Source organism: Equus przewalskii, chromosome 1 (assembly GCF_037783145.1).
Source record: "Equus przewalskii isolate Varuska chromosome 1, EquPr2, whole genome shotgun sequence".
In the NCBI taxonomy this organism is placed as follows: Eukaryota; Metazoa; Chordata; class Mammalia; order Perissodactyla; family Equidae; genus Equus; species Equus przewalskii.
In genome coordinates, this window is record NC_091831.1 from 1,553,029 (window position 1) to 1,676,192 (window position 123,164).

Consider the following 123,164-nt stretch of genomic DNA (forward strand, 5'->3'; position numbering starts at 1 on the left):
CGCGCGTGGTCTCCCCTGGCCGTGAGAGCTGGGGGGAGGCGCATCGAGGTCAAGACGCGCCTGACGCCCCCCAAATACTCCGCGAAGACGGTGGAGAGCCCAGCGGTCAGAGGCAAGGCCTCTGTCGGATCTAGGCAAGGCCAGGGAACCCAGGGCGAGTCGGGCACACGGTCCCCGGAAGGGATCGGACCTGCTCCAGGGGCTGCTGGACCAGGGCCCGGGCGGCTGAGCTGGGAGGGGAACCTGGGACCTAGCTAAGGCCACCCCGAGAGCGCGGGATCGCGCGCTCAGGGCCTTGGCGACCCCGGGCGCGCCCCTGGGCATGTGCGCGTGCGCTCGCAACCGGGCTCTGGGCTGCCGCGTGGGGAGGGGCTCGCACCAGGCCCCGCCCCCTCCTCCCCCGCCCCCTCCCACCCTCTTCCCCAGGCGCAGCCTCGCGCGCCGCCTGCAGCCTGAGGGCGGGATCGGAACCGGGGCCGGGACCGTGAGGTTGCGCGTCCTGACCCCGACCGGGCCTCGGGCCCAGGGCAGCCGCCTCCCGCCGCCCCATCCAAGGCCCAGCGCGGCCTCGCGAAGCGCAGAGCCGCGGGATGAAGTTTGAGGCTCCCTAGGTCCGGCAGCGGCGGTCCGCAGGCTATTTCACGAAGTCAGCGAGGGCGGGGAGGCCCAAGGGGACCCCCGAGTCCCCGCCGACGTGCCAGGCGGAGCTGTCCCCGTCCCTGGGAGCCCCTCCTTCGTTCTCTTCCTTGCTGTCAGTCGGCGTCGCGGCCCCCTCGGACCCCGCCCCTCCCGAGGTGGGCGGTGGGTACCCGGCACTGCAGCCAGCCCCGGCCCCGCCCCCGGCGCCGGCTCCGCCCCGCCTCCTTCCCGCCGGCCCCGCCCCGGCCCCGCCTCCGCGCGCTTGCAGTCCCGGGAGCCCGCCCGACATCAGGACCCGCGAGCGCCAAGGCTGGGGCGCACGGCGGGCGCTGCCAGCCGCTCCCGCTCCGGCTCCCGGCCCGGCGAGCGGGCCATGCACCCGGCTCCAGCTGCGCCGCGCACCCAGGCCCGGCGATGAGGAGCGGCGCCGAGCGCAGGGGCAGCAGCGCCGCGGCGCCCCCCGGGTCGCCGCCCCCCGGCCGCGCGCGCCCCACCGGCCCCGACGCGACCCCCACCCCGCCGCCGTCCACCGCCGGCCAGCCCCGGGCCCGGGACTCGGGCGATGCCCGCGCGCAGCCGCGCCCCCTGTTTGCGTGGAGCAAGTGGAAGAAGAGGATGGGCTCGTCCATGTCGGCGGCCACGGCGCGGAGGCCGGTGTTTGACGACAAGGAGGACGGTGAGTGCGGCCGCACGGCGGGGACTCCGGGCCGCTCCCGGGGACAGCGTGCACACGCGCGACCGGGGGACCCCACGCCCTCTCGCAGGGCGGCTGCGGCGGTAGGATTTCCTCGCGTCCGGACACCGTGGTCGCCTGGGTGGGAAGGCGTCCCGGGGCGTTTCGGTTTCCGAGGAAACTCGCGAACCGTGGCTGCGGTGCCCACGCGCGTCCGGGGCTCCCGCCTGGGTCCTCCGTGTCCCCCGGCGGCGTGTCTGTCGCCCGGGTAGCTCGGGGCTTAGCGCCACGGCGCCTGCTGCGGTGAAGGCTGTGGGTTTTTATTTTCCTTTTATGCGCGATGTGCGGGCTCAGTTGTCACTCTACACGTGTGGTGTGCCGAGTTTGCGAAGCGAGATGCCTGCCCCACAGGTGGCGCCCGGGGCCCTGCCCTCCGGGCTCTCTGGCTCCCAAGTGATGGTGTCGGGCTCTCTGGCTCCCAAGTGATGGTGTCGCGTGGCGCCAAGCCCGACCTTTACACTCAGATGTGCGCAGAGATGGCCTTGCCTTTGTGCAAAGGTCTGCTCTTTAGGGAACAAGTTTGATCTTAGGTCCCCCTGCAAGAAAAGCTGCCCACCTGGAGCACAGGTGTCCCTTGGGTGGCCACGCAGAGGTCGGCTCGGTGGAAAGCAGGTGACAGGCAGCAGGCCCTGCAGGCACACCTCCTGGGGCCCTGGTGGGCCCCAGGACCATTGACTTAGCACCCACAGGGAACGTGGCTGTGCAGTGTCCACCCCTGGGGCACTGTGATACATTCACATGAAACATGCAGCTCTTTTCTACAGATGTCACGCAGATCATTTAAATGGTACAGTGATGACACATTGATGCTTTTTGACATTTTCTTAAAATAGTTGAAATATGCATTTTTCGTTTGTAGGCAGCCTGCAGAGGTATGGTGGATCTTTGATAATTTTAGAGCACAGCTCAGCTCAAGAGCCCAAGCTATTTCTCTCTGATAAATAATTTAAGCATTATAGGAAATTACAATAATACAACCTCAGGCCAGTGTTGTGAACATGCAGGCCATGTGCCGGCAGTTGTCAGAGAGAGTGATGGGGAGCCTGCCCATGCGCTGCCCGGGGCTGCTGGACTTGGCTGAGCCTGGTCACCTCAGCAGGGGAGGGGTATTCAGGGCCAGCCACACCCACACGGTGTGTTCTGGGCCTGCCGGTCATTTTGTTCTGAACTTTGAGACAGCAGAACTCACTGCTGGGAGTGTTTCATTCGTCACATGTTTTGTTTTTAACATAAACATTCAAAGTAAGGAAAGCCCAGAGTGAATTGGGAACTGATCAGGAGGCAGATTTGCATCTAGCTTCTGGCTGCACGATGAGAAATACATCTGGTTTCAGCACTTGCTGGTGTCAGCCCAGGGCTGGCCGCTCTTGCGTGTCTTAGCGTTGTGCTCTCCAAGGCAGCGCCTGCAGTGATAGGGGAATTGGTGCACAGAGGCTGCCTTCAGCTTTTTAAGGTAGAGGTTTTCTATTTATTCTTAGTGTATGTCTCAGAATTCAACTGTCATTAAAAAGACAAAAAGAGCACAGGGTCTGTTTATGATGTTTGCAATCTGATTTGAGTCATTTTGCTCATCCCCCCGCCCCCTCATTTGCCTGTATAGTAGGTTGGCAGAGGTACCGGCTGTTCTGGGCTTCTTGTTGTTAGTGCCCTGGAGTGGATTCCGACTCCTAGTGCCCCTGTGGACGGCAGAGCGGAACCCTACCTGGTCTTTTTGCGCCATCTTCTCACTTTCTGGTGCTCTATCAGACAACGCGCTGCTGCTCTTCACAGGCTTTTCACAGCTGATTCTTTTGGAAGTGGGTGGCCAGGTCCTTCTTCCTAGTCTTTCTTAGTCTGGAAGCTCTGCTGAAACCTGTCCACCATGGGACTCCCTGCTGGTATTTGAAATACTGGTGACACAGCTTTCAGCATCACAGCCATGTGCAGCCACCACAGTATGACAACTGACAGATGGGTGGTGTGGTTCCCTGAGGCGGACAGAGACTGAGGCCATGGTGGTGGGAGTGCTGAGTCTTAACCACTTGGGCTTGTGGGGGATGGGTAACTGACTTTGGCTACACGTGCTCTTTAGGGTGTGTGTCACTTGCTCGTGACTGGACATGGTGGTCGCATCCCCAAACTGAACATGTGACCGTGACTTATCCGGGCTTCACCTGGTGAGATCAGGAGGCCAAGCCTGGCCCTGGGCCTGATGACTGAGGACCTTATGTGGGTGGGCGGCCACTTGGCTCTGCTTTGATTCCGCGTTTGCGTGTCATGCATGGTCAGGGCACACATGGCTGGAGAGTCACAGCACATGTTTGCAGAGAGAACACTGCGCAGCTCTGGTGTGAAGGCCACGGGGTTCATTTAGACGGAAGGAATGGGGTTTGGAAAGGAGGAAGGAGAGTGTCTCCAGAGGGGGGCCATGGCCCCAACCCCACCTCTTTCCAGGCTAGGGGGTGCGGTCATCCCTGCCACCTTCCAGACAGGGGTCCCATCCCTGTCTGGGCACGCTGCAGAGCGGGCTGAAAGAGGCAACGCTGCAGTGCTGGTGACTTGCATTGACTGGGGCTTCACGGTTGCTATGGCAATGTGAGACCTTCTGATGAATTTTTTAGATTAAAATACCCAATTAGTGTATCAAATTTGGTAGGCAGAGAAAAAGAAAAAAGAAAATAAGAGGGAAATTTAACAGTGCCAGGTAAATTTCAACTAAACAGCACAGTTGTGACATGGAAGATCTTAAACATCCTCTGTCCCTATTGGTCCTCTGGAATCTGGAGCCACTGTCCTCCTTTGGCAGGTGCTGGGTGCGTGTCCAGAATTCTCTGTGTCTCTTCCTCACATAGAACCAAGGGGCAGCTTCTCCTCTTCCCTTTACCCCACACATCCTCTCGTTCTAGCCCCTTTCTGACTTTCCAGAGTGGTTGATTTCAGGGATTGAACTTGCTAGGGAACCTGCATTTATCTCTGCTCTGCCCCAGAGCTGCAGAGTGTTGGGCAAGCCCTTCATTTCTCTGTCTTGGCACCCCCCTGTGAAATCAGGAGGCTGGGTGGTACTGAGAGGGGGTTCCAGCACCTTCCTGCTGAGCAGCTTGGTAACCTGGCGGGGCACCCGCCCGTCTCAGCCAATCATGGCTTGTTCAAACCTAATGTGGCATTAGCTTACTTGTAGGGAGTGGCTAACCACTGAGGAGCTTTGCCTTGCCCAGAGAAACCTGGAGCTCGGGGAGGCCCTGTAGAATGCCTGGCCATGTGCTGTTGGGTGGTGGGTACAAAGGTGAGACAGCAGGCTGCCAGGTCCTAAGTCATCTTTTTTAAAGTTAAAAAAAGTTTGTTTTTTCCTAATTATAGAACCATTAAAATGTATAAATTCGTAAAAATTTTATACTTTCCTAAAATTGTCCTAAGTGGGAAAACCAAGACATCTGTAACTTTAGCACCAAGAGATCTCTGCAGTGAATGCTCCTGTGTGCATCTTCCCCAGCCTTTTTCTAGGAATGTACTCACACCTACAGCCATATAGAAACACACTTTTTTCTTTGATACAGAAATGGGATCATACTCTATATATGATTTTGTCCTAACCTGCTTTTTCACTTAGCAGTGTGTCGCAAACGCCTCATAAACCTACAGCATCATTTGTTGGCTAAATTTGCAAGAGCAGTTCTCAACCCTGGCTGTGAACTAGACTCAATGGGTGCTCTTTTACACGACGAATGCCTGGGCCCCGCCCCCAGAAATTTGGGTTGAATTTGTTGGGATAGGGTCAGTGTGGGGGAGTGGGGCTCAGACACCAGCTGGTAAACAGTTTAGCAATGAACATCTTTGTATATTCGTCTTTGTGCACTTGGCATTATTTCCTTAGGATAAATTCCTAGGAATGACATTTCCCAGTTGAAGGAGTGCCCGTGTAAAGTAGCTTGATACATCTGGCCAGCTCTCTAGACGGGAGTGGTCTCTCCATGAGCCAGCTGCTGTCCTGGGTGCTTATTATATGGTGGTGACCAGTAGATGTGGCTGCTGCAAGTGTGGGGTAACTGACAGAGGGCGAAGCAGGGAGACGACAGTTGACAAGGAAACATGAGTAAGTAAACTGAAGGACAGGAGTGGCTGGAGGAGAGGCAACAGGGGAGACCTGCCCTCAGCGGAGCGGGCCAGGGAGGGAGGGCCACTGTTGCCTTGCTCGAGGAGGCACGGAAGTCCTTTCCCTGAACTCTCACCAACTCTGGGTGTTCGTGATATTTTTATTTTTTGACAAGCTAAAAGATAAAAAGACGTGTCAATGCTCTGAGTTTCTTTGGTTACCACTGAGATTGGCAGTCTTTCCACTTTTCACGTTTGGGGCGTGTGTATTCTCCTTTTTGTGGACCGCTGGCGCCTACCCCCAACCTGCACTTCCTGTTGGGATGTTTGCAGTCCTTCTCTTTCCGCCGTTCCGTGTATGTAGAGGCTTGCCGTTGGACACTCCCCCACTCGCGTTTGCCGTCTATCTTGTAATGTTGCTAGATTTTTTTTCGTACAGGTGTGTTTAATTTTTCTGCAGTGAGATTCATCGATATCATTTCACATTCATCGATATCAGCCTTGATGTCATGTTACGAAAGTCCTTTTCCAGGCACAGTTAACAATTTAGTTTCTAATCCTGCATCTGCACTTTCTTCTAGTACTTCTGTGGTTTCACTTTTTATATTGAAAATTCGGATCCATTTGGAATAACATTTCACATGGAATGAGAAAGTTTTCTTCCTGCAAGGCCTGGCTTGCTTAATTGAGTGCATTTAAGCTGTGTTCTTTCTTGTGTATTGATTGCCTGTTTTGTTGAACTGGGAATAGGATCTTTGTACCCATCATGTTTCACACTGGTTAGTGCTGGTGCGAAGGAAAACTTTCCTTTTTATAATATTCATCCTGGAGATGGCCGCTCTGCTGAGACGCCTCTTGGTTCTCATAGTTTTCGAGTTGCTTTCCTTGGGCTTTCTGGGGGCTCAGTCATGTCACCTGCAAAGGATGCCTTGTTGGTTCCTTTACGGTGCTCATGCTCCACGTTTTCGTCACTGTGTTACCCAGAGCTGGCAGGGCAGAGCAGGGCGTTGGTGCACGTGCGTGGTGTTCGTCAGGCTGATGGGGCCATGGTTCCGGGTGTCAGTCCATCCCTGTTTACTGAGAGCCTTTCTCCAGCGGGCCAGGGACTTGAGTTTTAATAGGTGCCTTTTTCCTTCCCTCTGACCCTGGGAAAAGGGAGTGGCGGGGGTGGGGCAGTGGCTCTCTGTGTGACCCAGACTTGGGCTGATGGCAACTCACACACCCTTCCCCACCATAAGGGGCCTTGGCGGCCAAAAGCCTGGTGGCTACAGACCGTGGGGTCCTTTACCAGCTGGTAGAAATGAGGCAGAGGCACCTGGTATGGGTGTGGGGATTGGGTTCAAGCTGGGGAGGAGGGTGTGTCGTCCCAGCCCGCCCTGCACGTTCTCTCCTGGGTTCCGGGTTCCTGGGCACAGTGCTGGTGTCCCAGTGGAACCATCGGGCAGCCAGGAGCTTGATGCGTTTGTCTCCTTATGGCTGGCAAGGCTGGTCTAGCATGGACTTGGGACCTACTGTCGTGCTTCTTTATGTAACAAATGTCAGCTCTGCGTGTCTATCCATCTGGTTGTGCGTTTTAAAATGCTAAAAATAAGCCGATTTTCTTTTAAAAATTTAACCACCCGGCTTTCCAGTTGAGAAGTAAAGCAAGAATGCAGTGGAGGTAATTTTGGTTCAGGGCTTCTCTCTGAGGATGCAGCCTGCGGAGGCTCTGAGATGGTCTGAGGGAGGCAAAGCCATGGGAAAGCACCTATTCGGGACAGGGTCAGGACAGCCTGGAGCAGGTTCTCCACTGTCATGGGCTCCCAGTCCCTTGGGGACCTTGTGAAAATGCAGATTCTGATTCAGCAGATCTGGGGTGGGGCCTGAGGGTGTCTGCATTTCCAACCGGCTCCCAGGTGCTGCCAACCCTGCTGGTCCGCAGACACACTTTGAGTAGGGAGGTCTTGGGCGTATACAGAGGGTGGAGTGGTGAAGGCAGAGACCCATGGGGCTGGGTCACTTGGCACCAGTCCCTGAGGTGGGAAGAGCAGCGAGGGTGCTGGCCACCCTGACGCTCCTGGGACAGTGGGCGCTGCATGGGAGAGTTCTTCCATCCTTTGGAGACGTGCTGGCTCCTGTTACACAGTTGCCAGTTATTAGAGCGGCGCCAGCGCTGCAGTGGGGTAATGTATCTCCGTTAGTCTTGCTTTTGTTTCTTTATTGTTCCTCAGTCTTTTCCTGGGCATAGCCCTTTGCATGTGTAACCAAAACGTAACTAGCATTTTGTATCCTGTGTTTTCAGCCAGCGCTACAGCCTGAACCCCTTCCTTTATTGAAAGCTGGGACCTGGCATCTTTCCCCTCATTCCCACCGTGGCTGGATGCTGAGGGGTGCGTAGACGCTTCCCCTTCTGGTGTTGGGATCCTTTTGTCCCAGAGCAGGCAGCAGGATGTGCGCCTTCCCACCGGTCTGCACCGGGAGTGTCGCAGGTCCAGCCCTCACACCATGGGACTCGCTGTGGAGTGCTCATGGGGCTCTCTGCCATGCCAGGTGGAACCCTCTTGGGAGGCCCCAGGCCAGCCCTTCCGGCCTCTCTTGAGCCCATTGGTTCTTATGTTAACAGCCGGTGCCCTGTGGCCCTGGTCCTGGTTTTGTTGTTAGTAGGAAGCTCAGAGCCGAATTGGGCATTCACCTTAGTTAGGGACCTGGCCTTCTACCTGGTGTCATTTTTCCTTCCCATTCAGATTCCTCCTCCTCATGCAAAAAATATATTGGGGGGCTGGCCCGGTGGCGTAGTGGTTAAGTTCACGTGCTCTGCTTTGGTGGCCCAGGGTTTGTGGGTTCGGATCCTGGGCATGGACCTACACCACTCATCAAGCCATGCTCTGGCAGTGTCCCATATACAAAGTAAAGGAAGACTGGCACAGATGTTAGCTCAGGGCCAATCTTCCTCACCAAAAAAAAAGTTGAACTATGTGTTTCTTCCTACCTGCCTTGCTCCACTATCTATTTAAAGCTATAGATAAAAATAAAGCTTTGGTAACCACTCTGTCTACTGGCTAATATTCCAACAAACAGCTAGAGTTTGCTCCCCAGCCATTTCTCGTGGGCCTGGTGCACGGGCCTTCTCCAGACCTGCTCACTATCCATTAGGTGGGGTCAACGTGTTGTCCCTGTGTTGGCATCTTGTGCCCAGAGCTTCTCTCAGCATGTATCCTTCCCACCCGGGTGTGGGCACACACTGGTGCTGGCGCCCTGGAGGACATACTGGGCTCCTCTCTCCTCCCCAAACACCAGCCAGGTCCAACGGGCTGAATGATTTTAACGACCAAAATTTGAGATAATTTGGGAGAATAATTAATGAAATTGTTATTTAAAAAAACTGGGATGCCCACTTCATCAAAAAATGTTTTTTTCATTGACTTGAAATCTATGATTTAAAAACCAAGGCAGCTGAGTGAGATCGGTGTGGCTGAGAGTGGAGGGCGGACCTGGGGGCTGGCCCTGGCCTGGCTCCATCCAGCTGTGAGACGGGTCACTGCCCCCCATCCTCTGTCTCTGCAAACGTGACACGGGCCCACAGATGGTCTCTGACGTGCTGCCAGCCCAGACACAGGCCCGTGTCGATCGTGCGAAAACCCTGCTCGATGTTATTTAAGTTCTGAAGCCAAGGAGATGGTGTGGGTGGGAGTCAGTGTCGCCCCCAATTTATTAAAAATAGGAGCTGAGCACATCGATTTCTCTAAGAGTCGACTTCAGGAAGGCCTCTTTGCTTTCGGAATTCACATCATGACTTTTCCTGCTTCACAAGCACAAAGTGGAACTTGTCACAACAGCGAGAAGTGGATGACTTTGTGTCTGTGGCTTCTCTGTGGGTTTATTGGGCACGGCCCCGTGTCGGCCTTGTCGAGCGTGCCCGTGGCACCGTGCGGGTGAGGAGAGTCTGCCGTGGTGTTCGATGCCTCCTTCTCCAGGCCCTCGGCCCTCCCTGTGTCATGCTGCTCTGCGTCCTCCCTGTCAGCGTCCCACTTCTGACTCAGAGCCACCATTCCCGCAGCACTTGGGCCCTGGGAGTAGGGAACGGGGTCTTGGCACCGTGTCTCTCACACTGGGCACTGTTCATGCCCGTGAGGCCCACTGTTAGTTATTGCTGGTAATAAACTGCCCCAAAACTTAGTGACTTAATAAGAATTTTTATTATTTTTCATGATTCTGTGGGCTGGGAATTTGGACAGGGCCCAGTGGGGACGGGTCTTTCTGCTCCATGTGACGTCTGTGGAGCCAGAACATCCACAGTGGCTTCCTCGCTCATGTACGTGGTGCCTCATTCTCAGCCAAAATGGCTCATAGGGTGGGAGGCTGGTGGAAGATTTTCCATGAGTTGTGTCCCTGGGGGTCTCCATGCCCACTGTTGTCTGATGTGTTAGTTGTCTATTATTACTTCACAAATTACCTTAACACTTAGTGGCTTAAAACAATAAACGTCACCTCATAGTTTCTGGGAGTTGGCAATTCAGTAGTGGCTCATCTCAGGGGGGCTCTGCCTCAGGGTCCCTCAGGAGGCTGCAGGGTGGATGTCAGTGGGGCTGCATCGTGTGAAGGCTGGACTGGGGCCGGGAGGTCTGCTCCCAGGCCGTCTCCCCCGCACGGCTCTTGGCTGGAGGCCTAGGTTCCTCACACTTGAGCCTCTCCATCAGGCTCTTGAGTGATCTCACAGCATGGCGGCTGGCGCCCCTGAGCCAAGAGGGCGGAGGAAGCCATAGTGAGTTTAAGGACCCAGCCTCTGAAGTCACACTCTGTCACTTCCACTGTATTCTGTTCACTAGAAGGAAGTCAGTGTGTCCAGCCCACCCTCGAGTTGGGGAGTTAGGCTTGCCCTTGGAAGGGAGCGTCAGAGAGCCTGTGGGTGTATTTAGAGAGCACAGTGGTCCTCTGAAGTCTCGGGGCTTCTCCCGCTCCGTGCTCTCTGCAGCAGGAGAACAGAGCTTCCTGATGGTACGCAGGGCTCCCCAGGGTGCAAGAGCAGACGACACCAGGCCTTCTCGAGGCTCGAGCCCAGGCTGGTACAGTGTCACCTGTGCCGCATTCCACTGGTGGAGCAATTGCAGGTCCAGTTGGGTTCAAGAGGACGAAGTGCTCATGGTGACGTTGGCATCTTGGGGCTCTTGGGGCCGCTATCGGCCGGCAGGGCTAGCTGTCAGGAAGAGCTGGACGTGGGGCAGGGAGGAGAGGGACGAGCTGGAAGCCACTCGCATCTTGGCCTGTTTCTCAGCCTGTCTGACCGCAGTGACCTCAGAGAACGGTTCCATGCCTCGTGCCCACCTTCCCGGTGTTGCACAAATTCTTTCTTGGGGGCCATGCAGGATGTCAGTTTAGCCAAGCAGACCCAGCACCAACCAGCACACCGAGGTTGCTGTTTCAGAGCCCCCAGAACATGGGGAGGACACAAAGCATCTTCTGTGCATTGAAACTTGAGGATCCTGGAGGGAAGTGCTGCTTGTAATGTGAAACAAACCTGAAGTCTGAGCGGAAGTCAGCACCTTCCCAAGTGTGAAGGGGAAAGTCTGAGAAGCCAGGAGGCTGTGCACCTGCCGCTGGCTGTCAGCCGGCTCCGGCACTCTCATCATGTCCCCCCGATTCTTCAGACCTTGCTGGGGAGTCCCAGAGATCCTGGTTTCGGTTTCCTGTGCTGCTGCTGTGGGAACCCCTGTGGCTGTCCCAGGTCTTGTTTGTTGGTGTCGCCCCCAATGTTTTCCTCAATATCAAGGTCATCTTGTGTTTCTGAAATCATATTTTAGCTGCCCATGTAGAATGGATCATTTGTAAAGGTAGTACATGACTCAGAGAGGGGGCAAAATGAGAAAGAAAAAGAGAGAGGAAGGAAGATGCAAAGACAAGTGGGAGGTAGGAAACCACGTACTGCAGAAACAGCTGGACCCATCCCTGGGGTGTGACCTGCTCCTGTTGGACCCCGTCTGCAGTGCGTGACCTGCTCGTGCTGGGCCCTGTACCCCGTGTGTAGTCTGCTCGTGCCGGGCTGGCCGGGCTGGCCAGGCTCCACGGCTGGGCAGGTCAACTGCATCTGGCAGTTGGAAGACCTTGACTGGAGGGTGGGGGGGTGCGTCCATCAGATCTGTGGGGCACTGCAGGCAGCGGGAGCCGAGACAGAGGAGTGGGTGTGGCGGGCTGTCCAGGCATATGGGGGCCATGGCTGGAAGGGAGACCCCAAGGCGCTTTTCTCCCTGGTGGCTCTTGCAGAGGGTGCTGTGTGAAGCTCAGACTCAGGCGGCAGAATCCTCAGTCATAGGATCCTGATGCCCTTCCCTGGAGCCCACAGCAGTCAGAACGTGCAGAAAATAAGGGGCTCACTTGATGATGAGCCCCCGAGTCCCCAAAGCTGGGCATGGTACCAACAATGCAGGCACCTGGGAAACTTGAAACATGTAAGAGGAATTAGGTGGTAGAGGAGAGAAAATTCTGGATGGACACCATTCCTGGACCTTTGCCCCCCCGCAAGGCAGTGCCGGCACCTCCTGGCCCAGGCTGCCCCTGGCCCCCACCTCCTCCCCTTAGCCTCCCCACTGGCCCTGGAGTCCCTTTCTAGGGTCATCAGAGAGAGCACAAGCCTGCAGTTCCGTCATCGCTACGGTGACCGCACATCCCCGGTTGCCCAACATCCCGATCACGCCTGTTGCCTGGGCATGATTATTAATAGCGTCCCCTTTCTCTCTTAGACGTGTCCTGGTTTGGATGATAGATTGTATGGCTGCCCATCTAGCCACCAGACACCGTTGCCAGAATGATCTGGCTTTTTCCTTTTAGCTTTGTATTATATAACAAAAAGTGACAAGAAAAAGTATTAAGAAATTCCAATGTTTTATGTAATCCCAGCACCAATCTAACAACTGTTTGCAGTTTCTTGCGTCACCTTCCAATCCATACCTGAATACATACAACATGTATTTACCTTTGAAAAACTTTTTCCTGATAAACTTATTTAGAGTGTTTTAGATTTACAAAGATGTTGTGAGGTATTACAGAGAGTTCTCGTGTATCCACACCTATTTCTCCCGAGGGTGACATCTTACGATAGTCTGGTGCATTTGTCATAACGAGGGAACCGATATGGATACGTTACTGTATTGGTCAGGCTTCTCCTGAGAAACAGACCAATGGAACAAATATATGTAAAAAAGGAGATTTATTAAGAGGATTGACTCACGTGATTATGGAGGTGAGAGTCCCAGGATCTGCCGTCTGCAAGCTGGAGCCCCAGGACATCCACGGGTGTAACTCAGTCTGAGTCTGAAGGCCTGAGAGCCGGGCAGCCGACATCTGAGGGCTGGAGAAGATGGGATGAGATGTCCCAGCTGAAGCGTCGAGGCAGGAAAAAAGGTGGATTCCTCCTTCCTCACCTTTTCTTCTTCTCAGGACCTTCAGTGGATTGGACGAGGCCCGCCCACGGTGGGGAGGGCTATGCACTTTACCGAGTCCACAGATTCAAGTGTTAATCTCAGCCAGAAACTCCCCCACAGACACGTCCAGATTAACGTTTAACCAAATATCCGGCCCCATGGCCAGTCAGGTTGACACATTAAGTTAGCCAGCACCATTCTCAGTAACTGAAGTCCGTGGTGTATTCAGATTTCCTGTGTTTTTAACCTTAATATCCTTTTTCTGTTCTAGGAGCCCATCCAGGATCCCACATTGCTTTCAGTTGTTTCTCTTTCGGCTGCTGTGGGCTGTGACCGTTCTCAGACTTTTCTCGCTTTTGATGACCTTACAGTCTTGAAGATAGCTGTCAGGTGTTTTGTAGAATGTCCCTCTATGGGGATTTTCGTGATTAGTTCTTCTCATGATCAGACTGGGGTTATGGATCTTTGGGAGGAAGACCCCAGAGAAAAGTGTCCTCTCTCACACCGTGTCAAGGGGGCACACCATCAGCGTAGTTCAGCACCGTGGGTGTTGACCTTGAGCTTCTGGCTGAGGTCACGTTTGTCAGGTCTCTCCACTGAAAAGTTACTCCTTTCCCCCCTTCTCATACTGTCCTCTTTGGAAGGAAGTCACTATGCATAGCCCACACTTAAGGATGGAGGGTTATGGCCCCCCTCCTTGAGGTGGTATCTACATAAAATTATTTGGAATTCTTCTGCACAGAAGGTTTGTCTACCCCTCCCATGTATTCTGTTGTTCAGTGGCTCATTTATGTCAGTGGACTCATGGGTATTTGTTTTGTACTTTGGGCTATAATCCAATCCTACTTTATTTATTTGTTCTCACATTGTTCTCGCCTTGGTCATTGGGAGCTCTTCAGTTGGCTCCCTGTTCCTTTGGCACACTGCATCATTGTTTTTGCTGTCGCTCCTTTTTGAGCACTTCCGTGCTTTCTGGCACTTAAGGCTCATTTTGACTCAGTCCTGGAATCAACCGGTTCTCCAAGGAGCCCTGGCCCTTTTGTTGGGAGTGGTGTTAGAAACCAAGATCTGGATCCTGGGTGTGCTCACTGTTACTGGGAGAGGATGATCCTCTCTGTGCTTGAGCACAGAGCTGACCACATCATTTGCTGGCTTAAGGGTCTAATGTTTTCCCATTGCTTCATTCATTTAGCTGAATGCCATTTACTGTGCACCTGCTCTGTACACTGCTGGCGGAGGGGGTATGAACTGATACAACCACTTTGGAACCTACTTGGCAGAACCTGCTAAAACCACACACGCACACCCTGTGGGGGAGAGTGCAGCCTCTCACGTCCAGGAGTTGGCCTTGGCGCTCACTGCTGGGCCTTGGCATTCTCCTGTCAGACATAAACCATTTCACAGAACACCCACATCAGGCAGGACCACCATGTGACTGTGATGGGTCAAGACAAAAGACCCCCCCCACCATAATCCCATCTGAACACAGACAAAAACGGGGACATTGCCCAAGCCCCAGTGAGCAGACTCCCCTGTCCCGGCTGATATAAGTGGTGGCTGCTGCTTTGCTAATCACAGCTCTGGACTTGCTTCACTCCTTCCACCTTCTATGGAGGAATTATTAAGATGCCCAGCCATAGAATTGCCCCTGTTCCTACAGCATCGAGGCCCTACTGCTTGAGCCTTTGTGAAGGTCCCTGCCATGAGCCCAAACCGTGTTGTCCATCCTTTCATACACCCTGTTCCCGAGTCGCCCCTATTCCCCACGGGGTGTGTTCTCCCTCATCACAAGGAGCAGTAAACCCAGTGTGTTCAGCCTTAGGCTGTTTCAGTCTCTGGCTTGGGGGGTGGGTGGGTGCATTGCCGCCTACAACCCAGGATTGTATTCCTAGGTATAGACCCAGCAAAATGTGTACATCTGTGGACTGAAAGGTGTGCACACCGATGTCCACACGGCACTGTGTGTAACAGCCAGAAGCTGGAACCAGACCAAGTGTCCGCCGACATTACACGTACACATAAATTCCTGTTTATTTGCACAGTGCAGTCCTCTCTACAACGAGAATGAATGTCTCAGGGCCGCGCCAGCTGAGCTGAATCCCGTAACCACCGCTGAGTGTGCACGCGTTCGTGCTACTGGTTCCCTGTGTGTGACAAGTGCAGAAGCGGAGATTCTGATCTTAAGCTGTCAAGATGTGACTTTAGATGGCAGGTCCATGGCACCCTGGCTAGGAGGGGGCACAAGGGGGCTTCCAGGGTGTTGGGAATGTTATGTTTCCTGACCTGGTTGCTGAGAACCTAGGTGTGTTCTCTTTGTAAATTGTTTGAACTGAACACTTGTCATATGTGCACTTTTTTGAAAGGTTTATTTTAATCAAAAGTTTACAAGAATATTAAACACCAATGCCGAGCCCCCGACCTGGGAATTCTGCTTCGGCCGCGGGGCAGAGGCACAGGGCCCGTGCTCTGGAGGCGAGCGTGGTGCAGACCCTGTTTTGGGAACCTGGGGTCCCCAGGCTGCAGACTTTTCTCCAGTGACCCTGGATTGTTCCTAACTCCTGTTAAAGAACAAAAATTCAGCGTAGTAAATGTAAAGACAGAATTGGCTTTTCTCAGCGATTCGTGAGTCGGGCAGCATCCCATCTAGCAGATAAAAGGGAGCTCCGAGGAGTTGTATGAATGGAAGGTTTCTGTAGGCAGAAAGAGGGTGGGGTGAAGAAGTTCAAAGAGTGGGTTATTTCAGGCAAAGTCGCCTTCTGTTAGGGAGGGCAGGGGTCTGTCTGCTGGATCACCTCACTACTGTTACCAGGGAATTCCAGACAGACTGGTTTAAAATCCCCTCCTGGGAGAGGCTGACACTGCGGTTGGTTGAAGTCTGAGTCTTGGTAGGGCTTAGCACAAGTGACTCCATTTTGGGTCTGTTATTTCTTTTGGACGCTGTTCACTGCGTGCCTTTGTTCCTTTCTTGAGCCCATGTGACCTCTGCCCGTATGGCCTGACCCCCCAGGTGCATCCCCTACATGTCCTCACACACCTCTCAGCCTCAGGCCCAGAATCCTGACCTCCAGGAAGCCGCCCCAGGCCCAGGACACCTCCGCCTGTCCGTAGGGCATGGTGGGAGGCAGGCACAGTGTCTTGGGCTGCAGGAAGAGCTGTCCTGGTGCTGGCTCTGAGCCAGAGGATGGCGGATGCAGCTTCCTGGGACTCCAGGGCTGAGCTGAGCTGTATTGTGCCAAGTTCACGTTTCATCTCTGTGGGCTTGTCATGCTCCCCGGGTGGATGGGAGTGATCTGGGCGTTTTTGTGTTCCTGATGGAGCATGCTGAGCACTCAGGTACATTCGACGTGTGGCTGTGGGGTAAATTAGCAGCGTTATTTCCCATGTTGAGAAATCTTTGCTTGGTGCCTTCTCCCTTTTCCTCACTCCTCACTTCCAGCAAAACTCCTCAAGAGCAGTTTGTCCTTGCTGCCTGCCGTCCTCCCCTCCAGTTCTCTCCTCAACCTACTGGAGGCGGGACTTGTCCACCACCCCAGAGCTCTCGAGAAGGTCCCCTCCCCATGGCTAAGCCTCATGCCCAGTCCTCAGCCCTCCTCATCCTTGACCCGTGGCAGAGCCTGATGCTCTGGACACCGCCTCAACCCCTCTCTTCACATGGCTTCCAGGACGCCCACAGCCCTGGCTGAGCCTCCTCCTCTCCCCGACCCTGTGACGCTGGACCACCCCGGGCTCCTTCCCTCTTCTCGCTACACTCACGGCTTCAAATGTCATCCATATGCCAACGCCTCCCACATTCCAGACTTCTCCATCCAGCCTCTGACTTGACACCGCCACCCGCGTGTCTCACAGACGTGTCAAATCCAGCATGTTCAAGATTAAATTCCCATCTCCCCCCGCCGCCTGCACCCCTCGAAGTCTCCGCCTCGCTTTCCTCCATCCTTCTAGGTGTTCAGACCCAAGGTTTGAACCCTGCTGGGGCCCCTCTCTCACTCGTGCTGCACCTTGACCTTCAGGGTGTCCTCGGGGCTTCCCTGGAAGAGCCAGGGCCCGCTGCTGCCTCCACCTCCCTGAGCACCGAGCACCGTGGTCTCCACCCAGCTCCTCTCCGGCCCCAGCTGAGCGTCCTCACTGGGCTCCTCGTGTTCTCAGTGCGGCGGCCAGAGCCACGCTTTCTCCCCAAGACCCGGCCACTCCTCCAACCTGCGCAGCACCCCAATGCACTGTCCACGTCAGTTCCGAGCTGGCCGCCTGGGTGGCATGCCATCTCTACCCTCCTCCGGCCTCGCTGCTTTGCTCCCCCACCTCACGTGCTGTGGCCAGCCTGATGCCTCGGCCGTCTGTCCGCCTGGCCTGTGGCCTTGCTCACAGCAGCAGGCACCCTGGTCTCGAGGGCTCAGAGAGCAATGCCCTTGTCTGCCTCTGGCTCCATGTGGCTCCGTGGTGACTGGGCAGCAGGGCTGGGCTTGTCTGCCTCCTTGCCCACACCAAGGCGTGGCCCAGGGCAGAGCGTGGCAGAGAGTGCCCTGCAAGACCTCCCGCGGGGAAGCGCTGCCCTGGCCCGGGAGAGGCCCAGGGGCCTCTGCCTGCAGCTGTTGGCAGAGCAGCCCATGGCCGCTCCGTCCCGGAAGCCAGAAGGGGCAGCCTGCAAACACATGGGCAGCGGGCGGTGCCAGACCACCACGTCTCCTGCAGGCCTGTGCACATGTCCTCCTCCAGGAGCCAATTTGTGTTGTGCCCTGGCCCCGGCCCAGCCCCTGGCTCCTGCCCCGGCCCCTGGCCCACTCTGCTTCTCCGGTGCTGAGCCCTAGAGTGCTGTGTGCTTCGTCCCCTCCTGATACTGCTGTTCTTCTTTCAGCCTCACCCCCTTGCCCCAAGAAGGAACATCCCCCAGGCAGAGTTTCGTCTCCTCGGTTCCCTCTTGTGTCTCAAGTGACTCGACAGCACTTGGGGCCTGGCGCCCAGTGAACATGGGATGAGGGGGCCTCGTGGAAATGGGCGCTTAGGTCCCTCCTCCCACTTCTCCCAGCAAGGGGCCGCTTCAGGGACAGCAGTCGCCAGACCTCAGAGCCAGCCCTGCCAGGGCCCTCACTCCCCCGACGTTGTGAAGGCCCGTTCCGTCTTCTCGGATGGGCGTGCTCTCTGTTCCGGGCTGTCAGAGCAGTCAGGTCAGCCGCCTCCTCACTCAGAGACTCACCTGGAAAGCTTGGTTTCAGGAGAAGTCAGGGAAGCCAGGGGTGGCTGCCTGGGCTGTGCGAAGGGAGGGAGACGGAGAGACTGGCCGCATCTTCCTTCCGGCCGCATATGGTGCATGGATTTCAGCAGCTGCAGGGGCGACCCTCCCGAAAGTCCTTCCCTGAATTAGGTGGGAACTCTCGTAGGGGGGCTGGTTATGAAACGCGCATCTGACGGGAGCTGTGAATCTGGCTGAGGAGCAGGGGGTGCCCCGCGTCCAGGGCCGGGGTGGCCTCCCTCCACAGAGGATCCTGGGGCCTCCTGGGGCAGTCACTGCTGCACAGGGTGGCTCGGGGACCTCAGCTGGGTGTGGCTGTGACCGCAGGACCCCAGGACTTCCACAGGCTGGGCTGGCTCTAACCCAGGCTGGCTCGGCACCATTGACATCTGGGTCCGGATCACTGCATGTGTGGGACGGTCCTGTGCACTGCAGATGTTAGCAGCGTCCCTGGCCTCTGCCCACTGATGCCAGGAGCATCCCTCCTCCGTGTTTGTGACAGTCAGTCATGCAGACACATGTCGCTGTGTGTCCCCAGGAGTGACATTGCCCCCAGCTGGGAACTACTGTCATCCCAACAGAGAAGGAGGTAACTGGTGAGGACACCGAGCCTCATTGTCTGTGGCCGCCAGCTGGGAAGTGCAGTGGGGCCGTGGCTGAGAGTCTGAGGAGATTCTATTGATCCTGGAGCGTCTGCAGGAGTCCGTGCCCCTGGCCAGGGCTCCTGGGCTTCACGGCCTCCTGGGGCCAGAAGCGTCCTAGAGACAGATGGTCCAGTCAGCATGCCTCAGCTTCAGATGAGACTGGAGAGGCTCAGAGAGGCACTGGCCTCACGTGGGCCTCAGAGCCAGGCCCAGGAGCCAGCCCTCCTAGTGCGTCGAAGGCTGGTGCCCTGCACTGGCGCAGCCTGTCCTCGCTTGGCTGTTTTGCCAACTCTGGGGTTGACCACCTTTAAGGGCACCCGGGCTTTCCCTGGGGATCTGTGGGTTAGCCTGCGTGTGCATGTGACCACAAGTGTGTGTGTGAAGGTGTGGGTGTGAATGAGTGTGTTTATGTGCCAGTGTGAGATTGTACATGTATGTATTTATGTGTGTATATGTGAACTGAGATGGTACATGTATTTATGTGTGTGTATGTGAACGTGTGAGTGAGTGTATGAGGAAATTGTGTGTGTGTGTGCATGGGTACTGTGAGGGGCCCCTGTTTGGCATGCGGGTGTCCTGGGGTGTGCAGCCACAGCCGTCTATTCTTCCCGGATGCCTTCTCGCCAGCCATGCAGGTGCGTGGTGCGTGGTGGCCTGGACTCCCAGGGCAGCCTTCGCAGGATGCTGCCTCTGATGTTCTCTCTCCTCCAGTCTTGAAGAAGTAGCTGGAGTTGTGGAGGCTCTGGAGGCGTTTCATCTGTAGGACCCCATGTCCCCCTGGGGAAGCCTTGGATTTTGAGAGTGGCCCAGTGTTTGCGGGGGAGGCAAGGTGGCAAATGACCCCATATGTGGGCTCTGCTTCCTGCCCCCTTCTCTGTTGGGATGACAGCCACCTCCCACTGCCAGCGTGTGCCTCGCTGGGGTGGGAGATTGGGAATGACCGTCTTGTCCTCACAGATGGAGGTGGAGCCCCTGTGGGCTGCATCCGTCTCTGCAGGCTGAGAGCCCCCAGGGCCGTGGGCAGGTAGGGTCAGAGTCATGGGTGGAGCGGGTTGCAGGACTGGGCCCCGGGGCCGGGAGGTGAGGCATGTTCAGTGCCGCTTAACTATGGGCTCCTCATTTCCCAGGACAGGGATGTGTCCTGTCTGGAGGGTTCCTCTTCTCAGAAAGCTGAGCCCCGCTCCCACTGGAGTGACACACATCGTCAGGCCCCATGTGTGCCGTCTTGGAGTGAGACCGTTGAAAGCGGAGGGACACTGGTCACCTGGGGCCAGGCAGGGCTGTCCTGGCTTTGGACCCACCTGGGTTTGTCCAGTGGTATCTCAAGAAACCTTTATGAAATGAACTCTAATTCCTTTTAATTAAAAAACAATGCATGCTCCAGAGAGCTCCACTTCACTCGTGTGAGCTTGCATTAATTGAAAGGTTCGGAAGTTTCCGTTAATTACACTTACTGTCTGGCAGCTGCTTCTCTTCCACAGCAGTCACTCTCTTGGTTTCGTCTTCTCAGTGTAAAACAAGGAGCTCCCATGGCAAATAGGATCCTACTCAGAATGGAGGAAAGAAGTAAAAGTGGGGAGGTGAGAGCAGTTCTGGGACAGGTTGTGCCACTGGGCCTCCTGGGGTGGGGGCCTTGGGTCTGAGGGCCCTGACATAGGGGCCCTGGTGTGGGTGGCCCTGGTGTGGGGGCCCTGGGTGTGGGGGCCCTGGTGTGGGTGGTCCTGGTGTGGGGGCCCTGGGTGTGGGGGGCCCTGGGTGTGGGGGGCCCTGGGGTGGGTGGTCCTGGTGTGGGGGCCCTGGGTGTGGGACCCAGGCCAGGGCACAGACACCTTCTCTAGGAATCTCCTGTGCAGGAATGTGCATCTCTCTCCAGTGTTGGGAAAGCCACGAGGGCAGGGCCATGTTATGCTCACTCTGGACTCCACAGGGCCTTGTGTATAGTCAGCACTCGGTAAATGCTTGTTGAACTTAACTAAACTTAGTAGAAGAGGAAAACGGACGAGTGGATGTGAAAGAGCTCACACCAGCCCCAGCGGGGGTTTGTGACAGACGGGTGTTGCACAGGCCAGGTCTCCTCTAGAGAATGTTCTGGAGCGTGCAGGGAGCAGATGAGGCCCAGCTCTGCTCTCCGTTCTGGCTGGGTCCTGGGGGTGCTCGTGGGGTCTCGGGGGGAAGGCGTCTGCTGGCCCCCTGGGTGGCTGCTTGTCTTCTGGAGGCTCTGTGGGATCTCTCCAGCAGGCATGGCCACATCAGATCACTGTGGAGGACTCCACGGTTAGGAAGAAAATGATGCTTCTTTTGCTGGCAGATGATGGGCATCCCGAAGTGAGGAACAAGTTTTGGCATTAGGGGTGTTTGCATTTCCCTGATGGCAAACGATGTTCATGACTTTTTCATTTGCTGATTGGCCATTTGTGCAGCTTCCTGTGTGAAGGGTCTGTTCAAGTCTTTTGCCCACTTTGTGTTTTGTGTGTGTGTGATTAATACTGCATTGTAGGAGTTCTTTAAACATGCTGGATTTAAGTCCTTTGATGGATGTATGAGCTGTGAATATTTTCTCCCAGAAGATGGCTCACCCATTCATTCTCTCAGTGCTCTCTCTTTTTGTTTTTTCAGCTGAGGAAGATTCGCCCTGAGCTTACATCTGTGACAGTCTTCCTCTATTTTGTATGTGGGTTTCCACCACAGCATGGCCATCAATGAGTGGTGTAGGTCAGCACCCAGGAGTGGAACCCAGGCTGCCGAAGTGAAGTGTGCCAAACTGAACCACTAGGCCACGGGGCTGGCCCCGTTCATTCTCTCAGTGCTCTCTTGATGGGCAGTCCTGTTTTGATTAGCAATTTCTGTGTCTTGCCTTGGAAATCTTTGTCTACTGTAAACTCAAGTTTAGATCTAGGATAAATTTCTAATTAAGTTTTATACAGAACATGGGATAGAGGTTCATTTTTTCTCATGTGGGTACCCAGTTATTCTGGCACCATCATTGAAAGGACTTTCCTTTCCCCATCAGATCACTGGGCACCTCTGTCATAGGTCAGTTGATCTATATGTGTAAGTCTGCTTCTGGGGTCTCTTTGTCTTTCCTTATACCAGCGGCAAACTATCTTTATTATTCCGGCTTTATAGTCAACCTTGAAAAGAGGTAGTGTACCTCTTTCAACTTTGTTCATTTTCCAAAACTGTTTGCAATTCTAGATCCTTTGTGTTTCCATATAAATTTTGAATCAGTGTATAAAAAAGTCTGTAAAGCTTTTGATTAAGGTTGTGTTAAATCTGTAAATAAGTTTTAGGGATAATGCACATCTTAACAATATTGAGTCTTCCAATCCATGAACATGGTATAGCTCTCCATTTATTTAGGTCTCCTTTAGTTTCTCTCAGCGGTGAGTTGTAGTTTTTAGTGTATGGGTCTTGTACATCTTTCATTAAATTTATCCCCAAGTATTTTATGTTTATTCGATGCTATTGGAAGTGGCCTTAATTTTGTAGCTTTATTTTTAGATTTTTTAATTGCTGGCATATAGATGTACAATTCATTTTTAAAATCAGTGTACTGAAGTGTAATTTACGTAAAATTCATCAATTTTAAGGCTGTGATTCAATGAGTTTTGACAAACGTGTACAGTCATATAACCACCACTGCAATCAAGTATGGAATATCTCTGTCACCCCAGAAAATTTCCCATGTCCCTTTATGGTCAATTCATTCACGTGCTGGAGCTAGAGCTGGCCATGCTGGCCTGTGGGAGCCAGTTCTCACATCTGTCATGGCTTTTCAGTTCTTAATGGTAATTTTGGTAAAGGACAAGTTTTCTAATTTTGATGAAGCCCAGTTTTTTCATCAATTTCTTCCTTTATGGTTTGTTGTTTTTGTGTCCTTTCTAGGAAATATTTGCCCAACTCATGGTCACAATGATTTTCCCTTCTCGTTTCTTCTAGAATTTTTATAGTTTTAGCTGTTAATTTTTGTTTATGTTCCATTTCAAGTTAACTTTTGTATTGATATGAAGTAAGGGTCAAGGTTCGCTCTCTCTCTTTTTTCCTGTCTTTCTTTCTCCCTCCCTCCCTCCCTCTTCTCGTCCCTCCCTCTTTCTGCCCTGCCTGTCCGTCTCCTCCTCCTCCTCCTTCTTGTGCAATATGGATGTCTGGTGATCCAGCACCGCTTGTTACAATGACCATCCTTTCCCCATTGAAGTTCTTTGGTACCTTTCTTGAAAGTCAGTTGAAATCATAAGTGTGGGTCTTCTGGACTCTCTTCTGTTCCATTGACCTATATGTCTATCTTTACACCAATACCACAGTGTATTGATTATTGTAGCTTTATGATAAGTTTTGTGTTTGCCCTCCAACTTTGTTCTTCTTTTTGAAAATTGTTTTGACTATTCTAGATTCTTTGCCTTTCCATGTATATTTTAGAATCAGTTTGTCAATTCCTAAAATAAGCTGGCTGAGATATTGATTGGGATTGCGTGAAAATGTCGATCAATTCAGAAAGACTGGGCTTCTTAAAATTTTGAGTTTTCCAGTCCATAAACGTGGCTGTCACACCATTTATTCTGGTCTGTAATTTCTGTCAGCGTTTTTTATAGTTTTCAGCATACAGTGATTGCACTTACTTTGTTAACTTATCCCTACGTATTTTATGTTTTTTAAAAAATAAATTGCTGCATATTGACTATATCCTGAAACCCTGGTGAACTCACCTATTCTAGTATCTTATTTGTAGATTTCCTAGGGTTTTCTGTCACAATCATGTCACTTGTGAATAAGGACAGTTTTATTTCTTCCTTTTTAGAACTTTGTGCCTTATTTCACTGTCTAGGATCTGCAGCACAACGTCCACTAGAAGTGCTGAGAGCACATGTCGCTGCCTTTTTCCTGATCTTAGGGGCACAGCGTTCAATATTTACCATTAAGTGTAATGTCAACTGTGCTTTTTCAAAGATTCCCTTATCAGATTGAGAAAGTCTCCTTCTCTTCCTAGTGTGTGAGGTGAGTTTTTGTTTTTAAATCATTATTGGTTGTTGAGTTTTGTCAGATGCTTTTTCTGTATCTGGCAGATGGTCATGTAATTTTCCTCCTTTATTCTGCGTGTGGTAAAGTGTGGACTGACTTTTGAATGGTGTGCCAGCCTTGCATTGCTAGGTTGGGTTTTATGTATCGCTGAATTCAATATGCTAATGTTTCATTAATGATTTTTTCATCTATACTCATTAGGGGTATTGGTCTAGATTTTCTGTTCTTGTACTGTACTTGTCTGGTTTTGGAATCAGGTTTATGCTGCCTCCTAAAATGGGTTGGAGATGTTCCTTCTTCCTCTGTTATCTGAAAAAGTTTACGTGAGGTTGGTGTTATTTCTCCATTAAGTGTTTGCTAGAATTCACCAGTGAAGCCATTTGAGCCTAGAGTTTTCTTTGTCGGAAGATTTTAATTACAAATTCAATTTCTTTAGTAGATATGTGGGGTATTCGTATTTTCCATTTCTTTTTCTGTTAGTTTTGGCAATTTGTGTCCTTCATTTCTTCTACGTTGTTGAGTTTGTTGGCATAAAGTCCTTTTTCCTTTTAAAGTCTGTAGTTATGCCTCTTGTCTATTCCTGACGTTAGTATTTTGTGTTTTCCCTTGTCTTCTGGTCTATCAGTAACAAAGAGAGGAATGATAGAACCTCTAACTCTGTAGGTTAGTCTGTTTCTTCCTTTCGTTCTGTCTGGTTTTGCTCTGTATGTTTGCTCTGTTACTGGGTGCGTACGCGTTTAGTGCTGTTACATCTTTTTGATGACTTGAACCTTTTGTCATGAAATATCGCTCTTTATCACTGATAATACTCCTTGGCTTAAAGTCTATTTTGATATTAATATGGCCACTGAGCTTTTTGGATTATTTTTTGCCTGATTTATCATTTCCACCTTTTAATTTTTCCCCCATCTGTATCTTTAAGTGGGAAATAGTTTTTTTAGAAATAGCACGTAGTTGACTCTTGCTTTTTAAAGTCCAGTCTGAAAATGTCTGCTTTGTAATTGGAATGTTAATCCATTTACTTTAATGTAATTATTGATATGTTTGGGTTTAAGTCTACAGTCTTGCTCTTTTTTCTCTTTTTCCCATCTGTTGTTTATTGTCATCTGACATCCCCATGTTAGAACATAAACCACTGAGGGGAGGGGAGTCTTGTTCACGTGCAGCCCAGCACCTTAGCTCTGGGACTGTGTCCTGAGTTGATCCCTGGTCTCTGGGACAAGTGATCCCGGGGCTTCAGCTCTCAGGCTGCTTATCTGGATGGAAAAGGCCCATGTGGTCAGGGTGGTGTCTGCTTGGGGTGGCCTTGCTGGCCCCCAGCACCTGCCTCCTCCTGTGTTCTCCGCCGTGAGCCACCACCCCCTGATCTGCAAGGCTGTTGTCTGGGCGTCCTCTCACAGCCCGGGGAGGCCCCTGCAGACCCTCCCGGTAGCAGGTGTTTGGTCTGGGGGGTCTCGGGCCTTGTTTGGTTGAAGTCTGCTCTTTAATGCCATTTCCCTGTGTCTGTGCGATGCTTCCCTTCAGTTGGCCAGTGGGGACCAGCGGCTGCAGATGCCCACAAAGGCCTCAGAAGCAAGTCCCAGAATTGGAGAATCTGCAACAAAGAAGAGCATGTTCCGCAGCTGAGACAGGCCCTGGTTTGTGCTGTTTGTGCCTGTTCCTCTGTCCTGGCTTCCTCATTGCTTCTGCAGCGGGAGGGGGCTGTGCCCCTCTTCTCCTTTGGGACCCTGGCCTGTGGCTGTGGTGGGGGTGTGGTGGGGGCTGGGTGCAGGGCAGGGCCTGCTGGACTCAGGGAGGCCTCATGAACAGTCTGGGAGAGTAGGCTCCCCTGCAGAGTGTGTGGGGAGAAGTGGGAGCCATCTGGGGCCGTGGGGAGGAGAGGTGGGAGGCGGCAGCTGGTCGTTTTCATACAGTTACTGCCACAGCAGAGCCAGACTGGGAGCCGTCCTCAGTTCACTCCCTTCCCTGTGGTGCTGGGTCGTCTCCATGACAGCCTCTGCCTGTATCCTCCTCTCCCTCTGGTAGCCCCCGGCTCTGCAGCACATGCTGGACACAGAAGGCCAGCCGGACCCTCCCGGCTCTTCCGGATCCTGGGAAAAATCATGCTCTCCCAACCCCTAGCCCCAGACCTGCTCCAAGTGGCCAGCTGCTCCCCTCACCTGCTTCCTCTGCACCCAAGGAATTTGAGTGACCCCTTCCGGAGGCTGGAGCCTTCCCCATTGCATGTGATGAGCTCCCCAGCCCATCATGACACCCGCCCACCCTCCCTTCGGGCACCTCTGCCCCAGTTTCAGGCCCCTCCAACAGTGAGTGCCCCAGCTGAACGGTGTCCCGGCCACAGCCTCTGCTCGGTCCCACGGTGAGGAAAGCACTGCCTGAGACGCTGGTACTGTCGCAGTTTTGGAGCCTCGAAGCCTTTGTGCCTCAGTAACATTTTCTGTGTTCTAGTAGCTTCTAGCAGCTTCACACCAGCCTGCCCTGCTTGAATCTCCAATGGCAGGTTCCGCCCTTCCAGGTTCTCCTTTAGCTTACCCATGTTGCCGTTGTCCCTGAGCCACTGGCCCGCGTGTCACTTGGCACTGAGTGAAGGCCTTTCCAGGGCTACTTCCGGTTACAGATGCTGGGAGCAGGAGAGCAGCTGAGATGACCAGGTGCAGCTCCCGGTCCTGGAAGCCTCGGCTCACCTCGGTTGTGCCTGGCCTGACCTCGCCCGAACCCCACCCCCACCCCTGTGGTGCCTACCTGCACTGCCCAGGCCTCAGCCTTCTCCCCCCGGGCACCTACACCTGGTTTGCTGCATGGTGGAGTGTCCCTGTGGGTGGTGCCTCTTTGTGGGGGAGCAGAGGATGTGAGAACCTTTGAACTAGACTCAGAGCAAGGCCTGAGAGGCAGGAACAGGAGCTGAAAATGGCCTGCCCCCCTCTCACTGGCCGAGTTATCACTTTCCTCATCAGCCCAGTGCCTGCTCCCAGTGGCGTTGTGCCTTCCCTTCCCTCTGGTGACAAATAGGGTGCAGCAGAGTCACTTCCACTGGCTGAGTTCCATAGAGGAGTGGCAGCTGGTGGCTGGACATTTAACTGATGACCTCTGGTCTCTGAGGGCAACCAGGTGATCAGAATGCCCTTTGCTGTGTTTTCCTAAGTCACTGGCCTTGTTAAGTCTTTCCTCAAGTGAGAGCTTCACTGCTGAAGGCGGTGGCCATCAGTTAAATGAGCAGCCCAGGTTCACAGGTACAGGTGCAGACGGGGTCGCCGGCACCCAGCCGTGGAAGGAAACTGCCAAGGAGCCATCTCCCAGTGTGCCGACGTCCCGTGTCCAGCAGGACGGTGTGCTCTGATTGGAGCTCTGAGTGGAGGCGGCCATTCCTGTCACCCAAGAAAGGTGACACGGGAGCCTGTTAGGTCTGGCTGGCGCTCTGGCTCTGCGGGGGACACACGGCCTGGGCGGGGGTGGCGTGAGTCTGCTTTTTTCTCCAGAGCTGCGGTGGGCGGTTGTGCGAAGCCCGTGCGGGTGCAGCGTTGGTCGGCGCCTCTGAAGTTCTGCTCCAGATATTTTAAGCGCGGGCAAGCTCTGTCTAAGCTCAGCGTGGCTCGGGGCGGGGTGTGCACTTGAGCGCCTGTCCCCGCCCACAGATGGCGGTGCTGCAGGTGCGTGGACAGTGGCCCTGCCTCGCAGGGTCAGAGAAGGAGGTATATGTGCCGCAGAGCACAACCCCCTCCCCTTCACATGCAGACGGATGGACAGATGGACAGGTGGATAAGAAGCTTCTCCTGGAGACTGCCATTCACTCAGAGAATTCGCTCACTTTGGGCGGCTCCGGTCTCTGCGCGGAGGGTCTTACACCCCCCTCCCTGCTCAGGCTCGTGCCCTCCTGCGGTTGGGCTGGAATAATTGCGTGGGAGGAGCCTGTCTGGTTCTCAGTTTCTCCCCAGGGGCCTGAGGGCATCTGTGCTCCCTGAGCCAGTTGCCAGGGGCCTCCAGGCACTCTGAGAAGTTGGTGTTTGTTTTTGGACGGTGCTCTCTGAAAACTGTCTGTCCAGCTGCAAAGTGGAAACCTCCCCCCTGCAGCCATCGTTTTCCATTGGAAGCCACTTTCTCAGAGTAAGATTTTAATTTCTTAAGACAGCCTTTCCAAGGTTTTCCAGACCGAGTTCCAGAAGCACATTCTTGGGGCGGTGGGAGAATATTTTCTTCTTAGAAACAAAAAAGCCATTCACGTTAATCTTGAGAGCACTGATCTAGGCCTGATAAGTCATGAGTTGGCAAAAGGAATTTCCTTGACCCAGTGGGGGAGGTCTGGTAAAGTGAATTAGGAATAACTGAGGCTGCCTACTTTCATATCCCATTGAACAGGCATTTGCTTTTTAATAAATGGAGGAGCATAAAGAAGGAAACAGAAAATAGCTGGTGATCTCACACCCAGATAACCCCTATCTGGGCGTAAAAAGTCGTGTGTGTGCAGGGTAGGAACTTTGAAACAGTCCAGACGGAGAGTGAAGGCCCCCCACCACGCTCACGCACACGTGTCTCGGCACACGTGTGTGCTTACGTGGAGTCTCTAGTTTACCCGACAGGGACCATCATGTACAGGGAATTCTGTGCTTTCACAGAAACTTTATATTGTTTCTTTGGGAAATTTTCTTACCGGCGCGTCAGTCTGCCTCGTTCTTCATGTCCACACGAGATTCGGTTCCGCGGCTGACAGAGCAGTGTGACTGTCTCCAGTCATGGACACCTGGGTTGTCTTGGGCCGTTTTGACTTGCGGCTGTAAGTTGTGGACGTCACTGTCCGTTGGCCTCGATGAGTTCTCGTGAGTTTATGATTGTGGAAGTTCGCTGCACGGGCACCACTGCCTGAGAGAGTGGCTGTGCCCTGACTCCTGGCTGCAGAGCTTCTGGAAGGGCTGGACCTCTTCCACGTCCACTGGTATTGCGTGGGGCCAACCAGCCTCCCCACCATCTCCGGCACTGGGTGTACGTGCTCTGTCCTTCGGGCAGTCCGGGTGGCGTCTCCCTGTCGCTCTGCCTGGCGCGTCTTCGTTGGGAGAGCGGCGGGCGCGTCTCTTGTCGGACTTAGTCTTTGGTGCTGATTCTCCCTCAGAGCCTCTGCCCCTTTTCCTGTCGCGGGGCTTTCTCACTAATTTGCGTAGGTTCAGTGTAATTTAAGGGGATTAGCCCCTGGTTATTGCAAATACCTGTTCCTAGCTTTAGTATTTTGGTTTTTTAAAAAAATTTATTTTTTCTGTATATGGAAGTTTTACACTTTTTATATGATCAGACTTACCCATCTGATAAAGAGGCTTTCCTTTGTGGCTTCCGGGATTTGCCTTTTGCTTGGACAGGACCCTTGCTCCAGAATTACAGATAAATTCACCATCACCCATTTTCTTTCTTGAACTTTTCTGGATCCGGTGTGTGTGTGTGTGAACCTTTGCTGGGTCTGGAATTTATTTTGTCGTAAGGAGTGAGGAGGCATCAGACTTCGTCCTTGCTCGTCTGTGCTGATCTGAAAGCCTCGTGGTCCCACGCTGAGTTCTGCGTGTCTTGGGTCTTTAGAGCCCCCGGTGTCGGGGTGGGTCTGTCTCTATCTGGGTCGGGAGCAGGACCCCTTTGGAAAGTCAGGTGCGAGTGGTATCAGAAGGCAGGGTCTGCAGTGACGGGTGGTGGGAGATGGGGCCCCAGGAGCTCTTCAGGTGAGGGGTTCTGTCCCCAGAGCTGTTCCCATTGAGACCCCCCACGTCTCTCCTGGGGGGCCCTGGAGGGAGCAGAGGAGGGGTTGAGGAGATCTGCTTGCAGCCGCCGCCCCCTGCCTTCTACAGATGAGTGTACCATCATCCCCCTTATCTATAGGACAGTTACCCGCGGTCAACCAAGACCCGAAAATATTAAATGGAAAATTCCAGAAAGAAACAGTTCATAAGTTTTAAATTTCTTTCCGTTCTGAGTATTGTGTTGGAATCTTGAGCTGTCCTGCTCTGTCCCGCCCAGGATGTGCCTCATCCTGTGTCCAGTGGATCCGCAGCACATGCTGCCCACCCATTAACCACTAAGTAGCCGTCTTGGTTATCAGATCAGCTGTCAGGTATCGCCGTCCTTGTGTCCGATTCACTCTTATTTTATTTAATGATGGCCCCAAAGTGCAAGAGTTATGATGCTGGCAATTTGGATATGCCAAAGAGAAAGTATTGTTGTTCATCTCTTGCTCTGCCTAATTTATAAATTAAACTTTGTCCTGGGTGTGTATGTATAGGAAAAAACATGGTATATCCACGGTTCGGTACTATCTGTGGTTTCAGGCTTCCCCTGGGGGGCTTGGAATGTATCTCCCGTGGATGAGGGGGGACTGTTGTGTGTGATCCTCTTGTGATTTGGGAGGTGAAAGGACCCTGGTCCCAGCCGGCCAGAGCACAGGCTGCCCTGGGGGGACGGGCCGTGCGTGCTGATGGAGGGGCTCCGGGAGGGGTGTGTTGGGGCTCTGGGGTAAGAAACCAGTTGCCTGCAGCCTGAAGGCAGAGGTGTGGAAAGGAGTGTGTGTGCATGCACATGTGTGTGCAAGGGCCGTGGAGGAGAAACCCCCTCCCTCCAAAGCTTTGCCTCGAAGTCAAGGATGCATAGTCTCCTCCAAATCTGAACAGTACCTGCAGGGTTGTCTCAAGGGGTCACAGGCCAGCAGGTGATTCAGCTCCCTATGATGGCCTTTTTCTCATCCAGCGGAGGCCGTGGGCAGAGAACGCGGGCTGGGCGGGGAGGGGGCTCCTGAGGCCTCCACACAGGAAGAAACCTGCTCAGGTCACAGGAGAGGCAGGACGCTGACATTCCTGAAGGTCCAGAGGCCTGGGTGTGGTCCCAGCAAACCCCAAGCCTGGCCGCCTTCCTGCACAGGGAGCCCCGTGGACCTGGGCTCCTGTTTTGTGGCCATCGCTGTGCCCGAGCATCTGGAGGCCAATGCAGGTTGGTCCTGGCTCTCTCCCCAGTGGCTTTCGGGGAGCACCTTGCAGGCCTGGCCACCCTCATCCCAGCGTCACACGTGTTTGTGTCCTGGCCAAGACACTCATCCTGGAAACCACAAACTTGAGCACCCACGAGAATGCAGACTCCTGGCGCTGCTCAGTTCTTCTCATTCTTATTTTTGGAAACATAAAAGAGAACAGAAGTCTTCTGCTCCCTTGAAATAATGCCTTTCCTGAATTCTATTCAGTTTGGACAAAAATAGACCCACCCCTTTTCCGGGATGATAATCCAACCTCTTGAGCTGGAAGGAGGGGTGACGAGGGGAGGGCTGGGCTGAAGGAGGGAGCTGGCCTCACGGCTGCGGCCTTCCTGGCGTTCTTAGAGAGCATGCAGGACCCCATCTCGATGCCCCAGAACCAGCTCAGGGTGAAGGTCCTGACCCATTTCTGCCGGGAGACCCGCGAGAAAGCTGTTTGTAGGATCGTGGGTGCCCACACAAGCTGACCCCGAGCTGCTCAGCTTTTTGGTATCTCCTGACTCTCCTTAAAAATTCTTGTCTCTTTCCTTGATCACTTTTTTCTGCTGTCTTTGTGCTCGCTTCTAGTAGCGCATCCACCTTCTAATTTTCTGTGGACTGGGAAATTTGGTGACCAAAAATTTAGTCATGAGAAAAATCATGCCCAGACTTGTGGTAAAGGTCTGAGTGGGGCTGAGCGAGGCTGGGGAGTGGCCAGAGCTCTAGGGCGGTGTCCTGGCTCTTCTTGCTGCCCCCAGGTTCCTTCCCGCCCTATAGGCCTGGCTTCACTGCTTCCCACCCGGAGTGAGAGGCTGCAAGCCCCAACGAGGGCTGGGAGCCTGAATTTTGCAGACAGAGGAGATTTCCGGGTCACTCTCCTTTCCCGCAAGAGTTAGGACATCATCACTTCCTCACAGTGATGCAGGGGGATGAGGGAAGAGGCAGGGACAGAATGGGGCCACCGGGAGATTTGGGCTGGAGGCTGCTGTGTCTCTAACTGAAGGGGGTCGTTTGAGGGAACTTCTGTGGGAAAAAGAGAAAGTTGGTTGAGCCCGACCGAGGAAGGTGCAGGAAGCCGGGTGACCCGGAACCCCTGGCCATCCAGTTGAAGTCACGGTGAGGACGAGGAGCTTGCGGCTGCTTGGACGCTGGCCACACGGCGCTTTGCTGATGTGATGAAGTCGCCTCGTTGTGGAGGAAACGTGAAGGAAGAATTAGTCGGGAACAGAAGGATGGACTTTGAGACTCTGACGTGATTTTGGAGTGAAATCCTGGGCTGTCGGTGGCTCTCCTGGTGCTCAGACCCGGCAGAGGGGCCCAGTGCTTGTCATTTGTTCATGGCCAAGACTAGACTTCTCCGAGGTGGGGACAGGCCATGGCTCCCTCAGAGGGCAGCCAGAGCCAACCCACTCGTATCCTGGGCCACGAGTGCCCTTTTGCACTTGCCAAACCTTGTCACTGTTGCTGGTCTCTCGTCCCGGCAGGTCAGCACTCCATCCCTCGCCCCTCCCCGCCGTAGGTCTGTGTGTGAATGGGTGTGGGTGATGGAGGCCAGCATTGCCCTGCAGGCATGTGGGGACTGGAACCACCCTGATGGCTGTCAGTGGGCCAGCGGAGGCTTGGCTGGCACCTAGGGCAGCACCAGGGACAGCGCCCGCCAGGCCTGGGCTCCTTGGATGCCTCTAGGAAGCTGAGGTGGTCTGTTTAGTGACAATGGTTCTTGGTCCCGGGGCAGCTATGGTGCGTCCAGTGGGGCCCTGCTGTGTTACAGGCTGGGGGCCATGGCTGATTTCTTAGGGTCCCTTCACGGCTATCACCTCTGATTTGCTTTCCTTGAGGTGCAGCTGCCCCTCTCCACAGCTGGGTGTCCTCTGGACAGTGGAATAACAGATGGCCCAGCCCTAGCCAGCACCCCTTGGTGAGGAAGTGGCCAGCCTGCCATACTGGTCCTGGCCGGCTGGTGGCTCTGAGTTAGAGCGGCCCCATCTGCTGAACATGCGTTGGACTAGGGACGTTTCAGGCCCTGTGACGCTCTGGTTTATTCTGCAGACAGGCCAGTGCCTGAGGGATTGAGCCCTGAGGACTGGGCAAGGCTCTGTCTGGGCGAGGGGCGGGGGATGGTTCCGTGGCCAGGCACCATTAGGTTCCCAAGCGTTGGGTCAATGTCAGCCCAGTGGTGTAGCCTCCACAGCATGGTGAAAGGCTTTGTCAACACGCATTTCCTGCAAAACAAACAACTGTGTGGTTTATTACTCTTTAAATATTGACTTTCCAGAGGCCGGCCCCGTGGCCAAGTGGTTGGGTTCATGTGCTTTGCTTTGGTGGCCCAGGGTTTCACCGGTTTGGATCCTGGGCATGGACCTAGCACCGCTCCTCAAGCCATGCTGAGGCAGCGTCCCACATAGCAGAGCTGGAAGGACCTATGACTGGAATATACAACTATTTACTGGGGGGCTTTGGGGAAAAAAAAAGAAGATTGGCCACAGATGTTAGCTCAGGTGCCAATCTTTAAATATCAACTTTCCATCAGAAACATATGCAGATTTCTTTTCAAAGAAAAGATCTGAAATAAAACCATGCCTTTATCCTGAAATGGAATTTTAAACAGCCACTTTTCCATAACGATGCTGTGTGGCTTCTGTTTATCCAGACGCAGCATGGGTTCGGCCTTTGCCTAAGACGCCACGCTGCCCTCAAGTGAGCACTGCATCATGGCTGTCTGTCAGCCTCTCCCCAGGCAGGCAGAGCCCCCACCACATGGACAGTCCCTCTGCCGGGGCCCCGGGACCACGGGAGGTGTCCCCTCCATCGAGTCCCAACCTGGCCGGCATGAGAGTCCCAGCATGGCTCCACCAGGGATGGACACTCACTGTGGCAGGGCAGGCCGTGCTGGGGAAGCCCGCTCTGGGAATGTGAGGTCTTAGCCCATCAGGCAGAATCCTGCCTCCCACCTCTGTTCCCGCCTCTGCTCTTCTCTGGCCACCAGGAGAGGTCTGGTCCCTGTCCTGTCTTGTCCTGTTGGATCAACCCTCAGGTTTGCAGCCTGACGACACTCTGTCCGTGTATCCTTCATTCCAGCCTAAACACTCGCCTCATCTTGCAGATGTTTGGATTCATTGCATGTTTTCAGCATCCCGTAGATCTTAAAAATTAAGTGACTGAGGCCCAGCATCTGGTTGGGGGTCCACCTGAAGGGAAAAGCCCAGTTGGCATGAGGCTGGGGTCTGTGCAGAGGGGACTGGCTTTGCCATTTGTCCTTCCCTCCCTCCCTCACTCATTCACTCACTCATTCATTCATTAACAAGCCTGTCCTGGGTGCCGAGGACCCGGCTTGGTGCTGCAGGAGCATTTTGCTGAGCCCCTCGGATGGCATTCCAGCTGGGATCTGCCAGGGCCTTGGAGCTGGAACCTCGGAGCCCCTTTTGGGACAAGCGGCTTCCTCTCTGGATCGGAGGCTGCCCTCGGGTGAGGGCATTTGGTGAACATGGAAAGCACCATGGAGTATCCCGTCAGTTTGTTGAAAGCTGTTAGAAGGCTGAGTAAATAGTAGCTGATTCTTGGTGAGGCTTCAGTAAAGATGTAGGATATGAACTGATGGTCAATGCCATGGGGCCATGTGAGATGAAGGGGCCCTAGGGCCACCCCACCTCTACATGGTAAGGCAAGGGCTGCTCCCAGGCCAGTGGGGTGAGTTGACAGCCTGGGGTCTGGCAGCTCTTAATTTGTAAGCTGATACACGGGAGAGACACTGTACACTCTTATCAGCTCAACGAGCAGCCTTTGTCCCTTTGGAGATAAATCAGTCCATCAGCCAGCCTGTTGCCCGGCAGCCGGTGCAGGGAGGAGGCATGGGGAGGAGGTGCAGGAGGAGGCATGGGGAGGAGGTGCAGGAGGAGGCACGGGGAGGAGGTGCAGGAGGAGGCGCAGGGAAGAGGCGTGGGGAGGAGGCACGGGGAAGAGACGTGGGGAGGAGGCACAGACAGGAGGCAGCAGCTCTTGGCAGGGCAGTAGGGGTGATAAATGGCCGTGAGGCCCAATGCTCGCCTGGACAAGCTTTTCCAAGCACCACCTCCACTCCCCACAGCAGCTCGCAGGGCTGCCTCAGTTCTCTGGGGGAAGATCTGGCTCAGCCAGCAGAGTGTTCACGCTGCATCTCTTTCCCACAGCTCAGAAATTGCCAGGATCCCAGCAGAGCATGCAGGCTCCAGGCAGGATGTGTCTGTCAGACCAGGGGCTGGGCGCTCAGTAAACCCACTCAAAGTGACCTTGTGCAGACCTCCATGCCCCACCACTGTGTGTGCACACACAGATACACACGGGCACATAGACATATGTACACATGCACACACACACACATGCGGAGAGCTTCACCGACCGGCACACATATGCATGCATATACACCCACACACATGCACGCACATACACATGCAGAGAGCTGCACCCACCGGCACACACATGCATGCATATACACCCACACACATGCACACATGCACACACACACATGTGGAGAGCTGCACCCACAGGCACACACATGCACAGCACCCACAGACACATGTACACACAGGCGCAGACCTGCACCCACAGGCACTCACGTGCATACGTACACACTCAGACTCATGCACATGTGCCTGCATACACACATGCAGACAGCTGCACCCACAGGCACACATACATACGCATAAGCACACAGGTGTGATCTCAGGTGCATCATTTGGCTCCAGAATAAAAGTGAATTCTATGCTGTGCAAACTTCTCTCATTTGGGCCAGGTTTCAAGGGACCCAGAAAGGAGGCTAGCACCCTGCACTCAGCACCCTGCTTCTATGGAGGGGGTGGTCCCCTGGTTTGGCTGACTTGCTTTGCCCAAACTGAGCCCAGGGCACATTGTCACCCATGAGAGAAACTGTGTGGTGAGAAAGGGCCCGGGAAGCCTGGGGCTGGGCTGGAAGCTCATGAATGTGGGACGTTCTGTGGGCATGGCCTCTAGGATGGGGTGGGGACAGAGGGGAGTGACTCCGCATGGGCCCAGGCTGGTCCTGAGCCTGGGTGCTGGGCTGTGCAGGGTTGCCCAGGTTGACGGAGCAGTCTCAGAATTGAGTTGCTCCCCCGTTCCCCACCTTGGGCTCTGCGGCCAGCTGGCCCAGCTCTGGGTTGCTCCACTGTGGCAGGAGGGGGACAGGCATCTGGCACAGCTGCCCCCCACCTGCCTAGCTGCCCACTCAGAGACGGCCCAAGCTCCCACTGCTCTGTGGTGAGTGGCAGAGATGGCAGCTGAGGCTCCTCTATGACCTGTCCCCACACCTCCCTCGCCCCCACCTCAACCCCAGGCCCCAGGGCTGGCTGGAAATCCTGCTGGTCCTGGTTCTGGCCCCCACTCGCCCAGGGTCTGCTCACGTGATGTGGTGCTCTCTCAGAGTCCCTTCCCACTGACAGAGCCCACTCCAAATAGCCCTGTCCCCCGAAAGCATTTCTGACCGCCTCCCCCGCTCCACCACCATGAACTAGGCTCCCTTTGCACCACCGTCTCTCACCCCCTACTCCAGGAGACTTGGATTCTGATCCTGACTGCTCTGTTTGTTGGCTTTGTGACTGTGGGCAGATCACTTAACCTCTCTGATCCTCAGTTTCCTGCTGTCAGATGGTGAACGTCTGTGTCCCACAATATAGTAGATTAGATTCCTAGAACTCCTTCTCTACAACATATCCATAGTATATATTTTATGTATTTTGACTGGAATATAATTACAGTAAATGCACAGACCTGACATGTACCATTTGATGAATTTTGACAAATGTGTATGCTGTGTAACCAAGACCCCAATCGAGATATGGAACGTTGCCATTGTCCTGGAAGGTTTCTTCCTGCTGTGTTCCAGGCAGCCCCTCTCCACCCCCAGAGGCAAACACTGATGCTCTTTCTGTCACTGTGGATCATTCTGCCTGTCCTTGAACTCATATAAAAGGAACCTTACAGGATATGCTCTTTTTCATTCAGTGCAACATTTTCGACGTTCATCCACATTGTTACGCACCAGTAGTGTGTTCTTTTTTAAAAATAACGTGCTGAGTAGCATTCTGTTGTATGAACCTAACACCCTTCCCTTATGCCTCTCCTGTGGGTGACGCCGGGTTGTTTCCAGCACGTGGCTGTTGGGACCAAGGTTGCAGAGAACAGTCCTGGGTAATCACCTGTTTGCTTTCTCTCGGGCGATATCTAGGGATGGAATTGCTTGGTGGCACAGCAAGTGCACGTATGTGTAACTTTTTAAGACACTGCCAAAGAGTTTTCCACAGCGACTTAGCATGTTCCACACCCCCCAGCAGAGCGTGGGGTGGAGTCGGTCCACCTCCGTGCTGACACTTAGTACTGTCAGTGTAACTGTGATGGACCCTTCCCGGCCAGGGATGGTGGTATCTTATTGGGTCCAAATGTGCCTCTGCCTGGTGACTGGTGTGTGGCGCATCTTTCCAGGGGCTCATGGCCTGTGGTGGATCCTCCTTTGTGAACTGTGTGTCCAAGTCTCATTTTTAATTGGTTGTCATTTTATTATTGATTTGCAGGAGTTCTTTACATAATCAGGTTACAAATCCTTTCTTGGGCGTGTGTATTGCAAATACTTCTCCTAGGTTTGGCTTTTCATTTCCTTAATAGTGTCTTTTAAAGAGCAGAAATTTTTAATGTCGATGAAGCAAAATTTATCAATATTTTTCTTTTATGGTTGGCATTTTTGGCATTTGGGCTAAGAAATTTTTGCCTGTCTTTTGGTTGCGAAAATATTATCCTATGTTTTTTACCAGGAGTTTTATCCTTTTAACTTTTGTTTACGTCTGTAATCCATCTAGAATTATTTTGGGGGTATGGTGTGATGATGGGTCAAGGTTAATATTTTCCCGTGTGGTAACTCAGTTGTTCCATACGTTCGTTGAAGGCTCACATTTCCCCCGCCGACGTGCATTTGTGCCCTTGTCGAGAACCAGCTGGCCACATACGGTGTGACTGTTTCTGAGCCACCTGTCTGTTCCTCACTCTGGGTGTCTGTCCTCACACCAGCGCCACGCTGTCTTGATTACCGTACCTTCGTATTAAGTCCTAAAGTCAGATACTGTGAGTCCTCCAGCTTCTCCTTTTTTTTAAGGATTATTTTTGGCTATTCTGCGTCTTTTATATTTCCTTATAAATTTTAGTATCTGCCTACCAGTTTCTACAAAAATGCTTGCTGGGTTTTGGCTGGAATTGCGTTGATTCTTTAGATAAATCTGGGGAAAAGTGACGTCTTCACGATGTCCGTTATTCCAGCCCGTGGCGAGGTGCGCCTCCGCTCTGGTCTGGGTCTTCTTCAGTTTCTCCTAACACTTCTTTGTGCTGTGTACATATGGATCTTGCACACTTTTCTTCAGATGTGTTCTTGTGTATTTGATGCTTTTGGTTCTATTGTAAGTGGAATTTAAAAAATCTCATTTTCTGGGGCCAACCTGGTGGCACAGTGATTAAGTGCGCACGTTCTGCTTTGGCGGCCGGGGGTTCGCGGGCTGGGATCCCGGCTGCGGACATGGCACCACTTGGCAAAAGCCATGCTGTGGTAGGCGTCCCACATATAAAGTAGAGGAAGGTGGGCACGGAGGTTAGCTCAGGGCCAGTCTTCCTCAGCAAAAAGAGGAAGATTGGCAGCAGTTAGCTCAGAGCTAATCTTCCTCAAAAAAAAAAAAAAAAATCTCATTTTCCAATGCTTTGTTGGTTTTCTATTAGAAATCCAATACATTTTCTCTATAGATCTTGACACCTGTGACCTTGCTGATTAATTCACTTATTAGTTCTAGCGGGTTTGTAGCTTCCTTAGGATTTTCTCTGTAGACAGCTGTGTCATCTGTGAATCAAACATTTTGACTTCTTTTCCGGTGTGTCTTTCCCACTTCTTTTCTTATGTCGTTGGCTAGGGCAGTACCGTGTTGAAAAGAAGTGGTGAGAGGGGACAACCTTGCGTCGTTCCCCATCTGAGGGGGAAGGTGTTCAATATGTTGCTGTGAAATGTGGTTTTAGCCGCAGACTTTTTGTAGCTGTTGTTTTGTAGACGTCCGTGGCGACAGTGAAGAAGTTCTGTTCTCATTTGCTGAGAGCCTTCACCACCAGTGGCTGTACACTTTGATCCATTTTCTGCGTCAGCTGAGGTGATCACGTGATTTTCCTTCTTTATTCCTCTTAGTGTAGCGACTGACAGTGATTGAGTTTCAAAGTTAAACCAGCCTTGCATTCCTGGCATAAACCCCACTTGGTCATGACTTATTGTATTTTTTATATATTTGCTGCCAATATGCTGATATTTTGTTAAGGAATTTTGCATCTATGCTCATGAGGAATATTGGCCTGTCATTTTTTTTTTCTTGTAATATCCTTGTCAGGTTTTGATATTAGGAAAATGCTGGTCTTATAAAACAAGTTAGGAAGTACTCATTTTCTCTATTTTCTAAGTGAAATTGTGTAAGATTGCTATTGTTTCTTCCTTAAAAATTTGATAGAATTCACCAGTGAAGCCATCTGGGCAGGACTTCTTTTTTATAGGGTGGTTTTCAATTATGAATGCATTATTTTAAAAAGCGAATAAAGGGCTGTTCAGGTTGTGTATTTCTTTTTGGATTTGTTTGGTAAATTGTGTATTTCAAGGAATTTTTCCATTTCATGTATATAGTATAATTTGTTGGCGTAAAGTTATTCATAATACTTCTTTATTCTCCTTTAAATGCCTGTAGGGACTGTAGTGACATCCTCTTTCTAAAGTTCTTAATATTTGTGTTTTCTTTCTTTTTAAAAGGATCAATCTTCCAAAGGTTTCCTCAATTTTATGACTCATAAAAACAACTCTGGGCTTTGTTGATATTCCTCTAGTGTCTGTCTCTACTTAACTGATTTCCGATCTTTATTGTGTCCTTCCTTCTACCTTAGATACACTTTGTTCTTCTTTTGCCGTCTTCTTGTTTTCTAATGTAAGTACTTAAAACTATAAATTTCCCTCTTCGCACCACTTTGGCTGTATCCTCCAAATTTTGATGTCTTATTTTCCAACTTGTATGTACCTAACAAAATAGCCTCAAAATGTGTGAAGGACCTGCAGAGCGGAATAGATCAATCCAACATTGTAGCGGGAGATTTCAGTAGTTCTCTCTCTATTATCTTTAGTTCAAGGAAACACAACTGCACAAGGGAATAAAAGATCTAAATGTTACGATTAACAATGAACACAATAATGGATCTACGTAGAATTCTGCATCCAATAATTAGAAAATAGGTATTTTCTAAAACAAAGAGGGAATCTCTATAAAAATTTAACTCTATATAAATGAAATTACATAGCATCTACTGCTGCATGTCTGGCTTCCTTCCCTTGATGTGTCACATCTGTGAGATTCATCCAGGCTGTTGTGTGCATGGGTGGTCCATTCATTCTCTTTTCTGTCTGGAATTTTTTGTGTGAACAGATCACACTCTATTGAGCCATTCTACTGAGGTTGGGCATTTGGGGTAGTTCCCAGTTTTCAACCATTCCAAGTTTCTGGTGCCCGTCTTTTGATGACATGTGTGTGTATTTCTGGATGTGAATTGGCTAGAGCACAGGATATTCATTGACTCAACTCTGCCAGCTGTTAGGAAACAGTTTTTGAAGTGATTGCGCAGTTCCACTGTGTCAGCAACGTATGAGAATTCCAGTTGCTTGCATCTTGGCTGACCTTTGTTTTGTTAGCTTTTTTTGTTTTAGGCATTCTGGTGGGCATGAGGTGGTTTCCCTCTGGGCTTTATTGTCATGTCCCTGGTGGCTGAAAAGCTGATCTCCCTTTCATGTTGACGGGGCATGTGGATATCCTCTTTCCTGAGGTGCCTACTCAGGAACTTTACTGTTTCTCTGTTGTTTTCAGTCTTTTTCTTGTTGGTTTTTTAGGGGTTCTTTATGTATTCTAGACGTTTCCTGGATATCTTTGTTGAGTGTACATATTGCAGGCCCACCCTCCCACCCTGAAGACTCCCTCTCCTCTCCGGGCGGCACACCATGATGAGCAGCACTCAGCCGTGGGGATGGTTTCACAGGACCGATCAAGTCATCCATGTTACCGTGTTCAGTTTATTGTGTGTCAGTTATGCCTCAGTCAGACTGTAAAAAACCTTGTACAGTGGCAACAACTAACACAAGACGTCTGTGTGGAGAAATGAATCCCAAATAAGTGAAGACACGTAGCGTATTAGTGGATATAAACATCCTGACGCTGTCGTTTTCTCAAAATTGATGGACAGAGTTGCTGAATTCCAAAGGAAAAAGCAACCCTACAGAGTTTTTGTGGAAATTGACAGACTGATTGAAAATTTATTTGGAAGAACCAGGGGCCCCTGAGAAGAGTGAGTGGCAGCCCATGGCAGCTTTCTCTACTAGAGGTCAGAGGTTACCGTGAGGTTAAAATTAGGAGAGTTGCAGCATTAGTTCCAGATCGACAGACCAAGGGGAGGACACAGAGCCAGCCACACTAGGCACAGGTGCGCCTGGTTAAGTTGGAGGCAGCCTCGCCTCGGGATTCTTAATCAAGGACTTCAGTAAGAAGGGGGTGCATCAGTCAGGGAAATGGGAAGTCTGAGGGTGCCACTGGTCCAGGAGGAGGGCTGAGTGGATGTTGACGGCTGTCATCCTCCATCTCACGGCTCTGCTGTCCTTCTGCCAGCCTCACGCTCTGACGAGCTCCCCTAGAGAGCGGTGACAACCCCACCTGCTCCTCCATACATCTGTTCTGCCCCTGCCACCCTGGGGGACGCTTCTCCCGTGGTTCCGGAAGCCCAGGGCTGGCTCCTATTGGACACCTTCACTCTGGTGGGCTAGGCCTGGGCAGGGTGTGCCTGGGAGCTGGATCCCTGGAGAGTTGGGGGCTGTGGTTGGAAGGAGGAGAGCAGGTGGTCAGGCAGGGCCGGTGGCCGCAGGGGGCTGACTCCGCAGAGCCTGGCTTCGTCAGCCCGTGCCTCCCTCCAGAGGGCCATCGGCATTCACGTCAGCTCTCGCATCCTTCCAGACAGAACCTGCTGCTGGCTGCCGTGACGGGTCAAGGAAATGGAACGCTGCCTCGAGTGCTTTTTTTGAAACTAGGCTGAGTATAAATAAAATAACAGGTTTGATGGAGGGGGCTTGGATTTGTGTGAGTTTAACATAGTTTAATGTTGTTTGTGAAGAAAGGAGCTCAGTCAGAATAGAGCTGCCTTAGCTAGGCACCCAATTTCGTTACCTCTTCCATCAAGAAGAAGTAGGATTCACGACTGTCCTGCCCCCTTGCCTCCCACCCAGGGCAGTCACCTTGAAAGAGGAAACCCACATATATCCCGTACATACCTGATTTGGTCATGAGTCACTTTTTAAAACAATTATTTTTTTTAAAACAATTATTTTTTTAATTGAGGTGAAATTCACCTAACGTAAAATTTGCCATTTTAAAGTGAGCAATTTGGTAGCATTTAGTGCCTTCATGGTGTCATGCAACCACCACCGCTCCATCTAGTTCCAAGACATTTCCATCACCTGAAGCAAACCCTGGGCCATTAAGCAGTCACTCCCCGTCCCCCCGGAGCCCCTGGCAACCACAAGTTTACTTTCTCTCTCTAGATTCGCCTGTTCCAGACATTCCATATAAATGAAATCATAGCGTACGGTGTTTGTGTCTGTTTTCTTCCACTCAGCATGGTGTGTTCAAGGTTCATCTGTGTTCTGTTGTAGCATTTGTCAGAACATCATTCCTTTTCATGGCTGAATAATATTCCACGGGATGGCCAGACCACATCGTGTTTATCCCTTCACGAGCTGATGGACACTTGGGTTGTTGCCACCTTTCGCTGTGTCGTGGGTTACCTTCTCTGTGGTCTGTCTCTCACACAAATTTCTCCAGGTCTATATTCAGGCCGACTCGCTGAAACGCACTCCTGAGTTTTTAAACGTGTTATTCTGTTTATTAACTTATCCACACAGTGGACTCCGTCCCAGCCCGAGTTGGAATGTTACCATTGACCCCATCCTTGTGCTCCCTACAAGGCACACAGCGGCTGGGTTTTGTGGCTATATTTCCCTAAAGTTTTAAAACCTTTCTCAAGTGTGCATGCCCGAACCACACGTGGCTCAGCCTCGCCTGTGCCTGAACCTTAGGAAGTGGCCGTCACGCCTGCTGCCTTCTGGTCTCGTCAGTGGGATCAGGATCTGGGCCCGGGCAGGGCCAGCCTCCGGGTCTTCCCCACCTCGGCCGGGTGCTGCTCTGAACTTTGCGCACAGGGGAGCCCGTCCACCTGCAGGCATAGTGACTGGCCTCCGGGTTGTAGGGTGTGGACGCTTCTCTGTGGGGTTGACTTGCTGAGACAACAGAACACCAGGGCCCCTGGGCCCACTGACGTCTTTCCACGTCAGTTTAGAAAGTAGCGCCTCTGCTCACCCTGTAGTCAGAGGCCTCCAGGGCGTTGCGGACTGGGCGATGGACAGCCCTTCTCCTCGGTGTGGATCGGACGGGCTTGAGGAGCCGGGCAGGGAGATTTTGCAGTTTCCTCAAGAAGCCCCAGACCCCTTCCTCCATCTCTCTTTCCTCCCAACAGGAGCCTGGACGTGCGGGAAACAGGCTGTGTCCACTTGGTCTCGTTCTGCTGCAGCCCGGCTCTGGCCTGAGGGGTGCGGTCACGTTTTGGCTGCAGGGTGGGTGGAAGGGAAAGATGCATCATTACTTCCCGAGGAGGTTGTCCAGGACCAGTGATCCACCCCTCGCGGCGTCTGTGTGATGACATGGGCGCCAGGCCCGCCTGCCAGCTCCCCGAGGGGACACAGTGACTGTAGGTTCAGGGTCTGTGTTCGTAGCCCCTTGAGGCTGCTGTGGCATTTGGGGCGACCTTCAACTGGGCCTTGTCTCTCCCTGTCCCTGGCACCCCTCTGCATGTGGTGATGTGCGTCGTCCGTGATGAATGGTGCCCGCGAGGCCCCTGTGGTCCATGCAGGAGTGCTGAGGGCGGGGGCCTCGTCATCAGGTGCCTGGTCCCGGCCCGGCCTGAGCTGGGTTCTCTGCATCAGAGCAGTGGTTTGTGTCTCCCGGTTCCTGATGCTGTCTGCTGTTGGGGTGAGCCTGAGCCGCAGGCCTGCCCCTGGAGTGACACGGTCCCCTAGGTGAGGGCTGGGAAGCAGGCACCCGGGGACGGGCCAGCTGGGGGCCCTGGCTTCCTGAGAGGGGCCGGGTGGGCGGCCCTTGTGCTGGGCCCTCTGCTCACCCTGAGTCTCTACCTGTGACTCATTGGCTCTGGAAGAGCTCGGTCTCCCGTGGGTCGTGGTTTGACGTTGCCCATGGTACAGAAGCCTCTGTGTGTGTGTGGCGTCGGGGGAGGGGGTGGGAGGCTGGGTTTGGGGCCTGGGTGGCATCTGTTGCCCTGCATGCAGAGACTGGCCAGGGCTGAGGAGGTGGTGGGGAGCAATTTTGCAATGGCTCTGGCTGGGCTGTGGACAGAGACAGGCCACCTGCCCCCCTAGCTGGTCAGCCTTGCTGACACCGTGTCTTGTCTTCTGACCGGCCACCTGCGTGGAAGCTGCCATTGTCCCCACTCTGGCCGGGTTTTTCCGGGTGGGCCTTTGGTGCAGCTATCTCTGGCTTAGCAGGCAGGGTCCAGCCGAGGAGGCTGCTTGGGGCCAGTCTCCGTGTCTGATGGTGTGGGGCGTGGAGGACGTGCCCTCCGTCGGAGGGCTGTTTCTGGGGACGGCTCTGACGCAAGCCCCCAGCCTGGTGACCCCTCTTTCCTGGCCCTGGGGCTTTGCTGTACTTTTTCCCTGTATCAGACTTAATGCTGTTTGTATGCAACGTGCATGGCCCTGGGCCTCGGTGACGTACGCCCTGTCCTTGTCCAGTGACAAGAAACTATGGCAACCCAGATTAATAGTTAACCAGCTGCCACGTGTAGGCTGATGGATCTATTAAGCCCAGTTGAAAACGCTCGGCTCCTTCATTGAAGTTACTTGCCTCGCAGGGTGTTGTGTCCCAGAAAGTCTGGAGTTTGCATTTCTCAGGGACGCTGCAGGAAGCTCTGAAATGTCCAGACAATCAGTTACACCCTACCCTTGGTGGAGGAGAGGATGTGCAGGGCCGGGGTCCCACCTGGTCAACGGTGTCTGGGGAGGCTGATAGGAGGCACCCACATCAGGTAGGAACCGTCTCCCAGCCTGTGGTCTGGGGGCCCCAGTTGGGGAAAAGGGTAGAAGCAGCATTTAGTCTAAGCCATGCTGCGAGCGGATGTCAGCCAGAAGCCCCGGGACTGTCTGCTTTTTTGGACCCACAGGGGTGCAGGAGCCTTTGGGGGTTCCCCCCGTGAGCCTAGAATTCTGGTGAGTGAGGGCCTGTGGGCACAGGTCAGTTTGTGCGTGCACAAATGTGCGTGCAGGTATGTATAAACAAGCGCATGTAAACACACACATAAAAAAGCATGCACACACACAGTACACACGTGCATGCATGCAATACACCAATGCCATACAGACACATGTGTAGACACACACAAGTGTGTATGCATGCACACATGCACACACAAACATGTTCATATGAATGTACATACGTGTGTGTGCACACAATACACATGAGTGCACATGACTCGCCCAGACTCCCTGTCCTCAGTCAGGCCGTGTGTGGCACCCCCACCCTGGCACCCTGGGCACCTGATTGGTCGTGGATCCTCCTGAAGTCACCCACAGAAAACCCCAGAAAATAATAAGTGTCGGTGAGGACGTGGAGACATTGGGACCCTTGTGCACTTTGGGAACGTGAAATGGTGCAGCCTCTGTGGAAAACAGTATGGTGGCTCCTCAAAAAATTAGAAATAGAACTCCCATGGGGCCGGCCCTGTGGCCGAGTGGTTAAGTTTGCACTCTCTGCTTCGGCGGCCCGGGGTTTCACCGGTTCGGATCCTGGGTGCAGACTGATAGCACTGCACATCAGGTCACGCTGAGGTGGCGTCCCACACAGCACAACCAGAAGGACCTGCAGCTAGGACACACAGCTATGTGCTGGGGGGCTTTGGGAAGAGGGAAGAAAAAAGAGTGGTAACAGATGTTAGCTCAGGGCCGATCTTAAAAAAACAATTAAAAACAGAACTACCATGTGATCCAGCAACCTCACTTCTGAGTGTCTACCCAAAAGAGCCGACAGCAGGTCTGGAAGAGCTATTCCTACAGGCCTGCTCACAGCAGCATCATTCATAATAGTTAACACGTGGAGGCAGCCGGAGTTCAGCCAACAGATGGATAAACAGGATGTGGTGCCTAATGCAATGGAATATTATTCAACCTTGAAAAGGAAAGAAATTCTGCAATGTGTCACAACATGGATGAACCTTGAGGATGTTATGCTCCATGAGATAATCCAGTCACAAAAGGACAAATACCGTGTAACTCTCCTCACGTGAGGTCCCTCGAGGGTCAGATTCACAGAGACAGCAAGGAGATGGTACCAGGGGCTGGGGCGGGGCCTGGGGAGTGAGTGTTCAATGGGGACAGAGTTTCAGTTTTGCAAGATGAAAGAGCTATGGAGTGGATGGTGGTGGTGTTTGCACAACGTTTAATGCCACTGAACTACACTTACAAATGGTTCCGACGGTGAGTTTATGTCATGTGGACTCAGTGTTCTTGTGAGAAGACCAGTGGTGGTGCTGCCCTGCGCGGTTCTCTGCCAGTCACCTGAGCTTTCCAGGGCCTCTCGGGGCGGGCTGGGCCGGGGTGGGGCCTGTTCTGATTTCCCAGGTCCGTGTGTCTCGGTCGCAGGAAGGTTGGGCCTTGAACAGCCTTCTGACACTTATGAATTTACGTTTTGAAGAGATGACCTCAGAGCATTTAGAGTTTTCACCTGGCAGTGGTCTTCTTCTGGCTGAAATATTTAACGGCTGGCTTAGGAGGTGGCCAGTGTCGTTTGCTGGTTGTTTCCCACACGTGGAGGGGCTTTTGCTGGGCACGCGCTTCCCACCTGCACCTCTGGGCCTCCGTAGCCCACCAGGCCGCCCACCCCATCTGCCCGCCTGCGTGAAGATGTAGAGGCTGTGGGGAGAGAGCCAGCTGGGCGGTTCTCCTGCCTGCACCCCTCCCGCCCTGTGCCCCGTAGGCCGAGGGCCAGGATGGCCTGCCCCCACCCCCACAACAGGGACTCTGAGGATCAGCCTCTGGGAGGGGGCGCTCTGATGGGAGACCCCGATTGGAGACCCCCTCCTGCTCAGATCAGGAATCTCAGCATCTGGATGGCAGGGGACAGCGCCTGGTGGACCAAGGCCTGGAGGGGCGGGGACCCTCGAAGGCCACGGGCAGCAGGGCAGGTACCCCTTGTCCCCGCAGCAGGTGCCTGCCCTGCCCCGAGTGCCCCATCCTAGAAGCAGGCTGAGGCTCCAGTCTGGGGGTGACCAGAGCCAGCCAGGGCACCAGGGGACACCTTCTCCCCGGAGACTCGGACTCCGGGCCTCGCCACCGTCCCCCACTGGGTGCTGAGTGCACAGAGGAGACGTGCGTACAAGGAGGGGCGGGCTCCCTGGACCTCCCACCTTTGTCCCGTGCTGCTGCTCCCTGACCAGCCCCCTTGCTGTTGCAGGGCAAACCCACATCGGGGTTCAGGGCTCGCTGCTCTGCAGGCCTATTTCTCCTTCTCCCTCTCCCTGACCCCGCTCCCAAGCCAGGGCGGCCCCGCCAGCTCCCAGGCCTCGGTGCAATCCTGTCTGTCTGCACATCGGGACTGTGAGCCCCGGCGCAGGTTCAACGGCTGGTGCAGGGGGTGAAGTGGCACCGAGGTCCTAGAGGTCTGTCCCTGCTGGTGGTGCTGGAGCGGCCTGAGCACCTGGTGGTGAGGGGCAGCCAGCATGGGCCTTGGACAGCGGGACCCCTCTCGGCAGCTGGGGGAGGCACTACTGCTCACAACAACGGGAGGTGGCTGGAGCCAGAGCACCCCAAGCCCTGGCTGCCCCGGGGCGATGCCCTGCCTGTCCTGTCCCGAGTGACCTCCCAGCAGGCCCTGGAGGAGCTGGGCCCAGCAGCCAAGATACTGTATTGATCTGGCTGTCGCCCTAATCACTAATTTATGAAAGTTTCCGGTGCTGTCTGAGGATATCAGTATGAGACACCGGAACACAATTCCAGACTATTTTAGGCCGGACGGGATCCAGGATAAACAGTGGTCGTCTGGGAAGTTGCCACTAAGCGTGTTTTATGGGCCGAAGCATTTCCTGTAAGTAGATGTGGAGGAGGGGGACGGGCAGGCAGGATGCTGACCCCAGAGTCCCAGAGTCCAGCCTGTGGGCGGGCAGGCGCCAGCACCCCTTGGCTTCTGATCTGCAGCCACGTGGCCCTGGGGCTCTGGGCGTCTTCCTGGGCATCAGAAGCCAGGATTGTTCCAGAACCCAGGGCCCCCGGAGGCCTCAGCTGTGTCTCTTGGCTGGTGTCACATCCCCGCTCTGTCTGTTTCTCAGAAAAGACAGGGTGAGGGCCTTGCTCCCGCCCTCGGGCCGGGTGCTGTGCTGGAAGGGGCTGCAGTGGTGCCGGGCGCAGGGCTGTCCTGTGCCCTACAGCTACAGACACAGACAAGCAGGAGGCCCGTGAGGCAGGGTGGGGAGGGGCTGGCAGAGGCTTCCTGGAGAAGAGCCTGGGGGCTGAGTAGGGTGGCCAGGAGGGATCAGGCGGGATCGTAGAGAGTGGGTGGAGGTGCCTGGCTGGGTTGTCCCAGGCTGGTGGGCAGCACACAGGATGCTTGGCCGTCGCCAGGTTTCAGCCCCCCTTGGGGCTGAGGAGTCTGGAGTCAGAGGCCAGAGCAGACAGCCGTTTCCCCATTTGACCTTCCTGCCCGGGGGCCTCAGGACACCCTCGGGGCCAAGGAGACCTGTGGCTCAAGGGGCCCCTGCGAGGCGCCAGGCAGTCAGAAGAGGAACTCCATCCTCTCTCTTCTGCCTCTAGGGCCCCGCGGTCCTTACCAAGAGTTTGCTGGCCTCTCTAGCTCGTTTTTTCTTCTGTAAGATGGGAGCATTGACCCCTCTCCAGGCTGCTCTGAGAACTGGAAGCCATGAGGAAGAGGAGGCCTTCTCGAAGCGCCTGCCCATGGCGCCTGCCACCGTCCACCTGTTGGGTCTTGGTTCCCCACAGGCCCGTGGCCTCGGAGTACGGGTGATGGTGAGCTGGTCAAGGCCTCAGTGTGTCTCTGAGGTGACCGTCTGTGAGCACTCTGGCCTGCATGCAGGTGTCCTGTTTTCCCAGGCGGGCCGGCCCAGGCGCCCGAGGAGGCAGTGCAGGGCCCGTGTTGGCCTGCGAGGGCCAGGCGGGACCTTCCGCAGAGGCCACACAAGCCCTGCAGACAGCAGGCCTCAGAGTTGGGTGGATGATTTTCTTCGAGAGTTTTCTGGGTCATAGAATGTGTGACAAAATTTTATCAGCTTCTGCATGAATGTCATCAACAGTAACATTTATTATTACAGCTTTCTAGATAATTCCCAATTCTGGTATGGAATTTCCTGAGGACGAGGGCGCGGGTCCTACCTGAGGACACTGTGAGGGCCAGGCATCTCCTAGGAGACTGGGTGAGGCAGGCTGGGAAGGCAACGGTCTGGGGCCAGGTTCCGGGTACAGCCCCCACCCAGGACTTGCCCTGTGGCCGTGGGCAGCTCACTGTCCACATGACGTCTCTGCAGACTGTCTTGGGCAGCCACTTCCCGTGGCCTTGAAGGCATTACGACAGGACCCTCCCAAGGCCTTGGGACCTGGGGTGGGGGGCGCTGGGAGCCGGGGTGCCCCTCCAGGTCTGCTGGGGCACCTTCCGTGGGCACGTGCATTGTGTCACTAACAACAATAGCGGTGACTCACGACTCTGCTCTGGCTCTATTTTTACACTCCCGGGCTCATCCCCTCTCTTGCCTTCTTCGTTGGGGGCAATTTTTGTCTGTTTTAGGAAAGGCCCTGGCTTATGAAAGGACCTCATTTTCACCCTGAGATTTCACTGGACTCAGAGCTTTCCCAAGATGGCTCGTTGGAAAGGCTTCTCTGCCCACCCAGGGCCGGACACACACGAAAGGCAGACCATTGTTTTATTTTTAGGGAAAACGTGTCCGAACGTTACCTAACATCTTGCTTTGCATTTTGCGGTCAGTGCACGAGAGCCAGCATTTCAGCTCTCCCTGCCTGCTCTGTCCAGGGTATGTGGCTGTGGCATCGTACTGTGGGAGTGACCGCCCCCTCCCCTCCCTGCAGCCCACCTTTTCCAGTGAGCCCACCGGCCCATCCCTTCCCAGGACCTGCAGAACCGATGATGCAGCCCACATCCAGGCCGAGTGTGACCGTCCAGGGGCTCGTGTGTTCCCAGGCCTGTTCCCAGCACAGTTACAGCGAGTTGCGCGTCCCCAGGAAACCTGAAGTGGTTTCTGTGAGTCTCACTAGAAACAAGGGTGTTGGAGCGTTGACCGCGCTGGAAAAGGGCTCCTGAGATTGGATGAGAAACTGTGAGGATGTTGTCGAATGCCACCTGGGGGAGTTCTGTCGGGGCTGTGGGCTCAGTGCTAGGACAAGCCATGAGAAAGCTGCTCCACGATCGATGGGCTCAGTTCGGTGACCCTGAGCCAAGCCAGCAGCCCTCAGAAAGGACCTGGCGTGGGCTCCCCCGAGGCAGGGGCGGTGCAGGAGGGCTGGTGTTGCATCTCGACCATGGGGAAACAGAATGAAAATCTCCCTCCGCTCACGGTCAGTCAGCTGCATCAAGATGACCTATTTTCGTAGCAGCTCCAATTCTGCAAAATAAAAGCCTTCCTTGAAGAACAGATATTCTTAAAACCCTTGTTTTTAAATATTTATCTGTACCAGGAAGAGTATGTGCCGTGCCTGCGCGGCCGTGTTGCAGGAGGGTCTGGGGGACTGGAGCTCAGAGCTGCGTTGTTTCCTTGCAGGCGTGACGCGCAGACACGCTTCCTGCTTGCAGGACTTACATTCCTGGGAAGGAGATGCGTGAATGTTAGATGGGATTGCTGGGGTCGAGTGACCTTTTCCTTTTCCCTGTGTTATAATGTTGGAGGCATCGATGCAGGGGCAAGTGTGCCTACAGCATTACACAGCAACACGCCACCTTTAAGAACGCAGCACACTGGTCTCGGTCAGCCATGACTCAGGGACCCCCGGCTGGTGCTATCAGTTCTTTGCCCAAATGTCGGCTTCCAAAACATCCCCCACGCATGACCTTGTAAAAAGTAGCGATGCCCCCACCCCTCTTCTTGCTTTATTTTCCTCCCAGGCACTGTGTTGTTTGCTGGCTTAGTGTCTGTCTCCCTGCACTGGAGTGTGCACTCCAGGAGGGCTCCTCCCTGCCTTCTTTCAGGGTCCAGGACAGGCCTGGCACATGGTTCCTGCAGCAGCCTCCAACCTTGGCTCGCTCAGCGGTGCCCAGCCTCCCACACAGATTGTGGCCAGAGCCCTCAGTCGGACAGGGCTAAGGTCTAGCCCCGAATGGCCCGGGAGAAGCAGTGCCTTCTCCGAGAGGTAGGGGTGTCAAGGGCCCGTCCAGGGCTCGGGCGGCTTCTGGTACCACGTGCAGGGCAGCAGGGCCCTGTGAGGCTGCAGACCTGCCTGGAGGGATGGAGGGTCAGAGGACAAGAGGACAGAGGCTCCCAGGACACCAGGGTGGTGACCTACGTCTGTGGGTAGTGGAGGGTTTGCATGCGAGGCTTGGGGATCAACGCCCCACGGGCCCGAGGTTTGGTACCACCAGGGCTGCCAGAGCCTGTCTGGGGCTGAGGGTGGGGTGGGGGTGAGGCAAACAGACAGGGCTCGCTGCTCCCACCCCTACTTGGGTTAGCACTCCGTGGCTGCTGGGCTCGTGCACTCTCAGGACACTGCCGTGCCTTCCCACTGATGGGTCAGCACCCCACCCCGGGCGAGAACCACCTTTACCCTCCACTTCACCCACCCTGGTGGCTCCAGCCCCTCCCCGGCAGTGGGGGCTGAACTTCACCTGGAAGTGGCTCTGACTTCTGTGCAGTAGCTGGAAAGTCAGGACCCCGACTCCTCCCTGCCCCGTGTCTTAAGGAGTGGGAGTAGTATGAGCTCAAAACTACCAGGCTGCTGGGGAGGCCACAGGCAGCCAGCGTCCTCCGCCACCCCCTGCTGCTCTGGTTCTGAGCCGGCAGGTCTGCTAGCGTCTCCTCGGCTCAGATTCCCCCTCCATTAAACCCTCCACAATACCCGCCTTTACAGGGTTTCAGAGTGGAGTGGGATACTTGCTGTGGGTTTCCTTATGCTTCTGACATATTACTTAATACCCTTTAGTTCCCATCTTTCTTGTCCTGGAAAGACTAACATCTGGAATTTGTGCTTTTCTCTAAAAATGCTGATTATCTTGGCTAAGATCCCTTGCTAACTCACGGCTGGGGGGTGCCAATGCTTGGGGCGTTGTGCTGACGGCTAGGGACTGGCGGCCAGGTACACCACAGCAAGCTGCCCACGGGAGGGGAGGCGCCTAACCTCTGCTCCCGGGGCTGCGCTGGACTGGACCTCTGGCCACCAACACGCTGGGGCCAGGTCTCTGAACAGCAGGACGCCCTCTGTGGGCTCTGTTCTTAGCGTGGGCAGCGTCCACGGCCCTCATCCTCAACTCCGTGTCGGAATAGCTGAGGCTGTGCTGACAGTGCTCTCAGACGTGCTGGGCCTCCTGTGCTTCTGAAGTGTGCAAAGACATGTCCATAAGCATCTGGGACCAGGTTCTCCAGGTGCTGTGAGGCCTGATGGAAAAGAATGAGAGCCAGGAGCCACGTGGCAGGCCCTGTCATGGGTATGGGGAGGCGGGGCGCAGGCCTGGGGGTGGCGACCTGTGAGGGCACGGACCTGGGGATACAGACCCAGGATAGAGGTGGGGCCAGCCGCTGGCCTGGGTCAGCTGGAGCAGGCAGGTGCTGGGGGGGAGGTAGCAGGAAGCGAGGCTGGCCTGGGCCCTGGGCAGAGATGGGCGCCTGGGGCACTGAGGAACAAGGAGGGGAAGAAACACGCGTGGACCTTGTGGAATCTCCGTCTCACGTTAAGGAGGAAGCATCAGGTTCAAAACAGAAGTGGGAGCCCTGGGAAGCATGTCCAGACTCCTCTCTGTTCAACAAGGATTCCCGCTAACCGCGGGGCTGCCGTGCAAACAGGAGTGTCTTTCAAGAGGGTTGTGACTTTAAGAAAAGCTGCAATTTCCAATGATCCCTTTCTCACTGATTCTGTCGAGAAAGTCAACAGAAGTAAGGACTCATGCGCTTTCACCCAGGCCTGTGGTCTGCCCCCCGGAGAGGCCATGGTCCTGTGCCCGCCTCCGTTATTAATCCTGGGGCTGTTGCAGGCTCCACTTAGGCTCATCCAGCAAATCCCACGGGGCCGACCCTGCCCCTCCAGACTCAGCAGGAGGGTGGGGAGCCTGCTTCTGAGGCTCTGGGCTGCCCTGAGACCCCGGGGCTGCCTGTTTGTGGGTCTTCGTGGATGGGGGGCAGTGTTCCTTGGGGCTGCTGGCGCCTGAGACGGAGGCTGAGCTACTCTGGGCACCGTGTTGCTCCCTTCATGCCCTGTCCTGTCTGCGGGCGGGGTGGCCTGCCCCAGCCCCACAATGAGCCAGGAGGAGGGGGCTGCACGGCCCCCAGGACCCTCCTCCCTGCCTTGGCTCTGGTCCTCCCTGCTTTGCACAGGAGCCTGAGTTCAGCCTCCAGCTGGCACCACAACTGACCCACTGCTAGGTGGAATGGGCCACAGGAGGGCCACAGGGATTCCTGCAGGGTCGGGGGGGGGCCACTGGGGGTCTGCTCTGACCGGGGCTGGTGGCAGGCACAGGGCCTTTCGGTCACCTCACCTGGTGTCCTTCTGTTTTTTCTGCAGTGAACTTCGACCACTTCCAGATCCTGCGGGCCATCGGGAAGGGCAGCTTCGGCAAGGTAAGGTGGAGGCACAGGAGGCCGTGGCAGGACCACAGTGTCGGACAGGCCGGCCCCTCGGTCCGCCTGCTGTGGAGAGGCCCACCTCCCTGGGTCTGTCGATGGAGGGGGTGGGTGTGCTTCTTGCCCAGCAGGCCGGTGGTGGTGGGGGCCGTCTGGGTGGGCTGTTGACTGAGCTCCTGACCGCTAGGGTCTGAAGTCCAGGTCTTCAGGGTCTCATAGCTCAGCAGGAGCTGAGGGTAAGATGGCTCAGCTGCTGGGCTCTGCAGGGCCAAGACCCCGACACCCACTTACTCTCAATGCTGAGGCTCGCTTTGCGGGCAAGAGTTTTCCTTAGAGGTGGGAGCCTGCTTGAGGCCCAAAAGTTCTGGAAGCGTTGTAGAAGCTGCTCCGTGGTGTGGCTGATTGGCCACATGCAGAGCTGCTGGGCTGCTCGGAGGCCGTTGTTGCAGCTGGAGCCCAGAGGCCAGGCTGAGCCCACGCGGGGTCTGCAGGGCATGGAGGGGCAGGACCGAGGGTGGGCGCCCAGTGTGCTTCCTCCTCCTGGGGTGGCCGTGCCGCTTGCGTCCTCGTAGGCCTTCCCCGAGCCGTTTCTCCACGTCCTTGTGTTTTTTCTTGGCCAGATCCAAATCCCTGATTGCTGCCTTGTAACATCTAGAGATGGGGGTAATTATAACTCAAAGAGGCTTGAGGAGCTTCTGAAAAGGTTAAAATTAGCTCCCGGGACTCGGCCCTGATGGGTCTGCTGTAAATGAATCTCTTCTGAACGGACAGCTTCTCTGCAGCCGTCGAGGGCCTTGGCAGGTGAGGGTTGCGCCCCCTCCGTCTGCACAGCTGTCTGGACCCGTGTCTGTTTGAGCTCTGCAAGCCTTTGAAAGGGTTGCTGTGCTACCGAGCTTAGTGCACAGAGTATTTGAGGCTGCTAATTGCCTCCACTTCGTTGTATCACACGGGGGCTGCCTTAGGGTCCCGGGGCCTGGGGTAATTATAAGCCAGAGCAAATTAGCCCCTTGCACGAGTCCATTGAATCCTCTTATGCATTCAGGAGAGAATGTTTTAACATCTCTCCATGTCAGGAGGTAACTGCTGGACCTGTGCCTTTTGTCGACTGTGCAAAGATGGCTGATGCAAAAGACCAGGTCCTAAAGTTGAATTTGTCAGACACTGACGGCTGGTTGGGACAGCCTCTGCCCTCCTGGCTTCTCGCAGCTGAGGGGAGGTTCTGTCCCCCAGGGCCACAGAGGGTGTGGGGAAGCTGGAGGGGCAGGCAGGGTGGGCTTCAGGGAACAGCAGTGGAACCGGCAGCGGAGGACACCAGCGGTGACCGGGTTTCTGGAGGGGTGGTTTCTATGGGGAGACACAGGGGTCATCCAGGCATTTGGAAAATGGGCCGAGGAGGCATGCTGAGGACTCTCAGGCACAGGCTAACCTGAGGCAGGTGAGGCTGGTGGGCATGGCGCCCAGCAGCCGCTTTCCTGTCCCCACCTCTTCTCCACCCCACCGTTCCCCTCCAGCAACTCGTGCACACAGCTGGGCAGCCTTCCCATCCCCACAGTGTCTGCAGAGCCCCAGGATTCTGTCTTCTCTGACCAGTTCTTGGCTTTGGAGAACCAGCTGGCCACAGGGTCCCGGAAATGGGGCTCTGCAGAGTGGGGTGACAAGAGGAAGCCGTGGGATCCTGTCGGGGTTTTGTTTTCAGATGGAAGTTATGGCTTAATTGGAGGGCTCCTTCCTGCTCCCTAATTAGGCTGCCTAATTAGGCCTCCAGGGGTCTCTGGGCTGCAGTTGCTGGTTGCCGGGTGGGTGTCTGGAATGTGGGGAAGGCCAGGGCCCACCACAGTCCTGGACACTGGTCCTTCCAGCTGCTCTCAGTGGCCAGGGCAGTGACCCCATGAGGAGAAGGAATGAGGGTTTGGAAACTCATTGGGGCTTGAGAAGGCTGGCTCTGAGTGTGCGTGGCTGGGCCCCTGTGTGCGTCTGTGTATCCGCGGCCTCATTTCCGAGGGTGTGCACAGGCTCAGCCACGTGGGACCCCACAGTGAAGACTGGCTTTATGAACTGCTCTCGGTCATCTGGATGTGAACATTCAGATGCCCTCCTTCACGAGTAGAGGCAAAGTGGTTGGTGTGTGTCTGTCACGACCAGTCAGTTCCAGTGAAATGGCCGTTTACTCTCTGGGGCGATAATTTCTGGAAATGAATTATCCAACTTGCTGTATCTGGTCCTTGGGTATAAAGACTGGTTATTGTTTTTTAAATGTTTTTATTGTGGTAAATTACACATAACATAAAATTTACCGTTTTAACCATTTTTAAGTGCACAGTCTGATGACATTAAGCTCGGTCTCATTGTCATGCAGCCACCATCCATCTCCAGAACTCTTTTCATCTTGCAAAACTGATGTTTCACGTCCTTATTTAACATTAAGGCCCCTCCCACTCCCTGGGCCCTGGCGCCCACCATCCACTTTCTGTCTGTGAATCTGACTGCTCCAGGGACCTCGTATAAATCGATCATACAGTATTGGCCCTTTTGTGTCTGGCTTATTTCACTGAGCAGAATGTCCTCAGGCTCATCCATGTTATAGCAGGTGCCAGAATTTCCTTCCTTTTAAAGGCTGAATAATGTTCCACTCTATGGCTATGTCACATTTCATTTATCCACTCATCTCTTGAGGGACACTTGGGTTGCTTCCATGTTTTAGCTATTGTGAACCATGCTGCTGTGAACGTGAGTGTGCAAATATCTGTTAGAGATCCTACTTTCAGTTATTTTGGGTATATACCCAGAAGTGGAATTACTGGATCATATGGCAATTCTTTTTTATTTTATTTTTTTAAAGATTTTATTTTTTCCTTTTTCTCCCCAAAGCCCCCTGGTACATAGTTGTATATTCTTCGTTGTGGGTCCTTTTAGTTGTGGCATGTGGGACGCTGCCTCAGCGTGGTTTGATGAGCAGTGCCATGTCCGCGTCCAGGATTCAAACCAACGAAACACTGGGCCGCCTGCAGCGGAGCACGCGAACTTAACGACTCGGCCACAGGGCCAGCCCTGGCAATTCTATTTTTAATTTTGGGAGGACCCTCCATACTGTTTTCCACAGTGACTGCACCATTTACATTCCCACCAATGGTGCACAGCATTCCAGTTTCACCACGTCCTCACCAGTACTTCTTGTTTCCTGGGTTTTTGGTAGTGGCCATCCCAGGCATGTGAGGTAGTGTCTTATTGTGGTTGTGATTTGTGTTCCCTGATGGTCACAGAGACTGACGTTGAGGTCCCATCGGTGGCATACTCATCTCTAGTGAGGAACCGTGTGAGCGCCGGGCTCCTCGGGCCTGCGAGTCCCCAGGTGTCTGCAGAGGAAGGGACTGGGCGCCCGCAGGCCTCCTGTTGGGGACTGGGGTTTGATTTTGTTGAAGTTGTTTTCACTGAACAGCAGGACAGTGACATTTTTATTCAGAGCAGAGACTAGTGGAATGCCTCCTGCAAGGAGAGAGTAGTCGGGTGGTCCAGGGCTCAGGAGGGCAGATCAAGTCAGAGATGCATAAATAGAAAGATTAGCATGAAGTTTCGAAGTGAAGATGAGTGAAAATTAGAAGGACCAGCTGGCTGGAGCTCCCGTTTTCAGTTCCCAGTCAGAGGACATCCCTGCCCCACAGTGGGAGTCACCCTCTTAGCGCCAGCTTCCAGGTTTATCCCTCGTTCATTCGCTCACTCCTCGTCGAGCCTGAACTGCGTGCCTGGGTGTCCTCTGCTTGGGGGCAGCAGGCCCTGGTGGCCCACCTGGCTCAGGCATCAGAACTTAATGCCTGGCTCTCTTTGCTGAGCTGGAGCCCCAAGAAGAATCCCAGAGGAACTCTGGAAGTCTCCATGGGAAGGACATTTGCTGGATGGACTCGCTCTTCTCCTGGGCATCCTCTCTCCCGGCAATCGCTGGTTGGCCTTGAACAGCTTGGCACGTGTCTATCCCATTGATACCTGCTATTGGAGAAGTCATGTCCCAGGGGAGATGATTTTGCTCTCCAGGGCAGAGCAGAAGCTGGTGGTGGTTTTGTGGGCCGTGAGAACACAGCATCCCCTGAGTTGAGGGCTGGAGAGGGCTCTGTCCCTGGTTCTTCTGGGACGTCATGACCACCTGACCACGTGAGGAGGCTGGCACCATCCTCGGTGCAGAGAAGCCAGGAGAGAGCCATGCTGCCGATGGGACACTCTCCCCACCATCGTGCCTGTGCATGGTGTCCACCCAGCTCTGGGAACTGGGAGGTTTCGCACCGCTGTGCCTGGTCTCGTATGAGCCCCCAGGCGTGGGCCTCACTCAGTGGGGGACAGGTGAGCGCCACAGGTGTGTTTGGACTGTGGGTCTCCATGGTGACACGTGTGGCAGCCCTCAGCCAGGGACTGAATGCGCCATATCTGGGATCTCAGATCGCAAGTGACAGACACTTCATTCAAGCGAGCTGCAAAGTGGGTAGCAGATATTAGCTAAGGGTGGGGAAGGGCAGGGGTGGCTGGTTCCCAAGGCAGCTGAGCTGGGCTGGGATCCTGCCAGGGCTAGGTGGCCGCTGCCCGCCTGGGCCCTCTCTCACCAGCCACAGTGGGGACTCGCCTGCTCAGCCCTGGGTGGCCCCCGAGCTCCATGGCCTGGGACAACCAGGCTGCTCTCTTCCCGCCCTGGGATGAGCTAGCGCAGGGCAGCCCTTCTTGGCCTGGCGCAATCCTGTGCTCCTGTGCTGCATCTTTCTCTGCAAATGAGGGTGTAGTGGTCTACAGAGATTTGTTACAAAGCAGACGGTGCTCAGGGGCGCTGGGATAGCCCCTGGGGGCTGGGCAGCCCCCACTCTGTGCTCACTGTCCCCGCCGGTTCAGAGCGTCTGCTGGAGCAGAAGCAGCAGCTGGCTGAGATCTGAAGGCGGGGTTCGTCTGCAGTGCTGGCGTGGAGTGGGGAGTCCAGCGGCGGGGCGTGTCGGCTCAGAGCCTTGCCTTTGGGGGCCCCCGGCAGCCTGGGAAGGAGGACGGAGTTTGGGCAAGGCTGACTTAGCTAGTTGCCATCTTGACCTGGTCTTTGGAAAACCACAGTTTCAAAGAAATAATTTCTAAAAATGGTGAACTGTGAACATATTGATGTTTTTCTCTGCAAATGATGCCCCTCGAAAGCAGAGATGTCAGTAGGGCCAGCCTACATGTGGATGCCCCAGGGCCTGCCTCTCCTCCTCCTCTCCTTCTTCTCTTCCCATTTCCTCCTCCCCCTCCTCCTCCTCCCCCCCTTTCTCCTTTTTCTCCTCCTCTTCCTCCCTCCCCCATTCTCTTTCTCCTCCCTCTCCTCCTCCCTTCTCCTCCTCCTCTTCCTCCCCCTCCTCCCCCTCTTCCTCCCCCTCCTCCCCTCTCCTGTACACTGCATCCTGGCTTGGCCTTCTTCCCAGAAGGTGTGGAGTTCACTCACTGTCCCGGGCCTGAGGCTGCCCTTGGGAACCTCAGACTTGCCCCCTGGGTCCACATCAGGGACGCCAGCCCCACTGACCAGGTTACGAGTCCCAGACCACTGCCTCCCACCAACTCCAGTGCATAGCCCACCAGCTGGGGTTGGCTGTGTGGGGTCCTGCCCACCTCTGCCCCAGGTTCAAGGTTTGGCTCATGGGCAGAGTTGGTTTTCATTAAAAACCAAACTCCCCAGAGGCCTGTCCATCTGGAATTACGCTTGCAGGAATCTCTGTAGCATAGTCTTTACTCACAGTTCATGTTCACCAGGGTGGTTCCAGCCATAGGACTGAGGGGTCCCGTGAGGGAGGGAGGAGACGGGCCCTCTTGTGAGCATCCTGCCCTGGGGAGTCCCCTAGGGCTGCTGAGGGTGGAGGGTGGGCTCTGCCCCTCCCCCTGGGAGGCAGGTAGGTCCTCCTTGGTGCCCTTCCAGAAACCTCCTTGATGGGACGCCACCCTCGGGGAGGCAAGGCTGCTGTTTCTGGCTTGGGCCTGGCCCTCCCTTACTGCAGCCTTTGTGGGTGTATTTCTTTCTTTGAAACATGCCCTTCCCCCCTCCTTCCAACTGGGGGTCCACTGGGGGATGAGGCTCTATCCCACCCCTCATTCCTTGGCTCTGAGAAGTCCCCAGGCCCCTGCCTGTCGCTGGGCTGAGCACCCCTTGGGGGCCCTGAGGCCCCTGGGCTGACGTGGACACAGCTTTCTTCTCCTAGAGCTGGGGCTGGGGCCATGCTGGGACCTGCTGCAGTTACCCTGGCTCAGTGCCCAGCCACCGCCCAGCAGGGCCTAGACAAAGGTCCTTGGCCTTCCCAGGACACTGGGCACCATGGGAAATGCTTCTCTGGCAAGAGCAGGATGCCCATCCTGACCCTCAGGAGGCCCACGTGGGGACGGTGGGACATTGGGATGCCAACTCCACAGCCTGATCCCACTTCCCTGGGAGGAGCAGCCGGTGGGGGCCACTGCCCCTCTCTCTTGGCTCATCCAGTTTGTGGCTCGAGACTCAACAGCTGGCCCCGTGGCCTCACCGTCTGCTCTGAGGCCCTCCACGTGAACTGTGGCGTCCTGCTTTGGCCCTTTCCTGGGGCCACCCTGGGGTGAGTGTCCCCCTCCTGGGAACATGTCTCCCTGGTGGCTGCCTAGGCAAGCCTGACATTTGGCCGCCCTCCAGACCCCTCTGCCCTGGGCCTCCGTAGCGCCCTCTGCATATGTGGCCCTGGGCCGCTAGTGCCCTGACTTGTGGGACAGCCCACTGGGAAGGGCGTGGCCTTCGCAGCAAGGGCTCTGGCTGCAGCCTGGCCCGAGGGTGCTTGGTCCTGCCCAGAAATCGGCTCTGCCTCATGTCTGGGGCTGTCAGAGGAGCCCTCAGGGCCCTGTGGTCCTTGAGGCTGTATCCAGGCTCCAGCCGCCCAGCAGGTGGCCTGTGCTCACTGCTGCCGGGAATCAGAGTGCTGTTTACATGCACAGGCAGGCGCTTCCCCCGCCTCTGCCTCTTGGCTTGGGTCTCCCCAGTTCTGACCCGCTGACATCCAGCTGAGCGATGTGGCTGTGGTTTATTCCAGGGCAGATGGTTTAGGTGGAATAATTAAGACTTGGAGAAAATCCATCCCTTTTTCTCATGGAATCGATGATTGTCCAGCCTTCAAACTCTGGTCCCTTTCTTCCCTCCTTGGGCCCGTGTGTGAGTGTGTATGTGTGTGTGTGTCTGCCTGTCTGTGAAGGAGGCGTCTGCCCGCACTGCCCAGCTGTGTGTGTTTGGCCTCTAGGACATTGCGTTCCTTCTCCAGGCTGCAGTGATCACAGGATTATCACGGCATTCTGTTGGGCATTTGTGGGACGCGGCCCCCACCCCCAAGGGTCAGTGGTGTTTGAGCCTGGTTCAGGGTCTCTCCCCAGGGCCCCTCCGGGACAGGCTGGTGGTTGAGGGGGCTCACACCTGTCGGGGGTGGAGGTTGTGGCACCCTCGGAGGCCACGCTGACCCCTGGCCCAGAGCCTCTGGTCTGTGCCCGTCTGCTGTGCAGGTGGGTGGAGACTCTTTTCTGGCTAGGCTGCTCCTCCTAAAGGCAGTGACTCTGGGGCTCTGGTTCCTGGGGAGGAGACGGGGTGTCCACACTCTCGGAGCAGACGTGACTTGCTTTCCCAGTTCCCTTTTTCCCGGGCAGTGGGCGGCAGGTCGATCAGAGGGTGAGAGGCAGGAACCAAACTCCATCTTTGCAGAAGGAACCTGCGAGGAGCTGCCCTAACGCCGTCCTGCCTTCCGTCCGGCTGCCCTCGCCCTCCTGGCCACGCCTGCCCCTGGCACCCCCTGCCCTGGCCCTCCTGCGCCCTCCCTGGGTTCTGGGGAGGCCCCCACTGCCTGGACGAGCCAGCCCTACTGTGCTTGCATCGCACGGCGTCCACCTGTCACAGCTAGTGTTACTACTTTTACAATCAGAACTAAGACAGCATTCTATTTTGGAAAAAAAGACTTGACTCCATCTGGAATTTAACATTTTTCCTTCGGCAAGCTCACAGCTCCTGAGCCATGTGGGGGCTGCTCGCTTGGCCCTCCTCTGAGGGACCTGCTGCCTGTCCGTCCTCCCCAGAGGGACTGCTGTCTGTCTCCCCATCCCCAGAAGGGATCATTGTCTCTCCGGCCCTTTCTGGCCTCCTGTCCTGCCCAGGGACGCTGTTCTGTTCTGTCCACCGGGGGCTGCTGATTCAGGAGCCTTCGGAGCATCCCAGTTTGAAGAGCCGCCCCCCTGTCCCCCCCACCGCCTTTCAAAAATTTCCGCTGTTGTCACACATTTATTTTTCCAGTTGAACTTTTGAATGAATTTTGTCAGGATCAAAAATAAACTCACTGAAATTTGGGTAGGAATTACATCTTGAGATCCGATGAGAGATCACTGGTCCCCACCCATCTAGGGGTCCAGTACCTTTTTGTTCAAATGTTCTTCATTTTTCATGTTAGTCCTTCACTAACATGATAAGCAGTTTTTGTTTATTATACGTTGTTGCTCTGGAATTATACGATACGTTGTCATGCATGTTATCTTTCTTCATTCTTGTGAGAAGGAGATTTTATCTTCTGACTCTTTTTCCAGTTTGTTGGTCAATAATGACTTCTGTCCACCCCTGTGTCCCCAGCAACCCCCTGCCCCCTGCCTGCCCCCAGCCATTGAGGGGCAGGGGCTGTGCCTGCGGCCAGAGGACTTGGGTGGTCAGTGGGGTGGCTCAGGCACCCAGCCCAGCGGGCAGTGCTGTGGGGGGCGCGGGTGGAGGGTGGGTGTCTGGCCTGCCAGCCTGCGGAGGATCCTTCTGGGAATAGCAAGACCCACTCCTGGCCTCATGAGGGGCATTTGTGGCTTTTAGACAAAATTGTGTCCTTTGTGTGAATCGCTAAGTGTGCTCTGAGCTGGAAGACGATGGGCTCCCATTGGTGTTGTCTACGGGGCCTGAAGCTGAGTTTCCACACCAGGGTCACAGGTCCTCTTTTTGTTTTTTTAATGCTTTTTTGGTGTGGAAGATTGGCCCTGAGCTAACATCTGTTGCCAATCTCCCTCTTTTTGTTTTTTCTCCCCAAAGCCCCAGTGCATGGTTGTATATCCTAGTTGTAGGTTATTCTAGTTCTTCTATGTGGGGCCCTGCCTCAGCATGGCCTGATGAGCTGTGCTAGGTCCACGCCAGGATCCGAGCCGGGGAACCTCCAGCCACTGAAGTGGAGAACATGAACTTAACCACTCGGCCACAGGGCCGGCTCCGTGCAGGTCCTCTTAACAGGGGACATCAGCTGGACCAGGGGGGCATCAGGGAGCGACAGCTGAGGCATCTGAGGGGCACAGCCCTTAGGAGGCAAAGGCATGTCTCCTGGAGGCGGTGTCCCTGTGTGAGTTCCAGAGTCCCCTGACCTGGCTGGGCTTTTCTGGGACATGACTCGCTTTGCACAGGGACACGATTTGGTGTTTGAGCAGAAACATCCAGCTCTGTCCTGTGCCCCTCACGGCCCCGTGGCCTGGTCTCGTCTCTGGGAGGATTTCTGCCTTTCGCTGGCTGGGCCTCCTCCCACCCGCTGCCCTGCGCCTCCCGTCCCGACGGCACCGCGTTCTTCCTCCCTCTGCACCCATGCAAGGGCTGGGCTGGAGACGGCCCCAGAGCTCACCCGCAGACTCCTGGGGTGCTGCCTGCTGTTGATGTTCAGGTGGACGCTTGCCCCTGGCCTTGTGCTCTCATGGAAGGCTGGCCCGGCAGTTGCTTAGAGAAGGAAGGAAAGCATTGGCCGCCTCAGGGATGACGTGGCCAGAGCCCAGGCCGTGTCTGTGTGTTTCTCCAGTTTATGGGGAAAGAAGTAAGAAAATCGGGGTAAAGAGTGCCTTCCCACGGACCCCAGCCACCCGAGGAAGCTCCTGCCCCCACTGTGACCCCAGACCCTCGGGTGGACCCTGGAGACAGGTGGTGAGGAGGTGGGGCCAGGAGGGGAAGAGAGCAATTGTGGAAAGGGATCCGGGACCTTTGGCCTCACCCCTTTCTGGGTGGCCCTATTTGCGAGGACCACCCTCCCCTGCCCGCCTCGATGCCGCCATCCCGGGCCTCCCCCTGCTGCCATCTGAGGAGAAGCCCGAGCTTGGTGATTGCCATGGCAACGCCACAGAGGATGGAGATGATGGGCCGCCAGAGTGTTGCTGTGACATCTTGCTGAGCCTGTGCTCACTGAGTTAACACAGGAAGAGTGTTCCCCGGGTTCCACGCGTTCATTATGGCGGAAACGCTGCAGGGAGGGAGCAGCTGTGGCTGAGAGCTCGGAGATGTTGGGTTCTGGGATGTGAACCTGGCTGTCGATGGGGAGGAGGGTCCCTGGCTGCCACCGGGGGCTGCTAGAGCCAGCTCTGCCTGCAGCCTGTCCTCAGTCCCATGTGGGCTGTGTATCTTTGATGTTCACGCTGGTGGCGAGTGCTGAGTTTTGGCCCTTGCCATCACCGTCCAGCTCCTTGACCAGGCAGCAGCCCCTTCTCCTGAGACATCCAGGCACCAGATCTGGACCCCAGCTCTTAGAAACCTGTGCCTACATGCTGTGGTGTTAGGGCATGGCTCCATGTTCCCGCCACACACTCGACTGCCACCGTGCAGGTAATGTCCATGAGCCTTGGGAAGCATGGCTAAAGGCAAGTCGGCGGGGGCCACCAGAATTCACGACGTCCAGCAGTGTCTGCAGAAGGCCCAGCTGCTGCCTCTGGGCCCTGAGCTCGCACTCTGTCAGGGGGCTGGTGCTGGCTGCTCTCACTGGAAGCCAGGCCCGTCTAGACTCCCCCCGGCCCCAGTGCCTGCCCCCTTCCCCGGGCTGGAGCTCTCCGTCTCTGGGCACCGCTCCTCAGACCCCATCTTGAGATTTAAATTTTATAAGTGAACTTATAAGCAAATTCCTCCTTAGGCTCCCTGATGGGAAGTGCTTGGCCGCAGAGCCGTCAGTCGGCTGAAGGACGTGCCCCCGCCCAGCAGGGCCCTTCCCAGCGGCCAAGTCTTGGAACAGCATCATCTCCGTTTCAGGCTAGTGGGCAGAAGCTTTCTATAAAGGGCAAAATCTAGCCTTTGACATGTTTTAAAAGAATGTAAAAAATGGTTTTACTTTCAAGTGCCTCACCACCTGGAAGGAAGCTTCTCTGGTTGGCCGGGGTTTACTCGGGGCTTCCGTTTGGATGGCCTGGGGGCGGCTCTGGGGGCGCCCCTGTTACACAAAGGAGAGGGAGATGCTGAGGATCAAACAGACCAAGTCCCAGGGGGGCTGAGCAGGGAGGGGGACAGGACCAGGCGCTGGTCAGAGAACCAGAGGGGCGCTGTGCATGGAGCATGGGTGGGAGTCACGGAGGGTCAGCAGGAGCTCAGTCCCGAGCTGGAGGGGATGGCAGGGCCTGGGAGCAGGGCTCCTTCCTCTCCCTACCTGGGCTGACTTGGCGAGGGCAGGGTCTGCTCTGGGCTCCCCTGGGCTGAGGGCCGAAGCTGGGACAGGACCCTTAGGTGCCCGGGACTCTCCCAGCTATCGCTGCTGTCTGTTTCAGAACTGCAGGCCCGGAGACCCCGCGTGGCAGCCTCCCACGGAGCAGCATCCAGCAGACCGTTTCCCACATGTTGCAAAGCGGGCCGGAGCACGGTGTGAACTTGCTATTGGTCTCTGGGTCACCCCAGCTTTGATTTTGTGCCTTAAAATAGCCGTCTCTGGTGACTCATTCTGGAGGAGGAGGATGTCCACGTTCTCATTCTCATTCTGGTCCCAGGACAGCACAGGAGTGGTCATTACCTTGGCTGGGGGTCGCCAGGGAGCTGAGGCCAGAGAGGGCGCATCTGGTCTAGAGCTGAGCAGCTTGGGAGAACCGAGCGAGGTGTGGCCAGCCCCCTTGTGTGTCCAGCGTGAGAAGCAGGCTTCCTCTGTCAGGCCAGCTTGGTCTCTGCAGCCGCAAGATGCAGCTCTCCAGGTCAAGGGTGTTCTTCAGGATCGTAGGTGGTGTGGGGGCCCTTGCACCAGCTCCTCACCCTGGGCCTGGGCTACCTTATCTGTAATGGGGGCCCCTGTGGCCCATCTTTGCTCCAGGTGTCTGGCCACCCCTTTAGTCTGCCCCTCGAGAGGGCCTGGTGACCGCGCATAGTCTTCCAGGACCACACGGGCCTCCATGGCCCTTTCCGGGCAGTCAGTCCTCAGCTCCCCAAGATTCCGAATTGCACCGCTGAGCTGTGCTCCACCTCTCTCTGCCCACCAGCTGTCCCATGGGGTCTGCCACTTTGGGAAGCAGGCCGGGGCCCAGCCTGTGCTGCTGCCTGAGGCCCCACCCAGGCTTTGTGGCTGCACAGGCATGGCCTCAATCTTCTCCCTCTTAATTTTGAAAACTTCCAAATATAAAAACAGAGAGAAAGAGTGTAATGACCCAGCACATCCCTGTCTCCCCGCTCCGCCAGTTCCCTGCTGGAAGCTGATCTCATTTCCGCTGTTCCCTCTCCCCCTCGCCCCCACGCTGGGTGGTCAGAAACGAACTCCAGAGAGTGTGTTGTTTTACCCGTAAGTATTTCAGGTTCTGTCTCCAAAGATAAGGGCTCTTTTATTAAATGTAACCACAATACTTCTCACACCTAGAATAATTAGCAACAGCTGCTAACATCAGCAGATATCTTGTCAGCGTGCGCACGCTCCTGACGGTCCTATACATATTTTGTGATTATTACGATCGCTTGGAATTGGAATCCACACGTGGTCCACCCCTTGCGGTTGGTTTCGTTCCATTCGCCCCTCCATCTCTTTCTTCCTCGTGGCTTCTTGGCCGAGAGTCTAGTCGTCCTGTGTCCTGAGTTCCCACCGTCTGGGTCTTGCTGCTTGTGTCACCCTGCAGTCCTCCGATGTCCCGTCCGTGCCCTTGTGTAAGCTGGGCGTGGTCTACACCAGCTGGATGGATCAGGTTTGACTTGGAAGTGAGGCTCCGTCCTGGGGGTGCCCCCCGCGTCATTGGTCAGGAGACCCCGCGTCTGGGCGTCTGCCTCCGAGGTTGGCCACCGTTGGTGGTTCTCGCTAACCTGTGACCTCCTTAGGAGTTGTAAAGTGGGCGTGTTCTAGTTCTACCATTTAGTCTTCCTTGATTAGCTAAAATCATTAACTCATATAATTTCTCTTGTCAACAATTTTCGTAGAGAACATACTTCAGGCACAGCCCATCCAGAAGGATAAATGCCCTTTTTTCCCCTTTATTGGGCAATTTTTAAAGGGCAGAGTGGATTCCTGAGGCCCTTAAAGGCTAGCAGAGCAGTATTTCATTGTGGCTGTGGACGTGTGGGTGGGACACACCTGCTAGGGTCCACTCCCCACAGTTATTATGCTTCTTGATGCTCAGCAGGTCCCAGCCACTGCCGGCCCCTTCATGTGGGCCCCTGAGTCTCTTGACACGGTCTACTGTCCGGGCGGGCAGCATCCTCACTTGCTGGTGCGACACGACACTCTCACCCCGGAAAAGAAGGCTCGGTTTCTCCGTGGCGCCCCGGGTACCTCTGGTGGGGCGTGGCATTTGGAGACCACAGTTTGGGCAGTAGGGCTGCTCGTTGCTCCTGGACCAGCCACTCTTTGCAGGTCTTTGTGGTAGACAGAGCTGGGGGATCCACAGGGAACACCCCACAGGGGGTGTCCAGAGTCGTCTAAAGCAGTTTTCTGTGGTAACAGACTGCCTCAATACACAATTTGGTTTATGCTTTATTTGGCTCTCAATTTTTAGGGATTGCCTTTTAATATTAAATTTAATGATTATGTAAGACATTTGCATGGTGCGAAATAAAAGTCTACAAAACAAGGTGTATTCAGGAAAGTCTAGGCTCCACTGCTGTTCCTTCTGTCCTGTTCCCACCTTCCTCCTATAAATATCCCTTTTGAAAAAGACTTTGGTTTGTATTTCCATTGATTTCTTCTTTCACATATTCATATGATCTGCTTCTTAACTAAATGTAACCCACCATTCACTTTTCTCCACGCCTCGTTTTTTCACTGAACAGTGAGTATTCCAGGATATCACACTCTGCCCCCAAAAGACAATACCAGTCATTCCTTCTTACAGCTGCACACACGCCACCGCGCAGGCGTGCTGATGGTTTTCCTGTGGCTGCTGTAACAACTTACCACAAACGTCGTGGCTTAAAACAATACAGATTTATGATCTGCTGGTTCTGGAGGGCGGAGTCTAAAACAGGTCAGCAGTGGCCCGAAGGCCAGGTGTGGTGGGCTGCTCCTTCCGGAGGCTCCAGGGGAGGATCCCTTCCTTGCCTTTTCCAGCTTCCAGAGGCCGCTGCGCGTCTTGGCTCGTGGCCCTGCATCCCTCAGACCTCTGCTCCTGTTGTCACGTCTTCTCTGACTCTGGCCCTCCTGCCTCCCCCTTCCCCGAATAAGGATTCTAGTGATGCCATTGGGCCCACCTGGTCCTCCGTCTCAGGATCCTTCACTTAATTCCATCTGTAAAGTCCCTTTTGCCATATGAGGTGACACAGTCAAAGGTCCAGGGATTAGGACATGGACATGTTGGGGACCGTTATTCTGCCGACCACACACGTTACTGGTGAGCATTAGGCAGTTTCCAACCTTTGCAGTTTCAAGCACCGCTGTATTTGTTATACCACATGCATAAGCCGAGCCATGTTTTTGCCAGTGTATCTTTGGGTTAGTTCCTAGAAGGGGGGATACATGGGTTGCAGGATGAATGCAGATGTAATGTTGGGAGCTGTTGCCAGATCCCCCACCGGGGCCGTGTACCCCTTCATTCTCCACCAGAGAGCCTGCCATGGGTTGTTTTGTCGAAGGTTTTGGTTTTTGCCAGTCGGACAGGGAAGAAATGGCACTTCAATTAGTTTTACTTCCCATTTCTTTCACGATAGCAAGGCTGAGCGTCTTTTTAAATGTTAGAAGGCCATTTGCATATCCTGTGCCCATTTTTCTATTGGGTTCATGGTCTTTTTTATTTTTAGAGGCTCATTATGTATTAGGGAATTAACCTTTTATTTCTGAATAAGTCGTAAATATTTTTCCCAGTTCATTATTTGTCTTTCAACTTTATGTGTTTTTTCCATGTAAAATATTTTTATTTTTATACTGTCATGTTTTTCAATCTTTCTCCTTGTTGCTTTTAGATTTTAAGTCGCAGAAATGTTGTCCCTACTTCCAGTTATTGAGGACTCCGTCGTGTTTTCTTTTATCACTTCTCTGTTTCATTTACCTGTTAAAACTATTATGAATTTGGAGTTTATTCTGGCTTATAGTGTCATCAATGAATCCAATTTTATTTTTTTTAATATAGCTATTTAGTCATCGCCCCACTTATTAAAAAGTCTGTTTACCCACAAATTGGAGGTGCTGCCTTCATGATATACTGAATAGACCTACGCAGTTGGGTCTGCTTCTGGATTTTCTCTTCTGTTTTATTGGCCTGCCCGGCTGTTCTGCTCCAGGTCCGCACTTTTTATTATGGAGGCTTTATATAGCATGCTTTGATACCTGGTGGGCTCACATCGCTGCCTGGAACTTCTTTTAAAGGTTTTTTCCCGGCTATTTTTGCTTGATTGTCTTTCCAAATGAATTGTATAACCAGCTTGTCAGCTCCAGAAAAAAAAGCCAGCCCTGGTGGTATTTCTTGGGACTGTGCTGAGTTTGCAGAGCATCTTGGGCTGGAGGCCCATGTGAGTGATGCTGGGTCTCCGTCCGTGACCCTGGCCTGCCTCCATCTGCTCCAGCCTGCGTCCACGTCTCTCAGGAGAGCGTTGCAGCTTCCCTCATCTGGGTTTTGCCGAGGCGTTTTCTTTTCTTTTCTTTTATAAAAGTATTTTCTCTTCCATTCAGTCTTCAAGCTGGGCTTGTTTGCATATGTGCAGGCCCTCGGTATTGTGTGTGTTGATTTGATAATCTGCTGGTTCACTGATTTTCTCATGATTGCAGTAGCGTTTCCATTGCTCATTTTGATTCTGTTGAATCCAGATGTAAAAGCAAGTCATCCGCAAGCATAGGTGGTTTTCCCTCTTCTGTTCCAGTTCTGGTCTGGAGGCTGGGCTGTGCCGGGTGCTGGCTAGGGGGGTGCTGCCTGGGGGCCCACTGCTCTCTGATCCCATTTCCTCACCTGCCAGATGGGGCAGCAGAGGGACCTGCCCCAGGGGTGCTCTGGGGACTAGATGAGAAAGTGAACGTGGACGCCCCAGGCCTGCTCCTGGCACTCAGGGTGTCTGGTCCGGGGTACCTGGTCTGCAGACGGGGGCTTCCAGGGGGCCACGCGATGCCTCAGTCGGCTTGCTGAGCATCCTGCTGGGCCTCTGGGGGCAGGGGCCTGGCCACACCTTTTCCTTCTGCCTGGAGAGGAAGCTCCTCTGGATGGCACTGGGACCCTCTGCTTCAAGTATTTTTTAAATAGTCATTCCTCAGTGCCAGCCCTGTTTTAGGTGCTGACGAGAGGTCTGGGAACAAGGCAGACAAACCCCTCCTCCGTGGGGCTGACCCTCTGTGGGGAGGGACAGAGGGTAGGCAGGGTGACAGATGGCTGTGCAGCATGCGGGCTGGGGATGAGGGTGTTGGGCGAGGCAGGGAGGCAGGTGCTCTGGGGTGGCGAGAAGTGGGCATTTTATCTGCAGGTGGCCAGCAGCCTCGGGGAAGCAGAGATGGGCACGCTTCCTTTTTCCCGCACACGCGTGTTACATGGAATGTCCGCCTGTCCTGGGGGAGACCAACCCCAGCTCTCCCACAGGGAGGTGGTGCCCTTGGGGCCCGGATCCCACTGTCTCTGCTCTGGCAATCCTGCTGGCTTGCCCCTCATGGCCCCAGGGTGGCTGCTGCACCTCTGAGCCTGCATCAGGGTTCCGAGCTTGATGAGGGGGCCAATAGGCCCTGCGTTCTCTGCTGCAGAGAAGATCCTAGAGGTGCAGACTTCAGGACAGGTGTGCATAAGCCCCTTGGTTTCCAAGATCCTGGGAAGGCTTTGTTTCATTTGGGCTTGACTGAGTTTAAAATCCTCTGGCGATGTGAGGGGATCCCCTACCCAGCTCCAGAAGTAGAGAATGTTCTAGCCTCTGCAGATATGGGCGTGGGCCTACTGTCTCCCCTTTCTGCTTTGGGCTCATGAGGAGCCTGGGACCTCCTGGGCATCTCCCCTTCCCCAGGCGGTGAGTCCTGGGTTCGTGACGCCTGTTTTCTCAAACTCTGTTCTGTATCCTCTCCCTTCCTGGTTTTCTGGTCCCATGGCCAGGCCTTGGAGCTGGGATCAGAGACGCAGGATCAGGGACTCTCTCTGGTCCCGCAGGAGCCAGGTATTGCAGGCTGAGACCCTTCCTCTTTGTGGGTCTTCCCCAGTCGGTCTGAGGAAGCGCCCCATTGGCAGAGGTTTGAAGCTGGTGCCCTCGGGGGACTGCTGTCGGGGCGGCCTGGAACAGCCTACTTCAAGCCAAAATTTGTGTGGGGCTTCATATATTTTTTGAAAGATTTATGAGCATGTTATGGTCTGTGCTATAAATATCTATTTGCTTTAGTATTAAAATAATGCATCCCCATCATGTCCCTAATCTGAGTGGAACCGACAGCCCAGGAAGACGTGTGGTGGCTTAATGCCCTCAGAGTCCCCATGTGCACCACGTGCACCCACAGTGCATGCACCCCGAGTGAGGATGCTGGGCCGTCGTGTCCAGGAAGGTGCTGGGGGCGCCCCGAGTGGGAGCTAAACGTAGCCTGGTCATGGACCTCAATGCCTCTCAGTGGGCTTCCCTTGGCTCAGGCCTGAGGAAGCGCCACCAGCCATGGCTCGGGGCCTGGAGGGCCCGCCGTGCCCTGAGAGTGCTGCATACTCAGGCTGGGAGGTACCGTGCTGGAGGACAGAGGCTGGCTGGGTGACAGGGAGGGCGTCTCCCTTTCCTTAGGGGCCGTCTGTTCATGGAAGGTTCTGGAGAGCACTACCGCAGCCTCCTCTGGGGTCGAGGGTATCTCACGGAGATGGCGCTGTGTCCACATTGGGGAAGGTAGCCTTTAGGTTTCATCATGTGGGGCTTTGAGGACGCTCACATCCTTCCCCGTTATTCAGCCCGGAAGGGTCTGAGTCCCCATGTCATCGCTGCCTCCTGTGTCCCCACCATTATGAAGGGAAAGTGGTGGTTTGCTGGAGTGGGGGCCCCAGAGGCTGAGGGAGGGTGACCCTGCTTTGGAGAGGGTCTGCCCAGCATGCATGCAGCATTCTGCAACCTGTGGTGTGTGGTGGAACCTGCTGGGCCCATGGGGGTTGATGTCCACCATCAGTGCTCAGGTGTGGGATTCCAGGTGGGGCACAAGAGGGCTGGGAAGCAAGACCCATGATAGCAAGGAAGAGGGGTGGGGAGACTCTGCTGTTTCCTCCTGGGAGGCCATCGAGCTCCTGCTGTTGGGGCCCTGCCTCGGGAACAGAGGCTGGCTTAATGCTGCTGCCCTCCCCACTCTCGTGGGGCAGTGACAGCAGCCAGCTCTCACCCCAGTGGCCTGACATCTGGGCTGCAGTGGAGGGAACTTTCCAGGGCAGTGACGGACATCTGCAGAGGTCGGGACGCACTGGTGACCCCTGAAATGTGGTGGGTCACCTCCTGAGTCACAGTGTCCCCCATAGACCCACCTTGGGAGGTGATATTGTAAGCCCTGCGGATGCACTTTACAGTCAAGGGGACTGCCGGTGCCCCACCCCTTTCCCCGGGTCTTGGCAGGCGTGTTGTGGTACCTCTCTCGCTGTTAGTGGGTATTTTTCCTTCTGACTCCAGGCCTTAATTTAACTCTGGGATTCCTCTGTTTCTGGGCTAAGGGGGCCAAGACAAACAGCTGCCCCAGGGGCCATAGCCACGAGATTAGGGCATCATCCTGGGAGGCAGGAGGGCCCACTGGTTGGGTCCTCTTCTTCTCCCAGTGTGTCTGGCCCACATGACCACAGAAGGGACTGGGAGGGGCCCCTCTGCTTGGCTGGAGCTACATCTCTTCGCTGAAAATGGGGCAAGTGGGCAGGGACTTGGGCATGGGGGTGCCCGTGCCTTCACGAAACACCGTGCACCAGCCCCCAGAGCACACGGGTCAGTGAGGGGCCGGAGTCCTGGCCGGGCTGGGACCTGCCTGGGGGCAGAGATCCCGCTGGACAGGGTGGGCCTCCCTGCAGACCTGAGGGGCCAGAGATGCAGGAAGCAATGTCCCAGACCAGGGATGGCCAGCGGCCACAGCAGCCTCACTCCCAAGCTGGAACGGGGTCGACCCTCTTGTCATATAGGCAGATGGGGAAGACCGCCGTGTGTGGAGGCTGCGTGAGCCGAGAGGCTGTTTGCACGGGCACCAGCCAGTGGACACTCGGGCTTGGTCGCTGTTCCGTGAGGAGTGAGTGGGCTAGAGCGGGTGTTTGTCTCTCTGAGTATAAGGGGCACTTCCTAGAGTTAGTGCCCTCCGCATTTCACAGGGACGCTGCAGAAACGCCATGGGGAGATCTGCTGACCTCCCCCAGCAGTCAGGGACAGCAGGCGATGGGAGTCATGGCAGGTAAAAGGGGTCAAGGAGGCGCCGCCTGGAAACTGTCACGTGGACGTGTTGGGGGTTTAGGAGAGTGGAGAGTGGATCCGGGAGAAGCAGCGATGGACGATACAGCAGGCAGAGCTCGTCCGGACTGACGGCCAGCGAGTCTTCCAGCAGGAAGCACCCATCACATTCGAGTGGTCCTGATGGAAAAGGCCAACGCCTCACGTATCCTGTGGGAAAGTCTGAATTCCAAGTGAGAGAGAATCCAGGAGCGTCCAGACAAGTGATAAGAACCGTCTGCCCCCGAGGGGACAGAAGCAGTGTGGCTACTCAAGAGGAGCGGTGTATCTCGGATCCTGCCTGGAAAACAAAGGTAGCCAAGAATTCCAAACCTCATGGACACTGTTGTTCCCATGTGTGGGCCACAGACACGAGGGCTCAGATCCTGCCCACCTGTCTGCCTGGTGGGGCTTGGTGATTCTCCAATGAGAATAAGACAAAGATGTGGTTCGAAAGCCACTTCCGACGTGGCCGTCATCCAGCTGTGGTTGCCGCATCACTGAGCCCATGGAGTTGTTTTCCGACTAAATGACAGTCTTAGATGGAGGAACAGCCCAGGGCTGGGAGCAAGTGGGTACAGGAAGGTGGGTCGTTCCCCAGGAGGCCGAGTGGGCTGGGCGGGCGCCTGCAGATCCCCACTCCGGCTGCCCTGTGTGTCTGTGGGGGGGACGCTGTTTGCTCAGGCGCTGACCTGTCAGGGAGAGTGTATGTGTGTTTGGGGGGCTGCCTGAGGCTGTAGCTCCGCCCACCACCCCCAGTTGGTGTGGGCTGATGAGTCCTCTCGCTGGGCCAGCCCTGCAGGGCCCCCCGGATGTCACTGCGAGAAAGATGCAGCAGATCCCCAGCATCTCTTAGGGCAGATGATTCAACTACATGCTTATCAGCGGATGTAAAGGTCAGGGAGGGGAAAATCCCCCTTCTAGTGTTCTTGTGTCCTTGTGACTGGACCAATAATAAGTAAAGTTGACACAAGACCAGATTAACAAGCGAAAAGCCCAATTTAATTGCATGTGCACAGGAAAATCATGAAAGCAGGCAGTACATGTATCTTTTACATGAAGAAACAATAAATTTGTGAAGAATTGACAGCACAAAGAAACGTAGGTTTGGGGTACATCGATAGCGAGGAATTTAAGTAGAGCTTAGGTTTGAGATAATAAATCAACAAGGTTTGTTTATGCAGCTTCTCGGCCCTGAATTCCTAGCTCTGGTGACAATGATGCGGGGCGAGCCCCTTTCACGTGGGGGTTGTATTTCCTGCTTCCAGGGGAACAGAGACAGGAGGGTCACAGTGCCCTCTTTGCCTCTCAAACAACTTTAACTCAGAATAATCATTATGCCATTGTGAGATGTCTTGGAGTGGCCTGTCCTGGTCCCCAGTGTGAGAAAATGACCTCGGTATCAGGTGGTGCCACCAGCAGCTCATTATTCTTTAGCCGCTGCCTGTGGCCCCTTCGTGGGACTGCCAGCTCCCGCACCCTTCCCTGGAGGTTTGTGACCACCTCCACGGCTTCATGAGGCTCTGTAACCCCACTGGCCGTGGGCCAGGGGCAGCCACTTAGCGTGGGGAAGCTGACACTCTGAGCTGCCCTCCCCATCCACCTCCTTGGTCCTCCCCCCTCTCCACGATGGAGTCAGCAAGGTGCAGGATGCTCTGGGGTTAGGGTGCTCCCTCCTAAGGGAGCCTACCCAAGGGCATCTGCAATGTGGAAGTCTCCGCCCCACCCCACGGCGGCCCCCAGCGGGGCCAATTGAGAAACTACGAGGCCTGACCTTCTGCTGGTAGAGAGGGCAACACAGTGGGACAGAGGGTGGGTCTGGGCTGAGGACACGCGCTGGGGGGTCATCGTTGTACAGGGGCACCCGTGAGCCCACCCCAGGAGTGAAAGGGGCCTGAGACGGGACCTTGGGAGAACAGCTGCCCGCAGGGGAGCCTGGGGAGGGGGCAGTTAGGAGCCTGGCGTGGCCTCTGCCCTGTCTGAGCCTGCGCGCGTGTTCTCTGAACACTTGGCTTCCGGAACTGGCCCCGCTGACCTGCGTGAGGTGTCCCCCCTCGGCCTGGGGAACGCCTGCTCCACCCACAAGCCTTCTCCCCACGCCCCTCTTCCTCAGCAGCTGCAGACATCTTCTCTGGGCCCATCCCTGGCACAGAGCTGCCAGTATTGGTGGGCCTGACGGAGCATCTGCAGCCCAGACTCAGCCCTTCCTGCGGCTCCAGAAGCCCCCAGGTGGATCAGGAGGCAGTTTCATTATAATATTTAGAGGCTGTAAGTACCTGTTGTCAGGCATTTGCTTTCTGGGGAACAAAAATTACTTGGAAAGAAAAAGAGCTTGGGGTGAATCACTTAAACCTGCAAACCACGCAAACAGCATCCAATTAGAATGGCAATCACCCAGCCATTAGTCACTGGCTCTTGCTGCGGCCCCGTGGCATTTTGCACGGAAACCCCGGGGCTGCCCCGGGAGCCTGGGCTCAGCAGTTAATTCCTCTTCTTGCTGAGATCTAATTCCAATTCCTCCTCTTCTGGCCTAAGTCGATTACTAGAGGAAGCGGCTCAGAAACTGAGATGGTTTGAGGAGATGGTTGAATGGGGCACCTGCTCTCAGCCGGGAGACCAAGCCAAGGCGGAGCGAGGGCTTCCGCTCCTTGTTGTCACTGCTGCCTGGTGATTTGTGGCACCTGAGGCCCCTTGAGCAGGGAGGGCACCAGACCCCAGCACTTCCACTGCCGCTGTTTGGAGCTTCTGGGGTCGGGGGCCTCAGTGGAGCCCAGGGCGACCTCCCCAACTCGGCCTTTTCCAGCCAGGCCGCTGCTGGAGACCTAGAGCTCGTGTCAGCTATCCCTGCCAAGAGCATTTTGATGCACTTGACTTGAAGGGGAAAACCCGGCCCCATCTCAGACAATCGTGAGCGTGTCTGACAGCCTGTGGGTCCCGGAGGGATGGCCTCTGTCTGAGTGGCTCAGCCTGGCTGGCCTGGGGTGGAAGACAGTGGAGATGGCCCAGCTTTCAGAGGAAGGGGGCAGATAAGGACGCTTGAAGAGTGGCCAGGTCGGCAGGTGGAGACGGGAGAGCAGGTGGTTGGGTGAGGGTGTGGTGAGAGTCTGGCGAGGCTGGGGTGGCGGTGAGGGTGCATGGAGAGAGAGCCTGGTGAGGCTGGGGCGGTGGGCCCGGTCACAGATCCCAGAAGGAAGCAAGGTATTTTCCCAGACAAGTATGCTTGGGAGGTGTGGGGAGTGGATTCGTGTCCAGAGGCTGCCATAACAAAGTCCCACAGCTGGGTGGCTTCAAACAACAGGAATTCATTCTCCCACAGTTCTGGAGGCCTGGAGTCCGACATCAAGGTGTCAGCAGGGGGCTAGTTCCTCCTGGAGGCCGCAGGGGAGGCACGCTTTCACCTCTCCTCTCTTAGGGTTTGCAGCTACCTGAGAATTAGATTGACATAAGACGGATTAATAGGAGAAAAACATCCAAATTTATTTAATGCAAGTTTTACATGACATGGGAGCCCTCATAAGGAAATGAAGACCCAATGAAGTGGCAAGACCTTAATGTTTTTATGCCAGTTTGAACAAAGAGAGGTGATTGTGGACAAGTAACTGAAACGAGTGGAAATATTTTAACACGGTCTGTCTGTGCAGAATTCTCTGAGCTTCAACTTCCCGTCCTTGAGGATGAGAATTTACTTTCCTCCTGGGGCAGGGCGGACATCTTCCATCTGGGGGTTTATTTCAGGAAGAAAAGGGAGAGTCAGGGCGCCCTTCTTGCACCTGCAGTTTTTTTAAGTGTCTTTAGCTCAAAATAACCTGTATGCCAAATTGGCATGTTTTAGGGTGGCGTAATTCCACCACCCTCCTTCCTCCCCTTGAAAGCTCCCCCACGAGTCTCATTGTCCGGAAGCTGAGCTGGTGAATTGCTCCATATCTCAGTGAACACTGTCTTGGTCCTGAGAACAGGTCAGTTTAGTTACACCGTTGTGTCTCGTTGGAGGAGGCAGTGTCGTAGGTGGGCTCCCACCAGAGTCAGGCCTCTGTGTGGTCTGAGCAATCAGCAATTTAATGAGGGGCATTTCTATGGAAACAAAAGAAAAAATAAAGGTTAATGGTTGGGGCAAATCAGAAAGCCAGCTTTTGAGTCCAGAGGGCAGTCAGTTGAGCAGACTTTTAGATCATTGGTCTCGACGCATCTTTAGATGGTGGTGTGAGGACAGTCAGTGGCAATTTTGATGCGTTTATGCCTTTCCTGGTTTGTAGTCTGAATGTCGCTGCTGACGGCATCGGGTGTTCTGGTGAACTTTCTGAGTGGCCCACGCAGCAGCAGGCGCAAAGCTTGTGCCTACGTGAGCTGCTGTGGTGCTTTCTCCGAAGTTTATATTAAGTTGTCCAGCTTCAGACTGTAGGGCTTTGGGAACGGGGCAGTTTTCATTTTTAGTGATTCCAAATCAGAAGCGCTGGAGAAAAACTGGAAACGTTAATGATTGACAGAATACACAAAATGGCAGGAGCTGGTTCACAGAGGAAGCACGGCTCTGCTCAACACCCACAAGGACGTGCAACGGCTTTTGTTGAAACAAAGAATTCTTTCCCTACAAATGCCCCCATTTTTATTAAAGATAATTGAAGTAAAACTAATTTGTTTGCAAAGTAAGTCTAGTCTCGTTAAACTTGGCCTGATTATTTACGTAAGTGCAGCAAGAAGGGTGATTGACCATACGGGTCCTTTTAAATCTGCTTCGTTGGAACTTTTATAGGGAATTTCAGAGTAGACTTTGAAAAGCCTCTTGGGGCTAAGAAGCTGAGTCAGCAACTTGTCACCAAACTGTGCCTTAGTACCTATAAATTTGGGTGAATTCCTCTCTTCTTGAGGTCCCCAAGATGTCCTGAGATTCCTGGGCCTGCCAAAAAGACTTCTTTACTCACCTGTAAGACCAGGAACTCTGTAAGCCAGGTGCCAGGCCCGTATTTCAAGGGGCTTTATAAGCATTGGCTCCATAAAGTCAGCCTTAGTTTTTAAACCTGTCTGGTCATACTTGATTCTGAGTACATCATTTTAAAATATGACATTCCAGTCAAAGTTTGGTAATATAACCAATGTTTTTAATTATGTCCTCTTACAAAGAGAACAGATTCTTTTTTTTTTTTTTTTTTGACAAAGATTAGCCCTGGGCTAACATCCACTGCCAGTCCTCCTCTTTTTGCTGAGGAAAATTGGCCCTGAGCTAACATCTGTGCCCATCTTCCTCTACTTTCTGTGTTGGACGCCTGCCACAGCATGGCTTGACAAGCAGCGCAGAGGTCCCTGCCAAAGATCCAAACCGGGGAACCTCAGGCTGCCGAAGCGGAGCATACGAACTTAACCGCTACGCCACCAGGCCGGCCCCAAGAGAACAGATTCTCATTGAACCCATGTAAATAACTATATTGTTGTGAAAATAAGAATATTTAATGAGTTTCTGAATTTTGAAGGGATCAGGTAGGGAGAAAAGATAAATATCTCAATTCTGTTTACAATCTACCAGATTGCTGTAAGCTGCAGATAAGAGGAAAGAGAAAAAGCCTTTCGTAAGTCCGGAAAACAAAACACTGAAGAACCAGCAAGGCTTCGAACAAAAAGTCATAAAAGTGATAGTCATCTTCATCAGTTCATTGAGTCCCATGTAATTAATTCTTGTTTTGCTTGATCTTGGGTTAGTAGTTTTATGAATCCATCAGTTTTTCCGTTAGAATTTTAGAAAATCTTGTCTAGTTCAGTGTATGACTTTAAAGTTATGAGAAATCTATATTCCAGGGTCCTTGTCAAAGTCCTTTCCATGAACTTTTTGAAGGTGAAGCACTTGGTCTGTAGCTGGCTGTGAAAGCTTTCAGGAAAGCGTCAGAGTGAAACATAACTCTGTCTGAATGACAGAGGACTCAAAGGAGCTGTGGCTAAAGATGTGGCGAAAATGACGCGAGTGACAAGGAAATTTGGTTATTTCTGTGGCATGTAACACTTAAGCTAATAATTGGAATTATGGCTGATTATACAGACAGTAAGGACACTGGCAAAGTTCTAGGCATTTTATGTCTTTTCTGAAACACTTATATCAGTAACATATATCCCTATAAATATAATGAAAAGAAGTTTTAGCAACACTTCTTATCTGACAGTGTTTTCCATGTAATTTAACATCTCAAATAAGCCTAATTAGTTTAACATCTCCATTTTTTAAAGGAGAGATAACAAATCTTGTGAGATTCTCTAGGGAAATCCCAAAGTTAGTTCGAGGTCAAAAAGACTTTATTTCAAATTTGATTTTGGAAAGTTTGTAAAAAAAAAAAAAGTCAAAAGATTTAAAATACTTATTAAATAAGGTCTGAGGTCACTGTGAAACAGTACTTAGTTATCCATTTAACCAGAGTGACAAAGATTTTAAAGGCAAATGCAGGAATTAACATACTTGAGGGAAAAAGCAATTTAGTTTTGTTAATAGCGACAAGACTCAGTTTTTCTAAGTAATCAAAGACCTGATAAAAACAACATGAAGCATGGGAAATTATTTCGATAAGACACAGAATCTTTGTTTTCTCGGCAGATTACTCAAAAGGTAAAGGAAAACCTCTTATGCTCTCTTTTTTATGAATGTTCCATTTCATAATTTTTAGAGACGTGGTTTTCATAGTACTTTTTTTTTAAATGTGGCAAAAGACGTGTTTATTAACTGACCCAAATATCTTTAGCCTCTCTGTACCATATAAAAATAAGAAGCCAGAAGTATGTAAACGTAAACTTAGGTTTAATAATGGATGTTCCAGTACTTTATCTTATTTGGAAATGATCTAAATATTTAACACATCGAAAAAATATTTAGCAAATATTTAGATCCATCATTTAATTTAACTTAGTATAACTTTAAGATTTCAAGTTACCAAAAAAGATTTTGGAAACTACTTTTAAGTAGACATATTATAAAACATAGTCATTGTTGAAAAGTTCATTTATAAACTTTTATCCTACTTATATCTATTAAATCATTTGTCTTTTTTAAACAATTATGCTTGGATTACTCATGAAAATTTCATGAGACCTTAGACAGCTATCTGTCATCTTAAGTTATTTTTCTTGCTGACAAATTTTGTAGCATAGAGATAGCATGAGCTTTTTGACTAGTAAACTCATGTAGAAAAAGTTGTATGTCTACATTATATTTAATGTTGCCAACTCTAAAGATGTGCCTGTTTTAAGTAAACCAACAACTTAAACTAGCTTTCTTTTTTGGAGGAAGACTAGCCCTGAGCTAACATCTGCCAATCCTCCTCTTTTCGCTGAGGAAGGCTGGCCCTGAGCTAACATCCCTGCCCATCTTCCTCTACTTTATATGTAGGATGCCTGCCACAGCATGGCTTGCCAAGCGGTGTCATGTCCGCACCCGGGACTCAAACCGGCGAACCTGGGACCACCAAAGCGGAACATGTGCACCTAACCACTGAGCCACCAGGCCAGCCCCCTTAATCTAGCTTTTATATACCAAAGATTATCCTAGACCGTGTGAACTTGGAAAACATTTGGGTTAGTTTTATGTTTCTGAGAATTTTAGAAATAGTTAATTTATATAAGCACTTATTTTCTATAAGCCAGTTCAATAAAGCTCTTTTACAAATTAATTTCTTCAACACCAGCCGGTGGAAGAAAAATACCTGACATCTATAATCTACATAAACATGTAGGCAGATGCCAACGCAGATCTTGTAGCTTTTTATTTTAAAATTTTAGCTGTGAGACAGGTATGATAACATAAAACTCTCCAGTTTATAAAAGGACGGTTAGATCCAAGTTGTGTTTCTGGCAGATGGAACAAGTTAACATTACCTGAGCCCAGCCAAAACTTTTTGCCAATATTTGAGGAGAAGACTTTTAAAGAGTTTTTCATTTGTCAGTTTGTTTCCCAATTACTCTCCTCTTTTTTTCTTCAGGTTGGGAGTTGAGAGTTAGTTCCGTGGAAGTTTGCATTTTGAAGACCTGCCTCTCAGGTCGGGCAAAGAGATGTAGGTTTATATCTCAAAGGCACAGAGAAAGGATGTTTTCTCCAAGAAGGAGTTTGGGACATATTTTCCTATTATCAGAGATTTAGGGTGATTTTTAAGTTTTTCTTTTCCCTAAGGGTAGGATAGTCCAATGATTTTTTTTGTGATGGGGCCCAAAATATGGGGAGGGGGGCAGTGATGCAGTTTCATTACAGAGCCTCAGGGAGCAGGAGGAGTGGTGGGGGCGGCAGAGGGAGCCTGTTTACGCTCCCAGCCTGTGCGGTCTTCTGGGGGGTCAGGGACAGGCAGTTGAGGGGTTGAGGGAGCACCAGTGGGTGGGCAGGGAGAATTTCCAGTGGGGGTGGAATGAATGCTTGCTTTTCTCTTATTAAGTTGGCCGTAAGACTAGCTGTGATGTTCTTTTAAGTTTGATCTCCCCATAGGTACCAATAGGACATTGTTTAGGATAAGAGCTTTCTAAAAAATTCCTTTTAGATATTCAAGGTCCAAATCTTTAAAGGTGTATCTATTTTCACGTGACTCTAAATCAATAAGCCTTTTCGTGACTTCATACCAATCCGCCTTGTATGACTTAGCCATGGACACAAGGTGCGTCCCCAAAGAGGGCACGGAGGATGCAGTCCTCCCCAAGAGCCGGAGCTTCTCCCAAAGACAGCCTAAGAAAGACAGACCTTCGTTGTCACAGGCGGTTAAAAACAACTCCGGTCTCCCACGAAGTGAGGCCCATTGTGTCACAGACACGCAGATCTGCCCGACTGGACGGGCGGTACCGAAACTTCTCCCAGCACAAGCAAGACAGTGAGAGGAGAGATGGCAAAGGCCCCCATGGCCTCCACGTGACAAATGACACAAAAGATGGAGACGGGATTACAATGACTGTTCCTGGGAGGCTGAGGATCAATAGCCAACAGGCTCTAAACCCCAAGCCCACACAGTTCAGAGAAATAGTTGTGGGTTTTTTTTGAGGAAGATTAGTCCTGAGCTAACATCCACACCAATCCTCCTCTTTTTGCTGAGGAAGACTGGTCTTGAGCTAAATCTCTGCCCAACTTCCTCTATTTTATATGTGGGACGCCTGCCACAGCTTGGCCTGATGAGCAGTGTGTAGATCCGCGCGCGGGATCCAAACCGGCAAATCCTGGGCTGCCAGAGCGGGGCACGCGAACTTAACTGCTCCACCACTGGGCTGGCCCCCAGAGAAATAGTTTTTATAAATGTTTTTCTCCTGCCAGTCTGAGTTTGGAAAGAAAGGGACAAGGAGAAACCTTTCCTTTCTTCTCTCGACTGGGCACTATGGACAGAGATCCAGAGAGCTGACTCTGGTAAGAATTCCTGTCTTCTGCGACTCTTGTCAGCTCCCCCGGGACCCTCTCCACAGGCTCTGGAGAGTGAGGCACCCCCACCTCTGACTGTCACTTTGTGCCCTCCAGAAACCACAGGGAAGACAAGATTCTACTGCTACCCCCATGGGATGTCTATCCTCTTAAGAGTGTTTGGCTGTTATTCAAGTCAAGCTGAGAGCATTCCAGAACACAGAGCCCAAAGATTCAGGAGACCTGGGTCCCTACCCTGCTCTGCCTCCACCTCCCTTTGGCTGGGAAAGGCCCCTGAGCTGCAGGTGCTGGTGCTCCTGAAGACAGAGGCTGCATGGGGTGGGCTTGGTGCCCCCACCCCCAGCCTCCCTGCCCGAGGCGAGCTGCGGCCCGGTTAGTGGCACCCGCACTGAGCTCCTTGGAGCTTTCTGCCTGTCTCACAGTCTGCCTCTCCCATCCCTGGGCAAGAATGAGCCTTTCCAGACTGAGTTTCGGGTAGGCACCGGGGCTGTAAGGCAGGAGATGGGGGCGGGGGTGCTGAGCGCCAGGAGCTCTCTCTTTCCATTTCTGTGCACAGGTGAGTGGGGCTGAGCTCTCCATCAGCAGCCTTTGGGCTTCTCTGCCTTGTGGAGTTGACCCTGCGCGTACAGGGGAGACAGGCGGGCTGCCCTCCCTCCTGCCTGTGCTGACAGACGACCGAGGGGAGCTCTTTCTGAGCAGAATGAAGCGTCAGCCAAGAAGGGCCTCGGAGCTGAAACCTGGTGGGCTGGTGGCCTGCTGCGGCTTATGCTTATTTTCATTTTGAAAATTTCAACTGGCTTTCAAAATAATAATTTTAGAAATGATCTAGAACATGTGATAGGTTCGGGAAGAAATCCCTCCCAGCCCCGCTTTCCTGCGGCGCCATTGCTGACACGGGCGGCCGCGTCCCCTGGGCTTTCTTCTGTTCTTCCCACGTGGAGGGCTCCGGCTCCATGGGCAGGCGTGCCCTCCCCTCCTCAGGAACTCTCCATGGGCACGTCTGCTGGCGGTGGCCCTTGGCACATGGGCCTTTCTCATCTGCTGGGCAAGCCAAGTTCAAACCCGAGAGCTTCCTCTGAGGGCTGGACCCGTAGACCTCCTGCCGCAGAGACAGCCCACCCTTTCCATCGTCAAGCCACGCGGTTGGCGTAGCTCCTCCTGACACATTAGAAGATCTCCTCTTTCACAATTTCACTGACTCCTGGACAGTCCAGCAGCCAGGGCTGCAAGACTCAGGCCGAGTCACTCCGGTTGTGGCTGCCTTGATTTCCCCTTGACATTGAAGGTGCCTCCCTGGCTGGACCCACGACCCGTTGAAAGTCAGCACTCTCCCCCAGAGGGCAGCGTTCCCTGGAAATGGGGGAGAGGGGCTTGGCACTTGTGTCTGTTCCATGTGACCAGGAGCCAACTCTGTCATTAGGAGCAGGATTTAATTATATTCTGGGATGCGTTGTTTCTGCAGAGGCCTTTCTGGGACCCCATGGCCTTGCATTTCAGCAATTACAGAATTTTGCTTGTTTCTGGCTGACGCCTAAATAGCAGGCCCATTTAATACCCAGGTGGACAGTCTGCAAATGTGGCGCCTGTGTCAGCCGGGTTTCCCAGCTCCAGGCCATGAGAGTGGGAGCAGGGGCTGGAGTTTGCTCTTTAAACAGCTCTCAGGCCCCTTCCTCGCAGCTGGGAGGGTGGTTCTTGCCTGTTGCTTTCCCCATGGAGGAGCTTGGACAGCCAGGCTCAGGGGCAAGCACAGGTCTTCACAGTCCCGGGGACTCCGCCAGGCTGAGAGCCACAGAATGCGGCTTTGTGGGTGGAGGTCAAGGCATTTACAAAGCTCTAAGCTTGTCTCTCTGACCTTGGCCAGGAGCTCTGTGGGGCAGCCCACCTGTCCCTCTGGGGCCTTGCTGGCAGCCCCCTCCCTGGCCCCTTGGAGCTTTGGCCAAATGGGGAGAAGAGAACTCCAGCCAACCCCCCAACACAGGCTCAAAGATCCTGAGAAAGAGCGTTTCGAGAGCAGATGTGACAAGCAGGTGTTTTGGGTTTTAATTGGTGTAACTGCACTTTATCAAACACAGTTTGAAGTTGCCTGGAGCCGGGATCTCTGTCTTCTCCTCTTTCTCAGTCTCATGTCTGGGTCCTCAGACTGGAGGCCTGGTGCACGTGGAGCCCTTCTGTCCTAGGGCAAGTTGGTGGGCTCTGGGTGCGCGTCCCCACGCCTGAGGCAGCCAGCCTGGGACAGCGCTGCAGCTATCCCACCGGCAGCTTTGGGGCCATTTTGCTGAAGTGAGAGGAAGAGTCAGGAAGGCTCATTGCTCCAAACTTTGTGGCCTTGTGGGTGGGAGGGCTCTTTAGGGACCCCTTGGTGTGCCCCCCTGCCCTGGCTTGTCTTCTGGATGCCTCTGCCCTGTCTCCGTCCAACAAGGCCTGCAACCCTCTGCGAGAGGCTGCCCATGACAGCCCAGAGCAGTCCAGACAGCTTGGAAAGTGAGTGTCTCGTAGCAGAGGTGGACGACACTGTCCAGTGACGTGGACCGCTCCTCTCCGGTCCCTCACAGCACCCAGGACAGTGGGTCACTGCATTCGTTTCCTGTGGCTGCTGTGACGTGACCACAAACTGGGTGGCTTAAACAACACACGTTTATTGTCTTCCAGTTCTGGAGGCCAGAGATCCGGAATCAGTTTACCTGGGCGGAAACCGGGTGTCGGCTGGCGGTGCTCCCTTTGGGGGCTCCAGGGGACAGTCCGTCCCTGCCCCTCCCAGCTTCTAGAGCTGCACGCTCCCAGCTCTTGCCTCCTCCTCGTCTTCAGAGCCAGCAGTGTAGCACGTCCCTCCAGCTGTCACATTTCCTCTCCCATGGACTGAGTTGTGTCTTCCCAAGATTCCCACGCTGAAGCCTAACCCCCAATGTGATGACGTTTGGAAGTGGGGCCGTTGGGAGCCATTAGGTTTAGATAAGGTCATGAGGGTGGTGTCCCCATGATGTGGGTCGCGTCCTTGGAAGAAGGGGAGAGGCCAGAGCTCTCTACGTGCACCACCGAGGAAAGGCCATGTGAGGGCACAGCGAGAAGGCGCCATCTGCAAGCCAGGAAGAGGGGCCCTCACCAAGAACCGAAGGGGCCGGCACCTTGATCTCTGACTTCCAGCCTCCAGAACTGTGAGAAATAAATGACTGTCGTTTAAGCCGCCAGTCTGTGGTCTTTAGTGATGGCTGCCTGAGCTGACCAAGACAACTTCTTCTGTCCTCAGCCTCCCTCCCCCTCGTAAGGACCCTGTGATGACGTTTAGGGCCCACAGGGACAATCTAGGGTACTCTCCCCATAAGGTAACATGTTCACAGGGTCTGGGGACATCCTTGGGGGCCATCGTTCAGCTGACCACAGTAGGGTACAGAGCCCTCGGTGAGCACGTAAGCACGAGGCCTGGACTTGACCCTGACCGTGAGCACTTTGCAAAGCGCTCTTAGCCATCATGTCGCGTTGACTTCTCACGAGCTCCAGAGGCAGTGTAGTGTCCGAGTTTAGCAGGTGGGGAAACGGAGGGTCAGCCAAGTTCAGAGGCCACTGGATGGCCAGTGAGGAGAGGCCAGGCCCCCAAGGAGGGAGGACGGGCCTGGGGACATGGGGCCCTCTGGCTGCGGAGAGAAGCCGTGGAAGGGGGCATCAGAGCTGCCCTCGGGCACCTGAAGGGCCCTTGACAGCGATCTGTCCACTGTGTGTGGCCTCAGCAGCCAGCACCGGGCTGATGGGTGGAATCTAGGGGATCTTTGGGGTGTGAGGGGGCATCTCTGGTGGGCTTCTCAGCCCCAGCCCGGCGCCCTGCCTCGTCCCGGTCAGCAGGGGTCTCGCATGTGTGATGTGCGATGTGTGATGTCCCTCAGAGGAGCCCGGGGCCCCTCCCCTCCAAGGGAGCTCTGGCCCAAACCCAGTTGAGGACGATACTTTCAGAACTGTTTATGCTCCTCTTGGGGAGTTGCTGGCTCCCACCCCGTTCCACTTGGGGGAGGGTCAAGGAAGACAGGAGCTGCTCCGTACCTTTATCTGCGTGGGGAGGGCCTTGGTGACAAGGACAGGGCAGGACAGTGGTCGAGGTCCCACTCCGCCCAGCCCCAGGGATGGGGCTGTCCCCTCTGCATGTGCCCAGCTGCTGGCAGTGCTGTGTGCTTTCTCCCGCTTGAATGCTCCCGGCCTCGGTCCTTGCAGGGCGGCAGGGAGGGGCCTTGACTCTTGCAGCCCTGAGGCCATCTGGGGGTCTCTGGAGGCATGAAGGGAGGCAGGTCTAAGGCCAGCCCCTGTGTCCCTGGACTGAGATCTTTCTGGGCTGTTGGCCCAGGCAGAGGCAGTTTTAGGGAAGGCTTCACGGGGGTCTTGGTGGCCTGCACAGGCCCCTGGTTGGGTTTGTGCCCCTGGGAGTGTTCGAGGTTGAGGCCAGGGGGGCTCAGAGGTGTGTGGAAGCTCAGCCATGGCCAGGTGGCCCTCCATGCTGTGGGCACCACCCTGCGAGCTGTGCCTCTCCCGGGCTCGCGGGGTAGACTATGCCCAAGGTGGTAGTGTGCGTGGTGTCACCTTGGGAATCGCAGTGGAGCATCAGGGAGCTCGCTGGACCCGGATGATGGGGGCACAGTCAGGAGCTGAGCTGAGAGCAGCTGCTCAGCTTCTGCATCCAGAACCCCCGACACCAGCAGTCACCGGGCTGCCTCACCGCCACTGCGTAGGACTGGATCTGGGGTATGACGTCAGCGTCTGTCTCCAGACAACACCCCCCCATAACGTTTCAGAAGCTGAAGTGAGGGGAAGGTGCTCCCGCGCTGCCGTCCCCCAAGCATGGCCGCCTTCAGTGCCCCCTCCTGTGCTCAACTGGAGTGTCTGCCCGAAATGGGTCTGTCATCTGCACGTTGTTTATGTTAAATAGTGTGGCTTTACAGCTTTGCTTGGCATTATACAAATTGTCGTTAAAAGTATTTATAAATATCATTCAGAGGCTGTGTGCTGTTTCATTGGCTTACCTGCCCACGTCCATTAGGCTGTGTAAAGGTTTGTCATAAACAGTTTGTTCAGCTGTGATGAATATCTTCAGAAAAACACACTTTCGTTTCTTAGGATTTGTTCCTGGTGAGGGGACGAGGGTTTCACCAATGGGTTGGATCTGCAGGTTTGGCCTGGGGCTGGCGACTGTTGAAACGTCTGGTCAGTTCCAGGCCACCTGTCTTTGGGTGAGGCCCCCAGGACAGTCTCCTGCCCACCTTGAGTTCCAGAATCTTCCACTTTCTACAGGGCCCCCTGGCTCCTGCTCCTTGAAGTCCTGGAGACCGAAGGCTGTGGGGACCCTCAGGAATGGCCCTGGGTCATCTCTCCATGCTTGCATGGGGGGCGTGGCACCGGCTCTGCAGCCCTGATTTTGGGCATTAATCCTGGCTCCCTTTGGAGACCGTGGTCCTCACGTTTGACTGATGCTCCTTGGCCGCCCTAGCCTGAGGCTCTCCTGGGTCTCCACTTCTCACTCTCTTCTCACCCTGATCTTCTCTGCCAAGCAATTAGCGAGCTGTCAGCCGTGTTGACATTGCTAATTGGCATTGCACTTCAATCTCAGTGGGATTGGGGTTTCAGAGCTGTGCAGAGACCCTGTCATCACAGGAGCGTCGCCGTTGCAATGGGGATGGTGGCCCTGTAGTTGATGAGAATAGCTGCTCTCATTCCTGGGGGCTTCCTGGGTGAAAGGCTCTGGCTAAGGGGGTCCTCTGCTTCATTCCCCAACAACCCTCCAGTCCAGTTGCTGTCTGAGCCCTGGGAAGGGGGTGCCCAGGTCACGGCTGATGAGGGGGTGCAGGCACCAGCATGGCCTGTAGCCCCCGCCCCGCTGTGCTCCTGGGCTGGGTCCTGCCTCCTGTCGTCAGATGCCTGTGCGCAGGAGACTTGTCTGGTCATTTGAAAGTTGTGTCTGCCATGGCCCACATGGGAGGCGGGTGGCGAGGTCGCTCTGTCCGCAGGCGTCCGTGCTGAAGCTCGCTCTGCCCTCCAGGTGTGTATCGTGCAGAAGCGGGACACGGAGAAGATGTACGCCATGAAGTACATGAACAAGCAGCAGTGCATCGAGCGGGACGAGGTCCGCAACGTGTTCCGGGAGCTGGAGATCCTGCAGGAGATCGAGCACGTCTTCCTCGTGAACCTCTGGTGAGCCCGCCCCTCGGGGCAGAGACCAGGCTGGACCCCCGCCGGAGCTGTGGAGGGTGCCACCCTCTCCTGCCCCTGGGTGCCTCCCTGGTGCTCCCTCCTCTCCTGCCTCTGGCACCCACAGCCCCTGCCTCCCCTCCCGTCCACTCACCTTGTGGTCCCCGGGGCTGGCAGCCATCCAGGTGTCTGAGCACACTGCGTAATGCGCGTCTCCCAGCCTGCAGGAAGCCCAGCTTTCCCACAAGGGAGGCCTGTGACCCATGGAGTTTCTGGCGCTAGAGCCAGTGGGGGAGAGTTTGCACAGGGCCTGTTTGCTCAATCTACACCACCCACCCCAGGCCACCTGCCCCTGAGAATGAGGACAGGGGGGCTTCTGGTGGGCAGGGAGTGGGACATCACATGAAAAATGAATTTTTTTCTAACTTTATTCTTGAAAGAATCAGTTGATTATCAATAAGAGTTACCTCTGAGAGCTCACAAAAGAAATTATAAAGTGGAAGGAGGTCCTTAAACTGTTATTTTGTTACTGCCACCATCTTCATCATCGTCACTATCGTCTTCTTTAGCATCATCATCACCATTACCCCTATCACCACCACCATCACCGTCATCATCACCATCACCACCATCATCGTCATCACCACCCCCATCACCGTCATCATCAGCATCCTCTTCATCATCACCATCACCACCGTCCCCACTGTCACCATCACCGTGGCTGCTGGTTGTTAGAAGCCAGCCCCTTGCTCAGCACTGGCTGAGCATTCCACTCTCTGTCTCACTTTCTTCTTTAGCAACCCTCCAAGCAGATCTTTTTACCCTCCCCACCCCTTTAGAGAAGAGGAAGCCAGGGCAGCAGCAGAAGGGCCCAGAGATGGGACATGTTCCACTCCCCATTGGTCACGTGGGCTTTCTGCCCTCAGCTGGGCCACCTCCCATCAGGACGGGCCGCTCTGTCTTTCCTGAGGGTCTTGGCTCAGAGCAGCTCCTGAGCCAAGGCAGACTCAGCGTTCTGGGCAGGACCATGCTCCTGGGGAGTGCCCAGTAGGGGTGGGGGTGGGGCCTCATTAGGTGCAGCAGGAGCCATGGCTCTGGCTCCCCAGCCGTGCATGTGCCAGGTTCTCCCTCGGCTCCCACAGGTACTCCTTCCAGGATGAGGAGGACATGTTTATGGTAGTGGACCTGCTTCTGGGCGGGGACCTGCGCTACCACCTGCAACAGAACGTGCAGTTCTCCGAGGACACGGTGAGGCTGTACATCTGTGAGATGGCACTGGCCCTCGACTACCTGCGCAGTCAGCACATCATCCACAGGTGTGTGCACACCTGACGAGGTGGGGTGCCTACCTAGGCCTGGTGGGGCCGGCAGCAGCCTTGGGTCAGTCCACCTGTGTGTGGCCACACTCCAGCAGAACCTGGACAGACTCCTGCATGCTCTGCCCCGCCCTTGGCTGCAGACCTGCCCCCAGACGTGGCATCTGGGCCAAGCAGTGCCTGACTCCAAGGTCGGCCCCACAGCTGCTCACCTGCTGGCCACCTGGGGAGGATCTTGTCTGAGCACCTGCAGCTGAGGTTGGGCACAGAGGGCTGTTGGCTCTCTGAGAGCCCGGGGCCTGGCCGCATCTGGGTGGCCTTCACTTGGTCTGCTCAACTGCAGGATCCCTGCCGCCATCTAGCAGACGCCCGTTTGCCCATTTGCCAAGTCCCTGAGGAATTCAAACTAATCTTAATATGAGCTGAAAGCAGATGAAATTAGGAAGATAAAGCTGTGTCCACAGAACAAAACCAAAAAACCTATTGGTTTATTATAAAGTCAAATAGACGTGCTTTCTGCGTTTCTGCCCTGGGGGTTCTGTTACCTGGTTGTGATTCAGGCGCCATCGCTTACTGACGCCTGGAAGCCGGGCGAGGCCTGGGGCGAATGGGTGGAAGGCGCAGAGCTGGATCCACAGTGCTGTGCAACCCGGGGCTCTGGGAGAGGGGCTGGCCTGGAGGGTCTGGGCAAGGGGGCTCTGCTTTTGTCTTATGGGGGCTTCAGCACCCCTCTGTGTCTAGTGCAGAACGTTCTCTGCTGTGTGTCTGTGGCCCCCGACAAGGACAGGAATGGCTGCTTTTGCCCAGCTCTATCAGAATGTTGCCAGGTGGGGAGGGGGCCTGAGGCCCTGGCATCCTCCCAAGGCCCACGTCAGGCCTCTGGGGCCTCTGCCTCGGGTGGGGAGGGGCCCTCGTGGGAGCCCCTAGCCCTGCCTTGGATTACGGGGCAGGAGCGGGAAGGACTTCTGGGCTCATCTCCCCACTGTCTGCTCTTCCTACAGAGACGTTAAGCCTGACAACATTCTGCTGGATGAGCAAGGTGAGTGGGGCCGTGTGAGGCCGGGGCCGTGGGCCATGTGCCCCGGCTGTGGGACACGCCTCTGGTCTGTGGGACAGTCACGCTGTCCTCTCTTCTTGCAGGACACGCGCACCTGACCGACTTCAACATCGCCACCATCATAAAGGATGGAGAGAGGGCAACTGCGCTAGCCGGGACCAAGCCCTACATGGGTGAGCCGTGGCCTCGCCCACCCTCGCACCCACCTTGCCAGCTGCTGGCTGGTCTCCCACGCTGAGCCTGTGGCTGGTGGGGTCAGGTTACTTCCCTAAAGGCACACAGCAGTAGGTGTCGGGATGAGGCTAAGCACAGCCACATCCGATCCCTATGGAAGAATCTAGGTGATGTCCGTGAGAGTTATGGGTATGACAGTGAGAAAACCCACTACCAGTATCAGGCTGTGGGACCTGGATTTGAACCAGGTGGTCAGTGGGCAAGGATCAACCCCTGAGGGTGGCTTCCCCGTCCAGCCCTGGTGCCAGCCTGGTCTCGGGGCCCAGCTGAGGTCCAGCCCTCTGGCCTGTGGGTCAGGGGTGCTCATCTGTTCCTTCTCTTTCTGGAAAGCTCCGGAGATCTTCCAGTCCTTTGTCAACGGTGGGACCGGCTACTCCTTCGAGGTGGACTGGTGGTCAGTTGGGGTGATGGCCTATGAGCTGCTGCGCGGATGGGTATGGAGCTCCTGCGGTCCGCAGGCTTGGCCCCCAGACCCCAAGCTGGCTGTGTCCCCCAGGGATGGCCTGAGTGCCCTGAGGAGAGATGAGGCTGTCCCCCACCCCCGTGTGCTCAGGGATGTTTGTGCTGTCCATCAGCAAGGACATGCCCCTTTAGCGGAGCGTCTGAGTGGACGGGCAGTGCCTGAGCGAGTGAAGGAGGGAAGTCACTATGGATTTCCTGGGGGCTGTAGCTGGGCCTGTGCGCTGGCCTCTGGAGGTGCACAGGGTGGAGAGCTGCCCAGCAGGGCTGCCTCCTGGGGACTTGCCTCCAGTGTCCCATGCTCTCACCCCTGTGGCCACAGCTGGGCCAGCCCTGGAGTCTGGGAGGCTGGGGTCCTCGTCAAGTCACCCACTGACCTTCCCATCCCCTCATGAGAGCACTGCACCCTCAGCCACCCCATGGGACCCTGCCCTTGAAGAAGGCCCCTCCTGGCCCTCGGAGGCTGATCCGCCCGGGCCCAGGCCTCTGGGGGAGATGTGCTTCCTTCCCACTGGATCCGCAGCCTCTTCTGGCCAGTTCCCTGGCCGCGGTGCAGCTGCAGCCCAGGCCCAGGCCTTGCCAAGCTCAGAGCTGTGCCTGCTGTGGGCGGGGGAGACGGAGGGGGGGGGGGGCGGGCGGCGGGGCGGGTGCTGCCTCAGGTGCCTCAGGGCAGGGGTTGGGGACAGGGGCAAGGCAGCTGGTGCAGCGCTGCCTCCCCTGCCCCAGAGGCCCTACGACATCCACTCGAGCAACGCAGTGGAGAGCCTGGTGCAGCTGTTCAGCACAATGAGCGTGCAGTATGTCCCCACCTGGTCCAAGGAGATGGTGGCTCTGCTGCGGAAGGTGAGCCATCCTCCTGGAGCAAACGGCCAGCCAGGCACATGAGGCTGGGCTGAGCATCCTGTCCCAGCGGTGGGCGATGTGGAGACCCTAGTCTGGGGGAGGCATCTGGGTCTTGCATTCTGTGTGACTGTGTCCCTCGCCAGCCGGGCTCCAGCCTGGTCCAGTGGCACCTTCCTGTCCTCATGCAGTGGCTTGGCCTGTGGGCACCAGCTGTAAGCTGAATCGCGTGCACCCTAATCTAATTTAACCCTCACAACCTGGTTCCAGGACACTGGTTATCACCCCATTTCACAGATGCCCAAACTGAGGTGCAAAGAAGCAAACCCTATGCCAGGTCACCGTGTCATGCATGTTGGAGGGAGGGTGTGTGCAGGGCTGGGTGCCGGGTCCATGCTGTGCCCTGGCATCCTCTGCCCCTGCTGGAGATGGGCATTCACTGCCCGCTGCCTGAGGCCTGGCCACAACCCCCCGGGAGCAAGCAGAGAAGACCTCGGCACCCCCTTGCTCCTCCCATGGCCTGAGTGCGTGTCTGCAGCAGCCCAGGCGACCTCAGCCTGGTAGGGACTCGGGGCCGTGGGGTTGCCCTCAGAGTACCTGCCTCTGGGGTCTGGGGCTGGGCTGGGGGTTGCTCCTTGGCTGGCCCCCACAGCTCCCCACCTGGACAGCCACACTTTAAACACACTGGTGCATGGAGCCCAGGTTAGCATCAGGTGTGGGAGGGCGAGCTGGACATGCGAGGCATGCCTCCCGGCTCCTGTCTCGTGGCCCACAGGGTCCTCCTGGGCAGGTCCTGCCTCCTGCCGGAGACCTTTGACCCTGGAATTTTGGCCAAGCAGCTAGAGGTCTCTCCCAGCCTGAGAGAGCCTCTTAACCCAGCTTTCTCCCCATGAAGCTGTGTCCACAGCTGCCCAGGAGGCGCACAAGGGCGACCTTGGCCCCCAGAGGCCTGAGTGGGGAGTGGGATGCTCCGCGCGCCAAGCTCCTCGCTGGGGGAAGACTCAGATGGGGTCTGCGGCGTTGCCCCCAGAAAGAAGACCACATGTGGGAAGATGCCCAGCCCCGGCCGCCCTGGGGCTTCATCAGGGCTGTGACGCGTTGGTTGCTGTCCTCTCGCCAGCCCTGCAGTTAGCCAGGCTGAGGCTGCCGCCTGCTGGGGACTCTGGGCAGAATGTCCCTGCAGACCCCAGATGCTTTCTTTTGTCCTCGGGCTCCAGGGGCTTGGCTGGGCCACTCAGACCAACGTGTCCCCTTGGCTGCGTTACTGCACTGGCTGATTTAAAATCCGGGCTGCCTTTCCTTGCCCGACCCTTGAGATCCTGCATTTCTGAACCTCAGGCCTTCTGGCGACCCCTCCACAGGGTGCCCTGGCTGGGGCAGGTGGCCAGCTCTTCACGTGGGGCACGTGCTGGGCCCTGGGGCCGTCTGATGTGGGCTTTGTTTCAGCTCCTCACTGTGGACCCCAAGCACCGTGTGTCCAGCCTTCAGGACATGCAGGCGGCCCCGTCGCTGGCCGGCGTGCTGTGGGACGACCTGAGCGAAAAGAAAGTGGAGCCAGGCTTCGTGCCCAACGTAAGCCTGCTGGGTGGCCTGGGCGGTGGCCCCAGGGCAGCGTGGGCAGAACCCACGGCCAGGCTCAGCACCCTGTCCCTCCACAGAAAGGCCGCCTGCACTGCGACCCCACCTTCGAGCTGGAGGAGATGATCCTGGAGTCGAGGCCCCTGCACAAGAAGAAGAAGCGGCTGGCCAAGAACAGGTCCCGGGACAGCAGCAGGGACAGCTCCCAGTCTGTGAGTGCTGGGGGTGGGGGGTGTCCCTGTCGGGCACGGGTGTGGGGTCCTCTCCACCACCTCACAGCGTCCTGCCAGGCTCCTGTAGGGAGCACACCCTGAAAGTCCGGCAGATGGTTGTCCTGAGGTCCCGAGAAGTCCCTAAACCTTTCTCCTGCCTCCCAGCCCAGTGCCTCTCCTGCAGCTTCTCTGAGCCTCTGGCATCCTTCTCTGAAGTGGGTGGGCGGGGGACCATCGGGAGCCTGGGGAAGCCCCGCCTGCCTCTTCTGGCTGCTGGTGGTGGCTGCCGTCCTTGGCGTTCCTGGGCTTGTGGATGCGTCATACCAGTCTCTGCCTCCTTTGTCACATGGACTCTCCCTGCATGTGTCTGTGACTCCTCTTCTTCAAAGGACGCCAGTCACTGGAAAGGACCCACCCTACTCCAGGATGACCTCCCCCAGTGTCACTCATTGCACATCCGCAGTGCCTTTATTTCATATCAGAGGTGGTGGGGTTAGGGCTTCACTTTGGGGGGACATGGTGTAACCCATAACAGCTCCCCCCCTGCCCCAGGTCATGCAGCCTCTCTGGAGGGGGTAGGGGTCTTCCTGGGGAGTGTGAGCATGTGTGGGGTCAGGACTGAACCTGTGCCAGGGTATGGCTGGTGTTCAGCAAAGCACCTAGGGATGCAGGTCTGATGGCAGGGGGCACAGTGGTGACACTGAATGTGGTCAGTGGTCTTCCTGCCCCTGGACCCAGCCCAGCCAGTGGAGAATGCCCTGGGGTGCCCCTCAGGCCCCCAGCCCCTGTGCAAACTCCTCACACCTGGCGGGCCTTCTGTTGCTCGCGGGCACAGGGTCTGGGCAGAAGATGGGCGTCAGTCCCCTCCTCACCACAGTGTAGGGCCAAGGGTTGGGGACCATCCCCTGGGTGCCTTGATTTCTCAGGAAGCAAAGGACCTGGAGAGTGGGCTCCCATCTTCCCCCAGTCCTGGGACTGCTGGTGGCGGCCCCTGGTGTCCAGAGGGGGAATTGCAGGTGGGTGCTGTCCTTGATTTCCAGTTTGTTCAGCTTCTTGTGAGAGTGAGTGGGAGTGATGACCTCCAGGTTCTTAAGTGTCAGCACTGAAACCAGATTCCTTATTTGTCTTTTTATTGTTGATTGATAAGAGTTATCTGCATATTCTGGACACAAGTGCCTTATCAGAGAGATGGTTTTAAATATTTCTTCTATCTGTGCGTTTTCTTTTTTTGCTCTGGGTGGTATCATTTGCAGCAGTTTTTGATTTTGATGAAGCCCAACATGTCAACTTATTCTCTCTTCATTTGTGGTTTTAGTGTCTTATCTAAGAAACCATTGCCTGACCTGAGGTCACAAATATTTGCTCCCACGTTTTCTTCCAAGTATTGTATGGTTTTCTCTTACATTCAGGTCTAGGATCTACTTCGAGTTAACTTTTATGGACAGTGTCAGGTGGGGCCCACCTTCATTCTTCTGCGTGTGGCTATCCAGTTGTCTGAGTGCTGTTTGTTGAAAAGATTTCTTTTCCCATCGAATTGCTTGGCATCATTTTAAAACATTAATTGACCAAAACATGAGGTTTCTTCCTGGCCTCACAATTCTGTTCCGTGGACCTCTCTGTCTTTGTGCCAGCACCACGCCGTCTTGATGACTGCAGCTTTGTAGGAAGTTTTGGAACCAGGCAGTGTGAGTCCGCCAGCTGTGTTCTTCTTTTTCCATTATTTGGTCACTCTGGGTCCCTTGCACTTCCAGTGAACCCTGAGAGCTTTGGGAATCGTGTCTGAGTCACTCAGCAACTCTGTCTCTATTTGAGACAAAGTTGGAGGTTGGAGCCTGGTCTCCATTCCCAGGCCCCTGTCCCTCCCCAGGTTGGGTGATATCTGGGGTCTGATGCTGTGAATGTTGGCATTGATAGAGGCCCCATAGATGTCTGCCCTAAGATCACGATTCGTGTGCAAACGATTTATTCAGGAAATACACCTGGGAGAAATCACTCGGAGTGGGAGAAGCCAGCAATGACTGGATTTCAGGCAAAGTCCTGTGGAGCGTAGCTTCAGCCTGACTCTGTAGGGGTCAGGGGTCAGTCGTGCTCCTAGGAAGTGGGGCTTTCATCTCCCGCACTCAGCAGTCATCAGCTAAAGGCCCCAGAGGGACGTGAATTTCGGTGGCTTTCCAGTTCTGTGTGCTAGCAAAGGGCTGCAGTAGCCCGAGGCAGGTCGCCGAGAGTCACAGGTGTGGGCCGTCAGAAGGAAAAGAACACCAGAGCCAGGACAGCACACAGACGCAGCAAAGGCTTTCTGCGGACAGCACACCACGCAGCTTGGGAGGAAGGGGCCCTTTGTGGAGGGCCGTGGTTGCACGTCTCAGGGCACACGGTCCACCTCTTGCACCACGCACATCCACTCCTCAGGCTTCTGGTGCACCCCTCTTCTTGGGAAAACCTAGATGAGGAAGGTTGGCGAGATGAACAGCCCTGTCACCCCTGGGGCCCGAGCTGACACGCATTTCCTGCATCCTCCCACATCCGCTCTGGTTCATTCTCTGCCCCACACTGTATCTCTGTTGGTCTTGGTCTATCAGTGGTTCACCTCCTGACACGACCTGGACCCTCTGCCTCAGTGCTCTGAGCATCCGCTTGCGTTCCCTTTTCAGGCCGGAGTTCGTGCATGTGTCCACTGATTATCCACATTAAGCCAGGGAACACTAAGATACAGCTAGGGGAACTACCTGGTCTGTTTTGGTACAGAAGCTTCATCTCTCCTTGATGATTAAGGTCAGTTACCCTGCCAGGACAGGGACTCCTTGGGGGAGGCCTGGTGGCAGGGCAGGTACTGAAGAGGAGGGAGCTGGGGGATCCGCAGAGTCCCCTCGAGTCTTCATCCAGGTGTTGAGCTGCACATGCTGCACACACGGTGTAGGGACCACCAAGACTGGGGAAGGAGCAGGCAGAGCCGTCCTCAGCGCCCACACGGGGCTGGGGTTGGTTCCTGGTGCACCAGCCAGCAGCAGACCCTAGTAATGCACGGGATCACGTAGAACCCTCCGAGGGGCATTGCCTTGGGGGTGGGGGAAAATCAGCTTCTTCCCAAACCCAAAGAAGCCTGTCAAGGTCTGTGCTGCTTTCTTAGTGGGAAGAGGTGCGAGCTAAAGTCGCTTATCATGGCCTTGGAGGGGATGTCCCAGCGTGGCCATATCGCTAGATCCCTAAAAAGCTCACCAGTAGCAGCGGCTCCGGAGCCCTGGCGAGGTTTATCTCCACACTCTGGACGTGTGCGTTATGAGGCCATGCAGAGTTCTTGCTACTTCCTGCTCCTCCAATCTAGTTGACGTCACACCATCAACACAGTGGGTGCGGGTAGGTGTCCAGATGACCAAAGTCTTTCTGACTGTCTGTGACAGAGAACAGGGGGCTGGACTGAGCCCTGGGCGAGACCATGCACGTGCAGTTGTCCATCTCAGGTGAAGGCCGGCTGGATCCAGTCCTCCCTGTTGGTGGGTGTTGAGAGAAGAATGCGTTTGTCAGATCAGTGGCTGCATGCCTCGCTCCAGAGGCTGTTGACCTGTTCTGATAAGAGTCTGTGTCTGGCTCAGCAGCTACACTTGGAGCGGCCACGAGGCTCTATCTGCCACGGTCCCCTGTCATCTGCCACGAGCCTGGTGCCAGGCTTATGAATTAAATGGGAAAATAATGGGGAGCAGTGTCTTGTGTCCTCAGAGTTGAAAGTTAAAAGCTATGGTAATAGCTGGTGCTTCACAGGTCAAGGAACTAATGTGAGAGCTCTGTCAGATGCAAACACGTCCATCTTGACCGTGCATTCAGCAGCTTGGGAAAAATAGCCCCTAGGTGGGTGAGTGGACCCCTCGGTCCCCTGTAAGATGGATGTGGGCCAAGTGTTAACTCAGACCCTGCATCCAGCAGACTTCGAACCATCTGGGTATTTCTCTTGGGCCTGTGGGCAGGTATTCAGAGAAACGTCATGGGCACCTTTGGGAGGCCTGGGGAATCGCTGCCACATACCTTTGCTGTGAACCAGCACGGCCTTCCTTACAGGAACCTGCCGCTCCTTCTGCCGGTGGTCCTAGGTCTGAGAACTGAATTAGGTCTGGAAATGAAGAGAAGAACTGTGACTTTCCATTAAGGTGGCCGACAGCAGCCTTCTGCTCGTGCACCCTTGATCTTGCTGTATGTGCGTGTGTACACGTGTGTGCATGTGTGTGTGCATGGACTCTGGCTGTCCGGCTCTGACCCCAGGAGCACCGTGACCTGTTGGACATCATCTGCATCCCAGGGTCCAAGTGCCTGCCCTCCAGCCCTGCCTTCTGTCACTTTGGTTACTCCCACCTGGTTGAGTGCAGCTAAGTTGAGTTAAGGCTTGTTATTCTGCATGCCGCCATCACCACCACACCAGGGGCTCGGTTCTGTGTCTCTGGTGGAAGACAGACACTGCTGGGCTTCTCCATGAGGCCATGCCCTTGCCAGCTCATTCCCACCATCTCGCTGGAAGGAGCATCCTTTGGGCCCTCCAGAAGAACACGGTCATCTGAGGACTCCTTGGGCCTTCAATCTTGAGTCTGTTGACCCATTCTAGCTGCCCACGTCTCTGAGATTTCGATCCCTCTCAGCATTCTTCCAAGGCCTTTCTGGAATCTTCACCTGGGCCATCATTTCTTCCAAGTTTGCAAGAGCCACTGTGCAGTGTATCAGAACCCACTGCAGCCACTCTTGCCGGGGAGTTACTTCCCGAGTTGTGGAGGCTGCCCTCACATCAGTGGACCCTCCCTATCCAGCGCGTCCTCCTGGCTCAGTGAGTCACCCCCGTCTCACCTCAGCAGGTCCGGCACCCCCCGAGCTGGGCCATGCTGTTGACCTGGTTGTTGTTCTGAAGCTAGGAGGGCAGGTGCAGGCAGATCTTGAGGGAGCAAGTGCTGTCTTCCGTGGCATCTGCTGTGGTTGCAGCTCTGCATCATTGCAGGAATTTGAGGCGGGGAGGCTGCTATTCTCGATCAGGGGAAGGGCCCTTCTGCAGCCTCAGAGAGAGCAGAAGCAGCGGGGCTAACACGCCACGTGCATCCCCCCAGAAAGCCCATGTGCATTCCCCCAGACAGCCCACATGCATCCCCCAGATGGCCCACGTGCATCCCCCAGACGGCCCATGTGCATCCCCCAGACGGCCCACGTGCATCCCCCAGACGGTACGCCCCCTGAGTCTCCGATTCCAGCCCCTTCCCTATCAGGGCCTTGGCGTGGACACAGGAAACTTCCTGAGGCTGGGTGCAGCCTGCTGTGAGGTCCCGCTGCTCTCACCTCTCCGCCTGGTCTCCAGTGTGCTGCCCTGGGCCACAGGATGGAGCATCTCCACACTGGGCCCAGCAAAAGCAATAAGACCCACGTTCATGTAATTACTCCTTCCTCGTGTCCCCCCAGCGCCAGAGCTGTTGTCACAGCCAGTGCATTCTTCCACTTGCACCCTCTCCCAACTCACTGGGGTGAGGGCCATAGTCATTCGATCCCACGGCCTGCCAGGGACCTTCAGCACCCCACGTGCTGCCAAAGATGGGTCCGTCCTCAGTGACTGGCTAGTGCGGGGTCCACCTCCAGAGCCCATCCTGAGAGTCTGCTTCTCAGGACAGCCCCTGCGACCGGCTTTCTCAGGGCAGGTTCCTGGCAGCAGACCCTAGGACAGGTGACCTGGAGGATCACTGGGTGGGGGGGGGAAGGGAGGGGAGTGAGCCAAGCCAGCTATGGCTTCTGGCCAAGTCTGGTCCCACAGACAGAGCTGTCTGTCCGTGTCAGCATCCACCCCAAGGCAGTCTACCATTCCCGGGCATCCTGTGGTCACTGGCTGAGGGCTCCCGGGAGAAGCAAACTGCCAGGTGCTCTGGCTGCCTGAAGGCACAGTTCCTCCGATGGCCTGGAGGCAGGTCTCCCTAGAAGGCCACAGGCGCAGGCCACGGGAGGAGGAGCAGACCCAGCAGGAGGGGTGTTCGGGAGCCCCCCCGAGGGGCTGTGAGGGAACCAGACGGTGTCCACTATAGTCATTTGTGTGTCTTTCTGACTAACAGGAGAATGACTACCTTCAGGACTGCCTTGATGCCATCCAGCAAGACTTTGTGATTTTTAACAGAGAAAAGTGAGTGTGTGTGTTGGAGGCGGGTTATGGGGGCAGAGAGGAGTTTGTGGAACTGGGCCAGGGTTTTCTTGGCCACACAAGTCCTGGGCCCCTGCAGCCATGTGGCATCAGTGGGCCTGGGGAACCACCCCCCCGGGGGAATCTGACCAGCAGTGCTCGAGGAGGAGGGGGGGAGGTCCCCGTTCAGGCTCGTGCAGGAGGGGCCCCTGGGAACTTTTAGTTCCAAACTCAGGTCAGTGGCCAGACTCTCCTAGGGAGACACCCGGGAGGCTGCCCAGATGAGGGCTGATGGCTTCCTGGGTGGCCCTATAGAGTCACATCAATTCCCACCCCTCAGTCACTCACTCACTCATTCACTCAGCAAACCTTCACTGGGTGCCAGGGACTGTGAGACAGAAAGGGCACAGCTGGCTGGCAGGGAGATATGGCAGGCCACAAATAGCTGAGGCCCCTGTCACAGCAGAGAGAAGGAGCCCAGTGCTGTGGGGCCTGGGTGAGGAGTGGCAGAGTCAGGCACAGAGGGCTTCCTGGAGACGGTGGCCTTGAGCGCTGGCCTGGCAGGTGAGCAGGACCAGCCGGTGCTCTGTCTTGCCTTGGTGACCAGGATGATGTGTGGGCACTGGTTTAGAATGCTGGCCACCATCCTGGAGGTCAGAGGCCTGGATAAGAACAGGACTGAGCCAAGCTCTTTGAAAAGCCTCGTTTCAGATTGGTGGCCCCCGCTGCGCCCTGGCCATGTTTTTCTGGAACAGTCTGACTGCTGATGCTGCTGACCCCCAGGACTTGCACTTACACTAGGCCTCCTTTCAGCTTCTGGCTGGAAACAAACAGAGATGTGCCAGCCCCACTGCTCTGTGCCTGAAGGCCACAAACAGTCAGACAGAGGGCACCACTGGGCTGAAATGCCGTGTGGCCACCCCACGTCCACCCTTGGTGTCCCGCTGGGTCAGCACCTCCCAGAGGGGGGTTCCGCCCTGGCAGAGATGCCTGGCACCTGGTCCGTGTTTGGGGGCCCTTAAGCTGTGTTCCCGAGGGACACATTCCAGGAGTCCTTGGACAAGTCGTGGGCCAGCAAGAAGTGTCCGGGGGCCGCTGGTGAGGCTGCATAGAGCCCCTCCCTGTGTTTCCCCACACAGGCTGAAGAGGAGCCAGGATCCCACGAGCGAGCCCCTGCCGGCACCCGAGGCAGGGGACACGGCGGAGGCCTCGGTGGACAGTGAGGGGGCGCGCCCCGCCCTGCCCATGTGTGGCTCCATCTGCCCGTCGGCTGGGAGCGGCTAGGCAGCCTCGCCAGCCTCTCAGAGTGCCAACTCAGGTTGCGTTGGAGACTCAGGGCTGCCAAGGGACAGCACGCTGGGGCAGTGGGTGGAGTCCCAGCTCGTCCACCCCGGATCCAGGCTGGTGGCCCCCCCATGCCCTGGCCATATTTTTACTGGAACAGTCTGACCGCCGAGCCTACCCTCGGGCTCCAGGTGGCACACGGCAAGAGGCTGTCCGTGTGGCGGGGGTTGGTAGGCAAGGAGGGTGTGCACCACCTGACCACTCCCGTTACCTGCGATGGTGGAGGGGGCACGTGGCCACCCGCCCTGGCCTCACCTCGGGGGGGTCACGGAGGCCAGAGCCGCATGGCGGGACAGGCGCTCTCGTCTCTCACCACCTCTTGGCTGTACATAGCCCTCGTTGCCGGCCGTGCCGTGGGCTGTGCGATGTCTGTGAGCTTGCTACCCCGAGCTGCGGGGTGGCCCAGGGTCTGCTGGGTTCTTGTACATCAAGGGGGGAGGGTCGCAGGTGTGAAGGTGAGGAATGTTTTATAGACGCCAGCTGTTCCAGCAATTTCTGCTGTGTTCTGTATAGTTTTCACTCTGAGAATTACAGTAGGGGAAGTGCTCATTGTCGAGTGCTCTGCGCGTTCTGTGTCTGTGGGGCGGCCGTGCCCAGTGCCTGCGGCTCAGAAAATGCTCGTCATCAGTCCGCACAGTTCCTGTGGGGGCAGAGCCCTCAGGGCCCCAGGCCCCCACACGGCCTTGGGATCGGTGCCCTTTCACTCACTGAGGTATAATTGACATCAGAAGCTCAGCAGTGTGTGCACATGGGGGACACAGGGCCCCAGTCAGCCCCGGAGAAGCCAGGGTGTGGAAGTGGGCAGTGGTACAGGATGCCCAGTGGGTGGTACCGAGCCCCGGAGAAGGTTCCAGGTGGAGACCTGGTGATGTCAGAAGCAGGAACAGAACAAGGGGGGTTTGGGGGTTTGTATGAACCTGCAAATCTAAGCGTGCATTTTAGAGACCCCAGAGCACAGCTTGCCTGCTTCCTGTGTCAGTGGCAGGGATGTGGTCTGGCTTCCCGATCACCCACTCTCTCTCCGGGGGAGAGGGACAGTGGGGCAGTGGACCACGGCCTTGGCAGAGCCCCAGGAACCCAGCTGAGGCCACACTGACCAAACAAATCTGGGGCAGAGGGAGCCCCCCAGGAATGTGGCAGGACCACCAGGATGGATCTCCTCCAGGGGGCTGCCCTGGACCAACAGAGCTTCAGGAGACGCCTGGATTCAAAGATGGGGCGTTTGTGTTTCCCCAGAGAACATAGCTGAAAATGCTCCCTGGTCACCAGGGGCCAGCATGCTTGGTGATGCCGGGTGTGGGGGGCTGTCGCTGACTCTTCCCGGCTTGTCTCCCCAGTGACCGTAACCATCCTGCCCTTGGGGCAGAGACACCCCTTCTGGGAGCACTCCACACCTGCGGTACAGAACTGGCACCATTTTTATGAGAGAGGCTGAGGCCAGGAGGCCAGCCCAGCAGTTCCTCCTTCTGGAAGGTTCTGGGGTAGCCCAGCCCGAGGTTCTGGATCAGAACCTCTGCTTTGAGGGGTGCAGGGCCAAGGCTGCGTGTGTCTGTGGAGGGGGCGTCAGTCTCAGGCCAGAGCCACACCTGTCGACCACCCACTGGCAATGCTGCCCTGTTCCCTGTGCTTCCTCATGGGCCAGGCTGCCCCTCGACCTTCTGCTGGGGCGGCTCGGGCCCGTCCAGTCAGGATGTGGGCAGAGGTCCTCCCAGCCCAACCTTCTCCCTCTGAGCTTCCGGCGTGGGTCACATCAACGTCCCTCTGACCCTCTGGCTGTCTCTGACCGGCAGGCCTGGGCTTGGGCACGGTTCTCAGGCCCCCCCGAGAGGAACAGCCCTGCCCCCCCAGACCAGCCCTGCACCTTCCCCAGCCCAGAGGCCCAGCAAAGCTGTCCTTTCCGGGGGGTCTTGAGGTCCAGCTTTGCAGTCAGCACGAAGCCAGGCTAGGCAGAATGTCCCCGAGGTCCACGCATAAACCACTCGTGCGGGATGGTATAGGGGCAGAGAAGCCAGGCTCTCCACGCACCGGAGGCTTTGACCCAGACGGCTTTAATTGACCCTTCCCATCAGACTGGGGTGACGGCGTGGCCGTCCGGGCTGTGGGTGGCATGCAGACCCCTGGCTACAGTTGTCCTCACCGCACAAAACTGCTGGTCTAGTAAACTACCGGAGTGCACACTTAGTCACAAAAGGAAGGCATCTCAGCTAAAGGATCCTAAGTTCCCCTGGACACGGGCTACTACAAAAGCAGAGGTTTGGTCCTTGGAAAAGTGTGTGAGTCCGCAAGTCCTGCAGGAAGCCGCCGCCCTGTGCGACATGCCTGGTGGGTCCCTGAAGTCACAGCAGCTCTGGGGCGGGGCTCAGCTCACGGCCTACACCGAGGTGGAGGGGGGACAGGCTGCACCCCCGGCCACGGGAGCAGGCAGGGGAGCTGGGGGCTTCACAGGGCAGTGATGTGTAATGGGGAGGAGGGAGCAAAGGCCCCCAGCCTTCCAGCCTGTTCCGTGCAGGTTATGAGGCCCCCGGTGGGCGCCCCGTCTTCATGAGGCATGTAGCACCTGGGCTCGGGGCCACCTGAGCCATCCCCACCACCATGTCTAGCCTCCTTGCCCTGGCAGTGAAACCTCCCCAAGTTCAGCTGTCTCCTCATGGGGGCGCCTCGTAATAGACCTGGGACCCCAAAAGGAGAGTTTCTGGGGAGGGGAAGGTAAGGCCAAGCACCTTTCAAAATAAGTTCAACAAAGGGAAGCTAACTGAGCTGAGTGGTCCCTGCTGCCGTCCGCCCCGCGGGGGCAGCACCAACTTGCTGGCACCCAGCTGGGACGTCTAGGACAGCGAGGTGATGTTGGAGCGTCCGCCAGGGGGCGCCATGATCTTCTGAGCCGTGCGTCTAGCAATGTGGTCGTCGGCCTGAGATCCTGCAGAAAGGCGGGCAGTGGGTGCGGGAAGGTCAGCGGAAGGCGGGTGGGGAAGGGACACAGACGCTGCTGGCCCCACCAGTGAGGCCCGGACTGCAGAGCTGCCTACCCACCCACTGTGGGTCCCTTATGCTCCCCAGACAGCCGTGGCAGGGAGACAAGGCAACCGGGCAGGCGTTCCCATCACTGAGGCCTTGGATGCGGGGGAGTGAGGCCAGCATTTGTGTTCAGCTGGGGCCTGGAGGTCAGTGTTGACCCTCCAGGACGCCCATCCCGAGGAGCACAGGCTAGGCCAGTCCTGTTCGTCCCTCCTGTGGGTCTTGGGCTCACCCTGCACAGAGACCCCCATGATGGGAGAAGGCTGTCCCTGGCTTTTAAGACAATGCTGGATTTGAAGGGGACCTGCCCCTGGCCCTGCGTCCCCAGGAGGTGACCTCCATCCTCTCCCCGAGGGGGAGGATGAGACAGGACATCAAGGGGTGGGCTGGCCCCCACCAGAGGGGTGGAGAGAGGAAGGGTCTGTCTGGTTTGCAGGGAGAACCCGGGGCTCAGAGCTTCTAGAAGAATCTCAGTCACACATCGTGCTGGACCACAGCCAAGACCTGACCAGGGGCCCGACTCTGGTGGCCTGCACGCCGGGGCCACCTGAGCCCTCTGAGGCATCCCTGCATGTCCCCGAGCACCCACAGACCCCTCTTGATGTGCCTCGCATGTGATGCAGGGCTGGTGGGGCTGGCTGGGAGCCATGATGGGCTGGAGGAGCTGGACTCCCACATGGCACTGTGTCCCCGCAGAGGCTGGGCATCCCATGCTCACCCCTGGGCTCAAAGTCACAGCCGCCTCCTCAGCATGGCTGGTTCACAGAGGGGGTCTCACACCCTGGGGCAGATGCTGGGGCAGGAAGGGTCTTACCAGGCTGGGCCCACACACCTGAGCTCTTTGCAGGGCAATGGGACGAGGAGGCCCAGCCCTGGTGGCTGCTCTCTGTCTGCGGCCAGATGTGGGCAGGGGCTAGCAGCCTTCCCAAAGCTCACCCACCCAGCACAGGCTGGGCCCTGGTACCTGAGGCCCTGCGGCTCCAGGGGCTTCCTGTCCCTCAGGATGCTCCAGCGGAGCCCCCAGTCCGCCCCCAGGCTCCACTCACCAGACAGGCTGAACCCCGACTGGTGCAGGTTGCGCACGGGGGGCACTGAGATCTTCCCTGGGCAGGACACGCGGGCCTGGGCGCCGCCCCCCGGCTTGGTGGGCACCATCACCTCATGGACTGGCCCGTCATAGAGGCCTCGGGGTACGCCATGGATCTCCGCCAGCTGCGGGGCGAGGAGGCGGGCGTGAGGGGCGCCGAGCCGGCCCTGCAACTGGAGGGCAGGGGGCTTCCGCCTAGAGCCTGCCCACTGCATTCTGCCGGGCTCAGAAACTCCAGGGCTCCCCACCAATGAGGGCGCTCATCCTGCATGCTCGGACACACACCTGCCTCCCCTCCTACCTACACACACGTGTGTGCACACCCCTCCCTGCACACAGGCGTGAACACACTCACGTCCGTGCACACACCACCTCCTTCCCTGAGGCTTGTGGCAGTACCCTGGCTGGAGCAGCACTGCTCACACACGGCTGCCTGCAGAGGAGGCCTCTGTTTGCAGTCGAAGACTGGCCCCAGCACAGTCACTGCCTCCTCAGTAGCCGTCGTCCTGGGGCCCCGGCACAGCCCCACTCGTCCCCGAGGAGGCCCTGAGAGGGAGGCCCTGCATCCTGTCCTCCTTGGAAATGGCCCCAAAGTCAGAGGCATTTCCCAGCAGCCACTACGATGGACCAGTGGTCCGTGGATTGAAGCAAAACCTCCAGATGTGCTTGTGTTTCCAGCTGGCGCCTCCCTCAGGATTTGTGGCTTGGACTCATGGCTGCCTGGTGAGCCCAGACTGGGAGGTCACAGTGGGGCAGAGGCACGGGACGAGAGCGAGCGAGTGGGGGCGTTGAGCCCTGAGGACAGGGTCTGAGTCCCACCACTGTCCCTGCTGCCCTGGGTGTGTGACTAGGAGCAGGCCTTGCTGGCACTTTTGCCCATCAGGTGCCCTGGGCGAGCGAGGAGCCACTCTGCCTGGCTGCCTGCTAGCCTGGGCGGGCAGGGCTGACCAGGAGGAGAAAGCTCCTGCATGCGGAGATGGCCTTGAACCCCACGCCCCGCCTGGTTCAGGCCTTACCCTGCTGCGCGCCTTTATCCTCTTGTAGACGAAGTCCGGGAATGTCTTCCGAGGGACGAAGCGGCCGGCCCCCGGGGTGGCGAACAAGTTCCCGTCCTCCAGCACGACCCTGCCCTGGCTGATGACCACCACCGGGGCCCCGCGGCACTCGATGCCTTCGAAAATGTTGTACTCCACATTCTGGGGAGATAGGGCCAAGCATCCAGCACTGCAGCTGTGGCCCTCCCAGCCCTCAGAGCACCCTGTGAGCCGAGCAGCGTCCTCGGAGGCCCGCGAGCCTGTTTCAGACCCCTAATTGGATGCAATCCACTCGGCTGGGCCAGAACTCAGAAGGAACAGGCCCCAGCCGAGCGCACCTGGTCCTGAATCACAGGCCTCTGAGAAGGACAGAGGGGAGGGGTGTGAGCCTGCAATAAGGTTAACTCTCCCACAAGTGGGGTGGGCCCCTTGTCCCTATGATGGTCAGCACTGGGATGAGCAAAGTAGCTGCTGCCGCCTGTGAGTGCCACCCCTGGAACACTCCAGGGAAGGCCACGAGGAGTTCCCCAGGCCACCGCCCCGACTCAGGGAGCAGGCTTCTCTTACCAGGTTGTGGCTCTTGGCGGAGATGATTCTCGTGGCCTTGGGGTTCCATATGACCAGGTCCGCGTCGGAGCCCACAGCCACTCGTCCTTTCCTTGGGTAAAAATTGAAGATCTTGGCTGCATTTGTACTGGTCACAGCAACAAACTCATTCTCGTCCATTTTCCCCGAGACCTGAGAAGCAAGAAGGCCGAGCTGAGGGGGAAGGGAGCGCCCTTCCCAAGGACCCGTGGAGGCCTGGTCTCAGGGCTTCCAGGGACACGGGCCCCTGCCCTCCGGGCAGCGAGCAGCATCGGAACCGCGCTCCCAGGTGGAGGCACTGTGCGTGTGAATCAACAGGCCCCTCTCAGTCACGCGGCTGGTCTGCTCCTTCCTGTGCACGGAGCCTGGTCTCTGTGCTCATTCGGAGGGTGAACAAATGGTGAAGCTCCCACAGCAACGTCTGTGTCCCCTGAAGGACGTGACAGTCTCTCTGGGGTGGCCAGGAGGCCTGGGGAGGTAGGGCGGTGGGGGAAGCCCGGGGTCGGGCTCAGCCCAGGGAAGAGCTCAGGGCCGGGGTGGGGTGTGCAGGGGGCAGAGGACACCAGGCAGGGCTTTCCGAGTGAGACGGAAGTCTAGGGAAACAGGCGTTCTAGGAGACCACTAACACGCAGAGTGCAATTCCACCGGGGACGGGGGCCCGCCCTCCCTGAGCCGTGTGCACAGATGCATTCTTCATGTGCCATGAGAACCGGGGCTGTGTGGCAGCCATGGGGGTCTCCTCCAGGCGGGCGGAACAGAATGTCTGAGGGGCCCTGGATGGCAGCGCTGGCAGGGGTGACACCCCAGGCCCACGCGCTCCGACCTCTATTCCACGCTATGAATTTACTGGCTAAGTGGCTTCCCTTTCTGATGGACCGTCAGAATTCGGCTGGCGCCCCACTCCTGGTGGGTGCACCGTGTGCCCCCTTGTACTCACCACGCACTTCTCCCAGACCACGCACATGCGCTCCTCCACACCGTTGGTGCCCTCAGGGATAAGTGTGAAGTTGTCTTTGCCGACGGCCTTCTGGGCAGTGGTGAAGGTGCAGTGGGCACTGCCGGTCACCTGGAGGTCACCGCTGAGAACAAGCCGGGCTCAGAGGAGCCCAGACGGTCCCGGTCTGCCTCACCCCGACCCTGGCCAGCACGGCCCATGGGGCCCAGAGGTCATCTGAGAAAGCCACGCTGGGCAGCCCTGGTGCCTCAGCGTGGGGGACACGAGGGCCCAGGGTTCATGCAGGAGAGGCCTGGAGCTGCCAGCAGGCTGAGGTCAGGGCGGGGCATGGAGCCTGCAGGCCACTCTGGGGCCACCCTGGGTCAGCTCCATACCTGGACAGCAGGGAGGTGAGATGGTCTGCGGTGGTGGGGTCGGGGTTGATGGGGGGCGATGTGACGAAGGCCGCCGCCTTCGCCCAGTTCTTGCTCCAGTAGTGTGAGCCGTCGGTGCCCAGGCTGGCAGTGATGGGCTCCCCAAACACGACCACCCCTGCAGTGAGGCCCCGTGAGAGGCGCCCAGCCCACCTGCATGCCCTCGGGACCCGAGCAGGGCGGAGGCCTCGGCACTGCGCTGCTGATGTGCCCCAACTGTCCCTCGCCTTCCCGACCCTGGACAGCTTGTCCCCTTATTTTGGGGCACCTGGCCCTGGTCAAGCACAGCTGGCCTGGGGCTCCTCGGGGGGGTCGTCTCCACACCTGCTCCCTCACACCCCCCTGCTGAGGGTCAGGCCTGTGGGCACCCCTGCTGGACCACAGCTGGAGCAACACACGTCAACTCAGACCCCGGGCTCGTCTCCTTTACCCACCGCCTCCTCCAGCTGTGGGGGTGCCCTGTGGGCAGAGAGCACCCAGCCCTTGGGGCAAGCACCCCAGCTACTAGATGCAGGAGGTGCCCAGTGACAGTAATGTGGGGCTCCCAGTGGGGTCAGCTGGGCAAGGTTCTAGTGCACATGGAATCAAATCTCACACACACACACATGTGCACGCACACACATACAGTTCTCACTCCTGTGGAAACAGGGCCAACAGGCCACACGGTCTGCTTCAAGGCCCCCTGGTGAGCAGCTGATGCTCCGTGGAGACATAGACTTGGGCCCCCTACCCTGCACAGGGACCAGGCACTCGCCTCTCCCAAAGGCCACACCCCTGCTGTCCTGAGAATGAGGTCCCCACCACAAAGAGGCCAGGCAGGGCGGCAGGCTTATTCTCTATTGGGCCTGCTTTGTTCTGAGCCTCCCTTTAGCCAGCAGAGCCCCCGGGGGACTGAGAACATGACTCCTGACCCCGACAGAGCCCCTCCCCAAGCGTGTGGGGTCCAGGGCCGCACACTCACCTCTGCGTTTGGCTTGGGCAACCACATCGGCTGCACCCTTGCTCATCACCTTGGTGACGTACAGGGGGCAGTTGGCCTGCTTGGCGATGGTGACGGCACGGTACACGGCCTCAGCCTCCACCTGGGGATGTGCGGGTGCTCAGGCCACACGAGGACACAGGGGCCTCCTGACCAGTGGGCACAGGACACCCAGAGATCACCCATAAATCCTGGGCCCAGGGAAGGCACTCCTGGGTACGTGAGGACGCCGGTCTGGGGCTTTGTGCCCAGGATCTGGGTTGACCCATCAGCCCCCAGGGCCTGACCACATGGCCTTCTCGGCCCTTCAAGGCCCAAGGGAAATACTTTGGGGTAACCAGTGGTCATGGGGGCACAGGAATCTGGTGGGCGAGGGCCCACTGATTCATGCACAGTGTGGTCATAGCCCTGCCCAGGCGATGAGGGCAGGGCCGACCCCAGGGGAAGGTGGCACACTGGGGTGCCCTCTCAGCAGGCACAATCCTACCTCCTCAGGGTGGCTGAGCACGTGGCCCTCGGGGCCGGTGATGCCGAGCTCCAGCAAGCGCTTCTGCTCCTAAATAAACCACAGGACACCACGTTCCAGCCAGGTGCCCCCAGAGCCCTGGAGAGCTGTGGCCTGGCCATGAGGTCCACAGCCCAGGAGACCACATCCCCAAGATGAGTCCTGACCCCAGGCCTCTCACGTGAGCCCTGCTCCCCAAAGTGAGTCCCAATCCCACACCTCACGTGAGCCCTGTTCCCCGAGGTGATTCTTGACCCCAGACCTCACATGAGCCCTGCTCCCCGAGGTGAGTCCTGGACCCCCAGAATTCCCAACTACAGGGAACTCAGAATGGAGGGGCGAGATGGACATTGGAGAGGAGGACTTCATCTCCCTAAATTATAGACGAGGGAAGAGGCTTGGAGAGGGGCAGGGACTTGCCCAAGGTCATAGGCTCTTTAGTGACGCGGCCAAGACCACCCCACAGTCCTGCCCGCCATGCTGTGTTCCCCATTGGGGGCATATCTGGGGGTGTGCAGTGGGGGCTTGCATAGTTGGGGTGGACCCACGACGTCTCCCGTCAGCACGCTCACCCTGGAATATGTGTGCCATAGCATCCCTCACATGTAAATGAAGACACAGAGCCGAGCTTTGACGTGAGAACGCAGGGGAGGCAGAACCCCTCCAACCCTCATAACTGGACTCCTCAACACTGGTGGGGTATCTCCCTGGCATTCTCTGCCCCCCGCCTGTATACTGAGCTTGACCCACGACATTCTGATGGTGTAGCCTGAGCCTGGCCCCCGACCACAGAGGCATATGCAGTGCCCGACGACCTCATGGTCAAATGGAAGGATGAGGACCTGGGAAGCCCACACGCCCTCCCCAAGTGTCATCGCCTTCTTTCGAACGTGGGAGCTGGGCAGAGTCCCAGGAAGTTTCTCTCTGGGTTGGGATGTCAGGAAGGTGAGCTGTGTGTGTGTGACCTCCCACCAGGCCCCATGAGGAGCCCCTGAACCTCCTGGGTGACCCGCAGGGTCTGTACCTGTGGCCGCTCCAGCCCAGGGGAAAACAAAGGAGCAAGGAGAAAAACTCAAGGGTGGGACCCACAGCCTGGGCGTCCCACCCACAGCCCTGGGTGCCCCACCCCAAAGCCCCGGGTGAGGGAACGGAGTGGGGCAGTGGGAGGGCCCTCCCCAGGTCCTTGGGCTGTGACTCAAGGACAGGCCACTAATGCAACACATGCACTCCCTGGTGAAAGGAACACAAGTGTCCAGCTCCCAGAGTGGGCTGCAGTCCCTGGGGAGAAGGCACTGGGAAAGCCTCAGTTCCCATGAAAAGACATTTTGGTTTTGGGGAATTTTTGATAAGAAGTGTGATGATCACAAAAAGATCTGTGTTCGGGCCAAAAGCCACTCAGGCTCCCTTAACTCCCTGCTTGCTTGACCTTTGACCCAGGGCAAGCTATTTACTGGAATCCATTCAATATTCCCGCCCTCAGGTTTGTGGGATTAAATGCTCACATCTGATTGTCTTAGGGTCCCCCTTGCACCCCCGCCCTGGCCGCACCTCCTCCACGATGTCCCCGTTCTCTGCATGTACTTGGGCCACGGCTCCCAGGTCCCGGATGATGCTGAAGATCTCATACATCTGGGAAGAGAGGCGCATGGGGGCCGTGTGGGGCTGCGTCTCTCCCAGCGGCAGCCTAAGAGACTCCCACACGTTCCCTCCTCTCGGCACCTGCCCTTACCTGGCCGTCGGTGCACTGGCACCTGTCCTTGTATGCCATGAAGACCAGGAAGGAGTTCACACCTGGAGGAGAGGCGAGCCGGTGGGAGGCTCGGCCATCATCAGTCAGACGCCCGGGAGCCTTCGCTGCTCCCCCATCTCCAGAGGGGCCGGGGGTGGGGCAGCCCTCTCCCATGGGTACCTCACCAGCTGCCACGGCGACCCTCGTCCGGTGGCCCCCACATACACTCACCAGCAAGCCAGGAATGGGGGACGGAGTGGGACCTAGCCCCTTCCTTGTCTGCTCCTCATGCTCCAGGGTCAGGAACCAATTTTTCCCCAGCAGCAAACACAGGTGAGGCCCCCTCACAACCCCTCAAACCCCTCACAAACTCTCCTCACGTCCCCCCACCCCCACACACCCCCTCACTAGCTGCCACCACTAGGAAGGAGGGAGCAATGTGCCTTGGGCTCGCTGCCTGGGTCCTCCCTGGTCTCCACAGGCACATGGCCCGGGCCACAGCATGCTGAGTGGCCCTTACTTTGGCCATCTAGCCCATCACTTGCCTGCGGGGGCCTCAGAGTCGCACCCTGCCAGGCCCTGGCGCACAGCACGTGCTTGGGGGACCCACTGTGGGGGAGGCAGGTTTCGGGGTCCTCAGCCAGGCTGGGCTCTCAGGAAAAGCAGAAGGAACAGGCCAGGCTGCTCATGGCGTCAGGGCCCAAGAGGAGGAGGGTCAACCTCTCTAGGCTGGGCTCTCCTGTGGGCAGCCAGCACCTCCCCACCTCCCCCAGGACTCGGAACCAGACTGGAGACCCATCTGAGCCTGAGGCAGCGTCCCGAGCCTCCCACCCTCCAAACCCCCCCAGGCCCGAGGCCCCTCCCTCCTCCCTGGCATCTCACTGGGTCAGAAGTGCTAATGTGAGGAGCTAAGGCACACTGTGGGGGAACTGAGTCACCCCATGCCACACGCACCACTGCAGGTGATAACCTTTCCAGGGTGTCTGATGGAGGCTGCTGGTCAGCATGCAGGCCAGCCTTGGACACTGCCTAGTGGGCCAGGGCCAAGGGCCCACGTCTGGCTCTGCTGGGAGCAGACCCCGCCCAGCACTGCCCCAGAGTGGGAGGTGCTGCAGGTGACTGGTTTCTACCTCTGCTCTGAGACGCAGGCCCCCCCCCCCCAAGTACAGTTACGAGTACCACCAGGATGGCAGAGCTACTGCTGGAGTGAGGCACAGAGGCCAAGAGCCTACCCTGCCAGGCCCCAGGTAGGGAAGGGGTTCCCGAGGACCAAAGGCCACTGGTGTGAGGACAGACACTCTTTGGGAAGTGGCCTCCACAAAGCCTCCTTGCCTCCTGCAGGTCTGCAGACGGGCAGGTGTCTCCTGGGGGTGAGAGAGCCCTGTGCCTCCTGGGCCCGGCCAGGGGCTGCAGCCAGCAAGTCTGGCACCCTGGCCTGCCAGCCCCGCATAGGCTTGGACCCCATCCTGCCATTCCAGGCTGTAAACCATGGACCACACTCGAAGCTGGATTACCAGGATCAGTTACAACGTTCATCTAACTTTGTCAAATCCACTAGGAAACTTCCATGTGGTTTTACCTTCAGGACTTTTGATGAAAAAAAGTTAAAGTCTGTTTATAGACTGGCCTCTTTCAGCACAGGCAGCAGTAGAGGATAGTAGGTTTTAAAGCATTCTCCTTCTAGAAGGATCTTACGATACTAGGAAAATGCATAGTCCTTCTCCTTTGCCCAGGGCCAAGAAACAAAGGACCAAGACAGGAGCTGTGACTCCCACGCCCTTCTGCGAGGAGGACGGTCACAGGACGTGTCCCTCAGATGTGGGAGGTGGAGGGCCTCTAGTCCAGATGCTTGGGAAGCAGGGCAGACCTTCCTCAGAGAGACTCATTCACCTTCCCCCAGTTCCTGGCCACCTGCCCTGGGGTCAGACGCATGCACAGTCCAGCACAGCCAGAGGCCAGAGTGGGTGTCCTTCCCTCCCGAGACCAAGGAAGCCCAGGTTCCTGCGCCCACCCACCCCTCCAGCCACCCCTCAGTCCAGCCGCGGGGGCCGCTGCTCACCCTTGTCCTTGACCAGGGCCTCCAGCTCCTCTCTGATGCTCTCGTGCCAGCGGGGGATGTCCACGTGCAGGGAGTAGTCGCAGCAGGCCCCGCTGTCTGCTCGCTCCCGCCACTGCTCGTAGGCCGCCAGTAGGCTCATACCCGTGTCGGGGAACACATGGTCCACTGTGGGGGGCAGCGCAGTCAGCTGAGCCCCCAAACCCGGTCACTGGGAGCCACCTAGGCCTCCAAGGGAGACTGGTTTCATGTTCCCGAGGGATCAGAAATCATGTTTGACAAGAGCAGAGGAGGAGCCACGGGCAGTAAGCCCTGAACTTGCCCATGGGTTCTGTGCAAAGAGGCATTTTCCACCCCACGGCCCCCGGCCTCCGTCTGAGCAGAGAGACAAAGTCTGGGTTCAAGCCACCCCACTCCCTGATGGACATATCTCACCCCAAGGAGCGCTAGTGGCAGTTAAGGGCCTTAACCTCCAACACAGGTGTCCGCCTGAGTGAGGCACACCTGGAGGGCAGGTGGAGGCAGGAGCTGGAAGGTGCCACTGTCTGTGGTGCTGGACCCAGTGAGCCCGCCCAGGTGCCCCACTGACTGCACACCTTGGACAGTGCCACCCATCCCCTGCGGAAACTGCGAGTGCACGTGGCCACTGCACTGGCACATGACCGCTCCCTCCCAACCTTGTGTCCAAGTCTGAGCACTGCTCACAGTACCTCCTGGGTGCAGGGAAAGAGCTGGGAGTGAGGGTGGTCAATAGAAATGCGCACCCACCCCAGGGTCACTGGCAAATGCTGTGCCTTCCTCCAGCACTTCCCACACAGGGCCCCTACACTCCCACAGCTCAGACTGTGGACCCAGGACCCCATGGGAGGGGGTATCCCCCGTCCCTGCCACCCTGCCAGACCTTCACAGCTCCAGCTTGGGGCTGGCAGCTGAGGAAGGCAGACAGCTAGACAGAGCCCAGCCCCATGCCTGCAGCATCTCTCTGTCCTCATGGCGACACATCATAGCTTGTCTGATGCCTCAGCACTGGCATGAGCAGGTGACATCAACCACGAAGATGTCCTGGCCAGGTTGGGCCACCAGTGACAAGCATGAGCAATGGCCTGCAATGACCAGTCTCCTTAGTCAAACGAAAAGATGGACCATCGTTGCTTTTTTTCTCACTTTGTGGTTGAGTAAACAAACCAAGCCATGGTTTTCACAATGGCTAAATGTCACTTTGTGAAGTGGCCAGAGTCCTTGGAGTAGCCCTTTCTGACGGCAGCAGTGGCGGCACTTACAGCGTGCCAGGCACAGCCAAGCAACGCACAGGCCCTCACTCAGTCCTCACGACCTTCTGAGGAGGGTCCTCCTCTTCCTCCTCTCACAGACTAGGAAAGCAGGGCTTCTCGAAGTTAGCCCAGTTACCTGAGGCCACGCAGCCAGCGCATGGGGGGCCAGGGCTCCACGACGGTACAGACGTCTGCACTCAGCACTGCTGAGCTGGGGGCCTCCCAGGCCGTGAGAGAAAGGGCCCAGCCCAGAGGTCCCATCTTGGCTTCGGGGCTGACCACGAGCCAGCGCATGGGGGGCAGGCAAGTTCACCTCACAATCTGTTAAAGAGGCTTCTCTGCTGAGCTCAGGGGTCTCATGGGGAGGGCACACGAGCTGAAGCATGTCAGGATGGTAAAGAGCCAGCACTAAAGAAATGGTAACTCTAGTGGCTGTTGATAGGATAACAGTAAGTATTTTCATCATCCTTTTTCTAAAAACACAGCCTCTGTCTTTAGCTCTTCTCAACAGGGGCCGGAACTTGGTACAGAACGAGCGTCGGAGGTGTGAGGTTCAGGGGAATGTGTCTGACGTTTCAGGCAACACAGCCTCTCTGCTTGCCCAAGGCATGTGGGTTTTATAAACCTGGAGAGCTGCTGGCTGTCCAGAAAATAATAAATTACTGGGCACACATCCATTTGCTCTAGACGGAATCTAAGAAATCCCAGGAGCATTTCCTCCTGGCCAAGGCATGACTCGGAGTGAGAAACACGGGTAACGGAGAACACTCCAGGGCTTATGAGACTGAGCTATAATCAACGGAAATAGGACTGAGAAAAACTCCTGCGACACACACCCTGCTCAGAAGACTAAGACATGGGACGGGCGCTCCCCGCTGGCAGACACTCACATATCATGGTGGTCCCTCCTGCTAGGGCGGCCTTGGTCCCCTGGCAGAAGTCGTCAGCTGGGGTCATGCCAAGGACAGGCATCTGCAGCCTGGTGTGCACGTCGACCCCACCTGGCAGGACCAGCAGGCCATGGGCATCGATTGCTTTGACGCCCCCAGGGATGATGAGGTTTTCTCCAATTTGTCTGAAAGCAACAAAGAGAAATTTCACTGGTTATAAAGAGCCTGGATCAGAACCTGAACGGGCTCCTTTGCAACACTGCGGACCTGAGAAGCACGTGTTTGGGCACCTCTGCTGGAGGCAAAGGACAAAATGGCCAAGACTTAACTGGATCAGCCCCTGGAGACTGTCAGAGAGCAGGACACCCCATTCAGTGGCTCAAGACAGTCACCATGGAGGATCCAACCTATGGACATGGCGCTGCCCTTGTGGGGTCCCCTGGCAGGTCAGTTGACTAGTGGGTGGAGCTGCTCGACAGATACAAGCAGAGAAGCTGATAGGGGTGGTCAGGAAACATTTATTACGCACCTGCTGTGAGCCCTGCATCGTCCTAAAGCTGTGATAACTCAAAGACAGGTGGAGGCCACTGTCTTATTTTGGAGAACTTACGACTAAGTGGAGAGATTCTGTTATCACAAAGGCTTGGGCTACAGCTGTTTCCAGAGAACAGGGTTTTAGAAAGAAACATTTACATGGATTTCACCCAAAAGTAAGCTTCTGGATAACGTGTGATCAATGTGCACATGTATGATCTATTAAGAAATCTGAGGCAGGGGCAGGCCCCGTGGCCGAGGGGTTGGGTTCGCGTGCTCTGCTTCGGCAGCCCGGGGTTTTGCCAGTTCGGGTCCTGGGCCTAGACATGGCACCGCTCATCGGGACATGCTGAGGCAGCATCCCGCATGCCGCAGCTGAAGGGATCCACAACTAAAAATGCACAACTATGTGCCGGGGCGCTTTGGGGAGAAAAAGGAAAAATAAAATCTTAAAAAAAAAAAAAAGGAAATCTGAGGCAGAAACTTACTTTATCAAACCGTCTTCTACATACAGGTCAGCGTAAAAGGACTGGTCGTCATTCACAATCTTCCCACCTCTGATCAGAAGGCGGTCACTCTATTGGAAACATATGAAAACTGGATATGTTTTCTCCAAACTGAGTTACTCAACACCACCTTTAGTAGGACTTCTTACTCTGGAATTAAGACTGAAACATTAGGGCACAATTTGCATACACAAAAGCGAACACTGAAGACTGCACTGCGTGCCATCCCCCAAGAATGGGGTGGAGGGTGCACAGAGGCAGCCTGGCCTCGCCAACGGCACAGGGATTAACCAGGACCAGCTGCCCACCTCGTCAAGGCGGGCCAGCGTTAGTGGAAGGGCATCAGCACAATGGGTCATATTTACAGCTTCCCATTTATCACCGAATTCATAAAGCCCAGGCTGAGGGAAGAGCTGGACAAAGCCTTGCAGGGTCCGGCTGGCCTGGAAGGCCCACCCCTCCTCTTCCACCCACACCGAGGCAGCTCCTGGCCACAGCTGGGCTTCGGTTCACACCAGAATGGCTTCGGCCTGTGGTGGTGCCGGGAGGCAGAGGTACAGCAGCGCCCCAGCAGGCGGGGCCCCGACCCCTGGGAAGGATGCATCCCCACGGAGAGAGATGGACAATAACGAGAAATCACACACAAGGCCATCACAGACTGTGACAAACTCAAGACCACAAGGAGGGTAACATGACCGATGACAGGGAAGGAGGTGTGGCAGCTTCAGGGATGGAGAAGGGCCTTTCTGAGAGGCTGATGCTGGAGGTGACACAGCCAGGGCAGCGTTCCAGGCCAGGAAGCTGCCAGTGCAAAGGCTCTGAGGCAGGAAAGAGCTTGAGTTGATTTAGGACATGAGAGGAAACTGGGGCTGGAACCTTCTGAGGGGAGGGGTGAGAGGACCAAAGCCAGGGGTGGGAGGGCAAGGCATGCCGGGCTTGGGGAGTCCGTGGGCTGCCAGTGGGGGGCCTCAAGCAGGGGTTTAAGCATGGTCTGATGGGTGTTTAAAAGACATCATGTTGGCTCTGTGTAGAAGGTAGACCATGGTGTTCAATGATGGAAACATGGCCATCTCTTGGGCAGTTTCTGAGGTTGACCAGGTGAGATGAGGGGCCTTGGGCCAGGATTATGTGGCCTGATGAGAAATGGACTCCAGAGGGGCTGGGAGTCACGTGGGTAGGAGCTACTGATGGAGAGGCCATGGGGGTGAAGGGCCAGGAAGACATCGGGGTGACCCAGGTTCTGGTGCTGCCTGGAGGACACCAACAGGTGAACAAAGGGTCAGGGAGCAAGGATAGCTCTTGGTGGGCCACCCCCCACAGCACTGATCTGTGGCACCAGGTGGGGGTTGATCCAATGCTCGCAGACGTAAAACCACTTCTAAGAATCCCACCAAATGGTCCAGAAGGAGAGGAGTTAGGCAGAAATGGGGGTGTCATGTAATGGAACTTTACGTGGCTGTCAGGGGTGACGAGCTGACCTTGGAGAATAATGGAGAGAAACACAAGAAGGGAGCAGAAAGGCAGAGTCAGAACGATGTCGACAGGACACGGCTTTACAGCCATCTCCTCCATCATCCTGTCCGAGCCTCAGCCCTCCCTATGACGTGCCCAGGCGGGAATGACAGCTGCGTTTCCTGGGGACCGTGCCTGGGGCTCCCAGGTGTCCACCCAGAGGCCAGGCCAGGACTCCAGCCCGGGTTTCTGGCTGTTTACACACTATCAGCCTGATGCCAAGAGAATCAAATTGTGCACTGCAATTAGAAGAACTCCAAGAAGCTACTGAGATGATAAATGATTCATTATTTATGAGCCTTATTACGTTATTCTCTATTCTTACCGACATCTAACCATTTGGACTGAATTCTTAGGATTCTGCTGATTAAAGGTAAAACCACCGCCCATAGTCTACAGAAGGGTTAGCAAACTGCCACAGCCCGCGCAGCCCCCCACTGGCCTTACATATCCTGGAGCTAAGAGGGCTTCTACATGTTGTGTTGGTTGAAAAACACCAAAAAAAGAGTATTTCACAACTCATGAAAATTATATGAAATGCACGTTTCAACATCCACGGCTAAAGCTGTGCTGGGACACAGGCACACCCGTCCGTTCCCACACTGTCTGTGACTGCGCTCCCGGCAGGGCTGAGTAGGGACAGAAACAGTACGGCCCACACAGCTGAGAATATCCAGCCCACTGGGGAAGCCTGCTGACTCCTGGGCTACAGTATCGCCCATTCCCAGCCGCTGGGGCCTTCCCACCGAGCCCTGCAGAGCCTCACTGCCCAGGCCCCCCGGGCCCTAGACCCAGCCCTGATTGGTCACATCATAACTACCCACTTTGCCCAGCTTCTGCAGCCAGTGTTTAGACCCTGCCTGCCTTCCCTGCAGTGTTCCCCCTTCAACAAGCCCCCCCCCCCCCCAGTGGACCAACTCATTGTCAAACAAGCCCAAGGAAAACCAGCAGGAAGAGGAAGGCTTGTGAGGGAAGAGACCGGTGGTCTGGGTCCCCAGCTCTCCCGCCCCATGGTTTTCAGGCCCCTGGACTCAGACTCTGGGTACCTTCCTGGCTTTGGAACCAAGAGGAAAAGGTAACTGGGTGGGGCCCAACACTCATCAGGATAAGGGTGGAAGTTTCCCTAAACCAGCCACCTTTCCTCTGACCACCCAGGGATTGGGTCATCCCATCCCACCCCCACCTCCCTGCCAGCCACCAGCGTGCTTCCTGCATCAGACAGGACCCTGGGCCAGTCTCAAGGCAGGATGCTCAAGGAGGTGCTCCTTCATCCCTGAATATCTCAGGAAATGAACCTGCAAAGCCACGGACCCGCCGCCCTCCCGCTGAGGCCAAGCCCAGAGTTGAGTCTGAGACCCGAGGGCTCCCCCGCCACCGTCCAGCTGGCGCCCAGGCGCCTCCCGCCACCCCCACCCCCCTCCGCCGGGCTGCTGGCGTCCTGGAGGGGGCGGCTTTGTTTCCTGGCAGCCGGGGGTGGACGTCGAACCTCCAGCACCGGTGCGTGTGGGTGCCGGAGGATGTCCTCCAGACCGCGGGGCTGCCGGGGTCAGCGGCGACTACTGAGCGCTCGACTCCCCCGGGGTCTCCGAACTCCGGCTCCATGGAGGGGTTCGGGTCGCCAGGGCTCCAGGCCTAGGGGCCGGAGCTGAGTCGCATTGTTTCGGACAAAGAGCTCCGGGCGCGGCGGTGGCGCGGTCCAGGGGGCGGGCGCCGCACGGGGAACAGCATCTCCGGCCTCGAGGCCGGGCCAGGGGTACCAACAAAGGGCCGTATCCGCCCGCCGACCCCGAGGCAGAGCTCCGAGACCGGATCCCGGCCCGCCGGCCCGGCCACCGCGGGGAGGGAGGGACTTCTGCGCCCTGGGGAGCAGGCCTTCCCCGGTCCCGAGCCCTCCTGGGCGCAGAGGAGGTCCGGGAGAAGCCGGCAGGGCCTGGACCTGTGCGTCCGGCTCCGTAAGGGGGTCCGGCGCGGCGCTAGCGGGGGACCCCGGCGGCGCGGGAAGGAGCCAGGCGAGAAGGGCCAGCGCCGGGACAGGGGCACGCGTGGGGACTGGACCTGGAGGGCAGGGGACCCGGCGCGGGGCCAGGAGGCTCCACGCCGGGACCCTGAGGCTAGGCCCCGCCCCGGGCGGCAGGCGCAGGGCGGAGCGGGGGCCGGGAGTCGGGCTCACCGTCATGCGGGGGATGTTCTTCTTGCCCTGGAAGGACATCTTGCTCCTCCGGCCGGCGCCGCCGCCTCGGTCGGCCCACGCGGCCTGGCTCAGGCGGGGCGGCCTGGAGGACTCGGGCGGGGAAATGCGGAGCCCGGGCGGGTACGTGGGGGCGCCGGGCGTCCAAGTGCGAGCGCGCTCGGCCCCGCGCGGCTCGGGTTCCCGGTCCCGCCCCCGGCCAGGCCCCGCCCCGGCCAGGCCCCGCCCCCGGCCCGCAGCTGCTCCTTTGCCTTCGAGCCCTGTCCCGGCCGTGCTCAACACCACGACCACCACCCCCAACTCCCCGGCCCCAGACACCTGCGGCAGCCACAGGCCGGGATCCCTGCGCCCCGGGTCCCGCGGGGACCGGCAGACGCGTGCAGGGTGGAGGAGGGGAGGAGAGCGTTGCGACAGGTCCCGGCCAGTGTGTATGTGGAGTTTGCACCTCAGGAACGAGGGTGGGAGAGATCCAGCAATGTCCTGCCAGGCTCCGCCTTCGCCCCTGCCCAGCCGAGGGCCCGCTTCCCGGTGACCCGAGAATCCAAGGCAACGGGGATTGAACCCAATCTCAAATCCAGTTCCAGGCACTCCAGGAGCTGGACGCTGTGTGAGAAGGTGTCTCTGGCCAAAGCCGGGATCCTTAGCGGATGGCCAGGGCCGGGCCGGGAGCACCGGTCCGTCCACTGACCCTGGGATTGGGCGGTGGAGGCACCTCCTCGCAAGGCTGCTCCAAGCACGGTCAGCTCGCGAAGCTTAGGGGCAGGAGGGAGGGGACAAGTTGGCAGACAAAGAGAGAAAGAGACAGCGAGACCAAGAGAGACACACAGAGAGACAGCTCTCCAGAACCCGGGACGGACCAGGGACCCAGAACCAGGGCTGGAGAGGCCCAGACCGCCGGGCGGGGCTGAGGCGGGCGCGCGGGAAAGAAAAGTCCCGGGCCCAGACTCGCCAGTCAGGGAGGAGGAGGCCCCGCTGGGAGCCCTCGCGCCCCGCCCCTCGGAGGAGCTGGGGGGTTTAGGAAGAGGACGAACCCCTGGCCCACCGCCCTGCGGCCTCCGGCGTGGGTGTGCGGCGTCTCTCGAGGAGTCCAGGGCCCGCGTCCCCCTCGCACAGGCCCCGCCATTCCGCAGCCTCTGCCCTGCGGCCACTACCTGCTGTGGGCCGCGGGCCTGGGGCGCTCCAGGGTGCTCTTGGAGACTTGCTGCGGCCTCTGGGCCGTCTTCGTCTGGCTCACCGGGTCGCTCCGGGTCGCCGCGGAGCCCACTGTAGGGCTCTCTGGCCCGAGGGTCCCGGCGACCGCCGCCCAGCGCGTCCAACTGCAGCGTCTTGTTCTCAAAGGCGTCCTCCACGCAGCGGAAGACGCCCCCGAGCTTGGGTCGGGCCCGGGGGCTGCCTGTGCCCAGCGTCCCCAGGCACGCGGGCAGAGGCTTCGCGGGCTCCTGCGGCCGGCGTGCGGCCATGGCGGGAGCGGGCGAGGGGCGGCCGGTCGCGGAGCCTCCTGCGCGGGTCTGCGCGCCGCGTGTGGACGGGGCGGCCAGGGGCTCGCGCTCTCCCCGCCCCTGTCCCCCAGCCCGCCCCCAGCCCGCAGGCGCCCGCGCGGTGCTGGCGCTGTCCACGCCTCGAGTGCTGAACGCGCCAGCCTGGCCGGGGCGCGCGCTCCGTCCCAGCGAAGGGCCGCTGTTCGCCCTCGGGGCGCGCGTGGGTCCCGACCTCCCGCTCAACCCGCAGCAAGGGCGGGCGGGCAGGGAGCACGCACTGAGGAAACCACAGTCCATCGGAAGGCCAGCCACATTCCTGGGCCCCGTGGGAGCTCCCACACAGGGCAAGGAGCCTCTGACTCCAAATCGTCTGGCGAGTCGCGAAGGTCGGAGTAGGGGGACAGGGAAGCGCCCACGCGAGCTGCTCCCTATCTCCCTTAAAGCCGAGTTCAAGGTTTTTGGGTGAGACACAGCAGAGGGTCACAGGGCGAGGCTAGTCACTCCGTCGCGCCCTGCAGAGACGATCTTTAAGGAAAAGACATCCTTTTCATTCTGTTAGCGCAGCCAGCATTTCAAAGCATAAGCTGGGATAATGAGAGTCACTGCGGGGACCCCGGAGTAC

General features: G+C 56.0%; 2 protein-coding genes and 1 long non-coding RNA gene across 5 annotated transcripts; 1 reads left to right on the forward strand and 2 right to left on the reverse strand.

The window, feature by feature from the left end:
* Positions 1–915: 915 nt before the first annotated feature.
* On the forward strand, positions 916–102,354 carry STK32C (serine/threonine kinase 32C). Of its 2 annotated transcripts, none has more exons than XM_070633438.1 (12): positions 916–1,315; positions 53,553–53,608; positions 88,490–88,641; positions 89,781–89,954; positions 90,956–90,993; positions 91,095–91,184; positions 91,576–91,679; positions 92,431–92,547; positions 93,991–94,116; positions 94,203–94,334; positions 100,397–100,464; positions 101,601–102,354. In XM_070633438.1, the coding sequence occupies exons 1-12, from the start codon at positions 1,054–1,056 to the stop codon at positions 101,743–101,745; spliced, it is 1,464 nt and encodes a 487-aa protein (XP_070489539.1). In that variant the 5' UTR covers positions 916–1,053; the 3' UTR covers positions 101,746–102,354. The 2 variants fall into 2 exon arrangements, with proteins under 2 accessions (XP_070489539.1, XP_070489616.1); XM_070633515.1 differs by lacking the exon at positions 916–1,315 and adding an exon at positions 44,649–44,863.
* On the reverse strand, positions 97,551–99,361 carry LOC139085554 (uncharacterized). Its single transcript, XR_011543922.1, has 3 exons — positions 98,676–99,361; positions 98,352–98,436; positions 97,551–97,819 (listed from the first exon to the last, which is right to left on the reverse strand). It is a non-coding gene; the product is annotated as an uncharacterized lncRNA (long non-coding RNA).
* A 1,480-nt stretch (positions 102,355–103,834) lies between the features above and the next one.
* DPYSL4 (dihydropyrimidinase like 4) lies at positions 103,835–121,289 on the reverse strand. 2 transcript variants are annotated; one of them, XM_070633260.1, is made up of 14 exons: positions 121,047–121,289; positions 117,347–117,435; positions 116,325–116,509; positions 114,167–114,331; positions 112,108–112,169; positions 111,927–112,007; positions 110,361–110,429; positions 109,856–109,976; positions 108,856–109,012; positions 108,464–108,605; positions 107,509–107,679; positions 106,924–107,103; positions 105,867–106,032; positions 103,835–104,722 (listed from the first exon to the last, which is right to left on the reverse strand). In XM_070633260.1, the coding sequence occupies exons 1-14, from the start codon at positions 121,083–121,085 to the stop codon at positions 104,631–104,633; spliced, it is 1,719 nt and encodes a 572-aa protein (XP_070489361.1). In that variant the 5' UTR covers positions 121,086–121,289; the 3' UTR covers positions 103,835–104,630. The 2 variants fall into 2 exon arrangements, with proteins under 2 accessions (XP_070489361.1, XP_070489426.1); XM_070633325.1 differs by lacking the exon at positions 121,047–121,289 and adding an exon at positions 120,363–121,019.
* Positions 121,290–123,164: the final 1,875 nt, after the last annotated feature.

Coding starts and splice junctions, on each gene's coding strand:
- STK32C (XM_070633438.1), top strand. CDS start 1,054: ATGAGGAGCGGCGCCGAGCGCAGGGGCAGCAGCGCCGCGGCGCCCCCC. Junction 89,955..90,955: donor AGTCAGCACATCATCCACAG/GTGTGTGCACAC, acceptor CTCTTCCTACAG/AGACGTTAAGCCTGACAACA. Junction 94,335..100,396: donor GCAGGGACAGCTCCCAGTCT/GTGAGTGCTGGG, acceptor TCTGACTAACAG/GAGAATGACTACCTTCAGGA.
- DPYSL4 (XM_070633260.1), bottom strand. CDS start 121,085: ATGTCCTTCCAGGGCAAGAAGAACATCCCCCGCATGACG. Junction 117,436..121,046: donor AGAACATCCCCCGCATGACG/GTGAGCCCGACT, acceptor TGTTTCCAATAG/AGTGACCGCCTTCTGATCAG. Junction 109,977..110,360: donor TGCTCAGCCACCCTGAGGAG/GTAGGATTGTGC, acceptor GCACATCCCCAG/GTGGAGGCTGAGGCCGTGTA.